Consider the following 116,739-nt stretch of genomic DNA (forward strand, 5'->3'; position numbering starts at 1 on the left):
ACTCGGCAGAGACACGTCTTTCCCAGAGTTGATCTGGATGATGAAATTGTAGCCGAAGCTGATCTGCCTGCTGCAGAGCACGAGACGTTCAGTAGGAGTTCCTCCGGGCAGAGCACTGGGCACCACCGCGGTCACTTCAACACCTCGCCGACTCGCCCTCGGAGCGCGTCCTCATTGCTGCAGCGGAAGAAACGTCGCCCAACATCTCGGCGTCTGTAGCGACACAGCTCCTGTTCGGCGGCGGTTCCGGCCGGTCCAGGTGGATCCAGTCTGAGAGATCGATCATCGCAAGCCCTTTCTCACCACGTTCGAATGAGAAGAGCCGCTCCGCCTGGACAGTGCCGCCTCCGGTACAGTTGACGCAGAGCACAGAGCAGTGGTGAGACCGGGGTGAAGATCCAGCACGTGGTTCTGTTGGGCTGAGGTCCCAACCCACCCGCAGTCCCGAGTCCCGAGTTCTGAAGGACTGAACTCATACAGCTGACTGTGGACTCAGAAACATTCAGAGGAGAAGGACTGAGCTCATACAGCTGACTGTGGACTCAGAAACATTCAGAGGAGAAGGACTGAGCTCATACAGCTGACTGTGGACTCAGAAACATTCAGGGGAGAAGGACTGAGCTCATACAGCTGACTGTGGACTCAGAAACATTCAGAGGAGAAGGACTGAGCTCATACAGCTGACTGTGGACTCAGAAACATTCAGGGGAGAAGGACTGAGCTCATACAGCTGACTGGACTCAGAAACATTCAGAGGAGAAGGACTGAGATCATACAGCTGACTGTGGACTCAGAAACATTCAGAGGAGAAGAACTGAGCTCATACAGCTGACTGTGGACTCAGAAACATTCAGGGGAGAAGGACTGAGCTCATACAGCTGACTGTGGACTCAGAAACATTCAGAGGAGAAGGACTGAGCTCATACAGCTGACTGTGGGCTCAGAAACATTCAGAGGAGAAGGACTGAGATCATACAGCTGACTGTGGACTCAGAAACATTCAGAGGAGAAGAACTGAGCTCATACAGCTGACTGTGGACTCAGAAACATTCAGGGGAGAAGGACTGAGCTCATACAGCTGACTGTGGGCTCAGAAACATTCAGAGGAGAAGGACTGAGCTCATACAGCTGACTGGACTCAGAAACATTCAGAGGAGAAGGACTGAGATCATACAGCTGACTGTGGACTCAGAAACATTCAGGGGAGAAGGACTGAGCTCATACAGCTGACTGTGGACTCAGAAACATTCAGAGGAGAAGGACTGAACTTAGGCATTGCAGCAATATTTCTGTCTGCAGTTCTACAGGTATAAAGACACAATGTTAACAAGACAAGGATACTGGACAGCAAACAGGACAAAATCTGTTTTTTTCTTTATTACAGCAAATGAAACAACATGAGTGTGCCATCTTTACAAAAATCAATAAATAATAACAAATAAATACTTTGTTCTATAAAAGTGTCCAGTTTAGTGAGATTCCAATAGAGGATTTCTCTCCCTCTCTCCCATCACTGTGAGGTTTTGGGGCTGATCTTCCACAGGTAAGTCTGTCCCTCTACTACCTCCCTTTCTCTCCTCTCTCGGCATCCTGTCTCCCTCTTCTTCCTCTCATCTCCCTCTGCTCCCCTCCTTCTCCCCTCCTCCCGTCTCCTGCCCTGCCTCTCTCCTCCTCTCCCTGCCCCCTGCAGTCTCAGCTCTTGAGGCCGCTCCTCTGTAAGTGCCTCTTGATCAGCTGGATGCGGTTGTGCACGTAGAACTTCACCGCTCTCCAGTCCCGGGAGTTGGCACCCAGCAGGGGGCAGTGTGCCAGGCAGCGCTCACACTCCGCCTTGGCCGGAACGCGGAGAAGACGGATATTCTTCTCCAGGTGCTCCTCCACTGCTCGCCTCTCTGCCTCTGACCATGGCCGTTTCAACACCCCTCTTTTCCCTGAGAGAGAAACAGAGAGACGAGTTAACACACTCCAGTACATTAACACTGCACTGAGAGAGAGGGGTTAATACAGTCCAGACACACTGACTGGACACTCCAGTACATTAACACTGCACTGAGAGAGAGGGGTTAATACAGTCCAGACACACTGACTGGACACTCCAGTACATTAACACTGCACTGAGAGAGAGGGGTTAATACAGTACAGACACACTGACTGGACACTACAGTACATTAACACTGCACTGAGAGAGAGGGGTTACTACAGACAGTGACTGACTGGACACTTCTTCATTAACAGTTTATGTATCAAATTCTTTAACTCACTTACTTGCTGTGGTTATTAAGGAAAAGTTGTGACATACTCGATTTAACTACATTTCCCATGAACACTTGGATTGTTCAAATTAAAAACAATAAACAACATATGACTGAACAAACGTAAGTACTTATACACAACCAAGGCTGGGTAGGACCTGCAGTACCCAGAGAAGCAGAACCTTGGATTTCTGAGAGATGTCGTTTTTGCAGGCACTTTCCAAGTTTTTTCCCCAGGCATTTCCTACCAGCTTTTCCCATGTTATTTTGGAATTCTCTGTTCCTTCGCCGATCGATTAGCTCCTTAATTATATACCCCCTCGAGTATGAACATTTGTTTTTCCTCAATAGTTTTTTTGCACTTTTTAGAATTCAGTGATATTAATTAATTTTTAATTAACTTCAAATAAATGATTACTGTTGTCAACAATGGTACTCTCATGATAGCTGTCTTACTCTAATATCAACTATGGTACCTATAAAGGAACAAGTAATAGGTTTATTCCATGCTGAAAAAAAGAAGAAAGAAAACACAACGTTTCGCCCGTGGAGCCTTCTTCAGGTGTGAGGAGAAGGCTCCACGGCTGAAACGTTGTGTTTTCTTTCTTCTTTTTTTTCAGCATGGAATAAACCTATTACTTGTTCCCTTGCAGCCTACGAATGCTGACGCAGCTACCCACCTGAACTACTATGGTACCTATAGATGTGTTTGTCTTAAATAAATAGTATTTTAATTACATCTATTTTTTATGTTTGAATTACTCAAAAAAGGAATATTACCTCATTTGCTTAACTTGATGAAAAGTTTCATTTTAAATGTGACTTTCGGGACAGTACCAAAGCAGGTTTTTTTTTCCGCTATTTCATATTTAACAGATGTTTCATCTAAGTTCCTCTTTAGATACAACCAAAATAAAAATGGGTCAAGGGAATATCGTATCAAATTTGCGCATTTGCATTGATTTCCCTGCCCCCATGCAAAACACAGCCAGCAGTTGAATTGCGCAAGAGGTGTCTTTACCCTGCAAACCGACCTGTTGTTGTGTTTTGGCAACGGACAACAGGTCAGTGGGCTGCAGCTGCCGTCTCTGCAGGGGGAATTAAGAGGGAATTAACGCAATATGATGAACGATCGGTGGATTCCTTTCAGCGCTCTTATCCATATCATTTTTTTTCGAAACACTTCTTGTTGGTTTGGTTTCACTTCCTCTGCAATCCATTACAACATCAGTGGTTCTCATTTTGTGTTGTTTAGATATACTATATATATTTTATATAATGTTTCTTTTCAGCGGAATGGAAATTGAAACTTCAGGATAAAAAAAAACATTTAATTTCGCTCATTGAACTAAATGCATGAAGTAAGAAGCTACATTTCCCAATATCCCACAGGTTCAGGCATCCAATCAGAGTGAGGCACAGACTGGTCTGTGGTGAATGTCTTGCCTGCCAAGCTGGAGGTCTGGGTTCGATTCCCGGCTCATGCACAAGTTGTTCTTTCTTTAACAAATTGCTCCTTGGAGATTAAAAAAACACTCGATAGTAATAAAATAGATATAATAAATAATATGTATACTAAACTGACATTTCTGTTCATTTTAATGTTAATTTGAAAAATCACAGTATGTTGTAAATTAAATGTAAAAATATTGAATTAATATTAATAATAAATGTAGTAATGACTAAATAATAAATACAATGAATCACTATTAAAAATGTAACGGGTTTGAAAAATGTAATACAATTTACCCGAATTTCATGTAATTTAACACAATATCTGGTTTATTTTTTTAAGGCCACTAATAATAATAATAATAATAATAATAATGTTTCTTTATTAGCCCTATACAATTTCTTGCATTAGGAATTTGTCTTTTCGCATACCCCAGCTTTTCTCCATGGAGACACAGACACACAGACAGGGAGAGAAGCTTGGGGTCAGAGCCCAGGGTCTGCCATTGGACGGCGCCCCTAGTATTTGCCCCCTTCCTGATTTCCTCTATTATTGCATATTTGTCACACTGTATGTTTTCAGATCTTTAGATGAAATCTAATACTAGATAAAGTGAACCTGAGTGAACAAAACACTTTTTTATTATCATTTCATTTATTTAATAAACAAAGTTATCCAACACCCATATCCCCTGTGTGAAAAAGTTACTGTCCCCTTACACTTAATAACTGGTTGTGCCACCTTTAGGTGCAGTGACTGAAACCACACACTTCTTCGAAACACTTTGTGCAGAACATCTGCAGCGCATCTTTGTGCTGGTAACCTGACCCTGATGGTGAGGGTGAAAGTAAGTGAGGTTTATATTGGGCAGGGCTTGCTGTAATCAAGGCTGACTGTGTTCAATCAGCTGACCCTAATTATCCCTTTAACTGGGGCAATTGCTTTTTCACACGGTGCCAGTTGGTGTTGGATAACTTTGTTAATTAAATAAATGAAATAAGTAAAGAGAAAAAAGTGTTATTTGTTCACTCAGGTTTCCGTTATCTAACATTAGATTTTGGTTGAAGACCTGAAAACATTCAGTGTCAAAACTCTGCAACAATAGAGGAAATCAGTTCGGCACTGTATAATACATTCTTAATTAAATAATGAGCAGTAATTTATAGGCCCTTACTATTTATTCTATATACTCTATTAAATTAACAAAACAATAATTCTGTTTTTAATAATTAGAGTTATACGATATAGTGACATCCACTATCTTATATGGAGTTGTGTGCAATCATTGTATTTAATGAAATAGTTTCTTGCTAGTAGTATGTGTACAGTATTATTAGCGCAGGAAAGCACTAATGTGTTAATATTAATACAGTCCTGATTTTTCTGACAACTACACACAGCTGCAGTTGTTTTAAGAATTCACTGCGCCACCTGGCAGTTCTTTCAGAGCAGTGCAGTCTTGCATCAGATGATTTAAAAAGAATAAAAATGTCATGACGGTGTCTATCGTGGTATAACGGGCGACACCTTGCACTTTCTCGATGGCTGCATTTGTACATGTAGCTGGGCGTGTTTCAGTGTGTTGCTGTTCAATGTGGAGTGGTACCTGTTTCCCTGAGATCTGGCTTCACCTGGTCTTGTCCAGATTGACCGTCAGTGCCAGCGTCTGACAGTACTGCTCTCTCTCGGCGTCTCTAGCCCTGTGCATTCTCTCCCCCCTCTCCCTCTCTCTAGTCCTGTCTCTCTCTCTCCCCTCTCCCTGTCTTTTGCACTCTCCAGTCCTGTCTCTCGCTCCCCTCTCCCTGTCTTTCCCACTCTCCAGTCCTGTCTCCCTTTCAATCTCCTCCTTCTGCATCTCTCCAGTCTCTCTCAATTCAATTTTCAATTCAATTCAAGATGCTTTATTGGCATGACCAATGAGTAATGACAGTGTTGCCAAAGCAAAACAAATACAATTAACATAAAACAAAAATCTACAGACATTTCTCTCTCTCTCTCTCCAGGCATGCGTCTCTCTCCTCCCCCTTCACCCTGCCTGTCTGTCTGTCTGTCTGTATCGCTCACCCTGTCTGGGCTGGGCTCCGGTCCTCTTGCTGCTGTTGCGGGCCGATGGGGACGGGGACGGGGACGTCATCTGGAGACTGGGGGGTGCCCTGGGGGGTCTCCTCTGTCTCTGTTGGCTCTGCGGGAGTGCTGCTGAGGGCAAAGGCTTCTGGGATGAGGAGCTCGACGCGCGCTTCTGTTTCCTGGTCACTTCTTCCTCTTCCTCCTCCTGCTCCTGCTCGTCCTCCGACAGCGCGTCCGCAGAGTTCTCCGACAGCACTGCGCGGAAAAGAACAGACAGAGGCGCAAAGTCAAAAGCATCTAAGCTGGCAAAGAAAGACAACAAACAAATCACACAGCAGGAGGCCACTCGCCCCATCTGACTCATCTGATCGTGAGTAGCTAATTGATGCGAACGTCTCACATCGCTGTTTCCTGAAGGAAACCAGGGTATCGGCTTTAATAACATGGCTGGGCAACGGATCTGCTGGGCGGGCAGTGTCGGGGCCCTTGAGGATGCTGGATACTGGGATCCAGCCCCCTCATCGTCTCGTAATCCCCTGTTCAGGCTCAGTGCTTCCCATTCCGTACCGACTCTATACTTGTGCTGTGTGTTAAACCTGGCTGATCGGTCACACCTGCTAGGACCTGACACAGCTCCAAATGTTTTCCTGGGATCTGACAAAGCTCCCATTGTTTTCCTGGGATTTGACTGAGCTCCCATTGTTTCCTTGGAATCTGACTGAGCTCTCATTGTTTTCCTGGGATCTGACTGAGCCTCAAATCTTTTCCTGGGATTTGACAGAGCTCCCCTTGTTTTCCTGGGAGCAGAGGACAGAGCTGGTCCTCTGGTCTGAATCTAGAATCGGCCTGATACTCTCTGACCTGACGACAGGAAAGAGGAGAGCAAAGGAACAGAAACAGACAGGCGGGGGGACCAGAAACCCAGGCTGACTCTCGGAAAGAGGCAGACCAGACCGTGGGACAGGAGGAAGTCTCGAGACTGATGGCTCGTCTGCGCGCACCCTTACCATCGAGCTCCAGGCAGATCTGCTCCAGGGTCATGCCCTTAAACATCAGCCCGTCCTTCTCTCCGGCCAGCACGACCCTGGCCACCCTTCCCATCAGCCCCGGGTCCTCCTGCAGCCGCGTGCAGTCCTGGGTCACGTGGTACTCCCTGCGCAGGTAGCCCTCCAGCCGGGAGCGCTGGGCCCGGCCGCAGAGGGAGAGCAGCTGGGACAGGATGGCCACCTGCCTGCGCAGCCGGGTGCAGGTGAGGCTCTGAGGCCGCCGCGCGCCGCAGCTCCTGGCCAGGAGGCGCAGCAGGTCGCCGCCACGCAGAGGGGTGGCCGCGCTGTGGAAGGGGCGCGCAAAGACATAGGGGTTGTCAGGGCTCACTCCCACCTGGACAACAAGAGAAATTTCAATCGATCCGTTAGGAAACTGATAAAACTCCCGACTGCCTAAAAACTAAAATATTTAATTATGTTTTCACTGGAACACACACAAAAATGTCTACATATACAAAAGTGATGTAAATATCAACCACACACTGAGACAGACCACGCCCCAATGTGAATATTAATCACTCAGACAGACCACACCCCTATCTGAATATTAATCACTCACAGATAGACCATGCCTTCATGTGAACACTAACCACGCCCACATACAGACCACACCCTGATGTGAATATTTATCACTCTCCAAGTCAGACGTCATGCAGGGAAAATTAAAAGGCCTCAGACAGACCACACCCTGATGGGAACATGAGCCACACCCAGAGACAGACCACAACTCAATGGGAAATTAACCACTCCCCGAGACAGACCTCGCCCCGATGGGAAATTAACCACACCCGGAGACCGACCTCGCCCCGATGGGAAATTAACCACACCCCGAGACAGACCTCGCCCCGATGGGAAATTAACCACACCCAGAGACAGACCTCGCCCCGATGGGAAATTAACCACTCCCCGAGACAGACCTCGCCCCGATGGGAAATTAACCACACCCGGAGACCGACCTCGCCCCGATGGGAAATTAACCACACCCCGAGACAGACCTCGCCCCGATGGGAAATTAACCACTCCCCGAGACAGACCTCGCCCCGATGGGAAACTAACCACACCCAGAGACAGACCTCGCCCCGATGGAAAATTAACCACACCCCGAGACAGACCTTGCCCCGATGGGAAATTAACCACACCCCGAGACAGACCTCGCCCCGATGGGAAATTAACCACTCCCCGAGACAGACCTCGCCCCGATGGGAAACTAACCACACCCAGAGACAGACCTCGCCCCGATGGGAAATTAACCACACCCCGAGACAGACCTCGCCCCGATGGGAAATTAACCACACCCCGAGACAGACCTCGTCCCGATGGGAAATTAACCACACCCCGAGACCGACCTCGCCCCGATGGGAAATTAACCACACCCCGAGACAGACCTCGCCCCGATGGGAAATTAACCCCTCCCCGAGACAGACCTCGCCCCGATGGGAAACTAACCACACCCAGAGACAGACCTCGCCCCGATGGAAAATTAACCACACCCCGAGACAGACCTTGCCCCGATGGGAAATTAACCACACCCCGAGACAGACCTCGCCCCGATGGGAAATTAACCACACCCCGAGACAGACCTCGCCCCGATGGGAAATTAACCACACCCCGAGACCGACCTCGCCCCGATGGGAAATTAACCACTCCCCGAGACAGACCTCGCCCCGATGGGAAATTAACCACTCCCCGAGACAGACCTCGCCCCGATGGGAAATTAACCACACCCCGAGACCGACCTCGCCCCGATGGGAAATTAACCACACCCCGAGACAGACCTCGCCCCGATGGGAAATTAACCACTCCCCGAGACAGACCTCGCCCCGATGGGAAATTAACCACACCCCGAGACAGACCTCGCCCCGATGGGAAATTAACCACTCCCCGAGACAGACCTCGCCCCGATGGGAAATTAACCACTCCCCGAGACAGACCTCGCCCCGATGGGAAATTAACCACACCCCGAGACAGACCTCGCCCCGATGGGAAATTAACCACTCCCCGAGACAGACCTCGCCCCGATGGGAAATTAACCACACCCCGAAACAGACTTCACCCCGATGGGAAATTAACCACACCCCGAGACAGACCACACCCTGATGGGGATAACTGCCACGCCTCGAAGAAGACAGCCCTGCCCTCACCTGGTCTCTGGTGCTCAGCAGCAGGTCCAGGCTGCTCTCCATCTCCGCAGTGAGCAGAAGCGGCACAACCTTCCCTCTCTTCCCCTGAACCTTGGCACGTGTCAGGTCACACAACACCTCCCTCTCGAAGGGCGACAGCGCCGCCTCTAAGGCCAGGTCCTCCTCCCTGCCAGCAGGGGGCGCAGCTGCCGCAGAGACGCCCAGCACCTTCCTGCGGCTGCGGTCACACAGCGGTCTCTCTCTGTCAAGGAGCGACAGTTCCTGTCCCATCGGCGCCTGCCGCTCCTCTGTGGCCTCGCTCTCCGCTCTCCGCCGCTGGCAGTAGGAGGACACCCGGAGCTTGGAGACCTCGCAGTCTCGGCGGCGGTTGAACAGGATGAGCAGCGCCAGGCTGCTGTGGCACAGGGAGCGCCAGGTCTCCGCCAGGCCAGTGGACAGGCGCTGCTGCGGGTCCAACAGGGCCTGACGGGCACGCTCCTGCCGCTGCTGCAGCTGGGCGTGTAGGGAGGAGAGGTCCGAGAGCAGGGGAAGGACGTGGGGTTTACTACCCTGAGGAGCACTGCAGAGAGAGGGGGAGGAGGGGGGGCTGGAAGACAGGAGAAAGGGGGGTGAACACGCTGACTGGACACTCCAGTACATTAACACTGCACTGAGAGAGAGGGGTTAATACAGTCCAGACACACTGACTGGACACTCCAGTACATTAACACTGCACTGAGAGAGAGGGATTAATACAGTCCAGACACACAGACTGGACACTCCAGTACATTAACACTGCACTGAGAGAGAGGGGTTAATGCAGTCCAGACACACTGACTGGACACTACAGGATATTAACACTGCACTGAGAGAGAGGGGTTAATACAGTCCAGACACACTGACTGGACACTCCAGTACATTAACACTGCACTGAGAGAGAGGGGTTAATACAGTACAGACACACTGACTGGACACTCCAGTACATTAACACTGCACTGAGAGAGGGGTTCTTACCTGCAGGGCTCCCCCAGATCCTTCAGGTCCGAGACTGCGTCACTTCGAGGGAGCACACTGGAGCTCGTCTGTCTGTCCTGGCCCTGTCCCCCCTCTTTGACAGACCTGCGCCCCGCTGCTGGCCGCTCCTCCTCCTGTTGCGGCTGCTCTTCCTCTCGCGCGGTGTACAGTGGCCCCCGCTGCCTGCTGCTGCTGCTGCTCCTCTGGTGCCGCCCCGGGGGCGTCGGCCCGCTCCAGCAGGGCCCGCACTCGGGGGGCGGAGGCGGTGGGGTGTGAGTGTCGCCCCGGTCTCTCAGCACCCAGTCCCGGGATCCCCTGGCACGCCCCGGCGCCCCCCGCGTCTCGCCCGCATGGGCGCGCTGCAGGTGCCGGGCGATCTTGCGAAAGCGGCGCCCACAGAACACGCAGCGGTGCCTCCTACTGGAGGGGGCCCGCCGCGCTGGGGCGGGCGGGGCGGGGGGGTCAGGCGTGTCCCCCGTGTCCTCGTCGTCGACGTCCGCCGCGCTGTGCTCCGAGTGGGACGTGGAGGAGGAGGGTGAGAGAGACCAGGAGGGCAGATACTGGGCCACTCCTCTCACCGGCCCGTCCTGCGTGGAGAGAGGACAGAGCCGGCTCAGGTGCGCCCTCTTCCCGGGACACCGCTGCGCCCATCTGCCAAGCCCTCAGCCAACACCCTCCCCGAACGAGTCCAGGCCACAGGGCCCGCGGCGAGCTCCGGGCCACTGAACCCACGGCGAGCTCCGGACCGCAGGACCCACAGTGAGGTCTGAACTGCTGAACCCACGGCGAGCTCCGGGCCACTGAACCCACGGCGAGCTCCGGGCCGCTGAACCCACGGCAAGCTCCGGACCGCAGGACCCACAGTGAGGTCTGAACTGCTGAACCCACGGCGAGCTCCGGGCCACTGAACCCATGGCGAGCCCCGGGCCGCTGAACCCACGGCAAGCTCCGGACCGCAGGACCCACAGTGAGGTCTGAACTGCTGAACCCACGGCGAGCTCCGGGCCACTGAACCCACGGCGAGCTCCGGGCCGCAGGACCTACAGTGAGGTCTGAACTGCTGAACCCGCAGCGAGCTCCGGGCCGCTGAACCCACGGCGAGCTCCGGGCCGCAGGACCCACGGCGAGCTCCGGGCCGCAGGACCTACAGTGAGGTCTGAACTGCTGAACCCACGGCGAGCTCCGGGCCGCAGGACCTACAGTGAGGTCTGAACTGCTGAACCCACGGCGAGCTCCGGGCCGCAGGACCCACGGCGAGCTCCGGGCCGCAGGACCCACGGCGAGCTCCGGGCCGCAGGACCCACAGTGAGGTCTGAACTGCTGAACCCGCAGCGCGGTCTTTGTTTAGCAAGGCCAGATTGTACCCAGAATGCCCAAACGCTGCAGGCAGGTGCCCAGTGTGGAGTTCGGTGAGGACAGCAGGACAGCCCTACTCTCATGAAGAGGCATATAACTTCATATATGTCTGACTCACCTTCTTCAGGTCATTGTCTAAGTCAGAACCACAGTCGTAGCCCACTGGAGAGACCATGCTGTGGAAATTCTGCAAATGACACAGTCTAATCAGCAAAAACGCATCAAGAACGAACACGGCACAGGTAACTCACAAGCCACACAGAGTCAACAGTACTGACATCACAGCCCACACCACAGCTCACTCACGAGACACACAGAGCCATCAGTACAGGAAGTCTCACCAGAGAGCTACTCCAGTCTCCCAGACCATAGTCCACGGTGATCTCCTCTCCCTTGGCAATGTCCCGTATAGCAAAAACACAAAGACGTGCCTGGCTCCCACAATGCACCTCTCGGACACGGCAATTGGGAGTGCGATACAGCCCTCCTTGAACCATCAAGCCCACATCCTCCTCTACCAGCTCTGGCACACTGTCAGAAAGATGGACAGGTTAACAACTGTCAGACAGGTTTAATACTGTCACATACAGAGACACAGACAGGCAGGTTCAATACTGTCACATACAGAGACACAGGCAGGCAGGTTCAATACTGTCACATACAGAGACACAGACAGGCAGGTTCAATACTGTCACATACAGAGACACAGGCAGGCAGGTTCAATACTGTCACATACAGAGACACAGGCAGGCAGGTTCAATACTGTCACATACAGAGACACAGACAGGCAGGTTCAATACTGTCACATACAGAGACACAGGCAGGCAGGTTCAATACTGTCACATACAGAGACACAGACAGGCAGGTTCAATACTGTCACATACAGAGACACAGACAGGCAGGTTCAATACTGTCACATACAGAGACACAGACAGGCAGGTTCAATACTGTCACATACAGAGACACAGACAGGCAGGTTCAATACTGTCACATACAGAGACACAGGCAGGCAGGTTCAATACTGTCACATACAGAGACACAGACAGGCAGGTTCAATACTGTCACATACAGAGACACAGACAGGCAGGTTCAATACTGTCACATACAGAGACACAGACAGGCAGGTTCAATACTGTCACATACAGAGACACAGACAGGCAGGTTTAATACTGTCACATACAGAGACACAGACAGGCAGGTTCAATACTGTCACATACAGAGACACAGACAGGCAGGTTCAATGCTGTCACATACAGAGACACAGACAGGCAGGTTCAATACTGTCACATACAGAGACACAGACAGGCAGGTTTAATACTGTCACATACAGAGACACAGACAGGCAGGTTCAATACTGTCACATACAGAGACACAGACAGGCAGGTTCAATACTGTCACATACAGAGACACAGACAGGCAGGTTCAATACTGTCACATACAGAGCCACAGACAGGCAGGTTCAATCCTGTCACATACAGAGACACAGACAGGCAGGTTCAATACTGTCACATACAGAGACACAGACAGGCAGGTTCAATACTGTCACATACAGAGACACAGACAGGCAGGTTCAATACTGTCACATACAGAGACACAGACAGGCAGGTTCAATACTGTCACATACAGAGACACAGACAGGCAGGTTCAATACTGTCACATACAGAGACACAGACAGGCAGGTTTAATACTGTCACATACACAGGCAGGTTTAATACTGTCACACACAGACAGGCAGGTTCAATACTGTCACATACACAGGCAGGTTTAATACTGTCACACACAGACAGGCAGGTTTAATACTGTCACACACAGACAGGCAGGTTTAATGTTTAATACATCACTCCACTCTGACACACGCTCTCTGTCCCTCCTCTTTCTGATCACTCCTCTCAGACACACTCTCTCTGCTCCTCCCTCTCACCACATATCGCTGCTCAGGGGGTCTGGCAGATAGTAGGGCAGCTCTCCAGGAGGGAGGGGGGTATCCTGCACCCCCACAGCCTCAGGGTATAGTCCCCTCACACACTGAGTACCTAAAGAGAGACGGAAGGGTTAACAAAGACTGGATGCTATTACAGATAGTACAGGAAGGGAGAGAGAGGGTGGCAGGGAGAGAGAGGGGGAGTGGGGGGGTGGCAGGGAGAGAGGAGGAAGGGGTGTGTGTCAGGGAGAGAGGAGGAAGGGGTGTGTGTCAGGGAGAGAGGAGGAAGGGGTGTGTGTCAGGGAGAGAGGAGGAAGGGGTGTGTGTCAGGGAGGGGTGTGTCAGGGAGAGAGGAGGAAGGGGTGTGTGTCAGGGAGAGAGGAGGAAGGGGTGTGTGTCAGGGAGAGAGGAGGAAGGGGTGTGTGTCAGGGAGAGAGGAGGAAGGGGTGTGTGTCAGGGAGAGAGGAGGAAGGGGTGTGTGTCAGGGAGAGAGGAGGAAGGGGTGTGTGTCAGGGAGAGAGGAGGAAGGGGTGTGTGTCAGGGAGAGAGGAGGAAGGGGTGTGTGTCAGGGAGAGAGGAGGAGGAAGGGGTGTGTGTCAGGGAGAGAGGAGGAAGGGGTGTGTGGCAGGGAGAGAGGAGGAAGGGGTGTGTGTCAGGGAGAGAGGAGGAAGGGGTGTGTGTCAGGGAGAGAGGAGGAAGGGGTGTGTGTCAGGGAGAGAGGAGGAAGGGGTGTGTGTCAGGGAGAGAGGAGGAGGAAGGGGTGTGTGTCAGGGAGAGAGGAGGAAGGGGTGTGTGTCAGGGAGAGAGGAGGAAGGGGTGTGTGTCAGGGAGAGAGGAGGAGGAAGGGGTGTGTGTCAGGGAGAGAGGAGGAAGGGGTGTGTGTCAGGGAGAGAGGAGGAAGGGGTGTGTGTCAGGGAGAGAGGAGGAAGGGGTGTGTGTCAGGGAAGTGTGTGTCAGGGAGAGAGGAGGAAGGGGTGTGTGTCAGGGAGGGGGGGGTGTCAGGGAGAGAGGAGGAAGGGGTGTGTGTCAGGGAGAGAGGAGGAAGGGGTGTGTATCAGGGAGAGAGGAGGAAGGGGTGTGTGTCAGGGAGAGAGGAGGAAGGGGTGTGTGTCAGGGAGAGAGGAGGAAGGGGTGTGTGGCAGGGAGAGAGGAGGAAGGGGTGTGTGTCAGGGAGGGGTGTGTGTCAGGGAGAGAGGAGGAAGGGGTGTGTGTCAGGGAGAGAGGAGGAAGGGGTGTGTGTCAGGGAGAGAGGAGGAAGGGGTGTGTGTCAGGGAGAGAGGAGGAAGGGGTGTGTGTCAGGGAGAGAGGAGGAAGGGGTGTGTATCAGGGAGAGAGGAGGAAGGGGTGTGTGTCAGGGAGAGAGGAGGAAGGGGTGTGTGTCAGGGAGGGGTGTGTCAGGGAGAGAGGAGGAAGGGGTGTGTGTCAGGGAGAGAGGAGGAAGGGGTGTGTGTCAGGGAGAGAGGAGGAAGGGGTGTGTATCAGGGAGAGAGGAGGAAGGGGTGTGTATCAGGGAGAGAGGAGGAAGGGGTGTGTGTCAGGGAGAGAGGAGGAAGGGGTGTGTGTCAGGGAGAGAGGAGGAAGGGGTGTGTGTCAGGGAGGGGTGTGTGTCAGGGAGAGAGGAGGAAGGGGTGTGTGTCAGGGAGGGGTGTGTGTCAGGGAGAGAGGAGGAAGGGGTGTGTGTCAGGGAGAGAGGAGGAAGGGGTGTGTGGCAGGGAGAGAGGAGGAAGGGGTGTGTGTCAGGGAGGGGGGTGTGTCAGGGAGAGAGGAGGAAGGGGTGTGTGTCAGGGAGGGGTGTGTCAGGGAGAGAGGAGGAAGGGGTGTGTGTCAGGGAAGGGTGTGTGTCAGGGAGAGAGGAGGAAGGGGTGTGTGTCAGGGAGAGAGGAGGAAGGGGTGTGTGGCAGGGAGAGAGGAGGAAGGGGTGTGTGTCAGGGAGGGGGGTGTGTCAGGGAGAGAGGAGGAAGGGGTGTGTGTCAGGGAGGGGTGTGTGTCAGGGAGAGAGGAGGAAGGGGTGTGTGTCAGGGAGAGAGGAGGAAGGGGTGTGTGTCAGGGAGAGAGGAGGAAGGGGTGTGTGTCAGGGAGGGGTGTGTGTCAGGGAGAGAGGAGGAAGGGGTGTGTGTCAGGGAGAGAGGAGGAAGGGGTGTGTGTCAGGGAGAGAGGAGGAAGGGGTGTGTGTCAGGGAGGGGTGTGTGTCAGGGAGAGAGGAGGAAGGGGTGTGTGTCAGGGAGGGGTGTGTGTCAGGGAGAGAGGAGGAAGGGGTGTGTGTCAGGGAGAGAGGAGGAGGAAGGGGTGTGTGTCAGGGAGGGGTGTGTGTCAGGGAGAGAGGAGGAAGGGGTGTGTGTCAGGGAGAGAGGAGGAGGAAGGGGTGTGTGTCAGGGAGAGAGGAGGAAGGGGTGTGTGTCAGGGAGGGGTGTGTGTCAGGGAGAGAGGAGGAAGGGGTGTGTGTCAGGGAGAGAGGAGGAGGAAGGGGTGTGTGTCAGGGAGGGGTGTGTGTCAGGGAGAGAGGAGGAAGGGGTGTGTGTCAGGGAGAGAGGAGGAGGAAGGGGTGTGTGTCAGGGAGAGAGGAGGAAGGGGTGTGTGTCAGGGAGAGAGGAGGAAGGGGTGTGTGTCAGGGAGGGGTGTGTGTCAGGGAGAGAGGAGGAAGGGGTGTGTGTCAGGGAGAGAGGAGGAAGGGGTGTGTGTCAGGGAGAGAGGAGGAAGGGGTGTGTGTCAGGGAGGGGTGTGTGTCAGGGAGAGAGGAGGAAGGGGTGTGTGTCAGGGAGGGGTGTGTGTCAGGGAGAGAGGAGGAGGAAGGGGTGTGTGTCAGGGAGAGAGGAGGAGGAAGGGGTGTGTGTCAGGGAGAGAGGAGGAGGAAGGGGTGTGTGTCAGGGAGAGAGGAGGAAGGGGTGTGTGTCAGGGAGAGAGGAGGAAGGGGTGTGTGTCAGGGAGAGAGGAGGAAGGGGTGTGTGTCAGGGAGGGGTGTGTGTCAGGGAGAGAGGAGGAAGGGGTGTGTGTCAGGGAGAGAGGAGGAAGGGGTGTGTGTCAGGGAGAGAGGAGGAGGAAGGGGTGTGTGTCAGGGAGAGAGGAGGAGGAAGGGGTGTGTGTCAGGGAGAGAGGAGGAAGGGGTGTGTGTCAGGGAGGGGTGTGTGTCAGGGAGAGAGGAGGAAGGGGTGTGTGTCAGGGAGAGAGGAGGAAGGGGTGTGTGTCAGGGAGAGAGGAGGAAGGGGTGTGTGTCAGGGAGGGGTGTGTGTCAGGGAGAGAGGAGGAAGGGGTGTGTGTCAGGGAGAGAGGAGGAGGAAGGGGTGTGTGTCAGGGAGAGAGGAGGAAGGGGTGTGTGTCAGGGAGGGGTGTGTGTCAGGGAGAGAGGAGGAAGGGGTGTGTGTCAGGGAGGGGTGTGTGTCAGGGAGAGAGGAGGAAGGGGTGTGTGTCAGGGAGAGAGGGAAGGGGTGTGTGTCAGGGAGGGGTGTGTGTCAGGGAGAGGAGGAAGGGGTGTGTGTCAGGGAGAGAGGAGGAAGGGGTGTGTGTCAGGGAGGGGTGTGTGTCAGGGAGAGAGGAGGAAGGGGTGTGTGTCAGGGAGGGGGGTGTGTCAGGGAGAGAGGAGGAAGGGGTGTGTGTCAGGGAGAGAGGGAAGGGGTGTGTGTCAGGGAGAGAGGAGGAAGGGGTGTGTGTCAGGGAGAGAGGAGGAAGGGATGTGTGTCAGGGAGAGAGGAGGAGGAAGGGGTGTGTGTCAGGGAGGGGTGTGTGTCAAGGACAGAGGAGGAAGGGGTGTGTGTCAGGGAGGGGTGTGTGTCAGGGAGAGAGGAGGAGGAAGGGGTGTGTATCAGGGAGAGAGGAGGAAGGGGTGTGTGTCAGGGAGGGGTGTGTGTCAGGGAGAGAGGAGGAGGAAGGGGTGTGTGTCAGGGAGAGAGGAGGAAGGGGTGTGTGTCAGGGAGGGGTGTGTGTCAGGGAGAGAGGAGGAAGGGGTGTGTGTCAGGGAGAGAGGAGGAAGGGGTGTGTGTCAGGGAGGGGTGTGTGTCAGGGAGAGAGGAGGAAGGGGTGTGTGTCAGGGAGAGAGGAGGAAGGGGTGTGTATCAGGGAGAGAGGAGGAAGGGGTGTGTGTCAGGGAGAGAGGAGGAAGGGGTGTGTGTCAGGGAGAGAGGAGGAAGGGGTGTGTGTCAGGGAGGGGTGTGTGTCAGGGAGAGAGGAGGAAGGGGTGTGTGTCAGGGAGAGAGGAGGAAGGGGTGTGTGTCAGGGAGAGAGGAGGAAGGGGTGTGTGTCAGGGAAGTGTGTGTCAGGGAGAGAGGAGGAAGGGGTGTGTGTCAGGGAAGTGTGTGTCAGGGAGAGAGGAGGAAGGGGTGTGTGTCAGGGAGAGAGGAGGAAGGGGTGTGTGTCAGGGAGAGAGGAGGAAGGGGTGTGTGTCAGGGAGGGGTGTGTGTCAGGGAGAGAGGAGGAAGGGGTGTGTGTCAGGGAGAGAGGAGGAAGGGGTGTGTGTCAGGGAGAGAGGAGGAAGGGGTGTGTGTCAGGGAGAGAGGAGGAAGGGGTGTGTGTCAGGGAGAGAGGAGGAAGGGGTGTGTGTCAGGGAGAGAGGAGGAAGGGGTGTGTGTCAGGGAGGGGTGTGTGTCAGGGAGAGAGGAGGAGGAAGGGGTGTGTGTCAGGGAGAGAGGAGGAAGGGGTGTGTGTCAGGGAGGGGGGTGTGTCAGGGAGAGAGGAGGAGGAAGGGGTGTGTGTCAGGGAGGGGTGTGTCAGGGAGAGAGGAGGAAGGGGTGTGTGTCAGGGAGGGGTGTGTGTCAGGGAGAGAGGAGGAAGGGGTGTGTGTCAGGGAGAGAGGAGGAAGGGGTGTGTATCAGGGAGAGAGGAGGAAGGGGTGTGTGTCAGGGAGAGAGGAGGAAGGGGTGTGTGTCAGGGAGGGGTGTGTGTCAGGGAGAGAGGAGGAAGGGGTGTGTGTCAGGGAGAGAGGAGGAAGGGGTGTGTGTCAGGGAGAGAGGAGGAAGGGGTGTGTGTCAGGGAGGGGTGTGTGTCAGGGAGAGAGGAGGAAGGGGTGTGTGTCAGGGAGAGAGGAGGAAGGGGTGTGTGTCAGGGAGGGGTGTGTGTCAGGGAGAGAGGAGGAAGGGGTGTGTGTCAGGGAGGGGGGTGTGTCAGGGAGAGAGGAGGAGGAAGGGGTGTGTGTCAGGGAGAGAGGAGGAGGAAGGGGTGTGTGTCAGGGAGGGGTGTGTCAGGGAGAGAGGAGGAAGGGGTGTGTGTCAGGGAGGGGTGTGTGTCAGGGAGAGAGGAGGAAGGGGTGTGTGTCAGGGAGGGGGGTGTGTCAGGGAGAGAGGAGGAAGGGGTGTGTGTCAGGGAGGGGGGTGTGTCAGGGAGAGAGGAGGAAGGGGTGTGTGTCAGGGAGAGAGGTAGAGAGGGGGTGTCGGAGACAATATTACTGGAATACGCGTCGCTGTGTTCAGACAGGCTGTCTTCATCCTCAGTGATGAGTCTCTCTGGCACCTTCATAGGAATCCCCTTCCTCTGTTTCCTCACAGAGAGACACCTGAAACAGACCCATTACCCTCAGCAATTATATATCTATCCATAGCAAACTATACAGCAGTGCCTGTCTCTCTATTTCTACAGTAACTATACAGCAGTACCCGTCTCTGTCTCTCTCTCCAGTAACTATATAGCAGAGCCAGTCTCTCTCAATTCAATTCAAGGTGCTTTATTAGCATGAGCGATGGGTACAATCAGTGTTTTCAAAGCAAATAAAAATAAAAGAATGTAATTAACATGGAACAAAGAAAATAAAAGTAAAATAAAATCTACAGACATATTACAGACATTTACAACAAAGACATATCGTAAAATATTTACATATACTGTAGACAGATGGAGCATTATTGGGAGACAGACTCAGTGTTCCTCGTGACAGGAGATCACATACTGGGCTGCCAGTTCAACTGAGTTCCCTCCTCCCTCTCCCAGTAGAATTGGGACCCGTTGTGATTCTGACAGTGTGGAAGTGCTGGGATTAGATTTGTAAATTTGGTGAAGAATGTTTCTCTAATCCCAGAGTATCTGTCACAGTGCAGTAGGAAGTGCACCTCTGTCTCTGTTTCTCCCCGCTGGCAGTGGGAGCACAGCCTGTCCTCTCTGGACAGCCAGTTTCTATGGCCAGGCTGTGGTCACTGAGCCTGTCCTCTCTGGACAGCCAGGTCTGTCTGTGTCCAGTTTCTATGGCCAGGCTGTGGTCTCTGAGCCTGTCCTCTCTGGACAGCCAGGTCTGTCAGTGTCTAGTTTCTATGGCCAGGCTGTGGTCACTGAGCCTGTCCTCTCTGGACAGCCAGGTCTGTCTGTGTCTAGTTTCTATGGCCAGGCTGTGGTCACTGAGCCTGTACTTCCTCAGGGTCTGTTTCTTTTCCCTCTTTCTTATCTTGGTCAACTAGTGTGTATTGTCTGTTTAGGGTTCTGTAGCATTCCAGTCTATGTTGTGTTTGTGTGTGTGTGTTTTGGGCTCAGCTCTTGGCCAGCAGGGCTTTGTGGCTCGGGCCAGTGAGCCTCAGGACCAGTTTCAATGGGACATTTGTCCCATTGAGTGTAATCCTGGTCTGTGAGGTGACCCCACACTCCACTGCCGTATAGGGTAATGGGTTGGATTACACTTTCAAATATTTGGAGCCAGATTCTTGTTGGTGGGTTGATGGTGAAAAGCCTCCTTTATTGTGTAGAAAGCCCTAAGTGCCTTCTCCCTCAGTGCCTTCACTGCCAGGTCAAAACTCCCAGATGAGCTGATAGTGAGACTGAGGTATGTGTAGCTGTCTGTCCGTCTCTCTCTGACACACACACACACACACACTCCCTGTCCGTCTGTCAGTCTCTCTCTGACACACACACACTCCCTGTCCGTCTGTCCGTCTCTCTGACACACACACACACACTCCCTGTCCGTCTGTCCGTCTCTCTGACACACACACACACACTCCCTGTCCGTCTGTCCGTCTCTCTGACACACACACACACACACTCCCTGTCCGTCTGTCCGTCTCTCTGACACACACACACACACTCCCTGTCCGTCTGTCTGTCTCTCTGACACACACACACACACTCCCTGTCCGTCTGTCTGTCTCTCTGACACACACACACACACACACACACACACTCCCTTTCGGTCTGTCCGTCTCTCTCTGACACACACACACACACACACACTCCGTCCGTCTCTCTGACACACACACACACAAGCTTCCTGTCCGTCTGTCCGTCTCTCTGACACACACACTCCCTGTCCGTCTCCCTCTGACTGACACACACACACTCCGTCCGTCTGTCCGTCTCTCTGACACACACACACACACTCCCTTTCGGTCTGTCCGTCTCTCTCTGACACACACACACACACACACTCCCTGTCCGTCTGTCCGTCTCTCTCTGACACACACACACACACACTCCCTGTCCGTCTCTCTCTGACACACACACAAGCTTCCTGTCCGTCTGTCCGTCTCTCTGACACACACACAAGCTTCCTGTCCGTCTGTCCGTCTCTCTGACACACACACACTCCCTGTCCGTCTGTCCGTCTCTCTCTGACACACACACACTCCCTGTCCGTCTGTCCGTCTCTCTCTGACACACACACACTCCCTGTCCGTCTGTCCGTCTCTCTCTGACACACACACACACCCTGTCCGTCTGTCTGTCTTCCTCTGACACACACACACACACTCCCTGTCCGTCTGTCCGTCTCCCTCTGACTGACACACACACACTCCGTCCGTCTGTCCGTCTCCCTCTGACTGACACACACACACTCCGTCCGTCTGTCCGTCTCCCACTGACTAACTGACACACACACACAGTTTGTCCGTCTCCCTCTGACACACACACACACACTCCCTGTTCGTCTCCGTCCTCTCGATACTGCTTGACCAGAGAAGCCCTCTCTCTCCCTGTCTGTGAAGCCCAGGACCACATGGCAGACAGGACCCGCTCCTCACCTCCGTGGCGGGGGCTTAGTAGCCTCGCCGTCGCTGTCCAGGGTTGGTGGTTCTCGATACTCGAGCAGGGACCCTGCCGCCTCCGCCATCTTGGCTCCCCGTCCGGCCGCAAAAGGGACACACTACTGCGGAACACATCAGGGGGACAAGGAAACATAACACCGTAAAATCTCCCTTCGGACCTCTAAGTATCAGTTCATGTCAAAAGATTTTCAATTTTGTTTACAATATAACTATCTTATTCATGTTTTCTCCATATCGATATGTTCTTTCACGCTTACATTCAGTTACGTTTAGCAAGTCTCACCTCTGCCATAATTGGTATCGCTCACAGGGAGGCGGATCTCCTGTCGGGTTGAACCACGTCGCAGAAAGAGAGGGGATGATCAAACATTTTCAGACTTTTTTTCTTACTTTATTTTTCTGTTTCAAAATATGTATACAGCACTATAAAATTAAATAAAATTATATATTTGCATTTACCGCTGTCCAGATGCTGCGAACTACTACACAGCTTGTAACCATAGCAACCACCCACCTCTATGATTTCATCCGCAGTAGTCTGGACCCACCCGTGAAGCAGTGAAGGTGCGAGCATCACTTAACACGTGATTCATACTGTGCGCTGTGCGTGTCTGGTTGTGTTTGTCAGTTGAATATGTTAATATTATTAATACCGTGACAATTACAGAAAAGTTCTACTGTACAATCATGCTTCTTATTAATGTTGACAAAACCAAAGAACTGGCTACTTGTGACAGTAATACGTCAGATTTCCAACCTCTCTCCCACGGCCGGCGCAACCCATACTTGGCCCTTGAACTTGAAACTGTAGTAACTAGTTACTTTCAAAGTGAAAAACATGGGCCTACCTTACATCTTGACAAATTTAGCGGTGATATCCCTGAAATCCACCTGCCTTGCGGTGCTGTTCTCTATAGACAGCAAAGCCAGAGCTGACAGTCTTTCCTGCGACATGGTGGACCTTAGATATGTTTTGATCCATTTCAGTTTGCTAAACGAGCGTTCAGCACTGGCGACAGCAACTGGACTTGTTGAAAACACTCGACATGCTTTCGCTGTGTTTGGAAACGCAGATTTCATATCTTTGTTTACCAAATACTGCAGTACTTCAGACGGAGAGTTGACTTTATTGGGGAGCAGATGAGACAAACTTTACTTCAGTTGCTAAATCTCCGCCATGAATGTCTCCTAAAAACAAGGCAAGTTCGTTGCTTCAGTTGAATTATCTCCAGTATTTTTAATAATAATAATAATTGCTTACACTTATATAGCGCTTTTCTGGAAACTCCACTCAAAGCGCTTTACAGGTAATGGGGATCCCCTCCACCACCACCAGAGTGCAGCCCCACCTGGATGATGCGACGGCAGCCATAGTGCACCAGTACTCTCACCACACGCCAGCTCTCAGTGGGGAGGAGAGCAGAGTAATGAAGCCAATTTATAGAGGGGGATTATTAGGAGGCCATGATTGGTAAAGGTCAATGGGAAATTTGGCCAGGATGCCGGGGTTACACCCCTACTCTTTTCGAGAAACACCCTGGGATTTTTAATGACCACAGAGAGTCAGGACCTGGGTTTTACGTCTCATCCGAAGGACAGCGCCTGTTTACAGTACAGTGTCCCCGTCACTATACTGGGGCATTAGGACCCACATGGACCGCAGGGTGAGCGCCCCCTGCTGGGCCCATTAACACCTCTTCCAGCAGCAACCTTATCTTTCCCAGGTGGTCTCCCATCCAGGTACTGACCAGGCTCACACCTGCTGAGCTTCAGTGGGCTGCCAGCTGGGAGTTGCAAGGTGATCTGGCTGCTGATTACAGTAATGACAGACCATCACACAGACAATAGATACAAACAGGGCAGTAGGTACATGCCTGGTGTGCACGCTTGCAGAGGGCTGTGAACCAGAAGGTTGCACAGATTCGGGGCTCAGCTATACGAGCAGACTTGAAAGAGGGTTCCGGAGGCAGGCGTCCTGAATACACACACAGCTTCGCTGATCCCCAGTCCCACTGTGCAACTCTTGCCACACGCTGCTCCAGCGACAGCCAGGCCTACTGTACGACTGAACACCGCGCGTGCCCCAGCCCTCCACACAGCCGCAGACGTGTCATCGCCTGGGCCGAGCCCCCAGGGGAAGTGTCTCCGCTGAATGAAACAGGACTCACCCTGCTAACTCGGAGGCCCCAGGCCGCCGCCTTGGGGACCCCCGTCCTCAGGGAACCCCGGCTCGCGGCTCGCAGGGCTGGACAGGGCCTGCTTTCCTGGAGCTGCAGAAAGAGCGATTGTACAGCGACCGAGTCCGCCATCGCGCTAGCCGTCCTCCAACATCAAGGGCGGACGCGGCTGCTTAGGGTCGCCCTTTTCGTGTCGCAGCGACGAAAGCTGCTTGTTTCACAAGAGGCTCTTTACTCTAGCAGCAGTTTTTACCATTTGTTATTTTATCTCAGGACCCAATCGAGCGCGTCCTCCCCATCGCCCTCCCCTCACGTTTCACTCCCTGCGTGTCTCCAGTGTTCACTGTACGTGTGTCTGTCCAGTGCTTGTGAGTGTGCAGAGTGTCTGCCCATTGTAACTGGACTGTTCTACTGTACTGGGACTGTAGCTCCTATTGTAACAGGACTGTTCTCCTGTACTGGGACTGTAGCCCCTATTGTAACAGGACTGTTCTACTGTACTGGGACTGTAGCTCCTATTGTAACAGGACTGTTCTACTGTACTGGGACTGTAGCTCCTATTGTAACAGGACTGTTCTACTGTACTGGACTGTAGCCCCTATTGTAACAGGACTGTTCTACTGTACTGGACTGTAGCTCCTATTGTAACTGGATTGTTCTCCTGTACTGGGACTGTAGCTCCTATTGTAACTGGATTGTTCTACTGTACTGGGACTGTAGCTCCTATTGTAACAGGACTGTTCTACTGTACTGGGACTCTAGCTCCTATTGTAACAGGACTGTTCTCCTGTACTGGGACTGTAGCTCATATTGTAACTGGATTGTTCTACTGTACTGGGACTGTAGCTCCTATTGTAACTGGATTGTTCTACTGTACTGGGACTGTAGCTCCTATTGTAACAGGACTGTTCTCCTGTACTGGGACTGTAGCCCCTAGTGTAACAGGACTGTTCTCCTGTACTGGACTGTAGCTCCTATTGTAACAGGACTGTTCTACTGCACTGGGACTGTAGCTCCTATTGTAACAGGACTGTTCTCCTGTACTGGACTGTAGCTCCTATTGTAACAGGACTGTTCTACTGTACTGGGACTGTAGCTCCTATTGTAGATGGACTGTTCTACTGTACTGGGACTGTAGCTCCTATTGTAGATGGACTGTTCCACTGTGTTCATATATTGCTTCACTGAAACAGTATCACCAGAAATTTGGGGGCTGTGACTCTGTGCTATTAATACCCCTCCTTCCCTGCCTGCGGCCTCAGAGCAGCTGCTGTGTTTTCACAGTCGCCGCGTGAAGACGTAGTGTTGTAAGTCCTCCTTTCTTCAGTTTTCCAGTCTGGATTATTGGAGTTCTTATGGAGCTGTGGTGCTGAGCCGGTCTCCAGCTTGACCCAGCCCGAGACGAGGGAAAACACTCACTCTGCACTCTCAGGCGCAGTCTGGGCTCGGGTTCGACGATCCAACATCGTGTAACAGGCAGCAGTTTTCCACCGATCGGATCCCGACAGAGAAGGCGGTCTCCTCGTGTTCCAAATCGCTCCCCGCCGCACACCTGTGAGAAAAGTGTCAGTTCCTTCAAGGCGTTTTCCTCTCTGTCTGGGCATTATTCCAGGAGAGCCCTGTGGTTTACGACTGCTTTCCCGGGTGGAAATATCCCTACCCTGGGAATAACAGCCCGGAGGTGTGCTGGTGTGTTTCAGTCACGATATGATACTGAGTGATATGTAGCAAGGCTGCAGTAAGGCACAGTGGCCAGGGATGTGAAGCTGTAACCGGAAGGCTGCGGGTTCGAATCCTTGTGTTTGTGCTGTACTCTTTGCCCCCATGACCCCTCCGGGAAAAGACCGAGTGAAGATGTCCGGTAGTGCGGCTCTTGCTATGCCTGTGTCCCACAGGTCTCTCTCTGTCCTCCAGGGGGCGCTGCTCGGGGAGATGTCTGGCCGACTGAAGTGGCGTTCTGCTGCCAACAGACCCGAGGAGTCGGGCCGCAGCACTAACGAGCGCATCCTGGCGGAGTGCCACACCCTCTACACCCACCCGAACACCGGTACCACCCAGCCGCCTGTCAAATGCTGCCGGATCTCATTCCTGTGATGGGCTCTCTGTCCCCTGAATCCTCTGACGTACCACTGTCTGTGTGCTATGAGATCTGATCTCAGTGTGCTGAGTCACTGAACTACCACTGTGCACAATTATCTCTGATCTCTGTGTGTGGAGTCACTGAACTACCACTGTGCACAATTATCTCTGATCTCTGTGTGTTGAGTCACTGAAGTATCACTGTCTTTGTGCATTTATCTGTGATCTCTTTGTGCTGAGTCACTGAACTACCACTGTGCACAATTATCTCTGATCTCTGTGTGCTCAGTCACTGAAGTACCTCTGTGTGCGATGAGGTCTGATCTCTGTGTGCTGAGTCGCACATGGGGTTCTCCAGAAAACTCCCCTCTGACTTCTCTCTCTGTCTGCAGGGCTACTGCAGTTGGCTGGGACTTTAGGTATCCCCCTCCTGGCCCCCAGGAAAAAGATCACAGTGATGGTGATGGGGAACCACTCAGCTGGCAAGAGCTCCTTCATCAACTGGTGAGATTGAACAATATCAGTCAGTGTGTCTGTACTGTATTAACCCCTCTCTCTCAGTGCAGTGTTAATGTCCTGTAGTGTCCAGTCAGTGTGTCTGTACTGTATTAACCCCTCTCTCTCAGTGCAGTGTTAATGTACTGGAGTGTCCAGTCAGTGTGTCTGGACTGTATTAACCCCTCTCAGTGCAGTGTTAATGTGCTGGAGTGTCCAGTCAGTGTGCCTGTACTGTATTAACCCCTCTCTCTCAGTGCAGTGTTAATGTGCTGGAGTGTCCAGTCAGTGTGTCTGTACTGTATTAACCACTCTCTCTCAGTGCAGTGTTAATGTACTGGAGTGTCCAGTCAGTGTGTCTGGACTGTATTAACCCCTCTCTCTCAGTGCAGTGTTAATGTACTGGAGTGTCCAGTCAGTGTGTCTGGACTGTATTAACCCCTCTCTCTCAGTGCAGTGTTAATGTACTGGAGTGTCCAGTCAGTGTGTCTGTACTGTATCAACCCCTCTCTCTCAGTGCAGTGTTAATGGACTGGAGTGTCCAGTCAGTGTGTCTGGACTGTATTAACCCCTCTCTCTCAGTGCAGTGTTAATGTATGTTCGAATCATTGTATATTGTAATGTACAATTGCTGTTTATGTTTGTGTACACTTATCCAACCCATATTATCATAAATATACAACGTTAATGTACAGTATGTAAGTGGTTACATTTATTAATATTAAAATATTAATGTTAATGATTTCCTATATACATATTTCTACATTACATACCGTAGACACATATGTACACGTGTATATTTTCTGTGTACTGTTCATGCGTGTCTCACGTCTCTTGGGAACGTGTTAGAGGTTTTGGATGTGCGTTTCTCAGGTATACTGGAGAACACATCCAGAAGACTGGAGTTGCCATAGAGACTCAAGGCTTCACCTTCATCACCAGTGGGAGACGCAGAGACACTCTGACTGTGAGTGTGAGGGGACAGGCAGGGCTCCACAGGACGAGCACAGCACACTGAAACAGGAGCTCTTTCAGCAGCCAGCCAGAACAGGGCTCGTACCCGGGGACGAGAGATTTGCTTGTGTAGTGCCCATGCTTAAGAAGTGTGAGAAAACCGACCCAAGTAATTATGGACCAAGGAGTCTGTCTTGTAGGACGTGTGTTGTTATGGAAACGATATCATCACCTGTTTGGGAATAATATCCTGGGAAACAATCAGTATAGATTTAGAAATCTAGGCGAGTCTGACCCAATTGATAGAATTTTTTGAACAAGCACCAATAGTAATGGACATAAGAAATGGTTATATGTCATGTTTAGAAAGGCTGTTCATAAAGTTCCTCACACATGAGTAATTCTCAGATCAGGAGAATGCTAGTGTTTGGATTGAGAATGAGTTATTAAACAGAAATCAGTAGGTACAGATAAGGGGTGAATATTCAAAGTTAGGTGATGTTATTATTGGAGTCCAACATGGACCTGTACTAGGAGCACTGCCCTTCTTAATTACAGTATGATAATGATGGAATTAGTGGAGTCTATCACGGGTCTCTACTAGGACCTAATTATTTCAATGGCCTAGATTGTAATATAATTAATTAATCAAGTTTGCAGACAAAACCAAATCAGGAACATTTGCAAACACTGTAGCAGCAGCACTCGAATTTACAAATGATTTAGATAAAATTCAAGACTGGACCAAATCCAGCTGATGATTAATGTTCACAAGTACATGATTTTACATACAGAAAGCAAAAATATAAAGTGTTCTACCTGATGCCAGTATTCCGGGTGATGTCTGAGTGCTGCAGATGATGTCAATATTCTGAGTGCTGGCAGAGTGCTGCAGATGATGTCAGTATTCCAGGTGATGTCAGAGTGCTGTAGTTGATGTCAGTATACCGGGTGATGTCAGAGTGTTGTAGATGATGTCAGTATTCCAGACGATGTCAGAGTTTTCTGATGATGTCCATATTCTGGGTGATGTCAGAGTGCTGTAGATGATGTCAATATTCTGTGACATCAGAGAGCTGTAGTTGATTTCATTATTCAGGGCGACCTCAGGCTACTTTATATAATGTTATTATTATTCCTAATATTGGTGTGATGAAAGCTGTTTTTCTTCAGGGAAATGCCACACTGCATCTCTACCCCCACTTCCAGAAGCTGCAAGAAATAACAGGTCAGTCAGTGTCTTCATCTCCAGCTCTGTGTGTGTCCTGTCCTCTCTCCCTCCCTCTGTGTGTCTCACAGGTCAGTCAGTGTCTTCATCTCCAGCTCTGTGTGTGTCCTGTCCTCTCTCCCTCCCTCTGTGTGTCTCACAAGTCAGTCAGTGTCTTCATCTCCAGCTCTGTGTGTGTCCTGTCCTCTCTCCCTCCCTCTCTGTCTCACAGGCCAGTCAGTGTCTTCATCTCCAGCTCTGTGTGTCCTGTCCTCTCTCCCTCCCTCTGTGTGTCTCACAGGTCAGTCAGTGTCTTCATCTCCAGCTCTGTGTGTGTCCTGTCCTCTCTCCCTCCCTCTGTGTGTCTCACAGGTCAGTCAGTGTCTTCATCTCCAGCTCTGTGTGTCCTGTCCTCCCTCCCTCCTCTGTGTGTCTCACAGGTCAGTCAGTGTCTTCATCTCCAGCTCTGTGTGTGTCCTGTCCTCTCTCCCTCCCTCTCTGTCTCACAGGTCAGTCAGTGTCTTCATCTCCAGCTCTGTGTGTCCTGTCCTCTCTCCCTCCCTCTCTGTCTCACAGGTCAGTCAGTGTCTTCATCTCCAGCTCTGTGTGTGTCCTGTCCTCTCTCCCTCCCTCTGTGTGTCTCACAGGTCAGTCAGTGTCTTCATCTCCAGCTCTGTGTGTGTCCTGTCCTCTCTCCCTCCCTCTGTGTGTCTCACAGGTCAGTCAGTGTCTTCATCTCCAGCTCTGTGTGTGTCCTGTCCTCTCTCCCTCCCTCTCTGTCTCAGAGGGCAGTCAGTGTCTTCATCTCCAGCTCTGTGTGTGTCCTGTCCTCCCTCCCTCTCTGTCTCACAGGTCAGTCAGTGTCTTCATCTCCAGCTCTGTGTGTGTCCTGTCCTCTCTCCCTCCCTCTCTGTCTCACAGGTCAGTCAGTGTCTTCATCTCCAGCTCTGTGTGTGTCCTGTCCTCTCTCCCTCCCTCTGTGTGTCTCACAGGTCAGTCAGTGTCTTCATCTCCAGCTCTGTGTGTGTCCTGTCCTCTCTCCCTCCCTCTGTGTGTCTCACAGGCCAGTCAGTGTCTTCATCTCCAGCTCTGTGTGTGTCCTGTCCTCTCTCCCTCCCTCTGTGTGTCTCACAGGTCAGTCAGTGTCTTCATCTCCAGCTCTGTGTGTGTCCCGTCCTCTCTCCCTCCCTCTGTGTGTCTCACAGGTCAGTCAGTGTCTTCATCTCCAGCTCTGTGTGTGTCCCGTCCTCTCTCCCTCCCTCTGTGTGTCTCACAGGTCAGTCAGTGTCTTCATCTCCAGCTCTGTGTGTGTCCTGTCCTCTCTCCCTCCCTCTGTGTGTCTCACAGGTCAGTCAGTGTCTTCATCTCCAGCTCTGTGTGTGTCCTGTCCTCTCTCCCTCCCTCTGTGTGTCTCACAGGTCAGTCAGTGTCTTCATCTCCAGCTCTGTGTGTGTCCTGTCCTCTCTCCCTCCCTCTCTGTCTCACAGGCCAGTCAGTGTCTTCATCTCCAGCTCTGTGTGTGTCCTGTCCTCTCTCCCTCCCTCTGTGTGTCTCACAGGTCAGTCAGTGTCTTCATCTCCAGCTCTGTGTGTGTCCTGTCCTCTCTCCCTCCCTCTGTGTGTCTCACAGGTCAGTCAGTGTCTTCATCTCCAGCTCTGTGTGTGTCCTGTCCTCTCTCCCTCCCTCTGTGTGTCTCACAGGTCAGTCAGTGTCTTCATCTCCAGCTCTGTGTGTGTCCTGTCCTCTCTCCCTCCCTCTCTGTCTCACAGGCCAGTCAGTGTCTTCATCTCCAGCTCTGTGTGTGTCCTGTCCTCTCTCCCTCCCTCTGTGTGTCTCACAGGTCAGTCAGTGTCTTCATCTCCAGCTCTGTGTGTGTCCTGTCCTCTCTCCCTCCCTCTGTGTGTCTCACAGGCCAGTCAGTGTCTTCATCTCCAGCTCTGTGTGTGTCCTGTCCTCTCTCCCTCCCTCTGTGTGTCTCACAGGTCAGTCAGTGTCTTCATCTCCAGCTCTGTGTGTGTCCCGTCCTCTCTCCCTCCCTCTGTGTGTCTCACAGGTCAGTCAGTGTCTTCATCTCCAGCTCTGTGTGTGTCCCGTCCTCTCTCCCTCCCTCTGTGTGTCTCACAGGTCAGTCAGTGTCTTCATCTCCAGCTCTGTGTGTGTCCTGTCCTCTCTCCCTCCCTCTGTGTGTCTCACAGGTCAGTCAGTGTCTTCATCTCCAGCTCTGTGTGTGTCCTGTCCTCTCTCCCTCCCTCTGTGTGTCTCACAGGTCAGTCAGTGTCTTCATCTCCAGCTCTGTGTGTGTCCTGTCCTCTCTCCCTCCCTCTCTGTCTCACAGGCCAGTCAGTGTCTTCATCTCCAGCTCTGTGTGTGTCCTGTCCTCTCTCCCTCCCTCTGTGTGTCTCACAGGTCAGTCAGTGTCTTCATCTCCAGCTCTGTGTGTGTCCTGTCCTCTCTCCCTCCCTCTGTGTGTCTCACAGGTCAGTCAGTGTCTTCATCTCCAGCTCTGTGTGTGTCCTTGTCCTCTCTCCCTCCCTCTGTGTGTCTCACAGGTCAGTCAGTGTCTTCATCTCCAGCTCTGTGTGTGTCCTGTCCTCTCTCCCTCCCTCTGTGTGTCTCACAGGTCAGTCAGTGTCTTCATCTCCAGCTCTGTGTGTGTCCTGTCCTCTCTCCCTCCCTCTCTGTCTCACAGGCCAGTCAGTGTCTTCATCTCCAGCTCTGTGTGTGTCCTGTCCTCTCTCCCTCCCTCTGTGTGTCTCACAGGTCAGTCAGTGTCTTCATCTCCAGCTCTGTGTGTGTCCTGTCCTCTCTCCCTCCCTCTGTGTGTCTCACAGGCCAGTCAGTGTCTTCATCTCCAGCTCTGTGTGTGTCCTGTCCTCTCTCCCTCCCTCTGTGTGTCTCACAGGTCAGTCAGTGTCTTCATCTCCAGCTCTGTGTGTGTCCCGTCCTCTCTCCCTCCCTCTGTGTGTCTCACAGGTCAGTCAGTGTCTTCATCTCCAGCTCTGTGTGTGTCCCGTCCTCTCTCCCTCCCTCTGTGTGTCTCACAGGTCAGTCAGTGTCTTCATCTCCAGCTCTGTGTGTGTCCTGTCCTCTCTCCCTCCCTCTGTGTGTCTCACAGGTCAGTCAGTGTCTTCATCTCCAGCTCTGTGTGTGTCCTGTCCTCTCTCCCTCCCTCTGTGTGTCTCACAGGTCAGTCAGTGTCTTCATCTCCAGCTCTGTGTGTGTCCTGTCCTCTCTCCCTCCCTCTCTGTCTCACAGGCCAGTCAGTGTCTTCATCTCCAGCTCTGTGTGTGTCCTGTCCTCTCTCCCTCCCTCTGTGTGTCTCACAGGTCAGTCAGTGTCTTCATCTCCAGCTCTGTGTGTGTCCTGTCCTCTCTCCCTCCCTCTGTGTGTCTCACAGGTCAGTCAGTGTCTTCATCTCCAGCTCTGTGTGTGTCCTTGTCCTCTCTCCCTCCCTCTGTGTGTCTCACAGGTCAGTCAGTGTCTTCATCTCCAGCTCTGTGTGTGTCCTGTCCTCTCTCCCTCCCTCTGTGTGTCTCACAGGTCAGTCAGTGTCTTCATCTCCAGCTCTGTGTGTGTCCTGTCCTCTCTCCCTCCCTCTGTGTGTCTCACAGGTCAGTCAGTGTCTTCATCTCCAGCTCTGTGTGTGTCCTGTCCTCTCTCCCTCCCTCTGTGTGTCTCACAGGTCAGTCAGTGTCTTCATCTCCAGCTCTGTGTGTGTCCTGTCCTCTCTCCCTCCCTCTGTGTGTCTCACAGGTCAGTCAGTGTCTTCATCTCCAGCTCCGTGTGTGTCCTGTCCTCTCTCCCTCCCTCTCTGTCTCATGTCCCCTGCAGGGAGAGATCTACTGATCCCAGTGTCCAGTTGATGGGACTGTTGCCGTGGAGGCAGCAGCCTGGTTTGTCTGACATGAGGGATTTAAGAAGAGCAATGTGCCCCAGTCTGGGGCAGTACCCCTGGCCTCAGGCTTCTGAGACAGAATTTCTGCCCCAAGATTAGAAAGGTGTTTCTATTGAAAATTGAAGATAAAGGGGTTTCACATCATGAACAGATTTCATCACTTAATTGGCTGAGGGATACTCCTCTCTGTTGAAACGTGCCCTTGTCTGTGGAAACCTACCCCATCTCTGTAGATGCCCTCTCTCCATTGGAGCCCCCCTCTCTATGTGTCAGACCAATTTCTGTGGGAGTGAAATTGATCAGTGAGCTCTGAGAGATATACAGGGGGGCGCTGTTCCCTCCCCGCTGGTGAAACTGATCTGCGACAGACAGGAGGCGCTGTTCAGCCCTGTTTCTTTGGCTGAGCAAAGGGACTGTCTCCCTCTCCCAGGAGTGTCGGACTATCTGTCCACAGAGGTGAGCACCTCCCGAGAGCGCAGGTTCAGTCTGGTCACCTTCATTGACACCCCAGGTCTGGTGGACGGAGATATGAAGTACGAGTTTGATGTGGACAAAGCGCTCATCTGGCTGGGTACGTGTCACACTGCACACTGGCAGAGATAGATACACACCGCACTCAGGCCAGAGACAAACACACACTGCACACAGACACTGCAATAGTGTACAAGAAGTGTGAAGTGTACAAGAATGCCTGCACTGTGCTGTACTGTAATAACACTGTACTGTATTGAATTGTAAAAACACTGCAATGTACTGTTATTGTACTGGACTGTCATAATTGCACTGTACTGTACAAATACTGCAATGTGCTGTAGTGTACTAGAAAACTGCAATGTACTGTAGTGTAATAACACCGCAATGCGTTGTACCGGTTTGTATTAACACTGCACTATGCTTTTTCTGAACTGTAATAACACTGCATGTGCTGTACTGTACTGGACTGGAATAACTGCACTGTACTGTACAAATAGTGCCATGAGCTGTAGTGTACTGGAATAACTGTACTGTGTTGTACTGTAATAACACTACACTTTGCTGTAGTGTACTAGAATAACTGAACTGTGCTGTACTATAAAAACACTGCAATGTACTTTAATATCACTGCAACACGCTATAGTGTACTAGAATAAATGCACTGTGCTGGACTGTAATAACACTGCAATGTAGTGTAATATCACTGCAACAGGCTATAGTGTAATAGAATAAATGCACTATGCTGGACTGTAAAAATACTGCTCTAATGTTCTCTACTGTACTAGAATAAGAGCTCTGTCCTATACTCTAATAACACTGTAATGTGCTGCACTGTACTACCACAGCAATGTCCTGTACTGTGCTTACACTGCATTGTGTTGTATTGATTTGTAATAACACTGCACTTTGCTGTAGTGTACTAGATTAAATGCACTATGCTGTACTGTAATCACACAGCAATGTAATGTACCGTGATTATGCTGCAATGTGCCGTACTGTACTAGAATCACTGTACTGTGCTGTAGTGTGATCACACAGCAATGTATTGTACTGTTATAACACTGCGCTGTGTTGTACTGATTTGTAATAACAACGCAATGTGCTGTAGTGTACTAGAATAAATGCACTGTGTCAGACTGTAATATCACTGCAACGTACTTTAATATCACAATAATATTACATTTGGATTGTGATCTTACAATGTACTTTAATATAACCACAACATGCTATAGTGTACTAGAATAAATGCACTGTCCTGCACTGTAACAATACTGCACTGTGCTCTACTGTACTAGAATAACTGCTCTGTGATGTGCTGTAATAACACTGTAATGTACTTTACTGAACTGCTGTAAGGCACAACCTCCTTCTAATAATGTAGAAAGCCCTGAATGCCTACTCTTTCAGTGCCTTTACTGCCAGGACAAATTTGCCCTATCTCATTTCACCCTAAGTGAAGAATTCTGTCCTTTTGTTCCAATTTTACAATGTGCACTTGTTCTCCAAGTACATTGACTTAATTTTGTCATAGACTTTAGCTCCTACACACTTTGAAAAGTTTGAAAAGTAAAGCATTCCTTTGTGCAAAATTAAATTATAAAGCAGGCCTGTACTGTATATATACATACCGTATATCTCAGCATGTTATTGTTGACTGTCTTGGCCACAGGCCCTTCATGGTCTGAAGACCTGGAGTTTGTCTAGTATGTCATGCTCTGTGATCGGGATGTCTAAGAGGTTTTAGCTGTCTTTTATAATTAATTCAAATATTGTCAGTTTTTTGGTGAGTCTGTACTGTATTAACCCCTCTCTCTCAGTGCAGTGTTAATGTACTGGAGTGTCCAGTCAGTGTGTCTGGACTGTATTAACCCCTCTCTCTCAGTGCAGTGTTAATGTACTGGAGTGTCCAGTCAGTGTGTCTGGACTGTATTAACCCCTCTCTCTCAGTGCAGTGTTAATGTACTGTAGTGTCCAGTCAGTGTGTCTGGACTGTATTAACCCCTCTCTCTCAGTGCAGTGTTAATGTACTGGAGTGTCCAGTCAGTGTGTCTGGACTGTATTAACCCCTCTCTCTCAGTGCAGTGTTAATGTACTGTAGTGTCCAGTCAGTGTGTCTATACTGTCTTAAGCCCTCACGCCCGCAGTCCAATGTGAACATATGCTGGGGTCCAGTCTTTGTGTCTTTATTGACTCCTTGCAGGTGAACATGTGGACCTGGTTCTGGTGTTCTTTGACCCACTGGGCCAGGCGCTGTGTGGCCGGACTCTAAACATTGTGGAGCAACTGAGTGACAAAGCAGGCGAACGAGTGCACTTCTACCTCAGCAAGGCTGACCAGGCGGGCAGTGAGAGTGACCGGCAGGTACGGACTCAGGCATTAAATTGCACACACCTGAGCCGACTACACACAGGTCAGCCACATATTCACTTGCACACAAGTTACGTATTTCACACAGGTGAGCTAGCTACATACAGCTCATGAAATTGCACACAGTGAGCTGAAAACACACATGTCATGAAATTATACAAAGGTGGGCTCATTACACACAGTTGAGCTGGGTCACCTAATTACACACAGGCCAGTGACTACACACAGTTCATGAAATTGTAAACAGCCGAGTAAGCACAGGTGAGCTGATTGCACACAGGCTGATAACACACAGGTCATGCAATGGTGAGCTCATAGCACACTCATCATGAAATTGCACATATCTGACGACAGAAAGGTCATGAAATCACACAGGTCATGAAATTGCAAAGGTGATGTATGTGCACACAGGACAGCTGATCGGACACAGGTCATGTAATTGCACACAGATGAGCTGTTTGCTCTCAGGAGAACTAATTGTCTTTTCAGGGCATTTACGTGTCTCGGAGAAATATGTACTGTTTGGCTCTCGTTATATTCTTGAGTATTTTTTTCTATTTTCTAGAATATTTTACAACCCATCTCTGCCTTTCTATCCAGTGTGATAGATCTGCCCGATTTGCCCGGTCAGGTTTCGGACAGCCTGCTGCCCCCCTCCCTCCCCCTGACCTCCTCTCTCCCCGTCTCAGAGGGTGCTGATGCAGATCGTCCAGGAGCTGTGTAAGAGACCGGCGCTGAACAAGTGTGGGTTCAACATGCCCACAATCTACATCCCCCAGGAGGAGAGGGTGAGACAGAGGACATTCACACCACACCTGTGCTGTGTGACCTGTGCAAGGAGCCTGGCAGCTTCTTCATGATCGTTCAAAAGTCATGCTCCCGGCAGCTGGAGAGTAAGGTTGTCAAGTTCTCCTGAGGCCACTGAGTTCTGTCCTGGCCAGGCAAGTGGCTCTGGAGTTTCCTTGCTCATCCTAGGCTTTGGTTTGCCCAGTTCCCTCCGATCCCCAGTGTCCTGCTGAGACCTGGACACTTAGCCTGAGTAGCTGCTGCAGTGAGCCCAGGCTCTGTGAAGCTTGCTCTCCCACGCCTTTGGTGCCATGCGTGTGATATCAGACGGTCTTATTTGTCTTTGCAGCAGCGTGCAGCACAGTCCTGTCTCTGACCGACGGCTGAGCGTTCGCGATAAGTAAGCTCTTAAAGTTAACATCCTCATCAGATCCCAGCTAACTCTGCCCATGCAGCACACAGTAAGCATGCCTGAGTCTCTCACACAAGAGAGGACTGGGCTCAGGTGGAACTCGTTTCATCCTGGCTATATTTTGGTGCTGAACATGCCTGGATGCTCAGTAAGTTGGCAAGAAGACATCCATCCACCCAGGGCAGGGTGACTGAATCACGCTCCCGTCCAAGCGAGGAGGATCAGACTCTCAGGCCTGCTCTCGGTCAGACTTCGAGTGACCTCCGTGTGTCTGCTGTCTCCTCGGTTTCCCTCTGTTTGCTCTGCAGGGGGTGGAAATGAATTTGTCCAACTGTACCCCCTCTCAGGTATGTCGCTGTGTGAATCAGATCGAGGAGGTGTGCGTGACGATAGAGAAGACGATAGAGCAGACCGTGCAGCACACCCTCGACCAGCTGGAGAGAGACTGTCTCACCCTGCGACAGGCCACAGACACTGTCTTACAGAGAGACAGGTTAGTGACGGCTCTGTCTGTCTGGAGAGAGACTGTCTCACCGTACGACAGGCCACAGACACTGTCTTACAGAGGGACAGGTTAGTGACGGCTCTGTCTGTCTGGAGAGAGACTGTCCCGCCCTGCGACAGGCCACAGACACTGTCTTACAGAGAGACAGGTTAGTGACGGCTCTGTCTGTCTGGAGAGAGACTGTCTCACCCTACGACAGGCCACAGACACTGTCTTACAGTGGGACAGGTTAGTGACGGCTCTGTCTTGTCTGGAGAGAGACTTTCCCGCCCTACGACAGGCCACAGACAGTGTCTTACAGAGAGACAGGTTAGTGACGGCTCTGTCTGTCTGGAGAGAGACTGTCTCACCCTACGACAGGCCACAGACACTGTCTTACAGAGGGACAGGTTAGTGACGGCTCTGTCTGTCTGGAGAGAGACTGTCCCGCCCTGCGACAGGCCACAGACACTGTCTTACAGAGAGACAGGTTAGTGACGGCTCTGTCTGTCTGGAGAGAGACTGTCCCGCCCTGCGACAGGCCACAGACACTGTCTTACAGAGAGACAGGCTAGTGACGGCTCTGTCTGTCTGGAGAGAGACTGTCCCGCCCTGCGACAGGCCACAGACACTGTCTTACAGAGAGACAGGTTAGTGACGGCTCTGTCTGTCTGGAGAGAGACTGTCCCGTCCTGCGACAGGCCACAGACACTGTCTTACAGAGAGACAGGTTAGTGACGGCTCTGTCTGTCTGGAGAGAGACTGTCTCACCCTGCGACAGGCCACAGACACTGTCTTACAGAGGGACAGGTTAGTGACGGCTCTGTCTGTCTGGAGAGAGACTGTCCCGCCCTGCGACAGGCCACAGACACTGTCTTACAGTGGGACAGGTTAGTGACGGCTCTGTCTTGTCTGGAGAGAGACTTTCCCGCCCTACGACAGGCCACAGACAGTGTCTTACAGAGAGACAGGTTAGTGACGGCTCTGTCTGTCTGGAGAGAGACTGTCTCACCCTGCGACAGGCCACAGACACTGTCTTACAGAGGGACAGGTTAGTGACGGCTCTGTCTGTCTGGAGAGAGACTGTCCCGCCCTGCGACAGGCCACAGACAGTGTCTTACAGAGAGACAGGTTAGTGACGGCTCTGTCTGTCTGGAGAGAGACTGTCCCGCCCTGCGACAGGCCACAGACACTGTCTTACAGAGAGACAGGTTAGTGACAGCTCTGTCTGTCTGGAGAGAGACTGTCCCGCCCTGGGACAGGCCACAGACAGTGTCTTACAGAGAGACAGGTTAGTGACGGCTCTGTCTGTCTGGAGAGAGACTGTCCCGCCCTGCGACAGGCCACAGACAGTGTCTTACAGAGAGACAGGTTAGTGACGGCTCTGTCTGTCTGGAGAGAGACTGTCCCGCCCTGCGACAGGCCACAGACACTGTCTTACAGAGAGACAGGTTAGTGACGGCTCTGTCTGTCTGGAGAGAGACTGTCCCGCCCTGCGACAGGCCACAGACACTGTCTTACAGAGAGACAGGTTAGTGACGGCTCTGTCTGTCTGGAGAGAGACTGTCCCGCCCTGCGACAGGCCACAGACAGTGTCTTACAGAGAGACAGGTTAGTGACGGCTCTGTCTGTCTGGAGAGAGACTGTCCCGCCCTGCGACAGGCCACAGACACTGTCTTACAGAGAGACAGGTTAGTGACGGCTCTGTCTGTCTGGAGAGAGACTGTCCCGCCCTGGGACAGGCCACAGACAGTGTCTTACAGAGAGACAGGTTAGTGACGGCTCTGTCTGTCTGGAGAGAGACTGTCCCGCCCTGCGACAGGCCACAGACAGTGTCTTACAGAGAGACAGGTTAGTGACGGCTCTGTCTGTCTGGAGAGAGACTGTCCCGCCCTGCGACAGGCCACAGACAGTGTCTTACAGAGAGACAGGTTAGTGACGGCTCTGTCTGTCTGGAGAGAGACTGTCCCGCCCTGCGACAGGCCACAGACACTGTCTTACAGAGAGACAGGTTAGTGACGGCTCTGTCTGTCTGGAGAGAGACTGTCCCGCCCTGCGACAGGCCACAGACAGTGTCTTACAGAGAGACAGGTTAGTGACGGCTCTGTCTGTCTGGAGAGAGACTGTCCCGCCCTGCGACAGGCCACAGACAGTGTCTTACAGAGGGACAGGTTAGTGACGGCTCTGTCTGTCTGGAGAGAGACTGTCTCGCCCTGCGACAGGCCACAGACACTGTCTTACAGAGGGACAGGTTAGTGACGGCTCTGTCTGTCTGGAGAGAGACTGTCCCGCCCTGCGACAGGCCACAGACACTGTCTTACAGAGAGACAGGTTAGTGACGGCTCTGTCTGTCTGGAGAGAGACTGTCCCGCCCTGCGACAGGCCACAGACAGTGTCTTACAGAGAGACAGGTTAGTGACGGCTCTGTCTGTCTGGAGAGAGACTGTCCCGCCCTGCGACAGGCCACAGACACTGTCTTACAGAGAGACAGGTTAGTGACGGCTCTGTCTGTCTGGAGAGAGACTGTCCCGCCCTGCGACAGGCCACAGACACTGTCTTACAGAGAGACAGGTTAGTGACGGCTCTGTCTGTCTGGAGAGAGACTGTCCCGCCCTGCGACAGGCCACAGACACTGTCTTACAGAGAGACAGGTTAGTGACGGCTGTCTGTCTGGAGAGAGACTGTCCCGCCCTGGGACAGGCCACAGACAGTGTCTTACAGAGAGACAGGTTAGTGACGGCTCTGTCTGTCTGGAGAGAGACTGTCCCGCCCTGCGACAGGCCACAGACAGTGTCTTACAGAGGGACAGGTTAGTGACAGCTCTGTCTGTCTGGAGAGAGACTGTCTCACCCTGCGACAGGCCACAGACACTGTCTTACAGAGGGACAGGTTAGTGACGGCTCTGTCTGTCTGGAGAGAGACTGTCTCACCCTGCGACAGGCCACAGACAGTGTCTTACAGAGAGACAGGTTAGTGACGGCTTTGTCTGTCTGGAGAGAGACTGTCTCACCCTGCGACAGGCCACAGACAGTGTCTTACAGAGAGACAGGTTAGTGACGGCTTTGTCTGTCTGGAGAGAGACTGTCCCGCCCTGCGACAGGCCACAGACAGTCTTACAGAGGGACAGGTTAGTGACGGCTCTGTCTGTCTGGAGAGAGACTGTCTCACCCTGCGACAGGTCACTTTTTAATTAATTGCGAATTAATTTTTCATTAGTGATTTCTCACTGCCCTATACAGTATAGCTTCCTCTTCAGCACTGTCTGCACTGCTGTGCCATTAGAGGAGGATGGGGGATTAACAGACTGGTGAGTGAAGCTGCTTCCCTGCTACTCTTGTCCTGGGTGTGACAGAGCAGCAGACATCTTGGCTTGGTGGTTCAGTCAGAGGAATAACACCACTGAAGACTCGAGAGGTTTTTAATCTCAGGTCTTGCTCTCTGCCTCAGCCAACAGGTGTCTCTCAACAGGAAGATCCAACTCTGGCACTTCCTGTTCGGTTGCCTTGGTTACCTCCTGCCCATTTGCCTCCTCTCCAGCTTTGTGATTGGCTGTTTCCCCATCAACAGCTTGATTGACATTGCTGGAGTAGAAGTGGCCCACGCCCTGCACATGTATAATGTAAGAACAGTCAGTCTCTACTCTCTTACTCTCCTGTTTCTCACTGGCTGGCTGTCTCTCTGTGGCCCTGGCTGTACCTCAGTGTCTCTCTGTGGCCCTGGCTGTACCGCGGTGTCTCAGTGTGGCCCTGGCTGTACCTCAGTGTCTCAGTGTGGCCCTGGCTGTACCTCAGTGTCTCTCTGTGGCCCTGGCTGTACTGCAGTGTCTCTCTGTGGCCCTGGCTGTACCTCAGTGTCTCTCTGTGGCCCTGGCTGTACCTCGGTGTCTCTCTGTGGCCCTGGCTGTACCGCGGTGTCTCTCTGTGGCCCTGGCTGTACCTCAGTGTCTCAGTGTGGCCCTGGCTGGACCTCAGTGTCTCTCTGTGGCCCTGGCTGTACCTCAGTGTCTCTCTGTGGCCCTGGCTGTACCTCAGTGTTTCTCTGTGGCCCTGGCTGTACCTCGGTGTCTCTCTGTGGCCCTGGCTGTACCTCGGTGTCTCTCTGTGGCCCTGGCTGTACCACAGTGTCTCTCTGTGGCCCTGGCTGTACCTCGGTGTCTCTCTGTGGCCCTGGCTGTACCACAGTGTCTCTCTGTGGCCCTGGCTGTACCACAGTGTCAGTTAGCGATAAAATAGGACTTAGTCTGGTTATATTTCTGAGGTGAAAGAAAGATGTTCTGACAATATGTTGCACATGTGGGTCAAATATCACCCCCAGGTGTTTTAATTTAGACTGAAGTTCAAGTAGGGTGTTCTGCGTGTGTTCTGCGTCTGTGGGGTCTACATCTGTGTGTGTTAATCTGTGCGTGTCTCTGCGTATGTGCCTCCTGTATGTGTCTTGTGTGGTCCTGTGTGCTACAGGTTGTCGTCTCCTCCCTGTGGGTCTGGCTGTGTGGAGACTCTCCTCTCTGGGGACTGATCCTGCTCTGCTCTTCCTGTCTCCTCTCTGTGCTCCTGTCCCGCTTCTACGCTGGGTGAGTACTCTCTGGTCACTGCTTCGTTAATGACCCCTAATGAACACAATGTCCAGTCCCTCTCTCTCCCTCTCTCTAACGACAATCTTGGCTCCTGGTTTCTCTCCCAGCTCCAAGCCCACACTGCCCCGCAGCCAGAGACGCAGGCTGGTGGACATGAAGAGACACATGGAGGAAGTGGTCATACCGAGGAAGGTACGGTCATCTGTCCACGGTCCAGTCTCTGTCCCGAGTCTCGTTCAGACCTCCAATCCACTCGCCACAGTCCAGTCCCTGTCCCGAGTCTCGTTCAGACCCCCAGTCCAACAGCCACAGTCCAGTCCCTGTCCCGAGTCTCGTTCAGACCCCCAGTCCAACAGCCACAGTCCAGTCCCTGTCCTGAGTCTAGTTCAGACCTGCAGCTCTTCTCCACTGTCCTGAGCCTCAGTGGGAGCTGCAGTCCAGTCTGCATGTTCCGAACCTCATTCGGACCTGTGGTCCCGAGCCTCATTCGGACCTGCAGTCTGGTCCACGCGGTCCCGGCTGTCTTGCGTCTGTCCGTCCCTCAGTGGGAGGAAGAGAGCAGGGCTCTGTGTGTGGAGGGCAGAGGACGAAGTGGAATCGTGGTATTCACAGTTCTTGATCGATCACTCCTGCAGGCTGGACAGACTCTCTGCTGTCAGGCTGCATCTGCCCACTCCTTTCTCCAAATCAACACCCCTCCCATCTCTCTAAACAAGCCTCCTCTTGCATAGAGCTAGCTAGTGCCAGCCTCTTTCAGTGCAATTCAATTCAAGGTGCTTTATTGGCATGACCGATGGGTACAATCAGTTTTGCCAAAGCAAATAAAAATACAATTAACATGAAACAAAACAAAACATAAAATAAAATAAAATCTACAGACATATTACAGACATTTAAAACAAAGACATATCATAAAATATTTACATATACTGTAAACATATGGAGCATTATTGGGAGACAGACTCAGTGTTCCTCAGGCTGTGACAGGAGATCACATACTGGGCTGCCAGTTCAACTGAGTTCCCTCCTCCCTCTCCCAGTAGGATTGGGACCCGTTGTGATTCCGGCAGGTATGGGATTAGATTTCTGAATTTAGGGAAGAATGTTTCTCTAATCCCAGAATATCTGTCACAGTGCAGCAGGAAGTGCACCTCTGTCTCTGTTTCTCCCCGCTGGCAGTGGGAGCACAGCCTGTCCTCTCTGGACAGCCAGGTCTGTCTGTGTCTAGTTTCTATGGCCAGGCTGTGGTCACTGAGCCTGTCCTCTCTGGACAGCCAGGCCTGTCTGTGTCTAATTTCTATGGCCAGGCTGTGGTCACTGAGCCTGTACTTCCTCAGCGTCTGTTTCATTTCCCTCTTTCTTATCTTGGTCAAATATTCGGCTAGTGTGTATTGTCTGTTTAGGGTTCTGTAGCATTCCAGTCTATGTTGTGTTTGTGTGTGTGTCCCAGTGTGTGAGATATTGCTATTTGATCTGTGCTGTGATGTGGTTGAGTCTGAGTTGTGGTGCTCTAGCAGTGCTGTCCTGAGGCTGGCTGGTGTCGGTGTGGCTCAGGTCAGTGAGCCTCAGGACCAGCTGGCTCAGGGGGATCTTTGCTGGGCTCAACTCTTGGCTCAGCAGGGCCTTCTGATTTTTGTCGCTGTTTTTTAGGTGTAGCCAATACTTTATTACTCTCTTCTGTATGTTTATCAATAGTGGGTACTGGCCTAATTCGGCCCTGTACCCGTTGTTAGGTGTTTTTCTCTGCACATGGAGGATGTTTCTACAGATCTCCATGTGCAGAGTTTCTGTGGGGTGTTTGTCCCATTGAGTGTAATCCTGGTCTGTGAGGTGACCCCACACTTCACTGCCGTATAGGGTAGTGGGTTGGATTACACTTTGAAATATTTGGAGCCAGATTCTTGTTGGTGGGTTGGTTGAAGAGCCTCCTTCTTATTGCGTAGAAAGCCCTGAGTGCCTTCTCCCTCAGTGCCTTCACTGCCAGGTTAAAACTCCCAGATGAGCTGATGGCGAGACCGAAGTATGTGTAGCTGGATGTGTGCTCCAATGTGTTGTTGTTAAGTGTGAATTTGTACCTGTTTCCCTGATGTCTCGCTTTCTTCTGGAAAACCATTACTCTGGTCTTGTCCAGATTGACTGTCAGTGCCCAGGTCTGACAGTACTGCTCCAGCAGTGCCAGGTTGTGCTGCAGCCCCTGTTCTGGGTCCAGATGGGCTGGCAGTGCCCAGGTGTGACAGTACTGCTCCAGCAGTGCCAGGCTCTGCTGCAGCCCCTGTTCTGTGGGCGACAGCAGGACCAGGTCATCTGCATAGGAGAGGAACTTGATTTCTGTGTTGTGTAGTGTGAGACCAGGGAGCTGCAGACTGTTCTAACATTCCTGCTGATTCGTTGATATAGATATCGAACAGTGTTGGGTTCAGGCTGCAGCCCTGTCTCACCCCACGGCCTTGGGTGAAGAATTTGGTCCTTTTGTTTCCAATTTTCACTGCACATTTGCTCTCTGAATATATTGATTTAATTATGTCGTACACTTTGCCCCCTATGCCACTTTGGAGTAGTTTTTAAAACAATCTTTCATGCCAAATCGAGTCAAATGCTTTTTGGAAATTGACAAAGCAGGCAAAACATTTACCTTTGTGTTGTTGGTGGATGTGTTTTTGTCTGTCAGTGCGTGTAGGGTGTAAATGTGATCAGATGTGCGGTGATCTGGTGGGAAACCGATCTGACTGATGCTCAGGACATTGTGTTCAGTAAGGAAGGCCAATGTTCGTGTGTTCAGGATACTGCAGAATACCTTCCCCAGATTACCGTTCACACAGATGCCCCGGTAATTGTTGGAATCGAGTCTGTCTCCACTCTTGTAGATGGGCCACAGGCTTTGCGTGGTCTGAGGGCCTGGAGTTTGTCCAGTAGCTCCTGCTCAGTGATTGGGGAGTCTAAGGGGTTTTGGTTGTCTTTGATAGCCAATTCCAAAATTTCGACTTTTTCATAAATGTTTCTCTGTCCACCTGCAGGGGGAGCTGTACGAGCTCTACCTGCGACAGTGCGTCTCGGACTATGACCTGCAGTGACCGAGGCAGGACTGCCGCTGGGCACAGCGAGGAGGCTTCGTCCAGCTGTACCGCTGTTATTCCAGGGTTTTTAAAGCTTTAAATAAAACTCAGGAGCTTGGAACCCTGCCCCTCTGTGAGTTTGAATCCTCTGTCCTCACCAGCAGGGGACACTGGTCACTCCTCAACATGGACAAGAACAGTGAGGGTCTGAGGACCGTGGTCAACATGGACGGTAACACTGAGGTTCAGGGGACAGTGGTCACACAACAGAATGGACCGTAACATTGAGGGTCAGGGGACAGTGGTCACTCTTCAACATGGACAGGAACACTGAGGATCGGGAGACAGTGGTCACTTTTCAACATGGACAGGAACACTGAGGGTCGGAGGACAGTGGTCACTCTTCAACATGGACAGGAACACTGAGGGTCAGTGAAGTCTTCACACAGAGACAGCAGGGTCAGTGACTTAAAGACTAATATTTAATGACCACAAGTAACACCTCTGTGAAACCAGATTTATTATCATTATCAATACCACAAAAATAAATACTTTACTATCAAACATTAGTTTTTAAAAATACTACAAATATTGTTTTTTTCAAAAACTAAGTATTTAAGTGTTCTTTTTCAGTGTATATTTTCAGCATTCTAATTTCACTCACCCGACACTCACTCCAACCTGAAACTCTCACTCTGCACTGACATACACTCACTGTGCCCTGACACATCTTCCATTCATGTCCATGTTTCAGCATCTTGACTCACAGAACTCTGTCTCTGCCCTGACACCCTCTCCCTCTCCCTCTCCCCCAACACCCTCACCCTCTCCCTCTCCCTCTCCCCCAACACCCTCTCCCTCTCCTCTCTCCCTCTGCCCTGATGCTCTACTGATCCTCCAGGACAGCCTTTCTCCTGTGAATCAGCATGCTGATTGATTAGAGATGACTGCAGCTTCGTCATCATCAACAGGACCTCAGGACAGAGAGTCCCTGTGGAATTTACAGATGATGTCCTCAGGTGTCCCACCCCTCTCCCTAATTCTGCCCTCACAGGTGACCCTCCTCTCTACCCCATACAGGAATCCCCCTTCTCTCCTTATTTCCTCCTACAGGTGTCCCACCCGTCTCCCTTATTCCCACCACACAGGCGTCCCACCCCCCAGTCCGTGACTCTAGATCCTGCGGTGCCTCAGCCTCCTCGCCTGCGCTCTCCTGCCTCCCGGGGCTCCAGAGCCCTCAGCATTCCCGCCGGTCCCAGCGCCCCCGCTCCTCAGCTCCTGGTGGGCCCTCAGCGCCCAGGCGGACAGCTCACGCAGGACACAGTAACCCCGCACTTTCCGGGAAAAGCTGGAGGACGACGAGGCAGAGGGGGAGGAGGGGGGCGCGTCTTTGTCTCCGGCGGTCACCCCGCCGGTCTCCAGCAGGAGAAGCCCCAGCCCGTCAGACAGGTCCCCCAGGCGAGAGAGAAGGGCTTCCAGTTTGGAGTGGAACGCGCCGTCCGCGGGGCTGAACTCCTCCTGCTGCTCCAGGACCACGGTGCCCAGCAGGACGTGCAGCGAGCGCAGGGCCACGGACACCAGCTTCAGGCGCTCCGAGACAGGGCCGTCCTGAGCGAGGGAGGAGGAAGGGGGGACACCATCAACCCTGTCTGCAGGAAGGTCATCACCAAGATCCATCTTCTGTTTCTGGAAGAGAGAGAGGGGTTAATACAGCACAGACACACTGACTGGACACTGCAGGACATTAACACTGCACTGAGAGAGAGAGGCTAATACAGTCCAGACACACTGACTGGACACTCCAGTACATCAACACTGCACTGAGAGAGAGGGGTTAATACAGTCCAGACACACTGACTGGACACTACAGTACATTAACACTGCACTGAGAGAGGGGCTAATACAGTCCAGACACACTGACTGGACACTACAGTACATTAACACTGCACTGAGAGAGGGGCTAATACAGTCCAGACACACTGACTGGACACTCCAGTACATTAACACTGCACTGAGAGAGGGGCTAATACAGTCCAGACACACTGACTGGACACTCCAGTACATTAACACTGCACTGAGAGAGAGGGGTTAATACAGTCCAGACACACTGACTGGACACTCCAGTACATTAACACTGCACTGAGAGAGAGGGGTTAATACAGTCCAGACACACTGACTGGACACTCCAGTACATTAACACTGCACAGAGAGAGAGGGGTTAATACAGTCCAGACACACTGACTGGACACTCCAGTACATTAACACTGCACTGAGAGAGAGGGGTTAATACAGTCCAGACACACTGACTGGACACTCCAGTACATTAACACTGCACTGAGAGAGAGGGGTTAATACAGTCCAGACACACTGACTGGACACTCCAGTACATTAACACTGCACTGAGAGAGAGGGGTCAATACAGTACAGACACACTGACTGGACACTACAGGACATTAACACTGTACTGAGAGAGAGGGGTTAATACAGTCCAGACACACACACCAGGCCTAAGGTACTGGATATTTTCAGTTCAAACATGAAAACCAACAGCAGGAGATTTTAGTTAAACTTGCTCACACTGTGAGGAGAGCTTGTTCCCAAAGTCCCCAACTCCCCAGCTAGTGTGACAGGGCTGTGAATAATTGATCAGAGAACCCAGTGCGATCACAGCTCCTAATTCAATTAACAATCAAGGCTGTGAGCCAGGGAACATTATATTCCAACAGTGCGCACCTGGGACTGTGACACTACAGGAAATTCATCTTTTTACATTTACACTATAATACTGTCCTGTATTACAGTGTAATCTGTAGTTGACAGCTGTAGGCTATACTGTCCTGTACTACAGCGTAATCTGTAGGGGACGGCTGTAGGCTATACTGTCCTGTACTACAGCGTAATCTGTAGTGGGCGGCTGTAGGCTATACTGTCCTGTATTACAGTGTAATCTGTAGTTGACAGCTGTAGGCTATACTGTCCTGTATTACAGTGTACTCTGTAGTGGGCGGCTGTAGGCTATACTGTCCTGTATTACAGCGTCATCTGTAGTGGACAGCTGTAGGCTATACTGTCCTGTATTACAGTGTAATCTGTAGTGGGCGGCTGTAGGCTATACTGTCCTGTATTACAGTGTACTCTGTAGTGGGCGGCTGTAGGCTATACTGTCCTGTATTACAGTGTAATCTGTAGTGGACGGCTGTAGGCTATACTGTCCTGTATTACAGTGTAATCTGTAGTGGACAGCTGTAGGCTATACTGTCCTGTATTACAGTGTAATCTGTAGTTGACAGCTGTAGGCTATACTGTCCTGTATTACAGTGTACTCTGTAGTGGGCGGCTGTAGGCTATACTGTCCTGTATTACAGCGTCATCTGTAGTGGACAGCTGTAGGCTATACTGTCCTGTATTACAGTGTAATCTGTAGTGGGCGGCTGTAGGCTATACTGTCCTGTATTACAGTGTACTCTGTAGTGGGCGGCTGTAGGCTATACTGTCCTGTATTACAGCGTCATCTGTAGTGGACGGCTGTAGGCTATACTGTCCTGTATTACAGTGTAATCTGTAGTGGACAGCTGTAGGCTATACTGTCCTGTATTACAGTGTAATCTGTAGTGGATGGCTGTAGGCTATACTGTCCTGTATTACAGTGTAATCTGTAGTGGGCGGCTGTAGGCTATACTGTCCTGTATTACAGCGTCATCTGTAGTGGACAGCTGTAGGCTATACTGTCCTGTATTACAGTGTAATCTGTAGTGGACAGCTGTAGGCTATACTGTCCTGTATTACAGCGTAATCTGTAGTGGGCGGCTGTAGGCTATACTGTCCTGTATTACAGCGTCATCTGTAGTGGACAGCTGTAGGCTATACTGTCCTGTATTACAGTGTAATCTGTAGTGGGCGGCTGTAGGCTATACTGTCCTGTATTACAGTGTACTCTGTAGTGGGCGGCTGTAGGCTATACTGTCCTGTATTACAGCGTCATCTGTAGTGGACGGCTGTAGGCTATACTGTCCTGTATTACAGTGTAATCTGTAGTGGACGGCTGTAGGCTATACTGTCCTGTATTACAGTGTAATCTGTAGTGGACGGCTGTAGGCTATACTGTCCTGTATTACAGTGTAATCTGTAGTGGGCGGCTGTAGACTATACTGTCCTGTATTACAGTGTACTCTGTAGTGGACAGCTGTAGGCTATACTGTCCTGTATTACAGCGTCATCTGTAGTGGACAGCTGTAGGCTATACTGTCCTGTATTACAGTGTAATCTGTAGTGGACGGCTGTAGGCTATACTGTCCTGTATTACAGTGTCATCTGTAGTGGACAGCTGTAGGCTATACTGTCCTGTATTACAGTGTCATCTGTAGTGGACAGCTGTAGGCTATACTGTCCTGTATTACAGTGTAATCTGTAGTGTACAGCTGTAGGCTATACTGTCCTGTATTACAGTGTACTCTGTAGTGGACAGCTGTAGGCTATACTGTCCTGTATTACAGCGTCATCTGTAGTGGACAGCTGTAGGCTATACTGTCCTGTATTACAGTGTAATCTGTAGTGGACGGCTGTAGGCTATACTGTCCTGTATTACAGTGTAATCTGTAGTGGGTGGCTGTAGACTATACTGTCCTGTATTACAGTGTAATCTGTAGTGGACGGCTGTAGGCTATACTGTCCTGTATTACAGTGTACTCTGTAGTGGACGGCTGTAGGCTATACTGTCCTGTATTACAGTGTACTCTGTAGTGGACAGCTGTAAGCTATACTGTCCTGTATTACAGTGTAATCTGTAGTGGACGGCTGTAGGCTATACTGTCCTGTATTACAGTGTACTCTGTAGTGGACAGCTGTAGGCTATACTGTCCTGTATTACAGTGTAATCTGTAGTTGACAGCTGTAGGCTGTACTGTCCTGTATTACAGTGTACTCTGTAGTGGACAGCTGTACTGTATACTGTACTGGACAGAGGTATACAATACCCTGACACTCTTTTTATTGATCTAGTTGGCTGAATCGTTTGCATAAAGTCTCTGTAAATGTTCCTATAGCTTCTAGGAACACGTTTTTGTAGGCTACGGGCAAGTTTTGGCCCCGGGCTGCAAATGGGGAACTCTGGGTACAGCCGCGCCGAACCGGGATCTGAACCCCGAGCCCAGCGGTCCGCCCCCGAGCCCGAACCGCGGCCGGCACTGCACTCCGGCGGGGTAAGACTCACGTATTCCTCCGTGATGTCGGTGGCCTCTCGGTACACCAGCCGGGCCAACGCGGCTGCCTTGGCGGTGCGGTCGTGGTCTCGCTGCCTCGTCCGCCTCCCGCCGGGTCCCGAAACTCCGGCCATCGGGCTCGGGGAGAGCGAAGGACAACCGAGCAGGAAAGTTCGGTAGACTGGTACCGACCCACTGGAGCCTGGGGGCGGGGGAGGGTCCTGCCTAGTCCAGCAGCCGTCTGCGCTGAAGCACTCCCGAAGAGACGCGGAGTAATGACCGAACACTCCTCTCTGAGCTCTCCTGCTGCCGGTTGCAAGCACGCTCTCCCTCACCTCTCCCCTCCCACCGAGCCCGGAGGAGCAGCCGGAAAACCCGGCCCGGCGCTTCCTACGGGATAAGAGCGGGATCGGAAAGGGTACATGGAGGGAGGGGGAGCGAGCGACAGGGAAATGAATGGAGAGAGCAAGGGCTTGTCTGAACACGTTCAGCAGCAGCAATACTAATACTACTACCGCCACTACTACTACTACTACTACTACTACTAACTTTAATGTCACATCAACTCCGTTTTCACAACTGAAACAGCAAGTCTACTGTCATCAGCCTTTATGATCGTTGGAACTAACTGAACACAGTAGGACTATACCATACTGCTGGACTCCTACACCGACAGACTGAAGGAACTGATTCTCTTTAGTCTGAAGGGAGTGTCCCACACTGACAGACTAAAGGAACTGAGTCTCTTTAGTCTGAAAGGAGTGTCCCACACTGACAGACTGAAGGAACTGATTCTCTTTAGTCTGAAGGGAGTGTCCCACACTGACAGACTAAAGGAACTGAGTCTCTTTAGTCTGAAAGGAGTGTCCCACACTGACAGGCTGAAGGAACTGAGTCTCTTTAGTCTGAAGGGAGTGTCCCACACTGATGGACTGAAGGAACTGATTCTCTTTAGTCTGAAGGGAGTGTCCCACACTGATGGGCTGAAGGAACTGATTCTCTTTAGTCTGAAGGGAGTGTCCCACACTGACAGACTAAAGGAACTGAGTCCCTTTAGTCTGAGGGCAGTGTCCCACATTGACAGGATGAAGAAACTGAGTCTCTTTAGTCTGAAGGGAGTGTCCCACACTGACAGACTAAAGGAACTGATTCTCTTTAGTCTGAAGGGAGTGTCCCACACTGACAGACTAAAGGAACTGAGTCTCTTTAGTCTGAAGGGAGTGTCCCACACTGATGGACTGAAGGAACTGATTCTCTTTAGTCTGAAGGGAGTGTCCCACACTGACAGACTAAAGGAACTGATTCTCTTTAGTCTGAAGGGAGTGTCCCACACTGACAGACTAAAGGAACTGAGTCCCTTTAGTCTGAGGGCAGTGTCCCACATTGACAGGATGAAGAAACTGAGTCTCTTTAGTCTGAAGGGAGTGTCCCACACTGACAGACTAAAGGAACTGATTCTCTTTAGTCTGAAGGGAGTGTCCCACACTGACAGACTAAAGGAACTGAGTCTCTTTAGTCTGAAGGGAGTGTCCCACACTGATGGACTGAAGGAACTGATTCTCTTTAGTCTGAAGGGAGTGTCCCACACTGACAGACTAAAGGAACTGATTCTCTTTAGTCTGAAGGGAGTGTCCCACACTGACAGACTAAAGGAACTGAGTCTCTTTAGTCTGAAAGGAGTGTCCCACACTGACAGGCTGAAGAAACTGAGTCTCTTCAGTCTGAAGGGAGTGTCCCACACTGATGGACTGAAGGAACTGATTCTCTTTAGTCTGAAGGGAGTGTCCCACACTGACAGGCTGAAGAAACTGAGTCTGTTTAGTCTGAAGGGAGTGTCCCGCACTGACAGACTAAAGGAACTGAGTCTCTTTAGTCTGAAGGGAGGGTCCCATACTGACAGGCTGAAGGAACTGAGTCTCTTTAGTCTGAGGGCAGTGTCCCACACTGACAGGCTGAAGGAACTGATTCTCTTTAGTCTGAAGGGAGTGTCCCACACTGACAGACTAAAGGAACTGATTCTCTTTAGTCTGAAGGGAGTGTCCCACACTGACAGACTAAAGGAACTGAGTCTCTTTAGTCTGAAAGGAGTGTCCCACACTGACAGGCTGAAGAAACTGAGTCTCTTCAGTCTGAAGGGAGTGTCCCACACTGATGGACTGAAGGAACTGATTCTCTTTAGTCTGAAGGGAGTGTCCCACACTGACAGGCTGAAGGAACTGAGTCTCTTTAGTCTGAAGGGAGTGTCCCACACTGATGGACTGAAGGAACTGATTCTCTTTAGTCTGAAGGGAGTGTCCCACACTGATGGGCTGAAGGAACTGATTCTCTTTAGTCTGAAGGGAGTGTCCCACACTGACAGACTAAAGGAACTGAGTCCCTTTAGTCTGAGGGCAGTGTCCCACATTGACAGGATGAAGAAACTGAGTCTCTTTAGTCTGAAGGGAGTGTCCCACACTGACAGACTAAAGGAACTGATTCTCTTTAGTCTGAAGGGAGTGTCCCACACTGACAGACTAAAGGAACTGAGTCTCTTTAGTCTGAAGGGAGTGTCCCACACTGATGGACTGAAGGAACTGATTCTCTTTAGTCTGAAGGGAGTGTCCCACACTGACAGACTAAAGGAACTGATTCTCTTTAGTCTGAAGGGAGTGTCCCACACTGACAGACTAAAGGAACTGAGTCCCTTTAGTCTGAGGGCAGTGTCCCACATTGACAGGATGAAGAAACTGAGTCTCTTTAGTCTGAAGGGAGTGTCCCACACTGACAGACTAAAGGAACTGATTCTCTTTAGTCTGAAGGGAGTGTCCCACACTGACAGACTAAAGGAACTGAGTCTCTTTAGTCTGAAGGGAGTGTCCCACACTGATGGACTGAAGGAACTGATTCTCTTTAGTCTGAAGGGAGTGTCCCACACTGACAGACTAAAGGAACTGATTCTCTTTAGTCTGAAGGGAGTGTCCCACACTGACAGACTAAAGGAACTGAGTCTCTTTAGTCTGAAAGGAGTGTCCCACACTGACAGGCTGAAGAAACTGAGTCTCTTCAGTCTGAAGGGAGTGTCCCACACTGATGGACTGAAGGAACTGATTCTCTTTAGTCTGAAGGGAGTGTCCCACACTGACAGGCTGAAGAAACTGAGTCTGTTTAGTCTGAAGGGAGTGTCCCGCACTGACAGACTAAAGGAACTGAGTCTCTTTAGTCTGAAGGGAGGGTCCCATACTGACAGGCTGAAGGAACTGAGTCTCTTTAGTCTGAGGGCAGTGTCCCACACTGACAGGCTGAAGGAACTGATTCTCTTTAGTCTGAAGGGAGTGTCCCACACTGACAGACTAAAGGAACTGATTCTCTTTAGTCTGAAGGGAGTGTCCCACACTGACAGACTAAAGGAACTGAGTCTCTTTAGTCTGAAAGGAGTGTCCCACACTGACAGGCTGAAGAAACTGAGTCTCTTCAGTCTGAAGGGAGTGTCCCACACTGATGGACTGAAGGAACTGATTCTCTTTAGTCTGAAGGGAGTGTCCCACACTGACAGGCTGAAGAAACTGAGTCTGTTTAGTCTGAAGGGAGTGTCCCGCACTGACAGACTAAAGGAACTGAGTCTCTTTAGTCTGAAGGGAGGGTCCCATACTGACAGGCTGAAGGAACTGAGTCTCTTTAGTCTGAGGGCAGTGTCCCACACTGACAGGCTGAAGGAACTGAGTCTCTTTAGTCTGAAGGGAGTGTCCCACACTGACAGGCTGAAGAAACTGAAACTCTTTAGTTTGAAGGGAGGGTCCCACACTGACAGGCTGAAGGAACTGAGTCTCTTTAGTCTGAGGGCAGTGTCCCACACTGACAGGCTGAAGGAACGGAGGTCTTGAACAGGGGATACTATGAGGGGACCTCTTTTGACGAATCCCAGTCCTCATTGAGAGGAGCAGCAGCCCCTCCCCCTGCAGTCAGACCTCCAGCGTTCCAGAATGTTGCTGCATTGTGTGCAGACAATGGGGCTGTGTGTCCGCCCGCGGCATGCGGCCGAGTTCTGGAATGCCTGCCGCGGTCAGCGGCTCCTGGGGGCAGGACTGCAGTGCAATATGCTGACTGAGGGAGACAGGAAAGCACAAAGGTGACAGGACAACCGTCGCTGCTCCTGCACAGCTCCAGGACAGACCACTGCACTGCTGAAATCACTGGTCAAGCTACACTGTCAGAAAGTGGTCACACTGTGGAGGAGTTTTCACAGAACACTGCTCTCACTGTATTCAACACAGGTCACAGCGGGGCTGGCTGGGTGTCTTCGGAGCAAAGCAGTTCAATCAATTGAAAGAAAGGAAGAATTGTAATGTCTGTCCACACCCCTATCCACTTCCCCATGAGAACACCCAATTTCTAGGGAATTCCCAGGACTTTCCCGTGTGTGTGTGTCTGTGAAGTCGTGACTGTGGACTCTGCGAAGTTTCGGTGATATTCTAACCCTTGTGAGTCAGCACACGGGAAGGGATGGCCATGTTGAGCAAGAGTCCAGCTGACTCCCCAGATATACTGTAAACACACCCTGTGTATTCCCTCTCCTCTGGTCAAGATATACCTCCCTCCTGTGAGCTCCATCCGGTTTCAACCCCCATCTCCTGACCTGAGCTCATCTCCATGACTACGGTCTCCACCGACCTCCTGACCAGAGTTCATCACCATGACTACTGTCTCCACCCACCTCCTGACCAGGGTTCATCACCATGGCTACTGTCTCCACCCACCTCCTGACCAGGGTTCATCACCATGACTACTGTCTCCACCCACCTCCTGACCAGGGTTCATCACCATGGCTACTGTCTCCACCCACCTCCTGACCAGAGTTCATCACCATGACTACTGTCTCCACCCACCTCCTGACCAGGGTTCATCACCATGGCTACTGTCTCCACCCACCTCCTGACCAGGGTTCATCACCATGACTACTGTCTCCACCCACCTCCTGACCAGGGTTCATCACCATGGCTACTGTCTCCACCCACCTCCTGACAAGGGCCCATCTTCATGGTAGCTGCCTCTGCCAACCTCTTGACCTGGCTCATCATCATGGTCACTGACTCCCCTGACCTGACTGGGACTCATCAGCGCAGTAGAGTGGTAGAGTAGAGGTGTTTATTGCCATATGTACATAGGAATTCTTATTCACGCTGATCTCTCAAGACATGCGCAGTACAGCAGCCGACACAGTACGACAGTGTGCGTATTTTCTCCAGACTGGCAGCAGGAAGCCTTGATTTTGACTCGGTATGGGTCTCATGGTGTAAGCTAGCACAACCACGCAGCGTGGTGCCAGTTACAGCGAGCCTGAGAGGAGGTGCGCGGCGTCTCTGTGCGTTTACAGCGAATAGCGAGCTCAAGCAGGCCACGCCAAGACCTGGGAAGAGTTGGAACAGCTGTGTGAGGCAGGCTGGGCTGGCAGTCCTTTCTCCCGAGCAGCCAGCAGAGTCACTCTCAAGCAGAGTCTCTGACACTCAGTTCAATCCGAATGTCCATGGGCGAGCACAGCAACACGACACGAACAACAGTCCCCAGCAGAGTCCAACACAAAAGTAGAACACAATCAACACCAAAGACTCCAACACAACAATACAACACAACCAACTAACAACCAGCAGCAGCAGAGTTGAGGACGACAGAGCTTCAGGAGATTAGGCAGAGGGAATGAAAGATGTCCTGAGTCTGATATTGTTACTCCTGGGGAGGAGTGTGAATTCACAGTGAATGTAGTGAGACACACCCCCCATAGTGAATCTCCTGCTTACGTCCACTGTTTTCACTCCTATTCCAGAGTAGCCATCTCTTTAAGGCTTGAACAGAGGAGACCACAAAGGGACCTGATACAAGTATTCAAAATACTCAAAAGACACTGAGGATTTCTTCAGAATGAGGACTGAAACACAAACCAGAGAACACAGGTGAAAACTACAGGGAAGACCATTTAAAACTGAGAACAGGAGGTGTGTGTGGTGTCTTGATGCAGAAACATAGATAGAGACAATCAACCATCCATATACTCTCCACACAAAGAACATGCACAGGCCCACAGGTACTGTTCTACTGTACACACTGCACGAGTATCCCTGTGCTCCGGTTGAGCAGCGGACAGCTCTGGGGGAAGAAGATGTTCAGGCATTTTTTTTTTGTTCTGAGTGACTGGTAGCGTCTCCCCAGGGCAACGTTTTGAACCTCAACTAGGGTGTCCTGGATAAGGAGGGTCATCGACAATCATTTCTGCTTTTCTTCAGTCTTCCTACAGGTCATCAATAGAGGGCAAAAGGTAGCTCGTGACACTCTCTGAACAGGGGATAACGTGTTGCACTTTGCCTCTGGAAAAGATAGACTCATTCCCCAAGTTCTTAATAATATCACAGCGAATGGGAATGGGCTGGGAAACGTGGAGATCCGTCAGTTAACGCAGGATATACAAACTCTGGTGTGCTTTCTTTGTGATGCTGATAGTATTTGCACCCCTTTGAGGGTGTTGGAGACCGTTATTCCTAGAATGGTGAAAGATGCCACCATTCCTGTGACTAACTTGTCTGTTTCTAGGGGGGGATGGGTGTTGGAGGGGTTTTCCAAAAGTCGACGGCCATTTCCACTGTTTTGAGACGGTTGTATTTGAAGAAAATAAACTTCTTGTTTTGAGACTGCTGTATTTGAAGAAAATAAACTTCTTGTTTTGAGACTGCTGTATTTGAAGAAAATTAACTTCTTGTTTTGAGACTGTTGTATTTGAAGGAAATAATCCGTACACAAATGTGTACAGTTCTCACAATGAGTACAACTCTAACATAAAACCTCTGTTGAACAAAACCTTTTAAAAGGGTGACTGTCCGTTCTCAATCAGTTCACTTTGCAAGGGGCTGTTGGGCCCAGGTCTGCCCCGTGAGAGGCCCCTCCAAGCTGGGTTCTGCCCCTGAGGTTGGGAGACCCTGTCCTCCGGCTGGCTGGCCCTCTGCTCTGTGTGGCGCTGGGCGGGAGTGTTCCTGGCGCTCCCCCAGAAGCCTCAGCGGGCAGCGCCAGCCCCAGCAGCAGTCCTTTCTGCCCCACACCGCCCTGGCGAAACACGCGTCCCAGGGGGGCAGAGGGCCAGCGGAAGACCTCTCTGGCGCACGGCCATCCAGACGAGGGCCTTTGGCTGCCCCGCTGTCCTGAGACGGTTGAGCTGAAGACCGCTCTTGACACACCCTGCAGCCCAGACGATCGTCCTCCCTACTGTACCTGCCCTCGCCCTCCAGTGCTGCTCGGACCCAGCGGGGTGCTGCCCTCCGCAGACCTGAGCGGAGTGGCAGAGCGGGCGCTGGAGGCGCAGTGCTGGGAGAACAGGAATGGGGAGAGAGCACAGCCTCGAGCTGCACCTACGCTCAGAGATCCGCTGTCTGACCAGCAGGGGCCCTTCTGTCTGCGGGAGGCTGATGATCTCTGGGCAGGCGAGACTGTTTACTGTGGAGGAGGTCTGGGATGACGGTGTCAAATGCAGAGCTAAAATCACTCGTGTTCCTGGAGATTCCCGATGTTGCAGGATATAGTGGGGGTAAATTGGGGCCAGCAGGGGGCGCTCATGTGGGTCCTAATGCCCCAGTGTAGTGATGGGGACACTATACTGTAAACAGGCGCCGTCCTTTGGATGAGACATAAAACCCAGGTCCTGACTCTCTGTGGTCATTAAAAATCCCAGGGCGTTTCTCGAAAAGAGTAGGAGTGTAACCCCGGCTTCCTGGCCAAATGTCCCATTGGCCCTTATCAATCATGGCCTCCTAATAATCCCCATCTCTGAACTGGCTTCATCACTCTGTTCTCCCCACTGATAGCTGATGTGTGGTGAGTGCTCTGGCGCACTATGGCTGCTGTTGCATCATCCAGGTGGGGCTGCACATTGGTGGTGGTGGAGGGGATCCCCATTACCTGTAAAGCGCTTTGAGTGGAGTGTCCAGAAAAGCGCTATATAAGTGTAAGCAATTATTATTATTATTATTATTATTACTATAAATATTAACAGCATCACCCACTGATCTCTTGGCTCTGTATGCAAATTCTAAGGTGTGAATCTGTTGTAGTTTTGATGTATCAGAGGTTTAAAGGTTAAAGGTTTATGGCAGAAGTTAGTGCAGCTGGTCTGTAGTCATTAAAACAGGAGATTTTATCTTTCCTGGTGACAGGGGTGATAGCAGAGGGTTTGAAGCCAGCAGGGACCCTCACAGGCCCAAGGCCTGGTTGACTACATGTGTAAACACTGGGGAGAGCTGAGCAGCACAGTGGCTGGAGAAACTAGAGCATCCGGCCTGGCCTTTTGGTTTGGGAAGAGTTTAAGGACTTCCTGTTTAAAGGGGAACTGCAAGGCTATTTTGGTATTTCGGGGTTAGAAAGGATTAGCACTGATGAGTGCATTTCACACCGCAATGATAGTGAAAGTACACTGTAACGTGCAAAACCTCCAATTTACATCACAGAACAGAGGAAATTTCCAGGTAGGCACAACAACATGCTCTGCAATTCACAATGAGGCAACAAAACGTCCGGTAAGGTGAAGCAGCCCTGTGAGTAAAGCGCTTTAAATCCAATACAAATATTGTTTTCGGTTTCAACACGGTTTTTACCGACAAATACTACTTGTTTACTCTGCAGGCAGATCACGTTGGAACATGTCTGCAGTGAAATGTCTGCTGCACAACCTGTTCTGTCAGTAGTTCGCTTGTACATCACATTACACTGGTCATTGCAGTGACTAGTGAGCAGGAAGGGCTGCTTCACAGCGCTTTTCACCTGAACTTTCAACCACGTGGCGACCATACAGTACTTTCACAGGAGTTCACGTTTCTGTGCTTAATTCAGAATGTGTCAAATTTTGCGATCCCATGAATGAATTTTGTTACCAAGATTGGATAACCAGTCTGAGAAATTGGGACTGCGGTTCCCCTTTTTGGGGGTACGTGGGGATGAACTGAATCATGGCTTGATCGGGGTCACCCGGTGGCATCGGGAAATTTGTGCGGTAGGCCTTCTTCATCGTGCTGAAGCAGGGATCCGGGATTTTCCCTTCTCTAGTTAACAAACTGTTTGCATTAAGAAGATGGCAACTCGGTTGAGCCTGATCGAAGTCCCCTGTCATGATGATAGGAGAGACGTTTGTTCTCTAGTTCTCTAATTTCATCCTCCACCAGTTGTGCTGAGTGCGGGTTAGCTTGAGGGGGGATATACACCCCAGCAAGAATAATGGCTGCAAACCCTCTGGGTGAAGGAAAGGGTTTTCAGTTTACACACAATAATTCCTAGGTAGGAGGGCAGTATTTGGAAAGGAGAGTGACGTCTTTGCACCCTGTCTTGTTTACATAAGCACAGTCTCCTCCACCTTCAGCTTTGTTGCTAAGGTGTGCATCGCGATCTGCCCTAGATGGCTGATGACCCAGTAGCTCCACTGATGAGTCAGGAGTAGAATAATTGGAGATTGTTTGAAGAAGCGGTTGTAGTTTGTCTATTTTGTTGCTGAGTGACCACACGCTGGAGAGGAACAGACCAGACAGCAAAGCCACATCTTCTAAACTGCACCAGAGCCCCTGAGTGTCTTCCCCATGTCCTCCAGCACACAGAGCCTGTGTGTGAGTCAGCGCCCTGTCCATCAGTCTGGGAGGTCAGGGAGCTGTCCTCGGATCTCCCTGGTAGACATCCAGGTTCACAGCAGGGCCGAGGTCAAGGAGTTTATCCACACACTCATACACTCTCACACAGTCACAGAGATACACAGTTACACACACTCACACATTCTCACACTAACACACACTCACACACACACTTTCACACAGTTACACACAATCACACATTCTCACACTAACACACAGTTACACTCACACACACACTTTCACACAGTTACACTCACACATTCTCACACTAACACACAGTCACTCACACACACACTTTCACACAGTTACACTCACACATTCTCACACTAACACACAGTCACTCACACACTCTCACACTAACACACAGTCACATACACGCTCACACAATTACACACACAGCCACAGATATACACAGTCAAACACACAGTTACACACACGCTCACACACTTTCACAACACTGACACACACATGCACTCACACACACTCACACAGATACACAGTCACACATACACACACACAGTAACATGCACTCACACACAGTCTCACACAGATACACAGTCACACTTACACACACACATGCACTCACACACAGTCTCACACAGATACACATTCACAGTCACAGACACCGTCACACTCTCACGTGCACTCACACACACACGCACTCTCACACATCCTGAGGAGAGACCTGGGGATTCCTCTGTTCTGCCCCTGGAGTCTCCTCGCCTGCTCTCTCTTCTTCCCTCACTTTCCTTTCCTGTTTTTCTTCTGCTCTCACTTTTCTCTCTCAGCTGTCTCATCTGGCACAGACTCTCTGTGGAGCTTCAACACATCTTTACGCAAAGGGTGGTGGGAGAGTGGAGCAGGCAGTCCAGCCATGTTGTTGAAGCCCAAACCGTGGACTCAAACAAGAAACAGTTGGATGAGATCCAAAGGGTGGTGGGAGAGTGGGACAAGCTGCCTAGCCATGCTGTTTCCTGTGGACTTATAAAATAAAACAGCTGGATGAGATCCTGGATCAATGAACTAGTAACTGCAAAAAAGGCAGTATAGGCCAAGCAGCCTCCTCTGACCTGTGTCCTGTCTTGTGACAGAAGTGAGGGAGTGAGGGATAGGAGGAAGAGGTAGGAGTGTACTGCAGAGCATACATGCGTGTCGGTGTCTGCGTCCCTGTGTGCGTGTATAATCACAGACCCTTGTTTCAGAGTGTCAGCATCGGAAGTTCAGAGATACAGAGTGTGAGAAACCGCCAGCGCTGACTGCTGTAATAAATAACAAGCCCTCTCCTTTCTGTTCCTTTTTCTGAGCTGAGAATGGGGCACGATTCTACGCCGTGACCAGTCAATCGGTGGTGAGCGTCGGCGAGAGAGAGAGACACTCCTCTGCTTGCCTGCAGTCGACACCCAGCACGAATGGCGCCAGGCTGGACAGGAATCGTGTTCGTGGCCCTGTGCCTCCTGTGGCACCTGTGTTCAGGTAAGGAAACGGCACTGGCGGCTCAGAGACACTGGGGCTCGATCGTTGTGAGTCTACCAGGCAGAGCTTGTGTCTCTTGTAACGGAACTGTCTGAGACAAACAGGCAGTGTGTGTGTGAGTGAATATGTGTGTCTGTGTGTGTGCGCGTTTGGCTGTGTGTGTGCGAGTTTGTGAGTTTGACAGTGTATACACGTGCGTGTGGATGTGAGTGTGTACATGAGTGCAAGTCGGAGTTTGAGAGTGTGTGCGCGCATGAGAGTGTGTGTGCGGTCCTGACAGTGCGCGGGGCTGCAGTGTTCTGAATTGAGATGTGTGTGTGAGCTGTACCCCGTCCTGGCTTGGTGCAGTTCATGTCCGTCCGCAGGGATGGGGGCAGTCTGTGCTCTTTCGGGGCGCTGGCAGGTTTCAGGGTCCCTCCCCCGGCCCCCTCAGCCGAGCCGTTGACACAAAAGCAGAACCTGAGGTGGAGTGGAGGCGAGGAGAAATTCGATTGACTAATCTCTGCCTTGCGACATGAGCTGAGGGAGCAGCTCATGTCCCACCGTGCATCAGGACAGCCCCGAAATCACGCAAGAGCCGGAGCTGTCTTACAGGACACTCCTGGTGGGACCCCGACACCCCGAATCCTGCTCTGAGCCCACAGAGAGGAAGGCGCTCCTTTCCTCACGTGATCAGAGAGCTCAGAGGTGGCTGTGCTCTTGGGGTGAGTCTACACACCGGGGGGTCCCCAGTGTCTTTTGCTGAAGGAGTTCGATGTCTCTGCACAGGAGAGGCGGATTAGGCTGGAGGGCAGGTGCTCAGCTCAGGTGGCCTCTGTTCTCCAGCACTCTCTTTTCTCCATGTGCTACACGGGCCCAGGCGGCCATAGAGGGGACTATTCAAAACTGGAGTTCCAATCTATGAGGTTGCACCCCTAAACCTACTGTCATTGGGGTCAGCATTAATGGGCTGATTTGAACTGAACTACCGTTTCCCGAAAACAGAACTGAACTAAAAACCTCACAAAAGCTCTTTTGAGAGCATAATTCTATTTAAGAGTGTGTCTCTTGACAGAACAGAAGTTTACAGGTTCAGGATATTACATGCTGTTGGCTCTGTTTTGATGAATTGATCATGAGTGTCAGTGACTCACTTGAATCACTCTTGCATTTCTCTTATAACTTTGAGAATTTGCTGCAGTGATTAATGGTTTCCTTTGGTGCTACTTTGGTAGAATATTAAAGCAGACTTGCAGATTTTACAGATTACGTGTGCAATTCTGTAGTATATTGACGTACCAACCCGTTAGGAATGCTAAATGATTATAAAAGTGTTTCAGTGTTGTAGGATAAAGCTTTTGCAGGGTAACTAAGTAGCACAAAGAATGAACTGTCATGTTTATAAATGTCAGTCCATCTGCTACAAAAGAGATTGTGTTTCAGTGCTGGTTTGAATTTGTGAAATAAGTTATCAGATTTGGTGCTGCTCGGTAAAGAAAGATGTGCAGATGTTAATGTTAATCCCTGGAACCCACACGCAGTGCTGCTTGTGCAGTGAGATGTTAAGGAAGATGAGAGGGGTTTTCCTGCACTGTGATCAAAACAGCGTGACAACTCACAGCTGTGCACAGCACAACACTCCCCCTGCTGGAAAAGACAGGTCACTAACAGAACAGACCTGTTACAATAGGGGCTACAGTCCCAGTACAGTAGAACAGTCCTGTTACAATAGGAGCTACAGTCCAGTACAGGAGACCAGTCCTGTTACAATAGGGGCTACAGTCCCAGTACAGGAGAACAGTCCTGTTACAATAGGAGCTACAGTCCAGTACAGTAGAACAGTCCCGTTACAATAGGAGCTACAGTCCAGTACAGTAGAACAGTCCCGTTACAATAGGAGCTACAGTCCAGTACAGTAGAACAGTCCCGTTACAATAGGAGCTACAGTCCCAGTACAGGAGAACAGTCCCGTTACAATAGGAGCTACAGTCCCAGTACAGGAGAACAGTCCTGTTACAATAGGAGCTACAGTCCCAGTACAGTAGAACAGTCCAGTTACAACAGGGGCTACAGTCCCAGTACAATAGAACAGTCCAGTTACAATAGGAGCTACAGTCCCAGTACAGTACAGTAGAACAGTCCAGTTACAACAGGAGCTACAGTCCCAGTACAGTACTGGTAGAATGTGTTCTGTCTTTACTTTTTCTGGACAGATGATTTTTTCTTTGATTTTAAGCCAAACTCGTGACTCTTCTCTCTTTACTAATTGTATGGAGTGACCGAGCTCCTCTCTGTACCACACAATGATCCCACCAGAGTCTCTGCCCCGGGTGATTTGGGGTTTTTTGACAGAGGGCACCGTGATCTCCTTGTATCCAAGTCTCCCCGACACCATGTCTCCTGTAGGATCATGATGTCTGTCTCCTTTACACTTTTGATGAACTCAGGATCAGTGCTGATGAGCCCAGACCCTGAATGTTCCACATGCTGTTTGATAGTGATCTCACTGTGTGCATTTGAATATTCCTTGCAGTTGTTATTGTTCTCTGGAACTGTACCACATTTGTGTTGTACATACAGTATACATCATCAACAAAAACAGAGTATTGTGCTGGATGTGTGTCTTTCGCTGTGGGAGATGGTGGTTCAGCTCATAAGCCGGGTGCAGATGAGGTTCAGGAGGTGCCGGATTTCTCCCAGCTCCAAACCGCTCGGATCCGCTGGGGTCCGTTTGGGGTGCGGGGGGGTGCAGTGGGTGTGGTGTTTGCTACGGTGGGGGTACTGGGTAGGAGGGAGTTGGCGGTGGGGGTTGTAGGGGTGTCAGGTTGTGTGGAGGTGGGTGTTGTGTGTTCTGGGCCTCAGGGCTGTTCTGTTGCAGTCAGGGCTGCAGTGAGAAGCAGTGAGTTTCCTCAGCTGGTCTTTGAGGGTCTTGCTTGTCCTCTCAGCGAGCTGCAGCTCCTCTCTCAGCTCCGCTACTACCGACTGCAGCTTACTGTTGTCCTGCAGCAGCTCTTCCATCTGTGCCCTGAGCTGTTGGTTGGAGGTTTTGCATTCATTCCTGTATTTGCATGGAGATCCGTAGAAACATCCTCCATGTGCAGAGAAAAACACCTAACAACGGGTGCAGGGCCGAATTAGGCCAGTACCCACTATTGATAAACATACAGAAGAGAGTAATAAAGTATTGGCTACACCTAAAAAACAGAAAGCAAAATTCCTACCACCACAAAGCCCTGCTGAGCCAAAAGAGATTTGCCTGCCTCTTTGCTGATGCCTCTTTTCGTGATATTTGGAAACGTCTTGCACAAAGATGTGTACCAGGCATTCGGATGCTCAGTTAATAATAATAATAATAATAATAATAATAATAATCATCATCATCATCATCATCATCATCATCATCATCATCATCATCATCATCATCATCATCATAATTGCTTACACTTATGTAGCGCTTTTCTACACACTCCACTCAAAGCTAATGGGGACTCCCCTCCACCACCAGTGTGCAGCCCCACCTGGATGATGCGCCAGAACGCTCCCCACACACCAGCTCTCAGTGGGGAGGAGAGCAGAGTGATGAAGCCAGTTCATAGATGGGGATTATTAGGAGGCCATGATTGGTGAGGGCCAATGGGAAATTTGGCCAGGACACTGGGGTTAAAAGAAGAGCAGGTTGGTTTTAATTTGTTTTTCCCCGATAAGGGCCTCTGGGTTTTCTCTCAGCAATTTGTCCTGGTGAAGATTCCTGGCCTGAGCGCTTTTCGTCTCCTCAGGATGCTGGAGTACTGTGCTGGGGGGGGGGCAGGGCTGGCACAGGGAGCTGTCTTCTGCTATGTATTCATGTTTGAGCTTCGTTTGAATACAGTCAGCCCAAGTGAGAAGAGCAAACAGAAGCCAGCCTAAGGGAGTTTTGAATACAGTTAACCCAGTTGTTGCTTGGGCACTAGTTGTTTAACTTTTTTGCTTACACTTATATAGCGCTTTTCTGTATAGAAAATATAGGCTCACACCTGCTGTCCCCAAAGAAGTAAAAAAGGTCTATAGATAGTTACTTAAACTAAAAACTGTATGTTAAGTCTTGCTAGTAGCCATATCACTCTGCAGCCCACTGAAGCTCAGCAGGTGTGAGCCTGGTCAGTACCTGGATGGGAGACCTCCTGGGAAAAACTAAGGTTGCTGCTGGAAGAGGTGTTAGTGGGGGCAGCAGGGGGTGCTCACCCTGCGGTCCATGTGGTCCATGTGCCGTCCTTCATGTGGGTCCTAATGCCCCAGTGTAGTGACGGGGACACTATACTGTAAACAGGCGCCGTCCTTCAGATGAGACGTAAAACCGAGGTCCTGACTCTCTGTGGTCATTAAAAATCCCAGGGTGTTTCTTGAAAAGAGTAGGGGTGTAACCCCGGTGTCCTGGACAAATGTCCCATAGGCCCTTACCAATCATGGCCTCCTAATAATCCCCCTCTCTGAACTGGCTTCATCACTCTGCTCTCCTACCCACTGAAAGCTGGTGTGTGGTGAGAGTACTGGTGCACTATGGGTTGCTGTTGCATCATCCAGGTGTTGCTGCACATTGGTGGTGGTGGAGGGGATCCCCATTACCTGTAAAGTGCTTTGAGTGGAGTGTCCAGAAAAAGAACTATATACAGTAAGTAATAATAATAATAATAATAATTAACTTTATTTTATATAGCGCCTTTAAAGGTGGCTTCTCAATGCGCTTTACAGGATGACAACAACAATAAATAAGAAGAATACACAAGATAAAACACAATTACAATATACAGAGGAGACCGTGGATGGTGGTACTTAGAAAAGCAGAGGGGCGAAGAGTTTTTCTGAAGTAAAGGCTTTTCTGAAGAAGAGGGGTTTGAGTCTGGATTTGAAGGAGTTTAGAAAAGGTGACTCTCTGATATCCTTGGGAGAGAGTTCCACAGCTTGGGGGCATAACAGGAGAGTTATGTGTAAGCAATTATTATTATTATTATTATTATTATTATTATTATTATTATTATTATTATTATTATTATTATTATTACAGACATTTACAACAAAGATATATCATAAAATATGTACATATACTGTAAACATATGGAGCATTATTGGGAGACAGACTCACTGTTCCTCAGGCAGTGACAGGAGATCACATACTGGGCTGTCAGTTCAGCTGAGTTCCTTCCTCCATCTCCCAGCAGGATTGGGAACTGACAGGTGTGGAAGTGCTGGGGATTAGATCAGTAAAGTTGGTGAAGAATGTCTAATCCCAGAATATCTGTCACAGTGCAGCAGGAAGTGCACCTCTGTCTCTATTTCTCCCCGCTGGCAGTGGGAGTACAGCCTGTCCTCTCTGGACAGCCAGGTCTGTCTGTGTCCAGTTTCTATGGCCAGGCTGTGGTCACTGAGCCTGTCCTCTCTGGACAGCCAGGTCTGCCTGTGTCCAGTTTCTATGGCCAGGCTGTGTCACTGAGCCTGTACTTCCTCAGGGTCTGTTTCTTTTCCCTCTTTCTTATCTTGGTCAAATATTCGGCTAGTGTGTATTGTCTGTTTAGGGTTCTGTAGCATTCCAGTCTATGTTGTGTTTGTGTGTGTGTCCCAGTGTGTGAGATATTGCTATTTGATCTGTGCTGTGATGTGGTTGAGTCTGAGTTGTGGTGCTCTAGCAGTGCTGTCCTGAGGCTGGCTGGTGTCGGTGTGGCTCAGGTCAGTGAGCCTCAGGACCAGCTGGCTCAGGGGGCTCTGTTTTGGACTCAGCTCTTGGCTCAGCAGGGCTTTGTGGTGGTAGGAATTTTGGTCTCTGTTTTTTAGGTGTAGCCAATACTTTAATACTCTCTTCTGTATGTTTATCAATAGTGGGTACTGGCCTAATTCAGCCGTGCACTCTGCACCCTGTCTCTCTCTCTATGTCTCTGTAGGGGTCAGTCCAGAGGTCAAAGTGTTTCAGCCCCAGTCCTCGGTCACTGCGGACGCAGGAGACAGTGTCACTCTGAACTGTAATGTGTCCCGTCAGGCACTGGGACCAGTGAAGTGGTCCAGAGGAACAGGGCCTCAGAAACAACAACTAGACATCAAACCTGCTGAGACTCCCGGTCATATCTCCTGGGCTATAGCACATCTCCTAACAGAAAACGACAAGTCCATCGTGATCTCAGAGCTGTCACTCAGAGACTCTGGGGTCTATTACTGTGAGTGGTACAGACCCAGTCAGAATCAGCCCAACGCGTCCGGATCAGGAACCACACTGACCGTCAGAGGTGAGTGGAGACAGTCAGGACAGGGTGTGTGTGAGTGAGTGTGATGTTCAGAGTCACAGACACACACGCCCCAGTCCCTTTTTGTGTGTGTAGTGTTCAGAGTCACAGACACACACTCTCCAGTCCCTCTGCGTGTGTGAATTGTTCAGAGTCACAGACACACACGACCCAGTCCTTGTGTGTGTGTGTGTGTGTAGTGTTCAGAGTCACAGACACACACGCCCTAGTCCCTCTGTGTGTGTGTAGTGTTCAGTCACAGACACACACGCCCGTCCCTCTGTGTGTGTGTAGTGTTCAGAGTCACAGACACACACGCCCCAGTCCCTGTGTGTGTAGTGTTCAGAGTCACAGACACACACGCTGCAGTCCCTGTGTGTGTGTAGTATTCAGAGTCACAGACACACACGCCCCAGTCCCTCTGTGTGTGTGAATTGTTCAGAGTCACAGACACACACGACCCAGTCCTTGTGTGTGTGTGTGTAGTGTTCAGAGTCACAGACACACACGCCCCAGTCCCTGTGTGTGTAGTGTTCAGAGTCACAGACACACACGCCCCAGTCCCTCTGTGTGTGTGAATTGTTCAGAGTCACAGACACACACAACCCAGTCCTTGTGTGCGTGTGTAGTGTTCCGAGTCTCAGACACACACGCCCCAGTGTGTGTAGTGTTCAGAGAGGCACCAGTGCCTGTGTCCTAACACATGCTGCTGTCCCACGTTACCCTGGGAGAACTGCAGGACTAGCATCAACTCCAGAGCACGAGAACTGCAGGAATTGGGTAGAATGAATGCTTTTACATTGCTTAATCCCACTAACAGGATTCAATCCTGGGAGTGTGTGCTCTTCTGCATGGGGGCTGGGTGTCTTTCTGCCCAAAGTCTATGAGCTAAAGTGAGCTCTTAATATTGTTCTGACTTATGTACAGTACACTGATACAGCCCAGTCAGTGTGGTTTATTTACAGAGACTCAGCCCAAACCTTAATGTTCATGTATATTCATGTCTATTGAGAAATTGTACAGGTGCTGATGGTTGAAGCCTAGAGACGCAGTATTTTCTCCATTCCTCACAGGAAAGCCCATCATCACTCCCCCAGCTGAGAGAGCCAGCCTAGGAGAGAGGGTGACCCTGTCCTGTGAGTCCGAGGGGGCTGGGAACACTCCTCTGAGCTGGGACAGAGACGGACAGTCACAGACTGGAGTCCAGGAGAGACATCTGACTGACAGGAGCAGGAGCTCTCTGACCCTGACTGCTGCCCCCAGCTTCATCACCTCCACAGTGCGCTGTCTGATCCCACCAGCCACAGGCAAAGACACACCAGTGTCCACTGCACTCCAGCTCCGAGACTTCATCACAGGTCAGTATACAGACCACTGTCCGCTGTCCACAACCTCACAACCTCAGAGATATCATCACAGGTCAGTATACAGACCACTGCCCACTGTCCACAACCTCACACATCATCACAGTCAGTATACAGACCACTGCCCACTGTCCACAACCTCACACATCATCACAGGTCAGTATACAGACCGCTGTCCACTGTCCACAACCTCACACATCATCACTGGTCAGTATACAGACCACTGTCCACTGTCCACAACCTCAGACATCATCACTGGTCAGTATACAGACCACTGTCCACTGTCCACAACCTCACACATCATCACAGGTCAGTATACAGACCGCTGTCCACTGTCCACAACCTCACAACCTCAGAGATATCATCACAAGTCAGTATACAGACCACTGCCCACTGTCCACAACCTCACACATCATCACAGGTCAGTATACAGACCGCTGTCCACTGTCCACAACCTCAGACATCATCACTGGTCAGTATACAGACCACTGTCCACTGTCCACAACCTCACACATCATCACTGGTCAGTATACAGACCACTGTCCACTGTCCACAACCTCACACATCATCACAGGTCAGTATACAGACCACTGTCCGCTGTCCACAACCTCACAACCTCAGACATCACCACAGGTCAGTATACAGATTGTCCACAACCTCACACATCATCACTCGTCAGTATACAGACCACTGTCCACTGTCCACAACCTCACACATCACCAAAGGTCAGTATACAGACCACTGTCCACTGTCCACAACCTCACACATCATCACTCGTCAGTATACAGACCACTGTCCACTGTCCACAACCTCACACATCACCAAAGGTCAGTATACAGACCACTGTCCACTGTCCACAACCTCACAACCTCAGAGATATCATCACAGGTCAGTATACAGACCACTGTCCACTGTCCACAACCTCACAACCTCAGAGATATCATCACAGGTCAGTATACAGACCACTGTCCACTGTCCACAACCTCGCACATCATCACAGGTCAGTACTGTATACAGACCACTGTCCACTGTCCACAACCTCACACATCATCACAGGTCAGTATACAGACCACTGCTCACTGTCCACATCCTCACACATCATCACAGTCAGTATACTGACCACTGTCCGCAGTCCACAACCTCAGACATCATCATCAGGTCAGTATACAGAACTGTACACTACCAGTATTATCCTACAGAACAATACTGTACAAAAGGCACCGGTCTCTGTTCTAGAGTACAGTGAAGCTCAAACAGTATGAAGTGTTCAGTAATAACAGTGCAGACAGCCCCTCTCCTGCTGTTGGAAACTCAGCTCAACTTCAGCTCACAGTGCAGTATCCAGGACTCACTGTAGACAGAGCCTCACTATTATTCAACTCTGACAGCGGCTCTGCAGCCTCTCCCTCAGTGTTCAGGCCTCACATCTGCTCTGCTGCCTCTCCTTCAGTGTTCAGGCCTCACATCTGCTCTGCTGCCTCTCCTTCAGTGTTCAGGCCTCACATCTGCTCTGCTGCCTCTCCCTCAGTGTTCAGGTCTCGCAGGGGCTCTGCTGTCTCTCCCTCTGTGTTCAGCTCTGACAGCTGCTCTGTTGTCTCTCCCTCACTGTTCAAGTCTAACAAAAGGCTTGTCTGTCTCTTCCCTGTCTTCCCAGTTCCTCCTGCAGTGAAGGTCACTGGGCAGACCCAGCTGGTCCTGGGTCAGTCTGCCAGCCTCACCTGCCAGCTCTCCGGCTTCTACCCTGCCAGCTGGACCCTGCAGTGGCTCCTCAATGACAAGACTCTGGGCCCCCAGGCTGGCACACAGATCTCCAGGACTGAACCCCAGCCCAGTGAGGAGGGCACCTTCACACAGTCCAGCCTGGTCCAGCTCACAGGCAGCCTGGAGCTCAGGGCAGCAGCGCTGGTCTGCCAGGCGGAGTTCGAAGGCAAACACAGCGAGAGAGACTCCATCACACTGAGGGTCAGAGGTCAGTGTGTTACTGTGTGTCTGTACTGACCCTGAGAGAGACTGTCACATTGAGGGTCAGAGGTCAGTGTGTTACTGTGTGTGTCTGTACTGACCCTGAGAGACACTGTCACACTGAGGGTCAGAGGTCAGTGTGTTACTGTGTGTCTGTACTGACCCTGAGAGACACTGTCACACTGAGGGTCAGAGGTCAGTGTGTTACTGTGTGTCTGTACTGACCCTGAGAGACACTGTCACACTGAGGGTCAGAGGTTAGTGTGTTACTGTGTGTCCGTACTGACCCTGAGAAAGACACTGTCACACTGAGGGTCAGAGGTCAGTGTGTTACTGTGTGTCTGTACTGACCCTGAGAGACACTGTCACACTGAGGGTCAGAGGTCAGTGTGTTACTGTGTGTCTGTACTGACCCTGAGAAAGACAGTGTCACACTGAGGGTCAGAGGTCAATGTGTTACTGTGTGTGTCTGTACTGACCCTGAGAGACACTGTCACACTGAGGGTCAGAGGTCAGTGTGTTACTGTGTGTGTCTGTACTGACCCTGAGAGACACTGTCACACTGAGGGTCAGAGGTCAGTGTGTTACTGTGTGTCTGTACTGACCCTGAGAGACACTGTCACACTGAGGGTCAGAGGTCAGTGTGTTACTGTGTGTCTGTACTGACCCTGAGAGACACTGTCACACTGAGGGTCAGAGGTCAGTGTGTTACTGTGTGTCTGTACTGACCCTGAGAGACACTGTCACACTGGGGGTCAGAGGTCAGTGTGTTACTGTGTGTCTGTACTGACCCTGAGAGACACTGTCACACTGAGGGTCAGAGGTCAGTGTGTTACTGTGGGTCTGTACTGACCCTGAGAGACACTGTCACACTGAGGGTCAGAGGTCAGTGTGTTACTGTGTGTCTGTAGTGACCCTGAGAGACACTGTCACACTGAGGGTCAGAGGTCAGTGTGTTACTGTGTGTCTGTACTGACCCTGAGAGACACTGTCACACTGAGGGTCAGAGGTCAGTGTGTTACTGTGTGTCTGTACTGACCCTGAGAGAGACTGTCACACTGAGGGTCAAAGGTGAGAGTTCACAGGACAGTGATGTTCACTTATCTCTGTCTCCACCAGGGTCTCCTCACATTACAGCCCCAGAGAAGAGGGTGAAGGCAGGAGATGACCTGACTCTGAGCTGTGAGTCTGTGGGCGACACTGACACCCCCCTGTCCTGGAGGGTAGGAATGAAGAACATGTCTGGGGAACAGAGCCACCTTCCCTCTTCATCTTTCCAGGGAACCTCAAGCAGTCTGACACTGAGGGCTGACAAGAGCTTCATCAGGGAAACTGTGTTCTGTGAAATTCCTGAGACTGACTTGTCTGCATCCCTGAGACTGGAGTCCGTTCTCACAGGTACTACAGCACTGTACTGTCTGACTGGAGTCTGTTCTCACTACAGCACTGTACTGTCTGTCAGACTGGAGTCTGTTCTCACTACAGCACTGTACTGTCTGTCTGAGACTGGACTCTGTTCTCACTACAGCACTGTACTGTCTGTCTGAGACTGGAGTCTGTTCTCACTACAGCACTGTACTGTCTGTCTGAGACTGGAGTCTGTTCTCACTACAGCACTGTACTGTCTGTCAGACTGGAGTCTGTTCTCACTACAGCACTGTACTGTCTGTCTGAGACTGGACTCTGTTCTCACTACAGCACTGTACTGTCTGTCTGAGACTGGAGTCTGTTCTCACTACAGCACTGTACTGTCTGTCTGAGACTGGAGTCTGTTCTCACTACAGCACTGTACTGTCTGTCTGAGACTGGAGTCTGTTCTCACTACAGCACTGTACTGTCTGTCAGACTGGAGTCTGTTCTCACTACAGCACTGTACTGTCTGTCTGAGACTGGAGTCTGTTCTCACTACAACACTGTACTGTCTGTCTGAGACTGGAGTCTGTTCTCACTACAACACTGTACTGTCTGTCTGAGACTGGAGTCTGTTCTAACAGGACTACGACACTCTGCTGTCTGTCTGAGACTGGAGTCTGTTCTCACTACAGCACTGTACTGTCTGTCTGAGACTGGAGTCTGTTCTCACTACAGCACTGTACTGTCTGTCTGAGACTGGAGTCTGTTCTCACTACAGCACTGTACTGTCTGTCAGACTGGAGTCTGTTCTCACTACAGCACTGTACTGTCTGTCTGAGACTGGAGTCTGTTCTCACTACAACACTGTACTGTCTGTCTGAGACTGGAGTCTGTTCTCACTACAACACTGTACTGTCTGTCTGAGACTGGAGTCTGTTCTAACAGGACTACAACACTCTGCTGTCTGTCTGAGACTGGAGTCTGTTCTCACTACAGCACTGTACTGTCTGTCAGACTGGAGTCTGTTCTCACAGGTACTACAGCACTGTACTGTCTGCCTGAGACTGGAGTCTGTTCTCACTACAGCACTGTACTGTCTGTCTGAGACTGGAGTCTGTTCTCACTACAGCACTGTACTGTCTGTCTGAGACTGGAGTCTGTTCTCACTACAGCACTGTACTGTCTGTCAGACTGGAGTCTGTTCTCACTACAGCACTGTACTGTCTGTCAGACTGGAGTCTGTTCACTCTCCAGCACTGTACTGTCAATTTTCAATTCAATTCAATTCAAGGTGCTTTATTAGCATGACCGATGGGTACAATCAGTGTTGCCAAAGCAAATGAAAGTGATGATATTTACATTAAACAAAACAAAAAATAGAAGTAAAATAAAATCTTCAGACATTTACAACAAAGACATATTATAAAATATTGACATATTCTGTAGGCGGCTGGAGCATTATTGGGAGACAGGCTCACTGTTCCTCAGGCTGTGACAGGAGATCACAAACTGGGCTGCCAGATCAACTGAGTTCCCTCCTCCCTCTCCTAGTACAATTGGGACCCGTTGTGATTCTGGCAGGTGTGGGAACTCTGGGATTAGATTTCTGAATTTTGGGAAGAATGTTTCTCTAATCCCAGAGTATCTGTCACAGTGCAGTAGGAAGTGCATCTCTGTCTCTATTGCTCCCCGCTGGCAGTGGGAGCACAGCCTGTCCTCTCTGGACAGTCAGGTCTGTCTGTGTCGCCCAGTTTCTATGGCCAGGCTGTGGTCACTGAGCCTGTACTGTCTGTCTAAGATTGGAGTCTGTTCTCACTACAACACTGTACTGTCTGTCTGAGACTGGAGTCTGTTCTCACTACAGCACTGTACTGTCTATCTGACACTGGAGTCTGTTCTCACTACAGCACTGTACTGTCTTTCTGAGACTGGAGTCTGTTCTCACTACAGCACTGGACTGTCTGTCTGAGACTGGAGTCTGTTCTCACTACAGCACTGTACTGTCTGTCTGAGACTGGAGTCTGTTCTCACTACAGCACTGTACTGTCTGTCTCAGACTGGAGTCTGTTCTCACTACAACACTGTACTGTCTGTCTGAGACTGGAGTCTGTTCTCACTACAGCACTGTACTGTCTGTCTGTCTGAGACTGGAGTCTGTTCTCACTACAGCACTGTACTGTCTAGTCTCTGACAGCAGCTTGTCTGTCTCTTCCCTGTCTTCCCAGTTCCTCCTGCAGTGAAGGTCACTGGGCAGACCCAGCTGGTTCTGGGTCAGTCTGCCAGCCTCACCTGCCAGCTCTCCGGCTTCTACCCTGCCAGCTGGACCCTGCAGTGGCTCCTCAATGACAAGACTCTGGGCCCCCAGGCTGGCAAACAGATCTCCAGGACTGAACCCCAGCCCAGTGAGGAGGGCACCTTCACACAGTCCAGCCTGGTCCAGCTCACAGGCATCCTGGAGCTCAGGGCAGCAGCGCTGGTCTGCCAGGCGGAGTTCAAAGGCAAACACACTGTGAGAGACTCCATCACACTGAGGGTCAGAGGTCAGTGTGTTACTGTGTGTCTGTACTGACCCTGAGAGACACTGTCACACTGAGGGTCAGAGGTCAGTGTGTTACTGTGTGTCTGTACTGACCCTGAGAGACACTGTCACACTGAGGGTCAGAGGTCAGTGTGTTACTGTGTGTCTGTACTGACCCTGAGAGACACTGTCACACTGAGGGTCAGAGGTCAGTGTGTTACTGTGTGTCTGTACTGACCCTGAGAGACACTGTCACACTGGGGGTCAGAGGTCAGTGTGTTACTGTGTGTCTGTACTGACCCTGAGAGACACTGTAACACTGAGGGTCAGAGGTCAGTGTGTTACTGTGGGTCTGTACTGACCCTGAGAGACACTGTCACACTGAGGGTCAGAGGTCAGTGTGTTACTGTGTGTCTGTACTGACCCTGAGAGACACTGTCACACTGAGGGTCAGAGGTCAGTGTGTTACTGTGTGTCTGTACTGACCCTGAGAGACACTGTCACACTGGGGGTCAGAGGTCAGTGTGTTACTGTGTGTCTGTACTGACCCTGAGAGACACTGTCACACTGAGGGTCAGAGGTCAGTGTGTTACTGTGGGTCTGTACTGACCCTGAGAGACACTGTCACACTGAGGGTCAGAGGTCAGTGTGTTACTGTGTGTCTGTAGTGACCCTGAGAGACACTGTCACACTGAGGGTCAGAGGTCAGTGTGTTACTGTGTGTCTGTACTGACCCTGAGAGACACTGTCACACTGAGGGTCAGAGGTCAGTGTGTTACTGTGTGTCTGTACTGACCCTGAGAGAGACTGTCACACTGAGGGTCAAAGGTGAGAGTTCACAGGACAGTGATGTTCACTTATCTCTGTCTCCACCAGGGTCTCCTCACATTACAGCCCCAGAGAAGAGGGTGAAGGCAGATGACCTGACTCTGAGCTGTGAGTCTGTGGGCGACACTGACACCCCCCTGTCCTGGAGGGTAGGAATGAAGAACATGTCTGGGGAACAGAGCCACCTTCCCTCTTCATCTTTCCAGGGAACCTCCAGCAGTCTGACACTGAGGGCTGACAAGAGCTTCATCAGGGAAACTGTGTTCTGTGAAATTCCTGAGACTAACTTGTCTGCATCCCTGAGACTGGAGTCCGTTCTCACAGGTACTACAGCACTGTACTGTCTGACTGGAGTCTGTTCTCACTACAGCACTGTACTGTCTGTCAGACTGGAGTCTGTTCTCACTACAGCACTGTACTGTCTGTCAGACTGGAGTCTGTTCTCACTACAGCACTGTACTGTCTGTCTGAGACTGGAGTCTGTTCTCACTACAGCACTGTACTGTCTGTCTGAGACTGGACTCTGTTCTCACTACAGCACTGTACTGTCTGTCTGAGACTGGAGTCTGTTCTCACTACAGCACTGTACTGTCTGTCAGACTGGAGTCTGTTCTCACTACAGCACTGTACTGTCTGTCTGAGACTGGAGTCTGTTCTCACTACAGCACTGTACTGTCTGTCTGAGACTGGAGTCTGTTCTCACTACAGCACTGTACTGTCTGTCTGAGACTGGAGTCTGTTCTAACAGGACTACAACACTCTGCTGTCTGTCTGAGACTGGAGTCTGTTCTCACTACAGCACTGTACTGTCTGTCAGACTGGAGTCTGTTCTCACAGGTACTACAACACTGTACTGTCTGTCTGAGACTGGAGTCTGTTCTCACTACAGCACTGTACTGTCTCTCTGAGACTGGAGTCTGTTCTCACTACAGCACTGTACTGTCTGTCAGACTGGAGTCTGTTCTCACTACAGCACTGTACTGTCTGTCTGAGACTGGAGTCTGTTCTCACTACAGCACTGTACTGTCTGTCAGACTGGAGTCTGTTCTCACTACAACACTGTACTGTCTGTCAGACTGGAGTCTGTTCTCACTACAACACTGTACTGTCTGTCTGAGACTGGAGTCTGTTCTCACTACAGCACTGTACTGTCTGTCAGACTGGAGTCTGTTCTCACTACAGCACTGTACTGTCTGTCTGAGACTGGAGTCTGTTCTCACTACAGCACTGTACTCTCTGTCTGAGACTGGAGTCTGTTCTCACTACAACACTGTACTGTCTGTCAGACTGGAGTCTGTTCTCACTACAACACTGTACTGTCTGTCTGAGACTGGAGTCTGTTCTCACTACAGCACTGTACTGTCTGTCAGACTGGAGTCTGTTCTCACTACAGCACTGTACTGTCTGTCTGAGACTGGAGTCTGTTCTCACTACAGCACTGTACTCTCTGTCTGAGACTGGAGTCTGTTCTCACTACAACACTGTACTGTCTGTCAGACTGGAGTCTGTTCTCACTACAACACTGTACTGTCTGTCTGAGACTGGACTCTGTTCTCACTACAGCACTGTACTGTCTGTCTGAGACTGGAGTCTGTTCTCACTACAGCACTGTACTGTCTGTCAGACTGGAGTCTGTTCTCACTACAACACTGTACTGTCTGTCTGAGACTGGAGTCTGTTCTCACTACAACACTGTACTGTCTGTCTGAGACTGGAGTCTGTTCTCACAGGACTATAGCTCACGTTGACCTTCTGACCTTCCTAATTTTCTTGTCTCTCTCTCTGTTGCAGTTGTCCCCACAGTGAAGATCAAGTCTCAAAATGAGCTGTTTCTTAACCAGACTGTCAACATCTCCTGTCTTGTTTCTGGCTTCTTTCCCCATAATGTCTCTGTGTCTTGGGAGCCCATGACACTCTCCAGAACTCCAGTGCAGGACCAGAACTGCACAAAGATCCAGAACCAGGATGGGACCTACACTGCCGAGCTCTGGGCCTGGTTCCTTTTCACTGAAGAGCTCAATGGCTCGGCAGTGTCCTGTGTGTCCATTTATGAGCAACTGTGGAGACAGAGTGACAACATCACACTGAGAGAGAGAAAGAGGCCGGAGAATATTCCAGACACTAGACAGCAGGATGAGGGTAAGGGAAGCACAGGGAAGTGGAGTGATGGCTGGAGTTGAGAAATGTCCAGGTTGTACCGAGTGTGAACTAAAGATGACCTGAGTGTGGGGCGTCCAGGGCTATGGCTGCAGTAAAGTGTCTCTGTCCCACAGGGTCCTACTCCTTTGAGCTGTAAAGATGACTTGAGTGTTGGGCATCCAGGGCTGTGCTTGCACTAACATTGTCTCTGTCCTGCAGGGTCCTATTTCTTTGAGTTGTAAAGATGACCTGAGTGTGGGGTGCCCAGGGCTGTGCCTGCAGTAAAGTGTCTCTGTCCTGCAGGGTCCTATTCCTGTGAGCTGTAAAGATGACCTGAGTATGGGGTGTCCAGGGCTGTGCCTGCAGTAAAGTGTCTCTGTCTTTCAGGGCCCTCTACTGTCCTTCTGTACGCTGGTGTGGCCTGCGGCATAATTCTGTTCCTAGTGACCGTGGCACTTCTGATGTACTGCAAACGCAGAGGTAATAGTTACTAACATGAGACTGTTGCAAAAGCAAGACAGTGCAACACTCTCACCAAAAATATCAATTGAAAGTGGCACAAGAATTTCCTCTCTTGTCTAAGGAGATACTGTGCTGCAGAAAAGGACAGATTTAATTGAAACAATGGATGTCAGTAAATACAGTATAATTATTAACACTGAGGAGGATGGTGAATGTTCAAGGCTGACAGCTGTGTCTTCTCTTTCCAGGGGAGCAGCACAAGCCTGAGGACAGGTACGGTACGAGACAGAGACAGCAGGTCTCATTGTGGCATGCTGGGACTGTGCACCAATATCATTATTTCCACAGAAGAATTTTGATTTCCCAGCATGCCCAGTACTTGACAGTGAGGAAAACAGCTTCTCTCTGAGCTCAGAGTGGGCAGACACCTTCAACATGCGAGTTAGCAGAACACGAACACCCACTCCCACAGGCTCCCCTGACTGCCAACCTCCACTCTTGCTTTCTCCTCTGACCTCCGACCTCCGACCCCCATTCTCTCTCTCACCCCTGACCCCCGACCCCCTGTCTCTCTCCTCTGAACCCCGACCCCCCATCTCTCTCCTCTGACCCCTGACCCCCTCCCTGTCTCTCTCCCCTGACCCCTGACCCCCACTCACTTTCCAAGAAAGGGAACAAGATTCTCAAATGAACGAAGAATTGAAAAAGCAACAGAGAAGTGTAGTATTGGGAATGTGTATTTTATTAAGACACTCTGTATTTAGACAGCATGGGGATGACACACACTGACCTGTCGTCTGCCTGTCTCTGTCCTCACAGTTCACCAGCTGACGGTGGAGCAGTGCTGCGCGTAAGTCCCCCTGTCACACAGTCACAGACTGTCACACACAAGTGCTCCTGTCCCTCGTCAGGACACGGGTCAGTTCGTCTCCACCTGTAGGCGGGACGCACCTGATCTGAATACTCCTCTCAGTCCTGGGGTGACGGTGCTGTGACACCTGTCAGACACTCAGGAGAGATCCTGAGACAGCATGGCAGACATGACATGACGGGGACAGCGTTCGGCTCTCCTCGTCAATCCCAGAGCCCCGTCCCCTCTCCAGTGGGTGACCCTCTGCTCTTCCACTGAGCTGCTCCAGGATCTCCTGTTGTTTGCTTCTTCCCCTGCAGGAGCCCGAGATCACCTACGCAGCTCTGGACATGAAGAAACTGAAGCCCAAAGCAGCGCCCCCTGCAGGACAGGACAGAACAGGACAAGGAGAGGTGAGTAATCACTGTTGAGATGCTCTCCGTGATTGTGACACTTTTTACATCACTGTGTGCATTTTAAACTACAATGAAAGTAAAATATACACAGCAACTTTTAAAACCTCCAATTTGTTCTGCGATTCAGAATCAGGCAACAAAGCTCCCAGCGATGTGTTGTGGCTCTATGACATTGTAAATAAGCAGGCTTGTGAATACACTTCTTTTAATCCAACAGACATATTGCTCTGAGCTCAAGTCGAGTCGATTTTGCCAACAAATACTACTTACATGTCAACTCTGCATGCAGAACAAGTTGGGACATTTCTGGAGTGAAATGTCAGTTGCACAACCTGTATTTATTCACTCCATCACATTACATTAGTCATTACAGTGACTAGTGAGCAGGAAGGGCTGCTTCACATTGCAATTTGTGGGAACTCGAGTGTGAGTTTGCGACAACACGTTGACTTACAGTAGTTTCTCAAAGTTCACGATCTCGTGCATAATTCCGAAATTGTCAAATGTCAAATAATTTATTTAGTTTAAATAAGCAGTCTGGGAAACTGGGACTGCAGTTGCCTCTTTCATTTCTTGCCCTGCAGGACCCTACGGAGGTCACCTACGCCGCTCTGGACTTGAAGAGGCTGCCGAAGCCCAGAGCAGCGCCCCCTGCTGGTGAGGAGAGCACCGTGTATGCAGAGGTGAAGGGGGCACGAGGGAGGAAAGCTATCTCCGAGCCCAGGACCCCCCCTGCGTCTCTGGCCAGCGAGAGCACCGAGTATGCTAGCATCAACTTCAGGAGGAAGACCCGGAGAGGACAGGACTCAGTCCTGTACTACTGACACACACTGTCCACCTGCCCTCCTGTGAATGGCTGTAAATGACTGTGCTGTACTAGTATATTTCCAGGTGTTTTGTTTTTTCAGCTGCTTATCAGTATATTTTTTTAGACCCTTTTGGATTACATGACTATGTGTAAATATCTGAAGAAATCAGTCTGTCCGGAGAGTCACGAGTGCAGGGGGAGATTGTGTTAGCAGACTGTTGCAAGAGTGGTCCAGCAGGGCGGCGCCGTGCCTGTCTGTGTGTCTGCAGACAGGAAGTGACGTCACTGGGGTGTGTTAGCCGCTCTCTCCCAGCGACCTGCCCCACCCGCAGAGGGACAGCTGTGGACTGACCCCTGGCTTCCTGGGGCCTGACCCCCTTTCGTTACGGCGCGGCCTGAAGATTTGCAAGAGCTGGTCAAACCAGTGTCCCGAGAGTGACAGGGAGGGCTCATGGATAAGCTCTGCAGACACGAGGCCAAGAATGTCTCCCCCTAGTGGCAGGGTCCTGCCTGAGGATCCCCGAGGGCCAGAAAGGGCTTCATATAATCGAGCAGAACCAGCAGGGTCCAGGAGGCCCGGTCGCCAACGGTCTGTCTGTGTGCGTGAGGTGAAAAGGACAGGCGCCCCTCCCCCAAGACCTCCGGGTCAGAGGTCGGTGCCGAGAATCGCCCTGAAAGGAAACGCTTGTTTTAAATGAATGTGAGTGATAGTTTTATGCAAAGTGGCTTCCAGGCCCAGGCTAGAGAGGTGAAACGATCACCAGGCCTTTGTTGCAGGCTAGTTAAGGTACAGTAGCACGAGAGCAAGAAAGAGTTGTTCTCTCCTCTTTCTGTCTCTGTTCGTTTCCCCTGGCTAAGCTCTCTGTATAGCCACATAACAGAAGATACGATTCTCTCAGCTCCCCCCTCACCCAGCAACAGGATGCCATTCCGTTCCTGCCTTTCTAAAAATGTCTTGTTTTCTTTAATAATTCGTAGCTATTCGCAGTCTGCATGTTGAGAATTACAAGTACATACTGTTACATACAATTACAATGCTTTTGAGATCATCAAAGTGTTGTATAAATAACTGATAAAAACAATCATAGGTACAACAATCAATGTGAAGAGGCACAGCCTCCATTCTGCACCCATGTTTTGGACCTGCAACCTCTCAGTTCTGAATCCAGAGCCCTGATCACCACTCCACACTGTTCCACAATGGCCTACTGAGAGAGCTACAACAGCTGTATCCCCTGTCCCAAGATCTGAACCTGCAACCTCAGTTTTGAGTCCATCTGCCTCTTTTTGTAAAGTCTGATAACTATAAGTTCTTGTTATTTGAAAATGTGATTAATCTAGAAATCAATAAAATGATCAGCAATTCCTCAGGGCAGTAAGATGCTGATCAATAAGACGCGTTTACTCTGTACAGTCATTAAGCACCCCTCTTCCTCTCAGCCAAATTGTGCTGTCTCTCTCTCCCTGGCTCAAAGCTTCTTGATGCATTTTTACGATATTGGAAAAAGAATGGTATAAAACGACTATGAATGCTTGAATTATAAAGCACTTTAAATGCTCTTTGCTTTGTAAAATGTACATAATTTATTGTTTAAATTTAATTAATTTTGTAAATTACTGTACTGGGACTGTAGCTCCTATTGCAAACAGGACTGTTCTATAACTGGTTATGAATTGTCTCCTGCCATTTTTAACATTTCTGATACTTTCATAATCTTGTGAAATAAAACCAGATGTTAATTGAGTGGTTGTGAACTCATTTCAAGTGAAGAAAAGCAGCACACACACTTGCAGGTAGAGAGAAGACTCTTCCTAATGATTATTCCTGTTTCTCGTGCCCTAAACTCTTATGCCTCTTCTATGCTAATTCTATTTCATGCAATGTGTAAGATCCTAGGCCCAGGGGATTAAGTGTAGTGTCTGAACCCCTCCTGCCTCTCCTCTGCCATCTCACATCTGCAAACACCTTCTGCCAACAGGACAGGGGGAGCTGGTTTGCTTTAAAATAAAGTCAAGTCTAGGAAATACCTGTTGCAAGACACCTGAGCTGTTGATCACTGCAGCAGGAAAACGAAACCAATTTGTCCATAGACAAGATTGTGTGGTTTTTGATTTATGGCAGTTGCAATTGGCTTAAACCCACCCACACTAGAGCCCAGAACCACACTCAAGACAGGCACTGGTCTTTTCCTACAGCTCCCTCTTGTGGAACCAAGGGGAACCGACAGCCTTGGCTAACCACCCATGAATCAAGATGCATAAATGCATAATTTTAGTAAAATATAAAAACCCCATAATAACATTGCAGGAGCTGGTCATTTGCACCAGATCACAAGGAAACACCCACACTGGAGCATACAACCAGCTACACATACAGTACCTCAGTCAGACAAGCAGCTTGTCACGGAGATATGACAAGCTCTTTCAAAGCCAGTGAAGGAGCTCTTTCAAAATCAACCCTCGCAAGACTCTAGATTCAAACATTTCTATGACCAAATTGATTTTATTTAGCACCTTTAGAAGTTGCTTCTCAAAGTGCTTTACTGTAAGAAAAAAAGCACACAATGAGAGAAGACAGCAGAATGACTTAATTACAATAAGGGTTTGGAATACAGCAGGAAAGCAAAAGGGCAGACTGAGAACTAATTAAATAAAAGCCCTTTTCTAAAGAAGGCGCCTAGTCTTGATCTGAAAGTGCTCAGGTATGGAGACTCTCTGATATCCCTGGGGATAGAATTCCACAGCTTTGGGGCATAACAGGAGAAGGCTCCATCATCCAAAGTATGTAATCAAATCAAAATAAAATCAAAGTTTATTTATCAATTGCACAACAATACAGCGTGCAGCAGTAGTTGCTGGCAATGAAATGTCTGTAGACAGGCTTGTGGGGACAGAGGGGAGACCAGCATGGTCAACACAACGACTGAGTCAGGTCAGCACGCGGGTGAGTATCTGGGTCGGGCCAGCATGCCAGCTTGGTCAACACAACGACTGAGTCAGGTCAGCACGCGGGTCAGTATCTGGGTCGGGCCAGCACGCCAGCTTGGTCAACACAACGACTGACTCAGGTCAGCACACGGGTCAGAATCTGGGTCGGGCCAGCACGCCAGCTTGGTCAACACAACGACTGAGTCAGGTCAGCACGCGGGTCAGTATCTGGGTCGGGCCAGCACGCCAGCTAGGTCAACACAACGACTGAGTCAGGTCAGCACACAGGTTGGGTCAGTACGTGCGCAGGGCACACATGCGAGTCAGGTCAGCACGTGCACAGGGCACACATGCGAGTCAGGTCAGCAGCACAAGGGTCCCATACACAGGAGCAGCACTGCTGTCCCAAATCGGGAGGCGGCTCACTCCCGGCTCACTCCCCGCTCACTCGCGGTTCAGTCCCTGCTCACTCCCCGCTCACTCACGGTTCAGTCCCTGCTCACTCCCCGCTCACTCACGGTTCAGTCCCTGCTCACTCCCCACTCACTCCTGGTTCAGACCTTGCTCACTTCCCGCTCACTCCCGGCTCAGTCCCTGCTCACTCCCCACTCACTTGCGGTTCAGTCCCCGCGGTTCAGTCCCTGCTCACTCCCCGCTCACTCCCGGTTCAGTCCCTGCTCACTCCCCACTCACTCGCGGTTCAGTCCCTGCTCACTCCCCGCTCACTCCCGGCTCAGTCCCTGCTCACTCCCCACTCACTTGCGGTTCAGTCCCCGCGGTTCAGTCCCTGCTCACTCCCTGCTCACTCCCGGTTCAGTCCCTGCTCACTCCCCACTCACTTGCGGTTCAGTCCCCGCGGTTCAGTCCCTGTTCACTCCCCGCTCACTCCCGGTTCAGTCCCTGCTCACTCCCCACTCACTCCCGGTTCAGTCCCTGCTCACTCCCCACTCACTCGCGGTTCAGTCCCTGCTCACTCCCCGCTCACTCCCGGCTCAGTCCCTGCTCACTCCCCACTCACTTGCGGTTCAGTCCCCGCGGTTCAGTCCCTGCTCACTCCCCGCTCACTCCCGGTTCAGTCCCTGCTCACTCCCCACTCACTCCCGGTTCAGTCCCTGCTCACTCCCCACTCACTTGCGGTTCAGTCCTTGCTCACTCCCCACTCACTTGCAGTTCAGTCCCTGCTCACTCCCCGGTCACTCGCGGTTCAGTCCCCGCTCACTCACGGTTCATTCCTGGTTCAGTCCCGGTTCAGGGGGCAGATGCTCAGAGGGTTCTTGTCACCGGTGCCCGGGTTGAACAGGGGGTAGAGCTTCTCCTGCTGCTCCAGGTGGAACGTGAAGATCCGGCTTCTGCTCTCGGCGTTGAAGAAGCTCAGCTGGCCGCCCTCGCGGTCCAGAAACACCCCCAGCTTCGCGGGCCTCAGCTCGGCAGGTAACGGGACCGGGGGGTCGGTGCTGGCCCGGAAACCGCCCTGCGCGTCCGACACCAGGAGCCAGAAGCCAGTGCGAGGAGAACAGGTCGACTCCTGCTTCTCCCAGGCCGACTCCGCCATCACGCCCACCCACCAGGACTGCTTCTGCTCCAGGCACACCTCCCAGTACTGCCGGCCCGAGGAGAAGCCCTCGCAGCCCAGGACACAGGTGTGGTGGCGGAACCGCCTAGGACTGTCGGGCCGGGCCGGGTCAGGATCCAGCGCGTCCCGGACTTTCTTCCCATCAGGGGTCAGCTTCAGGAGGGGGTGTGCCGTCTTCAGATCCAGCGTCACGTCCACTGGGGGGGAGCAGAACAAACACTGGTCTCCATCATCGCAGCAGATCGGACACCACAGACCACGAGACACAAGACGGGTCACAGACAGGAGGAGGCTGCTCGGCTCGTCTGGCCCGTCTGATACTCAGTAGCTCATTGGTCCCGGGATCTCAGCCGGCTGCTTCTTGAAAGGAGCCAGGATATTGGCTTTAACAGAATGGCTGGAGCGGCGTGTTCCACACTCCCACCACCCTTTGTGTCAAGAAGTGCCTCCTGCTCGGTTTGAAAACACACTCCGATAGAGAAAAGGACCAGAAGTTTTCTGGAGACAGGATTCAGCAGCAGGATCCGTGGACACACAGATGAGTCCAAGCATAGGTTGAGGGCAGGTATCTGAGGTCCAATAAAGATGTCCTAACAGATTTGTGGGGGTCTGAAACAGGAGGCACGTCTTTACACAGAGAGTTGTAGGGGTCTGGGACAAGCTGCCCAGCCATGTTGGGACTCTTGGAACAACTAGCTATTTAATCACAAACAGGGAAGATGGGTCGAAGAGCCTCCTCTCAGTGGGAACTGGGCTTATAGGTGTGAAGAAAAGAAAGAAGGAAATTACCTGCAGCGTCGATCATTCTGCCCCATTCTGCAGGAGAGAGAAGAGAAGGACATTATTCTGGTGGACATGACAAGACTCATCAATCTGCCTTCATGAGGGCACTGGCCAATCTGAGAATCAATATCAATCAGATCTGCTTCACAAGGCTTCCCCCCTGCCCTGCCAGTGTTATCTTACTGGGGTGGATACCTGAAGTCTCAACATTTTTACTCAAAGCTTGAGTGCTCACAATGATCACTTCTATGCCTTAAGCATAGAAACAAAAACAAAAAAAAACACTTCTGACTGCACGAATATTCGCTGTCTTTGCATGGCAAACCTGGCGGTGGTCGGAGGTACACAGTAACCTTGACCAGCCACAGCACACTCATGGGAATCCCGAGGTGCCCCCTTGCGACGGGGAGACACCCGAGGAGCCCTGAGCCCGCTGCACCCTGTACTGACTCTCGTCTGCAGGTTCATACTCACCACCGAGAAGCTGCTCTTTCTCAGTCTCTGAAAGAAAGCAGAGCACCAATATAACTACCAAGATTGACAATTTCTGACCATGATACCCTTGTTTATTCAAAACCAATCTTTTCTTAAATAACCAAAGGGGATTATATATAAGAGTACACAGTGTACTCAGTACTCAGTGAGACAGCAGCACACTGTACAGCCCGTCAGTGTGACAGCAGCACACCGTACAGCCCGTCGGGGAGACAGCAGCACACAGTACAGCCCGTCAGTGTGACAGCAGTATGCTGACCAGACTAGAAGACAATAAAGAACACAGTCTTCAACTCGGAGTATTGTTTACTCACCTTTTCCTGCAGTTTTATCAGTCGGGGAGTGATGTTTTTGATCTGAAAACAGAGAAACGCTATCAGTCTGAGTGATCACTGCCCACTCACAAGCAGGCTGTGACGCAGGATGAGAGGGTGTGTGGATTCTGGGACAGAATGTGGAAGGACTGGGAGAAGATTGGGTAAAACCGGGAATTGCTTTACCAGACACGCTCCTCCTGGTAAAGTCTCCTGATTTTGTTTTGTCATGTTGGCACATCATGATCAACAGGGGGCATGAAGATTAGATCTTGGGTCCACATGGGATTTCTGCTGGGACACCAGTGGCCTCCCCCCTTGAAAGACATGCTGGCTGGAGGGTGTGGCCGGATCCCCTTTCGTGGTCGCATGGTGTTGGAGTAACAACACGATCCAGCCCCTGCATCAGCCACTTCTCTCACTCTGATCACCCCTTCTGGAGTGACTTGTACCATGATCCACACACCCAGACTCTCACTCTGATGACCCCATCTGGAGTGACTTGTACAATGATCCACACACCCAGAGTCTCACTCTGATCACCCCTTCCGGAGTGACTTGTACCATGATCCACACACCCAGACTCCCACTCTGATGACCCCATCTGGAGTGACTTGTACCATGATCCACACACCCAGAGTATCACTCTGATCACCCCGTCTGGAGTGACTTGTAACCTGATCCACTGAAGTACTGTAGATTGTACAAAGTGTCTTACAGAAAGTAATCCCGACAGAGCTTGAAGAATTGAAACACAAAGATATTCACCTTTCCAGTGTTTCCAGATGAACAGGGCAGCAGAAATCACAAGGAGCAGCATCAGGACCAAGAGAGTGATGAAGGCTATTCTCCAGTCAGCTGAACGACTATCCTCTGTTGGAGATAGAGAGGTTAACACAGACACACTGACTGGACACTCCAGTACATTAACACTGCACTGAGAGAGAGGGGTTAATACAGTCCAGACACACTGACTGGACACTCCAGTACATTAACACTGCACTGAGAGAGAGGGGTTAATACAGTCCAGACACACCGACTGGGCACTACAGTACATTAACACTGCACTGAGAGAGAGGGGTTAATACAGTCCAGACACACCAACTGGACACTCCAGTACATTAACACTGCACTGAGAGAGAGGGGTTAATACAGTCCAGACACACTGACTGGACACTCCAGTACATTAACACTGCACTGAGAGAGAGGGGTTAATACAGTCCAGACACACTGACTGGACACTACAGGACATTAACACTGCACTGAGAGAGAGGGGTTAATACAGCACAGACACACTGACTGGACACTACAGGACATTAACACTGCACTGAGAGAGAGGGGTTAATACAGTCCAGACACACTGACTGGACACTCCAGTACATTAACACTGCACTGAGAGAGAGGGGTTAATACAGTCCAGACACACTGACTGGACACTCCAGTACATTAACACTGCACTGAGAGAGAGGGGTCAATACAGTCCAGACACACTGACTGGACACTCCAGTACATTAACACTGCACTGAGAGAGAGGGGTTAATACAGTACAGACACACTGACTGGACACTACAGGACATTAACACTGCACTGAGAGAGAGGGGTTAATACAGTCCAGACACTCCAGTACATTAACACTGCACTGAGAGAGAGGGGTTAATACAGTCCAGACACACTGACTGGACACTCCAGTACATTAACACTGCACTGAGAGAGAGGGGTTAATACAGTCCAGACACACTGACTGGACACTCCAGTACATTAACACTGCACTGAGAGAGAGGGGTTAATACAGTCCAGACACACTGACTGGACACTACAGGACATTAACACTGCACTGAGAGAGAGGGGTTAATACAGTCCAGACACACTGACTGGACACTACAGGACATTAACACTGCACTGAGAGAGAGGGGTTAATACAGTCCAGACACTCCAGTACATTAACACTGCACTGAGAGAGAGGGGTTAATACAGTCCAGACACACTGACTGGACACTCCAGTACATTAACACTGCACTGAGAGAGAGGGGTTAATACAGTCCAGACACACTGACTGGACACTCCAGTACATTAACACTGCACTGAGAGAGAGGGGTTAATACAGTCCAGACACACTGACTGGACACTACAGGACATTAACACTGCACTGAGAGAGAGGGGTTAATACAGTCCAGACACACTGACTGGACACTACAGTACATTAACACCACTGAGAGAGAGGGGTTAATACAACCTATTCTCCCTGTCCTGCTTTACAAGGTCTATATACCAGTTTTTACAGTTAACAGCCCAGTAACAGGTAGCAGTGACTCCTCTGGACCTGCATTAGAGGTAAAACGGTCTGAAGCAGGGGCGCGCTTCCACAAAGAGACATCTCTAGGCGAGTCTCGCACTCCCTCCCACACAGCTGGACCGAACTGTACCACAGTGAGCTGGCCAGCAGGGCGGCGACAGTGGCGTACCTGCGGTGTGGTGCGGCAGACCCACCCTGCTCTCCCTCCCGTCCTGCCCCGCGGCGTGGCTGACGATACAGGCCAGCCAGGCGTGGCTGCCGGGGGCCAGCGGGAGCCAGCTGCTGGCGGTGACCAGTCCGTGGGGGTCCGCGCTGTAGTGGGGGGCCGGGGCGCTCACATTCGCCCCGGTGTCGTCCGTCCAGTGGAGCCACGGCTGGGGCGACCAGCCCTCCGACACACAGCTCACGTTCAGCCGCCCCCTGTCCTCCATGGGCACCACCCTCAGCACCGGGGGCATCCCTACGGCTGGGAGAGAGGGGGCACACGCCGCACACCGTTCAGACAGGACACAGTAAAAAACAAGAGCAGGACCTGAACAGGCTTGTCTGGCCAGATCAGCTCTGTCTGAGGCTCACTGTGGGAATCCCTCACTCGGGAGACACTTGGATTTTACACGTCTCGCAGAGGAAAGCTACAAGGTAGGAAACAGCAAAGTACAGGATCAGTGACCACAGGCTGGACACAGACACACCTGGCTGCCCAGAGAGGACAGGCTCAGTGACACAGCCTGGCCATAGAAACTGGACACAGGCAGACCTGGCTGTCCAGAGAGGACAGGCTCAGTGACACAGCCTGGCCATAGAAACTGGACACAGGCAGACCTGGCTGTCCAGAGAGGACAGGCTCAGTGACACAGACAGACCTGGCTGTCCAGAGAGGACAGGCTCAGTGACACAGCTTGGACACAGACAGACCTGGCTGTCCAGAGAGGACAGGCTCAGTGACACAGCCTGGCCACAGAAACTGGACACAGGCAGACCTGGCTGTCCAGAGAGGACAGGCTTTGCTCCCAATGCCAATGGGGGAAATAGAGGCAGAGATGCACTTCCTGCACTGTAACAAATATTCTGGGATTAGACAAACATTCTTCACCCAGATTTACTGATGTAATCCCAGCACTTCCACACCTGTCAAAATCAGAACAGCTCCCAATTCTGCTGGGAGAGGGAGGAGGGAACTCAGTTGAACTGGCAGCCCAATATGTGATCTCCTTTTTTTTAAGTGAGCCTAGCTCTCAATAATATTTTATGTGTTGTATGTTGTATGTAAATGTCCTTGTATGTATTTGTATTTGTACTGCAATGTCTGTAGATGTTGTACAGATTGCACACGCTTTAGCAACACTGTACTTCATTTGTCATGCCAATAAAGCTTCTTGAATTGAAACTGAAAATTGACAGAAGGAGCAGAGACACACAGAGACAGGGACTCTGTACCAGAGAGAGGAGAGAGAAGGAGCAGAGACACACAGAGACACAGACTCTGTACCAGAGAGAGGAGAGAGAAGGAGCAGAGACACACAGAGACACAGACTCTGTGCCAGAGAGAGGAGAGAGAAGGAGCAGAGACACACAGAGACACAGACTCTGTGCCAGAGAGAGGAGAGAGAAGGAGCAGAGACACACAGAGACAGGGACTCTGTACCAGAGAGAGGAGAGAGAAGGAGCAGAGACACACAGAGACACAGACTCTGTACCAGAGAGAGGAGAGAGAAGGAGCAGAGACACACAGAGACACAGACTCTGTACCAGAGAGAGGAGAGAGAAGGAGCAGAGACACACAGAGACAGGGACTCTGTACCAGAGAGAGGAGATAGAAGGGACAGAGACACACAGAGACAGGGACTCTTTACCAGAGAGAGGAGAGAGAAGGGACAGAGACACACAGAGACAGGGACTCTGTGCCAGAGAGAGGAGAGAGAAGGGACAGAGACACACAGAGACAGGGACTCTGTGCCAGAGAGAGGAGAGAGAAGGGACAGAGACACACAGAGACAGGGACTCTGTGCCAGAGAGAGGACAGTGAAACAGACTCTGGTTCACTCACCGGTCACTCTGAGCAGGACGCTCTTGTCCTCGTACCATTGATCGCTGGACACGTAGCAGGAGAACTGCCCCGCGTCCTGCAGGCTCACCCGCTCAATCCGCAGGGAGACATTGCCCTTCTGGAGCTCCTCCACAGCGACCAGGGACGCTCGGCCCTGGAAGTCGGAGTCCAGCTTCAGGACCGGGTCCTTCCCAGGCTGAAACGCCACCGGCGTTTCGAATCTCCCAGCCCGGTACCAGCGCAGCTCCAGCCCCTCAGCACTCTGGTTGGGAGAGAGCCAGCAGGGCAGCAGGACAGAACCTCCCCACCGGGCCTCAATGGGACTGGACACCGACACCGAGAAGACACCTGAGGACAGCAGGACAGACACACTGAGCACTGCTGGACAGAACACTGAGAGACAGCAGGACAGACACACTGAGCACTGCTGGACAGGACAGGACACTGAGAGACAGCAGGACAGACACACTGAGCACTGCTGGACAGGACAGGACACTGAGAGACAGCAGGACAGACACATTGAGCACTGCTGGACAGGACAGGACACTGAGAGACAGCAGGACAGACACACTGAGCACTGCTGGACAGGACAGGACACTGAGAGACAGCAGGACAGACACACTGAGCACTGCTGGACAGGACAGGACACTGAGAGACAGCAGGACAGACACATTGAGCACTGCTGGACAGGACAGGACACTGAGAGACAGCAGGACAGACACATTGAGCACTGCTGGACAGGACAGGACACTGAGAGACAGCAGGACAGACACACTGAGCACTGCTGGATAGGACAGGACACTGAGAGACAGCAGGACAGACACACTGAGCACTGCTGGATAGGACAGGACACTGGGAGACAGCAGTACAGACATACTGAGCACTCTGGACAGGACAGGACACTGAGAGACAGCAGGGCAGACATACTGAGCACTCTGGACAGGACAGGACACTGAGAGACAGCAGGACAGACACACTGAGCACTGCTGGACAGGACAGGACACTGAGAGACAGCAGGAGAGACACACTGAGCACTGCTGGATAGGACAGGACACTGGGAGACAGCAGTACAGACATACTGAGCACTCTGGACAGGACAGGACACTGAGAGACAGCAGGACAGACGTACTGAGCACTGCTGGACAGGACACTGAGAGACAGCAGGAGAGACACACTGAGCACTGCTGGACAGGACAGAGACACTGAGCAGTGCAGTAACAGTACTAGCAGTAGTAACATCAGTACTCACCAGCTCCAGACACACAGGGTGAAGCCCACATCCACAGGCTCAGCGTCAGGATCCACAGCCACAGGCCTGCTGACGAAAAACAAGACATGAGCGACTCGCTAAACTGCGCTAGATTTTCGCCTCCAGTCAGACTGGCCCCTCGCTCCCATCTGTCTGCAGCGGCGGCGGTGGCTGTGGACAGGGGGCGCTGTGGGGTCAGAAAACTATCGCACAGCAGCGTGACCGGCCAGCCCGTCTTCTGGCGGCTCAGGAGGCCTGAGTGCACAGACGGATCATGAGGTGTATTTCGGTTACACACACAAGCACTCTACTCTCGTACCCCAGCTCCAGCCATCACGCCAGAACACCTTCTATTCCACAGCGGGGCTCGAGGACACCTGTGTGAGAACGTGACTCTCGCCCGCCACCGATTACCTGATAAATTAACACTCACTATCTATATAGTCTATATCTATATGAATCGATATACAGGCGGCGAAGCAGTGCCTCTGTGGCTAAGGAGCTGCGCCTGTGGCTGGAAGGTTGCCGGTTCAAATCCCGCAGCCGGCAGAGGAATCCTACTCTGTTGGGCTCCTGAGCAAGGCCCTTAACCCCAACTGCTCCAGGGGCAGTGTACAATAGCAGACTCTTTGCTCTGACCCCAAGCTTCTCTCCCTGTCTGTGTGTCTCATGGAGAGCAAGCTGGGGTATGCGAAAAGACTAATTCCTAATGCAAGAAATTGTATAGGGCTAATAAAGCAACATTATCATTATCATTACAGGTGACTCTGGTGGCAGGCGAGCTGGAGCTCATACAGGTGTGTCAGTGCTGCAGAGCTGCTGGTGAGACTGTAGGCAGTAGCAGGGCCTGCAGTACCGCAACTGGAATAACACCCCCGAGCTGAACTCACCTTCACGTTACTGCAGCTCCGGTGTGAAAGAAGTGAAAATAAAACACAGTCAGTCTCTCTGTCACACCACTCTCTCTCACACACAAGGCATAACTGAGTCAGGTCTGTCTGTGTCCAGTTTCTATGGCCAGGCTGTTATCACTGAGCCTGTCCTCTCTGGACAGCCAGGTCTGTCTGTGTCCAGGCTGTTATCACTGAGCCTGTCCTCACTGAGCAGCCAGGTCTGTCTGTGTCCAGTTTCTGTGTCCAGGCTGTGTTACTGAGCCTGTCCTCTCTGGACAGTCAGGTCTATGTCCACTTTCTATGGCCAGGCTGTGGTCACTGAGCCTGTCCTCTCCGGACAGCCATGTCTTTACTGTAAATGTCCAGTTTTTTGTTTCTGTTTTTGCAACACTCCTGTAAATCTGTGCGAATTGATCTGTGTTCAAGCCTTGGTCTCAGTGTGAGAGTGCGCTGTGCTATCTGGACGGGCCAGGATGTTCATCACTACCCTGGCATAGAATTCACGCCATCATTGTTTACAAGTGTTCGTCTCTTTTATGCCAAATACCGTCGCGCCAGCAAAGCTTTTTAGTATCGTTTTGGCTGAAGAAGCGGATACACAGAGACCCCGAGAGAGACAGAGCTCCGCTTATCTCATCTGCGCAGTTCTTTAGCGCACGGAGGCTCTGAGATGCTCTTGTGCCGAAAACAAAAATCGCCTCACGGCCTCCTTCGATGGCACGTTACTACGTTTACTCCCGCCTCACGATAACAGTCTTTTTTTCATAAACAGTACAGCACCTGTCCTTCTCGGTAACCTTCGCTCGACTGCGCAGAGATTTCTCCTCAGTCCGGGGGACAGAGCGGTGGGGAACATTTTTCCCGGGACGATAACGTTAGCACCTTCCGCCATAACGAAGACCGCGGAGAAGCGAGATGCGACCCCGCTGCGCACAGAGGCTGACAGCCAGCCTGCCAATCCCGTTACTGGACATTCACTGCCTGCGAATGGAAACAAGACACTGGTTTTAAGACTCCAGTTCAAAGGGCCTTATTGATTGATAATTTACAAAAACAATGCTGACGCAGCTATCTACTCGAGCATTTACAAATAACAACTTACTACGAGGCTGGGCGAAAAGACCGCTTAAATAAGTAGTAAGAAAATGTAATCATTCTAGCATAAACAATCTGACACATGAATTCATAAACTAAACGCTTATACATGGAGAATTATAAGAGAGTTCAAGTAGAAGGCATAACTAGACAAAAAAAATCCTTTGCAACTGAGATTTCTCATCGTTAAAACGTCTCTTCTCCCTCGGATCTCAGATTCCGGGTAATTCCAGTTAAAGGAGGAGAAAATCCAATTCAAATACAGTAGAGATCATTATAAACGACTAAGAAACTCCAGACAGGTGACGGTTAATGTACTATAGATAAGGGCAGGGTTTTACAACCAGGTATTAAAAACAAACACATCTATCCCGAGACTTACGAACTTCATGCCTCGTATAATGAAAACTCATAAATCGAAGATTAAATTACCATAAATGTATATGGAGGAAAATTATAATGCACGCCTGAGCCCAAACATTCAACCTATTCTCACCCGTAAATGCTCAAAATACAGCCAAAAACATTTACACAACAAGCACAAATTCAGTTCATTACTTAATGCTGTTCAACAAAAATATAATTAACCGTTCACTGTTTTTTGACACCGTTTAATTTAGCCATTAAACTTGAAGGAAAAAGTATTCAAACATGTAAAAATTAGTGAACGAACGTAGCCTAGCCTAAATGTTTGCTATTGAAAGCTGCAGCGATAAATGGTAGGCGCATTCATTATAATAACACTGAAGTAAATAAGGACAAACGGCTAATTAGCATAAATAACTGTTATTGCAAACAACAGCACAAATCAATGTTAAACCGTAACATACTATGTAGTGTATTGTTTAATCATTTATAAATAAACAACATACACGTCTGAATAACGTTTCTAAACTGTAGAGTAATAAATGAGAAAATGCTCGTTCAGATTCTCACCTGACAAGCTGACAATCGAGTGACGAAGAGCAGAGGGGTGACTGAGACAGGCTGTCGTTGTCGTTTTGGACGCTGTGATGGTGATGACTGACAGGGGGTGGTGGCGTACATCTCGATACGCGATGTTGAAGCCTGGGTATCCGTAGGAGTAGGAGTAGGGGAAGTAAGGCAGCACCTCTCGTCTTTTTATCACAAAGGTCTCGGTAACATTGAACAGCATCGCCCATGTGAGCTCTCAACCGACGAACTCTTTCGAGGTTACCCTCGTTTCCGTCCGCTTAAGAATCTGCCGCATCAGTAAAGGCAAAATACTGACGAAGTGTTGCGGTATCCATCTCTTTCGGCAGCCCGCCACTGGCTTCATCGTCCTCCCCCAGTCCTCAGGCATCAAGCTGCAGGATCTCTTCCTTCGTCAGCTCGTCCGTCTGGAACTGTGGCACCTCTTGGGCATAACATCTTCACCACTGGTCTCCTTGAATCCAGCTTTGTTAACAAGCTTCACCGTGTCTTCTTTATTGTTGTTTTGTTCCGTGGGTACGAAGCCTTCAAAGTCATTCACAAATTCAGGCGCAAGTTTTTTCCCCATGCAGTATTCATTGTTTTTGTACTTTCTCCCATGCAGTTCCTTGATCCTCCACAGCCGTTGTTAAATAGTTTCTATTGTTTTTCAATGAATCCTTAATCTTAAAGTGTTTTAATCTTTGCTGTCCAGTCCATCAGTGAGAGATATTTGATCACCAACTGCATCTTACATGCCTTAAAGCTTGATATAATACCTTGGTCCATTGGTTGGCTTAAAGATGTTGTGACATATTGGAACAGACAACCAGTTACACATACCTGGGTCTAACAAGTTCATCTGGGAGTTCTAGCATTGAAGGCACTGAAGATGAAAGTGCACTGGGCTTTCTACACCACGTTAAGGAGGTTTTACAACATCACACCTTCCCCATAAAAGTCTGGTTGTGAATTGTAGAAGTGTAATCAAACCCATTGCCCTATATGGCAGTGAAGTGTGGGGTACAATCACAGGCCAGGCTTACACTAAATTCTGTAGCACACAGAATTCTGTAAAAACATTGATTATGCAGAGAAGAAACACCTAGTATGTATGCAGGGGTTAATTAGGCCAATAGCCATTGCTACAGAAGAAAGCAATAAAATACTAACTACGCCTGAAAAATAATGACCAGAATTCCTACCACCACAAGACCCTGCAGAGCCAAGAGCTGAGCCTGGAGAAGAGCCCTCTGAGCCAGCTGGTCCTGAGGCTCACAGCCACCAACCAAACTCAGCAAGGCACAGCTAAAACAACACAAGTCCAATTCAACCAAGAAAGTACATTAATACAATCAATATTATAAATAATATGCAATAGAAAGCATGTGATGTAAGAGAAATATTTGGAGTGAAATTACAAAGATGTCTTTAGTGTATCTTCCTTTAAGATTAATAATTCTTCTTCAAATTCTAAAGAAAGAACAGATACCCAAATGTTAAAGCTTCTGTTTATTATGACAGATGATATGAAAATGAATACTACATAGCAAATGTGAAAATAATATTTAGCATCAGGTGGCCCACAGGATGGGATGTAAGCTTTCTCCCAGCACAGCAGAAGAGGGGTTCACTGAGTCTCCCCAAGTCCGCAGTGGGGGTCTCTGGCTGTAGTCTTGTCTCCTGTTGTTTCCCTTCTCTGCTCTCTCCTGCACGAAGCTCAGGGGGGTATCTGGAGCCCAAAGGATGCGAATCAAGTCCAGTAATCAGAGCCACACTGGGTCTGTGTGCTTCATCCCAGCCATTGACACGTACATGAGGCACAAAGCAGACCCCACAACCTGCTGTCCTCCCCCATGAGCACAGCTCCAGGCACAAACACAATCAGTGGCTTCATGAGACAACCTGATCCACAGAGAATTATAAGAAAGTCACAAGAATAACAACTGAATGGAGTAGGAATACATTTACAGTATATGATAGGTAAGAAAAACATAAATGGAAAGTTATTATAAAGTAAGAAAAAAATAGTCTTAGTATCATACATTGTAATTATTAAAGTTAAAAAGTTAAAAATTAATCTTAAGCAAAAAGTCTTAAAATGAATATAATCAAGATTGTAAATCATTATTCAAATCATTCATCATTATTCAATCATTAATCAAATAAATTATATTATAATCAATATTATATGAAATAAAGCATGTAATATTATACATTATGATATAATATAGTTTTTTTTAATAAACTCTCCCACTGCTATAGCCATCAGTCCACCCAATACATTGATTATCTATCATGTTTTCTTTGGGCTTTAAGGCACCTTACAAAAACACTTGAAGGGGAACTGCAATGCTGTTTTCATATTTTAAGGTTAGAAAGAATCAGCTTTGAATAGTGTATTTCAAATCGCAATAAAAGTAAAATGTACACAGTAACTTGTAAAATCTCCGATTTACATCACAAAATAGACAACATTCCTAAGTATGCACAGCACCAAGTTCTGCAATTCAGAATGAGGCAACAAAACATCCAGTGACATTAAGCAGCCTTATTACATTGTAAACAAGCAGGCTTGTGAATACATCTCTTTCAATCGAACAGAACTATTGCTCTCAACTTCGAGATGGTTTTGCCGACAAATACCAATTACTTGTTAAGTCTGCATGCAGATCACATTGAAACATTTCTGCAGTGAAATGTCTGCTGCACAACCCATATTCATTCACTAGTACATCACATTACATTAATCATTACAGTGACTAGTGAGCAGGAAGAGCCGCATCACGTCACAATTCTCGCTAGCTCTCGACAACATGGCCACTATACGGTACTTTCACAAAATTCACCACTTTGTGCTAAATTCAAAATTTGTCATTTCTCCTAATCAACTAATTTATTTTGTTACTGAGATTTAATAACCAGTCTGCGAAATATGGACTGCAGTCCCCCTTTCACATTAAGAACAGAACTATGAAATTCATTTCTGCTATAACGCGATCGTTGGCTCTCAAAGAATGTCACATATCTAAACACCCTGAGCTCTGACCCCAAGCTTCTCTCTCCCCGTCTGTGTGTCTCATGGAGAGAAAGTTGGGGTATGCGAAAAGACTAATTCCTAATGCAAGAAACTGTATAGGGCTAATAGAGTCATCTTATCTTATCTTAATTGTTGCCTTTAATCATTTTAACTGAACTAATTTTCAGACGATTGTAAAACGAGGAATCTGTGTAGGTCCCCAATCTGTAGATCTCCTTCTATCAAATGCAGAAAAGACTATAGGTAACAGCTTGCGCAAGAAAGAAAGAAAGGTGTCAATATTTACAGACTTAATGACTTTTGTGGACAATGACAGGAAAACTGGGCTGGCACAAGCCGGACGGACCCCAGCAGCTGAACACCATAAGGCACAAACAGGGAGTGCAAGTTTGGTGAATGTCCCTCAGACACAGAATGGAGGCATTATTTCAAGTGACGTTGACATTCAGATCCTGGACTCCACTGTGTAATTCATACAGTAGGTTATCAATGTAGAGTAACATGAGAACCTGGGACAGTTTGAGGACACATTATCCAGGTTTCTCACTAGAGCTCATAAGCTTGTTTTCCTCCAGTCAAGTTGTCTCGAAGATAAAATGTGCAAAAGTCATTTGGTATCATAATCACAGCATTTGATCTTTCCTTGAAAAGTGGATGATTTCCTATTGATGATTTCAGTGAAATTACTTTCTGTTTTGGCTGGTTCAGCTACAGATGAGTGTTGTTTCTCATTTGTTTTTCCATTAGTTAATTCTTCAAGGGTAGCACCATCACCAAAGCACTATTTACAATGTTGAGGGATTTAACTGCATTATATTTAACAAGGCCGCAGTTCTGAAGTAAGGCCAGCAGGAGGAAATCTTGAATGTCAAAGATCAATGACTATGAAAATCATTAAATGAACAAGTAAAGGTTAATTCCACACTGAAAAGAAGAAACACAAAGTTTTGGCTCTTACATCATCTTCAAGTGTCAGGGAGAGAGAGCAAGGTGGCAGGAATATAAAACACAGGAGAGCAAAGGACAAAGCAGACAAGGATGAACATTCAAAATCTGTGTTTAGAAGCAATGGCTCTGTCTTTATCAGAACGTGTTTGTCTCTCTGGATCTCTTCATATGTCTGGATGTCCTCCTCCTATTGGATCTCTTCATCTGGCTGGATTGCCACCTCCACCTGGATCTCTTCGTCTGACTGGTCCTCCTCCTCCTCCATCTGGACCTCTTCATCTGTCTGGATCACCTCCTCCAGCTGGATCTCTTTGTCTGTCTGGAGACTCTTCTCCACCTGGTTCTCTTCTTCCTCCATCTGCATCTCTTCCTCTCGCAGTATCTCTCCCTCAGTTGGACAAGAGTTACTGGACAAATTATCACAGCCCTCAAGAAGCCTCCTGAAAGCATCGACAATGAATGAAGCATCAACATCTTCTTGCGAGAACTCGGCTTCAAACGTGCTGAAGAGCGACTCTCCCAGCTGCCCATGTTGGTGACATAGGCCCTTCAGGGCTTCCAGAATCTCATCTGGAGCTGCTGCTTCTTTCAGCAGTACTGACAGCTCTGGGTTGTGACCCGCTGCCTCCATGAACCGTTTCAGAACACCGATGGGCCTTCTATTGTCTCGCACCTGGTGAATCATCTGTTTTATAATGCTGCTGATGATGGCCCAGAGGGACACTGCATACTCGATAATGCTCTGCTGTTTCCCAGAAGGGGTTCTGTAAGAGTAACCCCCTGTGTGCATGGCAACTAGCTGGCCATATCCGTCAAAAACTGGGGAGCCAGAGGAGCCATCAAAAAAGCAGGTGTTGTAAGTCAGCTTGTCCTGATCATTCTCTAGGGCTGTGAAATTAATTTCCTCTAAGTAAGATTTGTTAAAGATTTGAAGATAGTGAGAGTTTCTCACGATGTGGTCTGAGGATGCAGCCTTCCGTTCGTTGAGCTCAATAACTGAACATATATCCTTCTTTTTGATCCCGCCGTCAGGATGGCCAATGATGCAAATACCCCCTCTCTTTGGAAGGGAGCCAAATTTCCCAAGGAGCTGGGATGGGAGACCTGTGTCAGACTGGAGCTCCAGTAAAGTATAATCAAGATCCCTGTCATAGGCCAGCAGCTCTGATTTTGTACCCAAAATCTCTCCAGGGCAGCCAGCTTCGAGGTGTTGGAATGTGACGGTTACCTTCTTGAGCAGCTTCATGCTTTGAGGATATAAGATGTTTTCTACCACATGAGCATTTGTAAGGATAAAGCAGTCAAAGAGACAGAAGCCTGTGCCTGTGGGAGACTTCTCAATGAAGATCTGACAGACAGAACAACTGAGCTCGTCCAGCATCATTGACTTCCACACCTCCGAAAAAATCTCTGTATTTTTCCCATATTCCTCTCTGAATATTCGCGCGACCTGGGAAAAGTTCCTTATCCCCTCTCTCTTTTTTAATTGCTGAATGAGGCCTTCAAACTGGGATCGAAGAGCATGGAGCAACCCCTCGGACTGTGGAATGGCTTGGTATCGCCTCTTCTTTACGCTTTGAGGAGCAGTAGGATTGGACTGGTCTTTGCATGTGCTGCTAGAAGAAGGAGTGGCTGTAGGACAAGCTGCCGGGTCCGTGGAGTCACCCAAGTCCCTTGTGGGGTTCCCAGGCCGCAACCTTGCCTTTGATTCAGTGGGTGTCTCCTGGCAACACTGTGTGGACCGGTGTTGCGACTCTCCATTCGGCACGATTAGCAGCAGGGTGAATACTCTGCCATCCAGCTTGTCCACTCGAGAGGACAGCTCCACAGTTTTTGCCGTGAGTAGCTCCGAAAGTTTACAGCAATTCTCAAACACGCAAGGAAGGAAGCGGCCGTCTCTTTCTAAAGCCTCCTTGACCGTCTCAGCTTCAAACGCGTAGACACAAATTTTGCAGTCTTTTTTATGAAGGTGGTTGTTTTGCAACACCTTCCTGACTTTTGACTTCTGTTGGCCTTTAGGTTTTATGTAGAAAACAACTCCTTGGCCTCTTCCATTTTTCAGGGGTTTGGCAGAGTGGGAAATGATGCGAGATTCACTTTTTACAGCGGGAATGTGCTCTAGTTGGAAGCTCTCTCCCTCTTGGATAAAGGAACAAGGCATATGAGCTGCCACCATGCCCGTCAGATGTTTCTGTCCCACAAGGACCAGATCTTTCTCCTGATTGTTCTCCAGGTCCCGAGGCAGAAGCTCTGCCACTGTTGTGGCTCGGTCACAAGTAACCTCCCTGGGGTCCCCAAGGGCATATTCACCATAGAAGATGACAGAATGGGGCTTGTGTTGCTCTTCTTCCATCTTCCTCATCTTCTGCCTTGGGGGCTGGGCAGCAGACAGAAATGGACACACAAAACAAGGAAAGAAAGGTTAGGGGAGGCACACAAGTGTGATATCTATGCAGCAGTGCAGAGGCATAGTCACAGGTCACAGGATTGCTAACTGGGGTGCCGTGAGTTCAAGTGGGGCTTAGCTGTTGTACCCTAGACCAGGCTTCGCCACTTGGACAGCTCCAGTAACATGGCCAGCTGTGTCATGAGTAGGTAAAGTGGGCAGACAGATTAATAACAATGTCCAAAAGACTCTCTGAATCAGTGGTTTTCAACCGGTGTTGGCAGTTATTAAAACTCACTATTCAATCTGACCAAAATTACAAATCAGAAAACTTGTGACAATTAATCATCAAATACCTTAAAAGCGAGGTATATGTCTTTTTGATTATAAACCATGAATGTTCTAAGTGCAGAACCAGGACTTAATAGCAAAAAGGAGGCCCAAACCTGCCATTTTTTTAAGCACACATTAAAATCCACAAAGAAATGGTTAATTGACCACAAAATCAACATTCTGCAATACCCATTTCAGTCTCGGGGCTTGAACCCCACTGATAAGCTTTGGTTTAAATAGAAGAGGACAGTCCATAAGTGCAGACCGGAAGATATATAGGATGGACAAAATTCTGTATGGAGGAAGGGTATATGATCCCTCCCAATGTACCACAGATGAGCAGGAGTGATGAATGACACTGACCGCGTTCTCCTTCCCATGTGCCGGCCGCTGTGGAGTGCTGCTGGGCTGTAGAGGACACAAACACAAAAGTAAGCAAATGTGGCACACACCAACACACTGCAAGACGCACTCACTGACAGTCCCTGCAGCGCAGTCAGTCGAGCAGCAGGAGGAGGAGTGAGAGCAGCAGCAGGAGGAGTGAGAGGAGCAGGAGGAGGAGTGAGAGCAGCAGCAGGAGGAGGAGTGAGAGCAGCGGCAGGAGGAGGAGGAGTGAGAGCAGCGGCAGGAGGAGGAGGAGTGAGAGCAGCGGCAGGAGGAGGAGGAGGAGTGAGCTGCAGCAGGAGGAGGAGGAGTGAGAGCAGCAGCAGGAGGAGGAGGAGTGAGAGCAGCAGCAGCAGGAGGAGGAGTGAGCTGCAGCAGCAGGAGGAGGAGTGAGCTGCAGCAGGAGGAGGAGGAGTGAGCAGCAGCAGGAGGAGGAGTGAGAGCAGCAGGAGGAGGAGGAGTGAGCTGCAGCAGGAGGAGGAGGAGTGAGCAGCAGCAGGAGGAGGAGTGAGAGCAGCAGGAGGAGGAGGAGTGAGAGCAGCAGGAGGAGGAGTGAGAACAGCGGCAGGAGGAGGAGGAGTGAGAGCAGCTGCAGGAGGAGGAGGAGTGAGCTGCAGCAGGAGGAGGAGGAGTGAGCTGCAGCAGGAGGAGGAGGAGTGAGCTGCAGCAGGAGGAGGAGGAGTGAGAGCAGCAGGAGGAGGAGTGAGAGCAGCAGCAGGAGGAGGAGGAGTGAGAGCTGCAGCAGGAGGAGGAGTGAGCAGCAGCAGGAGGAGGAGTGAGCAGCAGCAGGAGGAGGAGTGAGCAGCAGCAGGAGGAGGAGTGAGCAGGCATATTCTTCAGGTGTTAATTTGGCTCAGTATACTGAGATCTGTACACTGTCTGAAGAGGCGGGTTCCTGCACGTACCGTGAGATACTCATCCAGTCTTTTCTGATTCCTCTGAACGGATGCCAGGGCGGGTCTCTGTCAGAAAAGCAGGGGGGAGGTGAGAGATCAGGGTCTGTATTCCACCTCCACAGGGAACAGTTACATAATGTTGCACTAACTGCACATGCAGGTGAGGCAGAAGACGTACAACAGTTAAGACAGGATAACAATGTTCCCCCACTCTGACAGCCAAGCACGTATGACACACACACTCACCCACACAGCCACACACCTGCGAAACACACACACACACACACACACACTCAGAGAGACAGCCTCACACCTGCGACACACACACACACACTCAGAGAGACAGCCTCACACCTGCGACACACACACACTCAGAGAGACAGCCTCACACCTGCGACACACACACACACACTCAGAGAGACAGCCTCACACCTGCGACACACACACACACACTCAGAGAGACAGCCTCACACCTGCGACACACACACACACACTCAGAGAGACAGCCTCACACCTGCGACACACACACACACACTCAGAGAGACAGCCTCACACCTGCGACACACACACACACACTCAGAGAGACAGCCTCACACCTGCGACACACACACACACACTCAGAGAGACAGCCTCACACCTGCGACACACACACACTCAGAGAGACAGCCTCACACCTGCGACACACACACACTCAGAGAGACAGCCTCACACCTGCGACACACACACACTCAGAGAGACAGCCTCACACCTGCGACACACACACACACTCAGGGAGACAGCCTCACACCTGCGACACACACACACTCAGAGAGACAGCCTCACACCTGCGACACACACACACACTCAGAGAGACAGCCTCACACCTGCGACACACACACACTCAGAGAGACAGCCTCACACCTGCGACACACACACACACTCAGAGAGACAGCCTCACACCTGCGACACACACACACACTCAGAGAGACAGCCTCACACCTGCGACACACACACACACACTCAGAGAGACAGCCTCACACCTGCGACACACACACACACACTCAGAGAGACAGCCTCACACCTGCGACACACACACACTCAGAGAGACAGCCTCACACCTGCGACACACACACACTCAGAGAGACAGCCTCACACCTGCGACACACACACACTCAGAGAGACAGCCTCACACCTGCGACACACACACACTCAGAGAGACAGCCTCACACCTGCGACACACACACACTCAGAGAGACAGCCTCACACCTGCGACACACACACACTCAGAGAGACAGCCTCACACCTGCGACACACACACACTCAGAGAGACAGCCTCACACCTGCGACACACACACACTCAGAGAGACAGCCTCACACCTGCGACACACACACACTCAGAGAGACAGCCTCACACCTGCGACACACACACACTCAGAGAGACAGCCTCACACCTGCGACACACACACACTCAGAGAGACAGCCTCACACCTGCGACACACACACACACACACTCAGAGAGACAGCCTCACACCTGCGACACACACACACACACACTCAGAGAGACAGCCTCACACCTGCGACACACACACACACACACTCAGAGAGACAGCCTCACACCTGCGACACACACACACACACTCAGAGAGACAGCCTCACACCTGCGACACACACACACACACTCAGAGAGACAGCCTCACACCTGCGACACACACACACACTCAGAGAGACAGCCTCACACCTGCGACACACACACACACTCAGAGAGACAGCCTCACACCTGCGACACACACACACACACTCAGAGAGACAGCCTCACACCTGCGACACACACACACACTCAGAGAGACAGCCTCACACCTGCGACACACACACACACACACACACTCAGAGAGACAGCCTCACACCTGCGACACACACGCACACACTCAGAGAGACAGCCTCACACCTGCGACACACACGCACACACTCAGAGAGACAGCCTCACACCTGCGACACACACACACACACACTCAGGGAGACAGCCTCACACCTGCAACACACATACACACGCTTACAAATATCATGCACCTGCACACAGCCACACAAATATGATACATGCAAATAGTCCTGCACATACAATGTGAACACACACTACAGACAGGTCTGACCTTGCTTTTTTTCCCCATCCTGGAACAGCAGCCTGAGTGTCCTGTGCAGTTTTACCTGGCAGAGCAACACGAAAAAACAATGATAAATCTCATCTCTTCTGAACTGGTGCCTCCTAGCTAACAACCAGCTTTCCAGGGGAATATTTGGAAACCCTTGAATGCACTCTACCACCTTCGGCAATTTCAAACCCTTGTGTCGGAGATATCTATGCAACAATGTCCCGCTAAGACAGTTTTCACAAAACACCCGACAGTGCAAGCAGACAGCCTGCTTATCACAGCACAACTTGAACTTGGCTTAGACGGGGTCTTCCTTCGCCCCACAGCGCCAATTCCTGGCTCTTGTATAGCGCCGCTGAGCTCTGCCTGAATCTGTTTCCCTCGCGGGGGGTACGAGAGAGCACAGTGCAGTGTTGACGTTTAATCAGACAGCCCCTTGTAGGGTAGAATAATCTTTGCAGAATCCAGAATCTCTGGCCAGTCTCTTGTGTTCCCATAAACACCTAGACAGGGCAAGAATGAGTGTAGTGGAGGAACACGACCCAACACTAACGCAGACTGTCTATTCTGCAGTCCAGCTGTCCCATGGGGGACACAGCTTCTTTCAGTCGGCTGTACCCTCCGGTCCAGAGAGGGCACCCCCTGAACCCAGAGACTGGGGGAAGGTTACACAGTTTCACACGACACCGACACACACACACACCCGCCTGGAGACAGGAAGGTTAGAAGCGCGCAGACGAGAATTAGGGCCAGACAAGGCATCCCTGAGGTTTGAGGGCGGTGTGGAAGGGCCTTGCAGGTTTTTTTAAAAACGCAAAATAAAGCCAGGCGTGGGGGTAATCCGACACCGTGCTCTGTCTCGCTTCGGGGCGGAAGTTTGATTAAAGTAGCCAGACTGCATCCCTGCCTGTAGCTGAACTGTCCCTGTAGTTCTTAATTCCGAGCTGAAAATAAGACAGACTGTATCTGTAATTATCTACATGCGAGTCCTGCAGCTACAGGGCAATAGCGCACAAATGCAGCAGAGTGCACTGACATCTGGGCAGGTGCTTTTCGTTCGTGTGCAGTATGTGAGAAAAGGCATGAGCAAAACGCTTTGTTCAGAGGAACTCTGAATATACCGAGTCCTGAGACGACCATATCTGCCTCATAACCAGCTGCGCAGTCGCCCCGGATTGGCCCGGACAGGCGGGAAAAAGAAAGTGAAAGTGTTTTGCTCTGGCGCCTGGACTCTTTAAAGTCTTAAAACTCCGCGCAAGAGAAAAACACTCTTCAGAAATACACACACACGTCGGTATCAACGTGAGGGTCGCCAGCGATAATGATAATACAAACAATAATAATAATGTGCAAAGGAACACGAAATAGGTTTATTCCATGCTGAAATGAGAAGAGAGAAAACACAACATTTCGGCTGTGAAGCTTTCTTCAGGAGTGAGAAAGACAGGGCAGACAGCAAAGATTAAATAGCACAGAACGACGAAAAAATCTAGAAAAAGATTTAAAGGAAGGCATAGTGGGTCGCAGCAGGAGCAGGCTGAAGTAGTTCGGGTTATTCCATGCTGATAAGAGAAGAGAAAAAACAACATTTCGGCTGCAAAGCCTTCTTCAGGAGTGAGAAAGACAGGGCAGGCAGCAAAGGCAATTTAAAAATAACATACCGCAGACTTCCTGATGGCCCAATACGCTTTAGGAAAATGTTATATGGCTTCTTCTTCGGTCTTTGTCAAGCTTTAATGTTGTTGTTTTTTGGGGGGCGGTTGCGCACGAATATGGTTCGCACTATGATGTAGAGATGTCATATATATTGCACTCTGCGCCGATAGACTAAGACAAGCAGCTCCTGCAGACAACTTCGAAAAGCCCGCCACAGCAGGAAGTACGTCATGCATGACGTCAGGCATCAGAGTGGGGCGGAGACGCTCCCTGCCTGAAGGCTGGGATCTGTCTGGCTCGTATTGTTTTGTTTTTTTTAAAACAAAAATATATACAACTCACATTGCTACACTTCAGGAATGAAGAGACGTGTCCTTTCAGGCACAACACATTTAGGTTTCTGTAAATTTACATAGATTACAAACGCCACTGTATTTGACCACAGTGCAACATTTGCCGTTGATTTATAGTTTTTGGACTGAAAAGAAACTTATCATAGTAAATATGTTTGTAGACATCTTAAATGAAATTGTGACTGCCAGCATACCTGTATATTTACAAAGTTTGATAATAAGCGTTGCTGTGTTTCACCAGAGTGTGGTATTTGCAGATATACTACGCTTTTAAACTGAGGCTCGCGCTTGCCACCTGCTGGCCGTTCCGCTTAACAGCAGACGATTCACAAAAATAATCTAAAATTTGAACACATTAAAAACATGGATATCAGCATGATGCATTACACACACGAGACTACATATAACATCATTAGGGGCACACAACAAAGTTGCATTTTACAAAAAAAAAGATTACATGAGGTGAAGATAAGGTACACATAGCTTTCATGTTCATACATTTTAAAATTGTCTGGAACTATGCCCTTATGCCTATTTTAAACAGTTCTAATGTGGGTCTCCTTCTAGACCTTTACATTTTATATATATATAAAGTAACGAGAAAGATAATGATTAAGTTAATGACATGATATTTTTGTATTTTTGTAAAGGGATTAAAAGTAACATGATAGGTATTTATATTTATCTGTTTATCTATGCCAACAGCCATATCACCCTGCAACTCACAACTGGTGGCCCACTGCTGCTCAGCAGGAGTGAGCCTGGCCAGTACCTGGATGGGAAACTCCTGGGAAAGCTGAGGTAGAAGAGATGTTAGTGCCCAGCAGGGGGTGCTCACCCTGCAGTCTGTGTGGGTCCTAATGCCCCAGTATAGTGGTGGGGACACTTCTGTAAAAAGGCTCCATCCTTTGAATGAGATGTAAAACCAAGGTCTGACTCTCTGTGGTCATTAAAAGATTGCCAGGTGTTTCTTGAAAAGAGTAGGGGTGTGTTATGAATAATTTACCTTTGAAAATATTTTTGATTTACTAAAATATTCATCATTTGTAAATAACATTGCTTTATGTAAATAATTAGCGTTATCTTGAATTTTCTTGACCAGAAGTTACTAGAATGATTGTGTAAATCATTATAAAAAGCCTAGAACTTTGGAGGGGAGTTTGAATTCACCAGAGAGTAATGGACAGAGTTTGAGCAGAGAGGGATTCAGCCTGTTTTAAAAGTCATTTTATACTTACGAACAGGATTTATACAACATATATTTGGAATTTCTGTTTCTCGAGGGATATTGAATGTTGCCTCTTGTGTATGTTTTGGTGGAAAGGATTTGAAAGGGAAATCCTATAACAATCTACAGACCAGTGACGGAAGAGCATTGACAGAAAGGGTCTCTTAGATAAGTGAACTTTTGTGTTTTTTCTTTACTCATTATAAGTGATTGTAATTATAATTATTGTTTTGTTATTGTAAATAAATGTGTAAATATAAGATAAAAAAAATCGCTGACTGCTTTTATTTTACTGCATTGTAACAGGTGTAACCCTGGCACCATGACCAAATTTCCCATTGGCCTTTACCAGTCATGGCCTCCTAATAATCCCCATCTCTGAACTGGCTTCATCACTCTGTTCTCCTCCCCACTGAGAGCTGGTGTGTGGTGAGAGTACTGGTGCACTATGGCTGCTGTCACATCATCCAGGTGGGGCTGCACACTGGTGGTGGTGGAGGGGATCCCCATTACCTGTGAGTGGAGTGTCCAGAAAAGCACTATATAAATGTAAGCTATTATTATTATTTCCCTTAAAAGAAATGTTAACATTTGAATCTTTCTTTATATACCGTAAATTTGTTCATTTGATCACAGCCGTGAAAATCCAGGCCTCCCTGCTACAGAGATCCTTCCTACCAACCCAGGGGTGTAGCCATGGGTGGGCCTGATTTATCCTAGGCCTACCGAATCAGTCCAAAGTAATTTAAGATTGTTTTCCCCTTGTTTGCGTTACATGATTTGCTTTTTAATGTTACGTGTTTGATTTTTTTCATCTCATGCGATTTGCTATTGGCTCGCAGTATCTTTTGTGACCAATAAGACAATTATGTAAATATAGTGGGGCCGTGCATGCGTGGCCATAGCCTAATTGGCTATCGTTGTCGTGAATAATATTAATACTGACGGATAGATGCGAGTGTTTACTTTACAGATAACTATTCAGATCGCCTCTAAATGCCCTGCAGTATTTTAAGCGAACGACGTTTACAGAGCTAAAATGCATCCAAAGTATGTATTCGACGCTTTTATCTTCAGAACTTAATATTTTAAGACCTTCGCAGTTTTTACTCTCATGGCGCCTCACTCGATATTACCCTTGGGGCGATGCATTTACTCCACCCTCTGAAAGCCATACGTGCGTGCACGTTCTTCTGGTGTGTTATGCTCAAGTCCGCTGAATATTTAAAGGAAAGGTAAAAGCTCCGTGAAGTTGCCCCCCCCTACAAACAGCACAAGGAATGAAACCCACCTCGTTAGTGCTACTTTTGTGCCGGTTTGTGGTGTTGAAATAGCGTTCGTGCTGCTTTCGTTCCCGAGATGTAGCACCTTGTTTTTCCAGTGATCACGTGACCGTGCACGGTGACTTTGACCTCCAGTGACCCCGTCTGCCGAGTTCAAGCGCTCTGTTACAGTTTAGCTCGTACCCTTAACATTTTAAAGACAATCAATATCCATAAACATATGAGCCTCTTTGTGAATAATGCTAAGACATGACGAATGCCAACAAGTCAGCCATCTATGACATAAACCTGTGGTTGTAATGTACGTTAAATCACCGTGATTATAAGATCTATGTTTTTTATTTTCTAAGGCAGGTTCTCATTTCTATCCCTACTGTGACACGCTGTTGCCACGCGTAACAGTGGGATACCTTCACGGCAAGACCTCCGCAGCATTTTATGATAGGGACCCCATGTATATCGCATGTATATCGCGGCAGTGTATATCACGACTGGCGCCTTGCTTCCATGCCACCCTGGCACTGCTGTCACAACAAAGGTCTCATATCAGGACATGATATACCCAGATAGGACGTGTCACAATATATGTACTTTGTGTTGCGACATGGCATCAGCATATCCTGTCAGGGTATATCCTATCGCAACATATGGACTCCATGTCGCTACATGTAGTGGGGCATTTTGTCAGGGTATGTAATATCGCGATATACGATCTTCATGTCGCGACATGGGGGGGTAGGCATTTTGTAAGGGTATGTAATATCGCGATATATGAGCTTCATGTCGCGACATGGGGGTAGGCGTTTTGGCTGGGTATGTTATATCGCGATATAGGACCTTTCATGTCGCGACATGGAGTGGGGGCATTTTTGCCGGGGGTATGTCATATCGCGATATGCGGGTTTCATATCGCGACATGGGCGCGGGGGCATTTATCATATCGCGATATGTGGACTCCTTGTCGCGACATTGGGGTGGGCGTTTTGTCGGGGATACGCCATATCGCGACATGCGGGCTCCATGTCGCGACATAGGGGGCGGGGTGTCATATCGCGATATATGGAATTAATGTTGCGACAGTGGCGCCATGACAGTGATGCGCCAGTCTCAATGGGTATAGCAATGTGCGAGCACTCCTACCGTGACATGCTATCGGAGTCGTGAACGCGCTGTGGATGCCATGACATTCTTTGTCTGCTATTCAGTTTTGACCTCAGTGCGACTTCTCTTAGATTGATTAGTAATTGGAAACCAACGGATGTGTTACTGTATATCCAGCGTGCTCACACAGCACACACGGTTAACCGGGGCTACAGTATTTGGACCAAAAAGAACTTTCATCACCTGTGCATCTACACGTTCTCGGAACTTCCGCTGTGGCGCTTTACCCAATCAGAGTATCGATTCTCACTTTTCATCCAATCGCGGCCCGAACTGGTCGGGGGTTTAGCCAATCGCGGGTCTGAGAGCTGAGAGCTAGCAGCGCCAGGTGGATCGGCTTGTTTACTGTCAATGAGAATCTATTTTTAAAATACTTTACTTATTTGCAAAATAACTACATTGGCTTATTTTTTAAACGTCTTTATTGATTCACAATGTCCCGTACTCTTCGAAGTAAATACATTTTTTATTTGCAATATAACTGTCTCCGCTGATTTCTGTAATACATGGTATTTGAACAATTTTAATCGTATATTTAAGGTGGGGGAAACACCTTTTGCTTTGTACTTAAAAAATGGATATGTAAGGTCTATGATCGTTATATTATTATGCTCGTGCTTTCAATTTTGTTTTTTATTGTTAAATTATATCGATCTTGAAACTAATACCTATAAATGTGAATATGGGCTCTCGTGTTGTACCAGCGGTAATTTGGAAACTGGTGTCTCTTCACCAACGAAAGGAGTACACAAGCAATACATTTTCTAGAACATGGTTAAAAATGAAAAGAAAACACCTCACCCAATGAACTAACATAGTAACTCCTCCCTAAATGTGTTTATTCCTGTAAAGGCTACAAAGTCTGTGGTCAACTGATGAAAAGATCACAACTGAAAGATCTGGTGGTCGTGACTTTGCTGTTTTGTACGTCACAGAGTGACGTCACAGCCAAGAAATGAAGGCGCTATATTGAAATATATTGAAACATCCACCCCACCCGTCCAGACAGACTCGGAAAACAAATTGCCCCCATTGCTTTCATCACAATCAGGAGTTTAGGTACCGAGTTTGTAAGTACCTGTAAACGTCATTGTAGATAGTCACTTGATTACCCGAAAAAACAAGGCGCTATATCTCGGAAACGAAAGCAGCACAAACGCTACTTACAGCTACACAAACCGGCACAAACGCAGCACTAACGATTGCGGTGAGTTTCGTCGTTTGTGCTGTTCGACCGGCGGGTGGGCAACTTCGTGGAGCAGGACGTGCAAACATGTCTGGGTCATTACATTGCAGACTGCAGAAGACTCGACTTCACCTGAGGATCTAACACAGGCGCCCATACCAGTGTCTTCAGAGGGCAGGTGTGTATTCTACACCAAGAACTGGCCGGAAACACAAAGATAAAAGCACTGTCGCTTCATGTTTGCGCAAAAGACCCCTGTAAATACAAACATCGAACAATGACAGTTTATTAAATAATTCAGATATATGTTCACTTCTGTTAATTTAAAATAAAACATGTTTCCAATATTGCCGCGGTCCGCAAGTGCGAGACGGTGGACTTTCCAGTATTGCTTCTCGGATGTGTTATTTACTACCCGCGACAACCTTGTACGTAGTGCCCCTTAAAAAACACCGTGGTTCTTTTTCACGTTAACGAATGTGCTTTAAATAAAAAGTGCAACAGTGGTCTTTTTGTTCTAAAGTTGCAGATTCAAGCCTTTTTGAACACGTGGCTCGACTGACGGTCGAATCTTTATACGTCCCTTGGTGCGCGTGTTTATTTAAGAAGGAGACAGTGAGAAAAATGCACACCGCTACGAAGTATGAAGACGTGCTCGTTAAAGCCTCTTGGTAAGAACATGCAACTGTTTGCTAGTGTTTACTTTTTCAGACTACACCCGCAACTCTTTTGATTAGGGTATGTGATATTCGTGACATTTAATTTTCCTGCTCACACAAATGCACAGAAGACACTGATATTAAATGCAAAATCCACCGACGACCCGCACCCGGGCAAACAGAGGAACACAGTTGCAGACCTGTTACTCTCACACCGGTAACAGACGGTTGAACTCGGCAGACGGGGTCACTGGAGGTCAAAGTCACCGTGCATGGTCACGTGATCACTGGAAAAACAAGGCGCTATATCTCGGGAACGAGAGCCGCTGGGAAGTTACTTCACAAATCGGCACAAACGCAGCACGTGCGAATGAGACCGGTCCGGTTCCCCTACGACATAGTAGTGGGGCTGAGTGACGTCACACACCCCAAAAAGAAGGCGCTATATTTCGGGAAAGAAAGAAGCTGGGAAGTTACTTTCCATGGCACAAGCCGGGCACAAACGTGGCACTAACGAATGAGGGGGGGCAACTTTACGGAGCTAACCAAGGAAAATCCTGCATGGTATTTTAAATACAATATTTCGGACGGATTTTGAATCTTGCGTTTTGCGTTGTGTTCATTGTGTTTTGCAATTAAATATTAACTTTAGAGTAACTCGTAAAACTACTGAACAGTCTAAAAGTAGGCATACGAAATACTTAGAACTGTTACAAGCAACACGTGAAAATGAACTCTTGCAGCTTTTCTTTAGCTAAAGACAAAGTCCTCATATGAGAGACATTTGCAAACTAGCCGTCATTTGAACGGGAATTTGCCGACTCTTAGACAGTGACGAGATTATCGCCATATTCAATTCCAAGCCCCGACCCTGCCTCTGGTCTAGAAGGTCGAAACCTCACAACAGAGGCAGGCAGTGATTGTGTGTGTGTCCGCCGTGGTACAGTAGCGTAATTGTTGCTTAACCTGTGTGTGTTTGTGAGTGAGAGAGACAGTATGTATATATAACGTTCCGCTAATTGTACTGTTTGATTATACCGCTCGAGGATTGGAGGGGTGCCCATATGCTGGCAGGACGGTCAGTTAGAGCCCGGACCACCCACTTTTGCACAGGCCCACCCAAAAATCAATTAATGCCTACGCCCCTGTATCCACCGAAGTGTTTCTTAATAAAATATGACATTTGACCTCCCACTCCAACAGACACAGAACATATTGTAGCTACGGCACCTCTGCTGGCTGAGACTCTGGGGCTACTTCAGTGAACAGGGTGTTCTTTACTATAGCAGAACTCCATACATTGTTAATACCCATCGACACAGCTAAGCGTTGACAAAACTCTGTGCATAGGGCTGATATGGTCTGCTGCCAGCTAAATTATTTGGGGGGAAAAATGCGTTTGTTTCCTAATATTCTCTTTTAAAAGCTAAAATGGCATTTATTGTGGTTACATTAAGGATATTGGAGACTGATTCAATGATACTATTCACACCAAAAAAATGCAAAACGTCCATCCAAACAGACCTTGAAAGCAAATTGCAGGCGTTGTTATCCCCTGTAAGCTACATTAACTAATTCATTTTATTGTGCTGTTTGTAGGGGAGCACCATCATAGAGCTCACCAGATCCCCGCACAAAGGTGACGTCTTTTTTTTGCAGGGGGACTGACTGGCCTGCAAGTCAAGCTCTTCAATTCAATTCAAGCTGCTTTATTGGCAGGACTGATGAGTACAATCAGTGTTGCCAAAGCAAAACAAATGTAATCAACATAAAACAAAAAAAAATCGACAGACATTTACAATACAGACACAAGCATATGATACAGTATTTACATACAAACATATGGAGCATTATTGGGAGACAGACTCACTGTTCCTCAGGCAGTGACAGGAGATCACATACTGGGCTGCCAGTTCAACTGAGTTCCCCCCTCCCTCTCCCAGCAGGATTGGGGCCTGTTGTGATTCTGGCAGGTGTGAGAATTCTGGGATTAGATTTGTAAATCACAGTGCAGTAGGAAGTTCTTACGTAGTGTCCAAAAAGCGCTTTACTGTATAAGTATCAGATCAGCCATTTCCAAAATTCGTTTAAGACCCATCTATTCATTAAAACTGTTGATTAGTACTCACTATTATTTTTACTAAAATTTGATTTAGTCAGTTTTCTGGGTTTGTTTTCTATTGTGTGGTATGAGTACTATTGCTGACTTGCAAAGTGCTCATAAAAAAACATAATTGTTGGTTTATACACATAAGATATTCAGCACATTAATAGTGTCTATAAATACTATAATGTGATTGGTGAGGACACAAGACAGGGCACAAACCAGAGGTGGCCTTTCTGCCCAACTGACCCATTTAGTCAGTAGTAATTCATTGATCCCAGAATCTCACCCAGCTGTTTCCTGAAAGATGCCAAGGTATCGGCTCCAACAACATGGTCTTTAAGGAATTGTGGGGGTAGAAATTAAAATGGAATCCTTTAGGATACTTTCATCTACTGTATTCATGTTTAAACCATTTTATCCAGTATAGGGACGAGGTGGAGATGAAGTCTATATCAGCAGGCAACAAGGCAGGGCCACCCTGGACAGGATGCCCGTCCATCACATGATACAGACACAGGCTCACCAGGGTCAATTTTCCCAGAAGGCATTTAACCTACCAGTAGATCTTTACACTGTTGGAGGAAACCAGAGCACCCAGAGGGAGCCCACATGAACACCAGGAGATCATACAACCTCTACACAGACAGCATGCCAGTAATTGAACCCAGGGCCCCAGAGCTTTGGGATAGTAAGGCTAACCACTGCACTGCCATGCCACACTTTAGGATACTTTATTCAAAAGCAGGACAGAGGATCAAATTTGAATGTGTAAAACTTTAATTACAACAGAATATAAAAAATGAATACTACAGGGAAAATCAAATGTTTAGATTTAGCACCTGGTTGCCTTTCCCGCAGTAGAGCAAAGCAATCAATGCACTCGGGCTGTAGTCTTGTCTTTACTCTCTTCCCTGAGAGACAGGTGAGTGTGTAAACCCCAGATCATGTGACCCAACTCCACCAATCATTAACTGACACAGTACCAGGAAGTAGATGTATTTTTTTAATCCAGGAAGTGACATCAAAGGTGTCCCATTCACACAAAGGATGAAACACTGGAGGGACAAAATAACTTATGAAACCAGTGGACACAGCTAAATGCCAATAAAACATTCATTGAAGTAATTAAACAAAGCTATAAACTGAATTTAAAGAAAGTATATAAGAGGACTATTAAACCTTGTAGAAAAGGCAAATTAAATTTAAAATACATATATGAAGTTTAACATAGGCTAATGCCCAAAGTGCAAAGTGTTATAAGTAGTATAAACAAACTTTAGATGCAAAATGGCAAATGCTGATTAAGACAAGTCTACTTATGGACATGACTTGTTTGTTGACACATTTATATCTTCTAGGCAACATGGAGATGCAATTCAAAGAAAACAAAGCAATTCAAAGGCAAACAAAGCATTACATGATTTGTAATGAAAAAGTTCAGTATACAAAATAGTGTGCAATATTGCTAATCATGTTATAGAAAACATATATATATATTGCTGCTCTAGAATTTGCTCAGAGAACAGGAACAAGAAACATTCTGGGCTAAAAGAAATGTCCTACACTGACAGACTGGAGGAACTGAGTCTCTCTAGTCTGAAGGGAGTTTCCCAGACTGACAGGCTGAAGGAACAGAGTCTCTTTAGTCTGAAGGGAGTGTCTCACACTTACAGGATGAAAAAATTGAATTCCCTTAGTCTCTTTTAGACACTCATCTGGGTGTGTACGTCTGTGCTTAAGACCTGGTGCCTGGGTGTGTGAGTGTGTGAGTATGTACTTAAGACTTGATGTCCGGGTTTGCTGTATGAAACTGTCACTTGGGGTGTGGCTCCACCTTAATGTCGAAGGCAAAAGGACCATTCATGGAAAAGCCGATGTAGAAGGAGATACGGGTGCCTTTGTCCAGCCCACTTATCTGGGTCATCCTCTCTGGCTTCACCTGCAGTTTCACCTTTGGGTTTGGGGTGTCAGCCATGCTTTTCTTGTGCTGCACCACCCCAGTGACTCTTTGGAGAAGCTGTTGGACTCTCTCCTGCGTCCATACCTTGTCATTATACCAGAGGGTGCTGTCCTGCTGGTCTGAGTCAGGCCACTTCACAACCTGCCTCCTGCTCACCAGTTTGCCATAGTTTTGCTTCTGGCCCAAGTAGAAATGTATGACCAGCCTTTTAGAGAAGAAGGCCTTCATCTCATTCCAGAAAGAGTCCCTCATCTGAGATATGTAGCTTCCCACCCTCTCACCTGTACAGGTGCTGTTTTTCTCTGGCCACAGCAGGACAGTAGCAATGAAGTTGAGGGCTAGGCTCTCACTGTCTGCGACTGGATGATCGAGGACCCCTACCAGCATCTTCAGGAGAGACAGTAGCTGTTGCCATATTGAATATAGTTATTGTAGTACAGTTACAGTAGTAACTGTATTACAGTTGTAAGAGTGTGGTAACAACAACAATATAGCTGTTATTATATTAGATATAGTTACTGGGGTGTAGAAACAACAATATAGCTTTACTGTATTACAGAACTCATGTACATGTATTTACAGGAGGGATAACAGCAATATACTGGAAGTGTGACTGTATTGAATTCGCTGCCAGATCTGACAGAGCTGTACCCCCAAGTGAGCTCAACACAGGATGACCGCAGCGCTCCGTGTTCTCCTGGACGCTTTGAGACCCAGCGGGCTTCAACACTGTGTTTAAACTGAAAGTGTGATGTGTACATTCTGCGTTACGCCTTTTCAAAGCTGAAAATTGCAACTGAATGTCAGTGCGCGATATTCGCTCGTCGCACCGCTCAGGGGGTCAGTAAGCACAATTTTAAGATCCCACCCCGTCACCCAGGTGAGCCCGGAGTCTTCTGCTCATCCTGTCGACAACCGAGGCGGCGGCATGTACAGGGTTAAAGTCCGGCTCACCGGCCCTTGCAGACTCGTCCTGTCGTGTGTTCTGGGATGGGCACAGGCGCGACTTCGGGAACAGCGACTTCCCGAGCGAGCGCGGTAGCAAAAACTGAATGAGCCGACGACGCTTCTG

At 49.8% G+C, this 116,739-nt stretch overlaps 6 protein-coding genes and 1 long non-coding RNA gene across 15 annotated transcripts; 3 read left to right on the plus strand and 4 right to left on the minus strand.

The window, feature by feature from the left end:
- Window positions 1-1,359: 1,359 nt before the first annotated feature.
- On the minus strand, window positions 1,360-21,566 carry LOC138239437 (uncharacterized). Its single transcript, XM_069191406.1, has 11 exons — window positions 21,462-21,566; window positions 21,155-21,279; window positions 18,602-18,708; window positions 13,230-13,341; window positions 11,650-11,839; window positions 11,427-11,495; window positions 9,953-10,539; window positions 8,960-9,545; window positions 6,780-7,152; window positions 5,770-6,027; window positions 1,360-1,931 (listed from the first exon to the last, which is right to left on the minus strand). Exons 2-11 carry the CDS (start codon window positions 21,241-21,243, stop codon window positions 1,693-1,695), a joined length of 2,610 nt encoding a protein of 869 aa, XP_069047507.1. The 5' UTR covers window positions 21,244-21,279; window positions 21,462-21,566; the 3' UTR covers window positions 1,360-1,692.
- Window positions 21,567-24,571: 3,005 nt separating this feature from the next.
- On the plus strand, window positions 24,572-44,255 carry LOC102690412 (uncharacterized). 4 transcript variants are annotated; one of them, XM_069191413.1, is made up of 13 exons: window positions 24,572-24,662; window positions 25,270-25,402; window positions 25,827-25,938; window positions 26,803-26,896; window positions 28,057-28,111; window positions 32,416-32,556; window positions 34,660-34,820; window positions 35,516-35,614; window positions 36,372-36,517; window positions 39,956-40,127; window positions 40,966-41,078; window positions 41,189-41,273; window positions 44,096-44,255. In XM_069191413.1, the coding sequence occupies exons 2-13, from the start codon at window positions 25,288-25,290 to the stop codon at window positions 44,150-44,152; spliced, it is 1,350 nt and encodes a 449-aa protein (XP_069047514.1). In that variant the 5' UTR covers window positions 24,572-24,662; window positions 25,270-25,287; the 3' UTR covers window positions 44,153-44,255. The 4 variants fall into 4 exon arrangements, with proteins under 4 accessions (XP_069047514.1, XP_069047513.1, XP_069047515.1 ...); XM_069191412.1 differs by having other exon boundaries at window positions 24,606-24,920; XM_069191414.1 differs by having other exon boundaries at window positions 24,606-24,909; window positions 25,251-25,402.
- A 737-nt stretch (window positions 44,256-44,992) lies between these two features.
- Window positions 44,993-49,731, minus strand: cntf (ciliary neurotrophic factor). Its single transcript, XM_069190816.1, has 2 exons — window positions 49,344-49,731; window positions 44,993-45,820 (listed from the first exon to the last, which is right to left on the minus strand). Exons 1-2 carry the CDS (start codon window positions 49,464-49,466, stop codon window positions 45,308-45,310), a joined length of 636 nt encoding a protein of 211 aa, XP_069046917.1. The 5' UTR covers window positions 49,467-49,731; the 3' UTR covers window positions 44,993-45,307.
- A 10,636-nt stretch (window positions 49,732-60,367) lies between these two features.
- On the plus strand, window positions 60,368-81,102 carry LOC138239463 (hemicentin-2-like). The gene is made up of 13 exons (XM_069191669.1): window positions 60,368-60,431; window positions 66,323-66,661; window positions 67,732-68,016; window positions 69,677-69,991; window positions 71,104-71,382; window positions 73,563-73,877; window positions 74,732-75,007; window positions 76,475-76,822; window positions 77,210-77,302; window positions 77,533-77,557; window positions 78,104-78,134; window positions 78,455-78,547; window positions 79,135-81,102. The coding sequence occupies exons 1-13, from the start codon at window positions 60,368-60,370 to the stop codon at window positions 79,372-79,374; spliced, it is 2,703 nt and encodes a 900-aa protein (XP_069047770.1). The 3' UTR covers window positions 79,375-81,102.
- cabz01076234.2 lies at window positions 78,009-94,574 on the minus strand. Of its 3 annotated transcripts, none has more exons than XM_069191415.1 (11): window positions 93,965-94,574; window positions 92,714-92,914; window positions 91,041-91,109; window positions 89,792-90,139; window positions 87,914-88,210; window positions 86,220-86,324; window positions 85,452-85,493; window positions 85,117-85,143; window positions 84,649-84,675; window positions 83,510-84,056; window positions 78,009-78,515 (listed from the first exon to the last, which is right to left on the minus strand). In XM_069191415.1, the coding sequence occupies exons 1-10, from the start codon at window positions 94,182-94,184 to the stop codon at window positions 83,524-83,526; spliced, it is 1,869 nt and encodes a 622-aa protein (XP_069047516.1). In that variant the 5' UTR covers window positions 94,185-94,574; the 3' UTR covers window positions 78,009-78,515; window positions 83,510-83,523. The 3 variants fall into 3 exon arrangements, with proteins under 3 accessions (XP_069047516.1, XP_069047517.1, XP_069047518.1); XM_069191416.1 differs by having other exon boundaries at window positions 91,041-91,106; window positions 93,965-94,572; XM_069191417.1 differs by lacking the exons at window positions 92,714-92,914; window positions 93,965-94,574 and adding an exon at window positions 91,931-92,688.
- An 886-nt stretch (window positions 94,575-95,460) lies between these two features.
- On the minus strand, window positions 95,461-108,788 carry LOC102690817 (serine protease FAM111A-like). 4 transcript variants are annotated; one of them, XM_069191421.1, is made up of 6 exons: window positions 108,603-108,788; window positions 107,661-107,824; window positions 104,075-104,129; window positions 101,958-102,014; window positions 100,999-101,076; window positions 95,461-100,326 (listed from the first exon to the last, which is right to left on the minus strand). In XM_069191421.1, the coding sequence occupies exons 3-6, from the start codon at window positions 104,090-104,092 to the stop codon at window positions 98,137-98,139; spliced, it is 2,343 nt and encodes a 780-aa protein (XP_069047522.1). In that variant the 5' UTR covers window positions 104,093-104,129; window positions 107,661-107,824; window positions 108,603-108,788; the 3' UTR covers window positions 95,461-98,136. The 4 variants fall into 4 exon arrangements, with proteins under 4 accessions (XP_069047522.1, XP_069047519.1, XP_069047523.1 ...); XM_069191418.1 differs by lacking the exon at window positions 107,661-107,824; XM_069191422.1 differs by lacking the exon at window positions 107,661-107,824 and having other exon boundaries at window positions 101,032-101,076; window positions 108,603-108,787.
- Window positions 108,789-110,765: 1,977 nt separating this feature from the next.
- On the plus strand, window positions 110,766-111,327 carry LOC138239357 (uncharacterized). The gene is made up of 2 exons (XR_011189813.1): window positions 110,766-110,962; window positions 111,052-111,327. It is a non-coding gene; the product is annotated as an uncharacterized lncRNA (long non-coding RNA).
- Window positions 111,328-116,739: the final 5,412 nt, after the last annotated feature.

This window comes from Lepisosteus oculatus, chromosome 6 (assembly GCF_040954835.1).
Source record: "Lepisosteus oculatus isolate fLepOcu1 chromosome 6, fLepOcu1.hap2, whole genome shotgun sequence".
Classification (NCBI taxonomy): Eukaryota; Metazoa; Chordata; class Actinopteri; order Semionotiformes; family Lepisosteidae; genus Lepisosteus; species Lepisosteus oculatus.

What these genes read in the sequence shown, in the direction of transcription:
- LOC138239463 (XM_069191669.1), top strand. Translation starts at nt 60,368, where the DNA reads ATGGCGCCAGGCTGGACAGGAATCGTGTTCGTGGCCCTGTGCCTCCTG. An exon ending in ACTGGAGTCCGTTCTCACAG is followed by an intron (nt 75,008 to 76,474) that starts GTACTACAGCAC and finishes TCTCTGTTGCAG; the next exon opens with TTGTCCCCACAGTGAAGATC. An exon ending in CACTAGACAGCAGGATGAGG is followed by an intron (nt 76,823 to 77,209) that starts GTAAGGGAAGCA and finishes TCTGTCTTTCAG; the next exon opens with GGCCCTCTACTGTCCTTCTG.
- cntf (XM_069190816.1), bottom strand. Translation starts at nt 49,466, where the DNA reads ATGGCCGGAGTTTCGGGACCCGGCGGGAGGCGGACGAGGCAGCGAGAC. An exon ending in CCGACATCACGGAGGAATAC is followed by an intron (nt 45,821 to 49,343) that starts GTGAGTCTTACC and finishes TCTCTCTTCCAG; the next exon opens with AAACAGAAGATGGATCTTGG.
- LOC102690412 (XM_069191413.1), top strand. Translation starts at nt 25,288, where the DNA reads ATGTCTGGCCGACTGAAGTGGCGTTCTGCTGCCAACAGACCCGAGGAG. An exon ending in GACGCAGAGACACTCTGACT is followed by an intron (nt 26,897 to 28,056) that starts GTGAGTGTGAGG and finishes GTTTTTCTTCAG; the next exon opens with GGAAATGCCACACTGCATCT. An exon ending in AAGTGGTCATACCGAGGAAG is followed by an intron (nt 41,274 to 44,095) that starts GTACGGTCATCT and finishes GTCCACCTGCAG; the next exon opens with GGGGAGCTGTACGAGCTCTA.
- LOC102690817 (XM_069191418.1), bottom strand. An exon ending in GACTGGATGAGTATCTCACG is followed by an intron (nt 101,077 to 101,957) that starts GTACGTGCAGGA and finishes TGTCCTCTACAG; the next exon opens with CCCAGCAGCACTCCACAGCG. An exon ending in ATCACTCCTGCTCATCTGTG is followed by an intron (nt 100,327 to 100,998) that starts GTACATTGGGAG and finishes TCTGCTGCCCAG; the next exon opens with CCCCCAAGGCAGAAGATGAG.
- LOC138239437 (XM_069191406.1), bottom strand. Translation starts at nt 21,243, where the DNA reads ATGGCGGAGGCGGCAGGGTCCCTGCTCGAGTATCGAGAACCACCAACC. An exon ending in GAGACTGGAGTAGCTCTCTG is followed by an intron (nt 11,496 to 11,649) that starts GTGAGACTTCCT and finishes TGTCATTTGCAG; the next exon opens with AATTTCCACAGCATGGTCTC. An exon ending in GATCTGGGGGAGCCCTGCAG is followed by an intron (nt 9,546 to 9,952) that starts GTAAGAACCCCT and finishes CCTGTCTTCCAG; the next exon opens with CCCCCCCTCCTCCCCCTCTC.
- cabz01076234.2 (XM_069191415.1), bottom strand. Translation starts at nt 94,184, where the DNA reads ATGCTGTTCAATGTTACCGAGACCTTTGTGATAAAAAGACGAGAGGTG. An exon ending in CTCGATTGTCAGCTTGTCAG is followed by an intron (nt 92,915 to 93,964) that starts GTGAGAATCTGA and finishes TTCCATTCGCAG; the next exon opens with GCAGTGAATGTCCAGTAACG. An exon ending in TCTGCCGCACCACACCGCAG is followed by an intron (nt 86,325 to 87,913) that starts GTACGCCACTGT and finishes TATCTCCAACAG; the next exon opens with AGGATAGTCGTTCAGCTGAC.